This window comes from Aythya marila (assembly GCF_965140915.1).
Source record: "Aythya marila genome assembly, chromosome: Z".
NCBI classification, from domain to species: domain Eukaryota; kingdom Metazoa; phylum Chordata; class Aves; order Anseriformes; family Anatidae; genus Aythya; species Aythya marila.
This window is the reverse complement of record NC_139080.1, coordinates 57468275-57612453: the sequence shown is the minus strand read 5'-3', so window position 1 is coordinate 57612453 and position 144179 is coordinate 57468275. Positions and strand designations below refer to the sequence as shown.

General features: G+C 38.5%; 1 protein-coding gene and 1 long non-coding RNA gene across 2 annotated transcripts; one reads left to right on the top strand and one right to left on the bottom strand.

Annotated features, from left to right (window-relative positions):
• Positions 1 to 56319: 56319 nt before the first annotated feature.
• Positions 56320 to 60216, bottom strand: LOC309889930. Its single transcript, XR_014319347.1, has 3 exons — positions 60137 to 60216; positions 57523 to 57558; positions 56320 to 56622 (listed from the first exon to the last, which is right to left on the bottom strand). It is a non-coding gene; the product is annotated as an uncharacterized lncRNA (long non-coding RNA).
• A 12254-nt stretch (positions 60217 to 72470) lies between these two features.
• Positions 72471 to 134816, top strand: ST8SIA4 (ST8 alpha-N-acetyl-neuraminide alpha-2,8-sialyltransferase 4). Its single transcript, XM_082783168.1, has 5 exons — positions 72471 to 73023; positions 77513 to 77644; positions 87621 to 87878; positions 97936 to 98229; positions 129616 to 134816. The coding sequence occupies exons 1-5, from the start codon at positions 72911 to 72913 to the stop codon at positions 129896 to 129898; spliced, it is 1080 nt and encodes a 359-aa protein (XP_082639294.1). The 5' UTR covers positions 72471 to 72910; the 3' UTR covers positions 129899 to 134816.
• The last annotated feature ends 9363 nt before the right edge of the window (positions 134817 to 144179 follow it).

Below are 144179 nucleotides of genomic sequence, written 5' to 3'. Positions count from 1 at the left end.
GATGAGATTTGACATCAAGACGATGCTCAAGCAGAGTACTAAATAAAGGCAGTATACAAAGCCAATCACGGTAAATTTCAGAAAAGCAATTCATAAAAGGCAATTCTGATGGATAATTGTGTGATAGAAAAGGAAAAGCCTTGTATGAGATTTTTTTACAAACTGGGACAGTAATTGAGACGAATAATTTGCTGTTTATAAAACAAAGACCTGTAAAAACATTGCTCTCTGAGACAGTGTCAGTTGCACATAGAGCATTAAGTTAAAGCAAACAAGTGTTACCATAGGACCAAACAGTGGATCCTAAGAAATGTCATATATTATAGTATTGACACAGGCAGCAAAATATCCTGGTTCATATTGCTACCTAGCCTAAAAATAAAATAAAATAAAATAAAATAAAATAAAATAAAATAAAATAAAATAAAATTAAATTAAATTAAATTAAATTAAATTAAATTAAATTAAATTAAATTAATAAAAATGTTTCCCTTATTCAATGCTTCAGAGAAGCAGGCCAAAGGTTCAATTTTCCCTTTCAGATAGAACTAGATTCTAGTACTAGAATCTAATAAATGCATAGAAATGAAAATTTTGAAGAAAGACAGAAATTAGGAAAATATTGATTCTGTCATAGAACACTGACAGAGGGATTTTTGTTTCTGTTTCTCAAGCTTTTTTTTTTTTTTTTTTTTTTTTTTTTTACTTTTAGCCAGTGCATAAGCTAATGTACACATTCTAGAGAGATGGCTCTGGAAGCCCATTTCTTCCTCCTCTCAGCTGACTGCCATCAACACTATAACACTATGACTATGCAAAGACTTCTTCTGTCTCCATTTTCATAATCCCAAAACCTTGGCTTGCCACAGATAGCTAAAAATGAAGGGGATATGTTCAGTCAGAACAACTCCAACCAGGTATAGGCAGGTATGAGCTACGGTTTGGTCAATTTCCTGTAGTGTAAGAGTTATTGGTTTGGTCTCCTTGGATGGGGCTCAACAATCTCAACAATGAGATATTCCAATTCCTAACAGAGCCCTCTGGTTTCTCATTTGTAAAATAAGAGGTAGCTATTACTGCTATTTTCACCTGTCCATACCTTCAGACACTTAGAAAAGTTGCAAAAGGCCACTGGGAAGTTTCCCTATCAACTGGTCCTGAATATTTCCCAGTGGTTCCCTGCACCACAGTGGGAAGGGTTGATTCTAGTACCCTGGACTGTCTTGTACAATCAGCAGGTGAAAGTTGTGTGGCTTCAGCGGATTGGATCACATTTTGCACATCTTCTAGTACTTCCATCATCATGGATAAGTTTTTGCTCCTCCAGACCTAGAGCCTAAAATTTAAATAATAAGTGCCCCGAGTCAGTATTTAATTAGATAAATTAGGTACAATTCTGTACTATTAATATTACATAATCTAGTATTTTGCAGAAATAAGAGTAACATCACTAGTTGGTTAAGGTAGTCCTAAGTCATTGAAGAGACCATTATACATGTAAATATCTAAGAAGAATAAAGAAGGGAATACTTTTTTTCATCATTTTTTATCAAATTGCTTTCTGAGTAGCATCAGTATAATATAATTTCCATCATAACTGGTGCTTGGACAAAATTCTGATTATATTTAGGGTCACGTGGGTTTAACATGTCAATTAAAGATGGAAGCAGAAGCAACAATTTCTATGCACTGTATGGGGTTTGTTTTCTCCTCATTCACAATGTTAGTTTTACACTCCACGCACAACAGTGGAAGTAATAGTGTGCATTTAGTTGAGTTAATAGGGGTGAAAGCATTCTGTGTGTGGCATGCAGTATTCTCCATAATGTTGCTTATATTTATTTCATTGGTCATAGAATACTGTTAGCAGGATGATATGGTTAGAACTAATGAGTTACTGATTCTCATCCAAGAAACCAATTAACATGATGTGTTTTCTCCCAGTCTGCTGTTGTGATAAATTAATTAATATCTTCCACGTCACAGGTCAGTAAAATTGTTACTATGATGTAGCTGGTATTTAAGGAAATTTGTTCATCCAAATTATACTACTTTTTATTTCTGGCTTTCTAACATCATTTTAATAATATATAGCCACATCTCCTTAATGGACTTCTCTGTGCTGCAAGTATGAGCATTCATGATAATGAAAACCAAATGAGAGAGAAAAGCAAACCTTCCAATATTAATTCATATTAACTAGTATCTTTTTTTTTCTTTTTTTCTTTTTTTTTTCTGTTTTATTTCAAATTGCTGTTCTGAAAGATATAAACAATGGTAAAAGGTGTATTCCTTCCCATCTGAAAATGTGATCAGTTGTGAAGTGAAAAATATGCTACATATAAAGTATGAAAAAAAAATAATAAAAACAAAGATTGTAAATACCTGTAGGCAAAATAAGCAGAAGATACTGTTAGATGATGATGATGATAGTAATAATTAATAATAATAAAAATAATAAAATTAATAAAAATAATGATAATAATGATAATAATAATAATAATAACAATGACGATAATGGATGTCTCTGGCAGGTATTACAGACCACTCTTTAAATATACTTGTATTTTTATGTATGACTCAGTGTAGATGTGACAGTTATATGCCCAGTGGGATAAGGATAACAAGTGTCAGTACATCAGCATCAATGGATATCCTCCCATTCCAAAGGACATGTCAGTAAAGGCAGAAGAAAGAATATTTTCCTTCTTTTTTCAGGTTTATTCATTAAAGATTTTCTGCTCCATGTGGGAAAAAAAAAAAAAAAAAAAAAAAAAAAGTTTGTGTATCTTCAGGTCTTCAGGTCAAAACTTAACTTATTTAAATGAAAGTTCATTGCTTCTATGAAATTTTTAGGCTTGAGAGTATTTACTGGGAAAAAATAATCTATAATCCTTTTTCTCCTAAAGTCATGGCCAAACTTGGGTATGGCATGACGTGAAGCAGAAGACAGAAGTTCTTGAGGTGATAAGTAAGTATCAAACATGCATTTGGATACCTTCCTGGATGAAATAGTGATTAGGCAATCAAAGAGATTTCTTTAGTGGAAAGAGACAAGGATAAAACAAATAAAGGAACTGAAGATGCAGCAATTATTTTTGCTTCTTTAACTCTTGATGTATGCTTAGTACATGTCTCTTGGATTCCCAGCCTTTCAGACTCCCTGTTGTTTTCAGACAGTCAAATAGTGTTAGCAACGAGAATGGCTTTTTGCTATCCTTATCTCATGTACAGGTTGTTACCGTTTTGCTGCCATGCAGATTCCTTTAGACTGTCTTAAAGGTCTTTCTATGGTCCATCTTTATGGAATACATGGAGCTCTGTCTTAGGGTGGATGAAGAGAGAGTTGGGAGCTTATGGGTAAGGATTAAAGGGCAGGCTGCTGTGGGTGTTTGCTAATGGCCACTTGATCAAGAATGGGAGGTAGACGAAGCGTTCTTCAGACACCTCCAAGCACTCTCTCAGTCACAAACCCTGGTTTCCAGGGAGCACTTCAACCACCTTGATATCTTCTGGGAAGACCACACAGAAAGAAACAAACAATCCAGGAGGTTCCTGAGTGTATTGATGGCAATGTTTTGACACAGCTGGTGGAGAAGCCACCAAGAAGAGGTGTGCTGCTGGGCCTTGTATTAACAAATGAGAAAGGACTGGTTAGAGATGTGAGGGTCAGGGGCAGCCTGGCTGCAGTGACCATGATATGGTGGAGTTCAGGATCTTGTGAGGAGGAAGCAGGGCAAAAAGTAGGATTGCAACCCTAGACTTCCGGAGAGCAAATTTGGCCTCTTCAGGGATCTACTTGGAAGAACCTTATGGATTATGGCCCTAGAAGAAAGGGAGATCCAAGACAGCTGGTCAGTATTCACTTCCTCCAAGCTCAAAATCGGTGCATCCCTATGAGTAAGAAGGCAAGCAAAGGGGGCAGGAGACCTGCTTGGACGAACAGAAAACTCCTAGTGTAGCTCAGAAAAAGTAAGTTTACAGCATGTGGAAAAAAGAGACAGGCCACCTGGGAGGAATACAGGGACACTGTCAGAGTATGCAGGAATGTGACAAGGAAGGCCAAGGCCCATTTGGAATTAAATCTCTCAGGAGATGTCAAGGACAACAAGAAGGGCTTTTTCGAATACATCAGTTGAAAAAGGAAGACTGGAAAAAACACAGTCCTGCTGCTGAATGGGACGGGTGCCCTGGTGACAAAGGATACAGAGAAAGCAGAATTGCTGAATGCCTCTTTGTGTCAATCTTTACTGCAACGATCAGCCCTCAGGAATCACAGACTCTGGAGACAAGAGAAGAAGTCTGGAGAAAGGAGGATTTTCCGTTGGTCAAAGAGGATTGGGTCAGAGATCAATTAAACAAATTCAACATCCACAAATCCATAGGCCCCAATGGAATGCACCTGTGGGTTCTGAGGGAGCTGGCCAATGTTATTGCTAGGCCACTCTCCATCATCTTGGAAAGGCTGTGGAGCACAGGAGAGGTGCCTGAGGACTGGAAGAAAGCCAGTGTCCCTCCAGTCTTCAAAAAGGGCAAGAAGGAAGACCCAGGCAACTACAGGGCATTCAGCCTCACTTCCATCCCTGGAAAGGTGATGGAACAGCTCATCCTGGAGGTCTTCTCCAAGCATGTGGAGGAAAAGAAGGTGATCAGGAATAGTAAGCATGGATTCACCAAAGGGAAATCATGTTTAACCAATTTGATAGCCTTCTCTGATGCAATGATTAGCTGGGTAGATGGGGGGAGAGCAATGGATGTGATCTACCTTGACTTCAGCAAGGCTTTTGACACTGTCTCCCATAACATCTTCATATAAAAGCTCAGGAAGTGTGGCCTAGATGAGTGGACAGTGAAGTGGATTGGCAATCGGCTAGATGGCAGATGGCAGAGGGTTGTGCACAGTGCTGCAGTCTAGATGGAGGCCTGTAGTTAGTGGTGTCCCCCAGGGGTCAGTACTGTGTCCAGTCTTGTTCAACAATCAATGACTTGGATGATGGAACAGAAAGCACTATCAGCAAGTTTGCTGATGACATAAAGCTGGGAGGAGTGGCTGATACGATCCCCCAGAGGGCTGTGCTGCTTTTCAGTGGGACCTTGAAAGGGTGGAGCGTTGGGCTGAGAGGAACATCATGACTTTCAATGAGGGCACGGGCAGGGTCCTGCACCTGGGAGTCCTGATGGACAGCCATCTGACCACGAGTCAGCAATGTGCCCTTGTGGCCAAGAAGGCCAATGATGTCCTGGGCTCCATTCAGAAGAATGCTGCCAGCAGGTCAAGGGAGGTGATCCTCCTCCTCTACTCAACCCTGGTGAGGCCACACCTGTAGTATTGTATCCAGTTCTGGGCTCCCCATTACAAGAAGGACATGGAACTACTGGAGCGAGTCCAGTGGAGGGCTACTGAGATAATAAGAGGACTGTAGCACCTGTTGTACAGGCTGAGAGAACTGGGTTTGTTTAGCCTGGAAAAGAGAAGACTGAGGGGAGACCTCATCAATGTGTTTAAATATCTGAAGGGAAGATGTCAAGAGGATGGAACCAGATTCTTTTCAGTTGTGTCCAGTGAAAAGAGGCAACAGGCACAAACTGAAACACAGGAAGTTCTGGCTGAATATGAGAAGACACTTTACTGTGCAGGTGACAGAGCACTGGAGCAGGTTGCCCAGAGAGGTTGTAGAGTCTCCTTTTCCGGAGATATTCAAAACCCATCTGGAGGCCACCCTGTGCAATGTGCTCTATGTGATCCTGCTTGGACTAGATGATCTTCAGAAGTCACTTCCAACCTTGCCCATTCTATGATTCTTTCTATAGTTAGCACCCAGAGAGGCAACGTGCCTGCTTTGTAGTAGAGATGTGCTCAGCACTAATACTTTGGAATCTGTACATAATTCCTACAGATTTCCAGGGGCAATTTAGATTGGATGTCAGGAAGAATTTCTTTATAAAGAGGGTGGTTAGACACTGGAAAGGACTGTCCAGGGAAACGGTGGAATTTCTATCCTGGAGGTGCTTAAAAAATGTGTGGACATGGCGCTTAGGGATACAGTTTAGTGGTGGACTTGCAAGTGTTAGGTTGATATTTGAACTTGATGATCTTAAGAGTCTTCTCCAATCTATATGATTCTACGATTCTGTAATCTCCCATAGCACAATAATTTTGAAAAAGACTCATAAAGACCTATAACAATGTTTCAATATACTTAATGTATTTTATTTGTTCATTGTCTTGCAGTATGCATGTTATATTGAATAGATATAGTTTAATCACTGAACTGAAAAAGCCAGGGAAAGTAATGAACACCTCCTAAATACATATATATAAGAGTTCCAAGCAGTAACACACATATCTTGTGCTTCAAAAATCTCATTTCAACATCTGCAGTTGCTTATTACCTTCCAAAAACAGCATAGTGTAATTCAGTCAGAGCATCTCAGGAACAATTAACTTGTTTTTTTTTTTTGAGAGTAGATACTTTGGCATCTCATGTGGCACAGAAAAGTGAAAGTAAATTTCTATTCACCCACTACATACGGCTTTTTACCCAAAAAGATACCTTGCAGTAAATCACATTGCCCACCACTATAATACAGTAACTTCTCAGAAGTAATGAAACAGACGTATAAGAACATTCATCAAAAATTTCATGACAGTTCAGAACCAGAAGTATAAAACTTCTATGTACTACTGAATTATAAAGGAATGGGATTTACATAGTATGTGAGTATCCAACTAAAAGATGTTAAAGAATAACATATCGTGGCAATAACAACTCACTGTACAAAAACTGCCACTGAAGTGGAAATGGCTATAGAAGCTTTCTTGCAACTTATCTTGCAATTCATCTGAAAAGCTTCTCAGGTCAATGACACTTCATGCAGGAAAACTGCTTTTCCACTGTTTGAATCTGGATGCTATCAAGGAATAACAATAAAGTAACAATGCACTTCAGTTTTAGTGCAGGTTGTTACATTGCTCTGTGACTTTTATTTTATATATTTTTTAGATAAATCCCACTTGCTCATTATGATGGACTACAGATCAAGTCTATGGCTATAATGGTGCTATAATTTCTTGTGAGAATAAGCTGAGCAGGATATGGCTCATGGAGTACCCCTTCCTAATTGCATTCTCTTTCACGCTAAACAAAGATTTTCAGGAAATGAAAGAGAGCATTCCAAATGGAAGTGCAGCTGTCATGTGTCTTCCTTTCTTTTCTGCTAGTCAATCCATTATGTAGGAACATCGTCACTGTGAGAATATATATATTTCTTAGTGTTTTCACAGTTGTTAGCCAAAGCATTATTGAAAGCATTTGTAATAAACCTGTTGTATGGTTTGTTCATGCTGTTAGTGCAATGGTAGCTGAACTTAATGCATCATCTATTTCTTTCACAGTAATATCTTTCTATTTTCAAATTGGCCATCATCTTTTCTTGTGCTACATCATCCCCCTTTATCTATAAACAGACATACAACAATCCAGTTCTTCTTTTAAATTCTAAATAAATTCTGTTTTAATGGTTTCTATCACTCTACTTACATTTCCTAAATGTATACTCCCTTCTCCCCCCACCCAAAACAACCAAAATAAAATAAAATAAAGCTTAAAAAAACACCCTTAGCTTTAATTGGAAAGCAAAATAAGTATAAAGATAGCTTGTGTTTGTGCTGGCTTAGGATATCTATGTGGCTGATCATTTTTTATTATAAATTTGAGCAAGATTTAGTGTAGTTTTAGTGATTTCATCTCTTACTTCTCCGAGGTAACTGGAAGTTTGATGGTATTCAGGATAGCCAAACTGATTGTTTGACTGTTAACTGGCATCCAAGCAAAAGGAGCCACACCGCTATGATAGCTGTTGTTTTTTTTAGAGGACTTCTCCAGAGGTGTGAGTAGGTGTCAATGCTAGTGAGGTAATCTGCTCAACAATGTATATTTTAAAATATATGTTTTATTATTATTATTATTACTATTATTATTTACCTCACATAAATGTGGATTAATGCAGTTTGATTCTTACATGTGTTCAAATGGTAATATATGTTTTTTCATACCTTATTCAGCTGTGGTCCACAATCAGATACATACTTTAAAATGATTGTATATTATGTGTGTTCCAGTGAAGGCTTTAGTCCTGGTTTTACAATCTCAGGTAGCAAACAGCTACTGAAGGAAGTAATCTGCTTGCATTTCAAGTTATATTTAGAGAAAAGGTATTAATTTCTGTCGTGGTTCCGCTCGAGTGGGCAGCCGAGCTCCACCACAGCCGCTCTCTCACTCCCCCTCCTCAAAGAGGAATGGGGAGAAAATATGTGAAAAGGGACTCAAGGGTTGAGATAAGGACGAGAAAATCATGCAATAATTATTGTAACGGGCAAAACAGACTCAGCATAAGAAGATAGTAAGATTTATTGCCTATTACTAACAAGCTAGAGAAGTGAGAAACAAAGGAAAGAAACCAAAAGCACCTTCCCCCCCATCCACCCTCTTCCACCTCCTCCCCCCGAGCAGCGCAGGGGAATGGGGGAATGGGGGTTATGGTCAGTCTACAGCACTTCTTCTCTGCCGCTCCTTCTCGGTCACTCTCGTCCCCTGTGCTGTGGGGTCCCACCCACGGGATGCAGTCCCTGATGAATTGATCCAGCGTGGGCTTCCCACAGGCAGCAGCTCTTCCAGAACTGCTCCAGATATGGGTCCGTACCACGGGGTCCATCCCTCAGGAGAAAACTGGTCCAACCTGGCTCCCCTACGGGCAGCAGCTCCTGCCAGATCACCTGCTCCTGCGTGGTCTCCTCTCCACGGGCTGCAGGTCCGGCCCGGAATCTGCTCCGGCAGGGGTCTTCCACAGGCGGCAGCCTCCGTCGGTGCAGGGCCACCTGCTCCACCGTGGTCTCCTCCACGGGATGCAGCATGGAACCCTGTTCCACCGTGGTACTCCACGGGCTGCAGGGGGACATCCTGCTTCACCATGGTCCTCACAACAGGCCGCAGGGGACTTCTGCTCCGGCGCCTGGAGCACCTCTCTCCCTCCCTCTACACTGACCTTGGCACCTGCAAGGCTGTTCTCTCACTCCCTTGACTCTCCCAGCTGCTGTGTGGCACAGCGTTTTTTTTCCCTGTCTTAAATATGCTCTCACAGAGGCGCAAACAACATCGCTTATTGGCTCAGCTCTGGAAAACAACGGGGCCCTTCCCAAACATGTGGCAGCTTCTAGATCTTTCTCACAGAAGCCACCCCTATGGCTCCCTGCTACCAAAACCTTGCCACGTAAACCCACTACAATTTCTCATACACAAAGTGGTCAATCTCACTTTAGCTAACAGTAACAGACTAGAGTAAACAACTAAGACAGTGACAAGTCCTCCTTTTTAAGTATTTAGAAACTTTTAAAGGAACTCTGTTTCCCCTGCTGTGACTACCAGCAAGTGGAATGCAAAAAGAATACAGAACTGCACCTTGTAGTATTTCTTTTTACACATATATGCCTTTATTATAACAATTATAAAGAAAGTTCCTGAAACACCTTCCTCCCTCCCATTTTAAGAGACAACCTTATCCTGGAAAAACAACATAATGGGCCTGCTCTGAAAACTAATTAAAAAGAATTACTTTTGGCTGGAGATGCTATGTGCTTGGTTTTAACTTAGAATGAATCTACTATGAACCAACTGCCACCAGTAACCGATGTTATAAGAGTGGAGCTGAGGTGACGAGCCCCACAGTGGAGCAGGGAATCTCAGTGCACAGGGTCGTTCCTGGGAAGGCCCAGGAGGGCACAGAGACCTCCATGGGCTGGTGGAAATCATGAGAGCATCTGAGGAGGTGTGGACAGGGCCAGGAGTAGCAGCAGCCATGCCCCGTCTCCATCAAAGGCAGCCCTGGGAAGCACAGCAATCAGGGTGGGGGGAGTCCACTGGGGTGTGGTGACTGGTGTAGGAGAGTGCCTCTCCAGGGAAGGCCTCACACCAGTCAAGTGGGAAGTGAACCTAACTCAGCAACCGGGCATCATTCTGTGGCCATCTGCAACGATCAGGGGCACTCATCCTACCTGACCCTCAAGGCAGAATTGTGGCTGCTCATCTGAGAGCACAGGCTGTAGTTCCAGCTGGAGTTCTACACCAACTAACCCAGTGGTGGCCAATACCTCCACCCATCTCAAACTGCTGAAAGAAGAGGCTGCGATTCAGATCTCAGTCTGCAGGAAGTACCTAGACCTTTCTGCTCTGGCAGGGACAGGCAGCAGACATTCCTGCAAAAGGCATACCTAGGTGGAGGACCTCCTGCAGCAGATGGGAGCAGCCTCACCTTCATAAGCCCAGGTCCTCATGAATCACAGAATCACAGAATCACAGAATTTCTAGGTTGGAAGAGACCTCTAGATCATCGAGTCCAACCTCTGACCTAACACTAACAACTCCTCCACTAAACCATAACACTAAGCTCTACATCTAAATGTCTTTTAAAGACCTCCAGGGATGGTGACTCCACCACTTCCCTGGGCAGCCCTTTCCAATGTCAAACAATCCTTTCAGTAAAGAAGTTCTTCCTAACATCTAACCTAAAACTCCCCTGGCGCAGCTTAAGCCCATTCCCCCTCATCCTGTCACCAGGCACGTGGGAGAACAGACCAACCCCCACCTCGCTACAGCCTCCTTTGAGGTACCTGTAGAGAGCAATAAGGTCACCCCTGAGCCTCCTCTTCTCCAGGCTGAATAAGCCCAGCTCCCTCAGCCGCTCCTCGTAGGACTTGTTCTCCATGCCCCTCACCAGCTTGGTTGCCCTTCTCTGGACTAGCTCGAGCACCTCCAGGATCTTCTCTACCCTGATATCTTGTGGGGGAAGAACACAGCACAGCATAAGCAATCCAATAGACTCCTGGAGTGCACTGATACTTTCCTCTCTGAGAGATAGGGAGCTAGCAAGGAGAGGTACTATGGTGGACCTCATTCTCACCAACAAGAAGGGGCTGGTGGGGATTGAGAAAGTTGAGGGCAGCCTTAGCTTAACTAGAAGAGGGCTGATTTAGATTGTTTATTAGGAAGAAATTCTCCACTCAGAGGGTGGTGAGGCACTGGAACAGGTTGCCCAGAGATGCTGTGGATGTCCCAACCAGGGAGGTGTTCAATGCCAGGTTTGATGGTGCTTTGAGCAACGTCGTAAGGTGGGTGGCATCCCTGCTCAAGGCAGGAGGGAAATAGGTGATTTTAAGGCCCCTTTCAAACCAAACTGTTTTATGATTCTCTTGTAAGGAATGTTAACATTTGCAGTAGTTCCACCCAGATAACTTCTGCCTAGTGATATAACTTATCTTTTCTGTAGCTTACATACAAATACATGCACCAGTGTTATCTAGGTGTAAACCTATATTCATAAAATGTGACATTTCTTTCTGTAACTGCATGCTTGTGTTACACAAGAAATGAGTTCAGAATTTACAGAAATGATCTCTATAGAAATAACTGATGGGAAATGTAAGTTGTCTGAACTACTTTTTTTTTTTTTAATTTTAATTATATTGTTATATTTCTGATTAATTTATTAGATGTCCAGAGACCACTCTCTGTGAATAATGAAAACAATCCTTCTATTAATTATGAAAAAAAAAATGCTTGTTGTTTATTTTTATCTAATAATTAGCATGTGTTTTTAGAGGATGTTGATAAAATGTAAAGAACAAAGGGAGATTAAATCAGAGACAATTTTAAGCACTCAGTTTGATTCATTTGAAAGAAAATCTCTTCATCTCAGTGTTTGTGATCTGATTCTCTACCTCTGTTCTTAAATTCTGACCTATGTTCAGATGCTACTGGTAGTGTCTTGCAACTTCGCACAGAAATGAAAGAAGAGAAGAAATGTTATGCTTTCTATTCAGATTAGCATATTTTATGGAATTAGAGTCACTCACTGGTCAGTTCAATACCAGAGAAGAGGCATTGTTGACTGGAATTATTTTGGTGGTTTCTGTTCTGCAGTTTAAATTAGTCTCCACATCAGTAATGAAGACAGTTAGGCTGGCCAGGGAGGAAGTGCACAAAGATCCCAGTTAGGAATTGAAAGACAGCACTGCAGTTTCATCATCTTCTGTCTACAGTGTATTCTACACTACTTCATGATAGACCTTGACAGTGGATCTCATTATGCTTCTTTTCTAGACTTCATGAAGTACTGACAAAATTGCTAAATTGCTTCTATGTTTGATATTTTTTCAGTAATATCTTGGTTCTGCTTGGTTCCTACTGGCAATGAGGCAAAACAGTAGCCCATCATCACTAACATATCACAAAGTATGCAGATCTCAGGAGGCATCATATTCAGGCTGCATGCTGAAATAATTTTCTAGTATTTTTTCTTATTAAAGAAGATCATTCACACAGCATTGCCGAAGAGCTTACATTGTTTCCTGTTCTGAGTGCAGTAAGTACTTAAGAGATCTGTTCGTGGGCTTCTGTCTTCTGAAACTATCTTCTGCCTCCAAGCAGAGGGTGTGTTGTTGTTTTTTTGTGTTTTTTTTTTCTTTTTTTCTTTTTTTCTTTTGTACGTAGAGTCTCTGAACCCTTTGCAGTACTTAATTCTTACTGTTATCACATATGGCATTAGGAAAAAATTGTCTGAAAAATCACTAAAAATTGCAGTTTCTAAATTATTGTGCAGTAGAAATGATTGTAGCAGACCTCATGCCTTTTTCTATGACAGAAGTAGTATTTCCAAGTATATAGCCTTAGCTTTCAAATACTATCATAAGATTTTTTCACAGAACAGTCAAAGGAAAAGGTCTGAAAATGTGTTTCAAAGAGTCAAGTAGTCACTAAAATAAACAGAGAATACAGTGGTTCATTTCAGTACTTGTATGGGCTCCAGCTCACTATAAAATAGACTATATGGCTTCATTGTGCACTAGATCTCTCTCTCCATTTATTTTATATTTATTAATTTGTATCACTACAGAGATACACCAACCTCTTTACTTGTTTTGCTATACTCTGAAATCAATGCATGGCACAGACTGATGCATACTAAAATTGGAAATAAAAGGCACCAATGTCATACCTTTTAAACAGAAAATAGATCTGAGTTATTTTACAAAGTCATTTGAAACAGCTAATGATAATTGACATGGTGCCAGGGCAGTATTCACTGAAGCTTAATCTGCCTTGGTCAGTTTGTAGAAGTACCAAAGCCAAATACCACGGGATTATTACTCTTTTTAGTGCAATTTTGGGTCAGAAAAACTTTATCTTTCAATGGAAAACAGAACATTGGAAATATCCTCAGACCATTTAGAAGTTTCTTGAAAGCTTCTCCTCTGTGTTGTTGTGATACTATAAGCAACCAATAACCTGAAGGCTTGTACTTCTGATGCAGTAGACGTTCCCACTAGAATTTGTGCTCTGATGTACAGATCTATATTCTTTTATTACTTAATACTTACTGTTTTAACACACACTTTATTATAGTGATGGCTGTGCATTTCATCCCACCCCATTGATTCAGAGCATTTTATTCCAGGAATCCAGTAAATGAATAGTGAAGTAGTTCTGGATCATACTAGAACTTTGATAAATTCATTGCTAAAGGTATCTATACTCACATATTTTCTACACATACACCCACCAGTACACATGAATTTCATATAAATCGTTCTGACAGTGTTTCTAGCATGTTGTGGGCTGATAAAGCAATGGGGAAAATTTTGCTGTGGACTTCATCCATCTTTAGCAATATATTCTTCTTTTCTTTCCACTGTTAATACCCACAAATATCAGAGGGATTCTCAGTTGCTTTCCTGTTCAAGGCCAAATGTGAACAGTTCATCAGCATCAGTGAGACCTCCAGATTTCTGCCTGTAAATAAAAAAAAAATAAAATAAATGAAGTTGTTGAGGAGTCAGCCACGTACTATACAGTCTCTGTCTGTTTTTCCCAGACAATATAATATATAATAAATTATATTTTATTATAATATAATAAATAATATATTTTTATTGTTTACTGTAATCTATCATGGAAAGCTATGAAACTACCTGGTTAGTAGTAAATGCTGATTATGAAATTTCTTCTTTTGCTGCTCATACATTTAGTAAAGTAACTGTTTGCTTTGGAGACCTTGACATTCTCATATTCTCGTACTCATATTCTGATCTTTTTCTTTTGCTGTGGATATGATTCAGTGAATTGTAGATATGCTGAGTAAACTTTGAGAATACTTAGGATGTTGGATGTAGGATTAGTCCAGGAGTTCCTATTGTTTGACATCCGGAGTGGGAGTCTAAGATGCCTGCTGACCCAAAATGTTTGTCAGAAAAGCAAGTCACTTCTTTTTCTATATTCCATTTTCTCCAACTCTGAATTAGAAATAATAACATTCATCTTCTTTAATATACGCAATATATGGAATGCTAATTTTGATATATTATTAAGAATTTGCGTGTATTTATAACTTTTTTTTTTTTTCCATGCAAGTTATACTGATTATACTTCATGAAAATGAATCCTGTTATAATCAGAAGTACAAACTTAATAGTTTGCCTATCTTCCCTATGTTCCTGTCATAATTCAAAGTTACCATCACCCCCATTCATATGTATTTATGGCTATTTTATATAACCAGAGCAGCAAAAACAGCTGCATTGCATCTGCGAATCTTCACAGAATCACAGAATTTCTAGGTTGGAAGAGACCTCTAGATCATCGAGTCCAACATCTGACCTAACACTAACAGTCCCCACTAAACCATATCCCTAAGCTCTACATCTAGACGTCTTTTAAAGACTTCCATGGATGGTGACTCCACCACTTCCCTGGGCAGCCTGTTCCAATGTCTAACAACCCTTTCGGTAAAGAAGTTCTTCCTAACATCTAACCTAAAACTCCCCTGGCGCAACTTAAGCCCTTTCCCCCTCGTCCTGTCACCAGGCACATGGGAGAACAGACCAACCCCCACCTCGCTACAGCCTCCTTTGAGGTATCTGTAGAGAGCAATAAGGTCGCCCCTGAGCCTCCTCTTCTCCAGGCTGAATAAGCCCAGCTCCCTCAGCCGCTCCTCGTAGGACTTGTTCTCCATGCCCCTCACCAGCTTGGTTGCCCTTCTCTGGACCCGCTCAAGCACCTTGATGTCCTTCTTGTAGCGAGGGGCCCAAAACTGAACACAGTACTCGAGGTGCGGCCTCACCAGAGCCGAGTACAGGGGGACGATCACCTCCCTAGCCCTGCTGGTCACACTGTTCCTGATACAAGCCAGGATGCCGTTGGCCTTCTTGGCCACCTGAGCACACTGCTGGCTCATATTCAGCCGACTATCCACAATCACTCCCAGGTCCTTCTCTGCCTGGCAGCTCTCCAACCACTCATCTCCCAGCCTGTAGCTCTGCTTGGGGTTATTGCACCCCAGGTGCAGGACCCGGCACTTGGCCTTGTTGAACTTCATGCAGTTGACCTCAGTCCATCGGTGCAGCCTATCCAGATCCTCCTGCAGAGCCTTCCTACCCTCAAGCAGATCGACACACGCACCTAACTTGGTGTCATCTGCAAACTTACTGAGGGTGCACTCAATGCTCTCATCCAGATCATCGATGAAGATATTAAAGAGGACCGGCCCCAGCACCGAGCCCTGGGGGACGCCACTAGTGACTGGCCTCCAACTGGACTTGACTCCATTTACCATGACTGTTTGGGCCCAGCTATCCAGCCAGTTTCTAACCCAACAAAGCGTGCATCTTCTGCATTATTAAGGGTTTATTTTGTTTGTTTGTTGTTTTTTTTTTTGTTTTGTTTTGTTTGTTTGTTTGTTTGTTTGTTTTGAAATGGGGGGATTACAGTGGGTTTCTGTGATGCTCCTCTAGGTGAACTTTGAATTTAAGAGCCCCAGGATATTTTTGTACAGCATTCATCATAATATATTTATTTTTATAAGTCTGGTTTATGTTGTGTAGCCATTTCAAACAAAATGTTTAAACATGTTCACAGTGGGAAATGACTCTACATATTTTGCTTTGTCCATTGCTTACAGATACCGTTGTGATTTCTCAATGGACTACTGAATTAGTTTCACAGATTTTTTGCTTAAAGCATCCAAGAAAGAAGTAGTAATAATAGCTTATATTAGTTGCTTGTGCCTCAGCCAGTCTCATGGCAGGCATATCATGGATGCCTGTTTATATTTTATGCATGCCCTCAAAACATGGTTGATAGATATATTTAAGAACTCTGTAAGTAAATACCAATAGCAAAAACATTACATACTCTCCAAATTGAATTTAGTCTGTCATATTGCCTGTTGGTACAAAAAACAACAACAACAAAAAGACACCATACAATTACTGTATAGACCATACAATCTTTTAGGGTTAAATAACAGGATTTTGCTTATGGGTTATGATGACACTCAATTAGCCTGTAAAAAAAAATAATATATATATATATATATGTATATATATATATGTATATTTATACAAATAATTTGGCAAAGAAAACTCCTGTATTTGGTTGATGGAAAGTGTCCTGGTTTCAGTTAGAACAGAATTAATTTTCTTCCTAGTAGCTGGTGGAATGCTGTGTTTTGGCTTAGGATGAGAAGAGTGCTGATAACACCCCGATGTTTTAATTGTTGCAGAGCAGTGCTTATACCAAGCCAAGGACACCTCAGACTTTTGCTCTGTCCTGCCAACAGGCAGGCTGGGGGTACAGTAAGAGCTGGGAGGGGACAGACCCAGGACAGGTGACCCGAACTAGCCAAAGGGGTATTCCATACCATCTGACGTCATGCTAAACAATATATAGGGGTGGCTAGCCGGGGGGAGGGGGCCGGACTGCTCGGGGTTAGGCTGGGCATCGGTCAGCGGGTGGTGAGCAATTGCATTGTGCATCACTTGTTTGTACATATTATTAGTAGTAGTACTATTATCATCATTGTATTATTATTATTATTATTATTATTATTATTTTCCTGTCTTATTAAACTGTCTTTATCTCAACTCACGAGCTTCACTTTCCATTTCTCTCCCCCGTCCCAGAGAGGGAGGGGGGAGGGTGAGCGAACGGCTGCGTGGTGTTTAGCTGCCAGCCGGGTTAAACCACGACAGAAAGTCCCATAAGTTTTTGTTAGTTAGTTAGTTTGTTTGTTTGTTGGTTTTTGTTTTGTTTTGTTTTGTTTTGTTTTGAGAAAAAAGACTTGAAACTGAGGTCCCAATTCTACTTTTGGATCTTGTGAATACTGGAGAAATGGGGATGGAGAATGATGCATTTTCAGCCGATGTGTTGATATTGTCAAAGATTTATTTGTTTCCCTGTTCTGCTGGTCAGGATGTCAAAATATATCTCTGGATGGTATGATACACTTGAAGGGGAAGTTTTTTGAATTTTCTCCTGATAGTACATCAATTGCTATAGGCAGCCTTGTTCTGTTGGAAACCCCACCATCCCACCCTCACCCCCCTCCCACGCAGAGTTTTGTAGTATATATCTAGGAGCAGATTTAGTTTAATATTTTCATGAGCATATCTGTATGGTTTCAATATGCAGCAGCATGACATATGGACATACTACATGCTCCACTTCCAAAACCCCAACAGCTTTTCTCTGTACTAACTAAGAAAAAAAAAAAAAAAAAAAAAAAAAGGAGACCAGTATTACATCATAAACAGAAAAAAAATAAAAGAAAAAAAAAAAGGAAGAAAAAAAAATCAAGCAGTTGTTCTGCTTACTTTATTATATCTATAATGCATTATGTGTATGAATTTTAATTTTCTCTTTTCAAAGGCTGTGAGGTTGCTGCAGCTTTCATAGACAATCTATGTTTCCTACTGAAGATGCCTAACATAGCATCAGCATGATCATTTTTCAGTCCTTTGAGATCAGCACACCACCCCCTACAATAGACCTGAATGCAAAAAAAGTTTCATTCAGCTTATAAAAGTGTCATCTAGACCAGTGACACTGACACTTCTCAGTATGAATTCCAGATAATTCAGTAGTTATTGAAAACAAAGCCATCTCACTGCCTGAAGATAAAAAAAAGAGATACTTTCTCTTATCAGAAAAAAAATCACAAATTTCAACACTGTCATGAATTAGATGTTGATATGACATAAATCAAAGGGAACATCTTTATGATGTTAAGCTTGTACATCAGATCAGTAAGCAATGTCAAATGAATTCTTCAGTCTGTTTTTTGTTTTGTTTTGTTTTGTTGGTTTGTTTTTTCCCTATTCTCAGCCTTTCTTTTCCCTGCATAGCCTTCTATCTTGCAGTGGTAAGAGCCACACACTATTCAAGCTAAATTTGCACAATGACTTATACTGGAACTTTTCATGCTCTCAACAGACAGATCACTTTAGTGTTTCCTGACTCAGTGCTGCACACTTGTCTTGTTTTCTTGACTGCTGTAGTGTGTTTGTGATGGTGCTTTGTTATTTTGCTTCTTTATGTTTTTCTCCCTCCTCACTTTCAGCCTCCAGTGCATTGCAGTGACAAGAGATTTGAATGAATATCTTCTATTTGATAAAGTCAAGCCAAAAATGTATAATAATTTGGCTTCTTTGTAGCAGCAAGGTTTAGAAAATGGATTGTACTTTTTTTTGTTTGTTCATTTCCGATGGATTGAATGCTTCCATATGCTACCATCCAATGAAACATGGATAAGGACAACATTATTTTAAGACGAAAATTAAAACAAATCTCCACTTTGGAGAAACACACTGGCAAAAGCAGGTTGATGGCAACTGGTGGATTACTCTTGATATGGTGTCATAACCCCAAACCAAACCAAACCAAACCAAATTACATGCAATCATTCAAATTACTTTGAATTAATTATTTCTTGTTTATAAATGGTTAAAGTGTTACTTTTTTTTTTTTTTTTTTTTTTTTTTTTTTTTAACTATTTATACTGAAACCTAGCTGTGCTTTGAAATTAATTAGAGCTTACCTCTACTGGAAACTCTACAGTTGCCATTTTGTTAGATGATGAGGTAGACTCCTTTTCAATGAAATCTGTCCCACTTTACACTGTAATATTGCAAATAATAAATCCTGAGGTGTTATGGGAAGAAGGAATTTTGATGAGGCACAAGATGTTTTATTAGTCTTTATACTTTGTTAGTTACATCTTTCTGAGTAGCATCTATTTGTGAGGTGTACCTTACAAATTCATTGAGATATGCATTCACAATAATGTGTACACTAATGATTTAATCACTCACACGTCAATCAGAATTATAATTCTCTGTAGCAAAACACAACATGTGCACATCTGGGACAAGGAAAGACTAAAGTGCCTTAAATACAGAACAATATAGGGTCATGAATCCTAGGGGCAATCCAATTCCCTCACATTTTCTGCTTTTTTTTTTTTTTTTTTCATTTATCTCCTTTTCTGCAGAAGAACTTTTAAGAGAAACCGCCTGGGTCTGCAGTTTAACATAGCATCAGGTGTGTGTTTAGAGGTGTACCCTAATTATTGGAAGATGAGCTAGGAACTTAAATTTAGAAGCCTTTTGTTTCTAACACATAAAATAATGTGGTATTTAGACACTGGGAAACCACATGAAGCATAGGAGACCCCAGTGTGGCACAATGGGGACTTTGTGATATTTTCCACTGATACACGACTATAAACAGAAGAATTCTGAGAAAAGATTGCATATGTTCCCAATAGGAAGGAGTCACTGTAGCTTTTCACATTTCTGTGGATAGGAGTAAGCATTTCCAAATGCTAGACAGAGGTACTATAACTAAAACCTTTTCTAGAGGCAGAAGTTTCTGTATTTAATCTTTCTCATAAATGTTTTTGGCAGCATCTCCAAAAAGACCTCTCAATATTCTCTCTCCCACTTCAGATTTTCATCCTTTTGCATTCCTACAGCCTGGTAGGTGAATGTATTGAGTGTAGGTGGCAAGGTTGTGGTAATGAGGATGCTGCAGGGATAGCCTCTCTCAGAAATGGCCAGGGTCTGCTCTATGCTGGACACAGACCAAATGCAGAATACAGCCAAATCCATCAGCAAAGCTGATGGTGCCTCTAGGTAAACATATTTAAGAAAGGGCAAAACACAGCACAGGAGAGGAGGAGTAAGGAAAAGCAGTTTGAGAAACAGCCCTGCAAACACAAAGATCAGTGAGGGACAAAAGGCAGGAGATGCTGTAGGCGCTGGAGCAGAAGTTCCTCTACAGTCTGTGGGGTGGACCATGACCATGCAGGCATTCACTGTGGCCTGCGGAGAAAACCTACTGGAGCAGATGTTAACACTGCAGCACATGAAGGCGCCCACACCACAGCAGATGGATAGGTCCTGAAAGAAGCTGAGGCTCCCAGAGGAGACCGACACTGGTCAGAGGGAAAGTGTGAGGAGGAGGGAGCAACAAGAAATAGCTGAAGACTGTCCAGAACCCCCACATTTCCCATTGCTCTTGTGCCACCTGTGTGGGGAAGTGGAAGAGCTGGCAACGAAGGAAAGAAGTTGAGTTTGGGAAAAAAGTGGGAGGGTGGTTGGATTTATGTTTTTCTTAAGATATTGTCCTTGTTTCTTACTGATTTTTTTCCAAATCTATTTTATTTGGCAGTAAATTAACTTAATGTTCTCTAGGTTGAGTCTGCTTTGCCTGTGATGGCAATTGGTAAGTAATCATCCTATCTTTATCTCAACTCATGTATTTATCTTATTTTTTTTTACCCCATCTTGTTGAGAAAGGGAAGTGAGAGAGCAGCTGAGTGGGTGTATGGCAGCTAGCCGAGGTCAACCGACAACATACCAGGAAATGCCAAGTTTGACCCGGTTTATTTCTCAATCTTTGCTTAGTTTCCCAGCCAAATAAATATGACTGAATAACTGAGGAATGAAAGATAGCAGGTTTTCAAATGAATATATGCCAAAAAACATACAATTAAGCTTCTACTTCATTTGTACAATATTTATGTGTGTGTTTATATTTAGACAGTCTGAACAAGATTTAAGTTATGGACTAGCACAGAAGATGATAAGAGTTATAACATGGTTACTAACCCATAGACTGTTCAAACGAGTACTTGTTTATAGCATTGATATAGCAATAGTGAATTATTTCTTGTTTTTCAAACCTGTTATTTTAATGATTAATGCTATGCAGTCACATCTTAGTTTTTGAAAAAAATCCTATGCTTTCTTCTGGAACAGAATTACTGAAAGTAAAAGGTTATGAATGACACCATCCTTTGCACTTGTAGAAGCCAATTTCTTTAAATAGTTTCAGTGGTTTTGCAGAAATGTCGCTGATTGGTGCTCCAGTTGTGCAAATAATCCTGTTGCATAGAAAATGTGGTTCACTTTTTCATAATTGCCTTATATTGACTATGATAGTTCCCAAGTGTAAAAGCAAGGAAAAGGTGTATCAATTCTCAAGAATTAAAATAATTATACTTAACTATATAGAAATTAGCTGCCTAACTTGATTTAGTTACGGGGTTTCCTTTGTACTGTAAGGTAGGTCCAGAAGGTAGTTAAACTGTTTATCAAAGATTCTTATTTTAGGATGGACTCAAACATCCTCTTCGTGTAAGGAATTTAAAAATATTACATATATATGAATTTGTTGGTAAGTGCCTATGCTGTTTTTCAAAATCTCCCTAGACATAGAAATACACTGAAAAATCTGTGCCTAATATCTAATATGTATTAGGCAAAGAGAAATATTCAAATATTCTGATTATATATGGTGGTTTTCATAAATCTGTTGGAACTCAACTGTTAGCAGAGAGAGTGACTGTTTCTTGCCACACCAAAAATCACTTGTCACCAATTAGTTGCTCCTCATGGATGCTTTATTCCACCAGTGCTCATCTCAGAGTAATGCAGTCACTTCCGATAATTTTCTGCTGTGACAAACCATTATCCTTGTATTTACTGACATGCTGCAATAGTGAGTGAGTGGGGGAAGAGGGCACTATGTAAGTAAATCCTGCTTGTAGGTGAACGCATTTATTCTAGTTTTAATTTTTGCCCTTTTATATGTGTGTGAGCAAATCAGTACGCATAAAAACAAGTAGGGCAAGCAGATACTAAACCTGAGAAATACACCTATTAACACTCAAAATGAGAGGACAAAAGGTGAATCTAATTGCAGTTTTATAAGAGATTTAGGCATGATACATGCATATTCCCTCTTTAGGAAAGAAAAAGCAATAAGGTATTTGAATTGAATAGAGGACACCAGTTTTACTGGAAACAAATAGTATCATGGATTTTGAGGAGCCATTCACTCCCTAAGCTCCCAAATCCCTTTTTATGGCCTGCTTAGTTTTAAATTACTATGATGAGAGTTAATGCCAAACTTTCAGACTTTTCCCCCTCCATATTTTATGTCAGTCTTTATGCTTTGTCTCATTGCATACCCAAGAATCTTAGATTCCAAAATAACAAAGTCAGTTTTGAAAACAGTATTGAGTCTTCAAAGCCTCTTACAGACAAGTTTTCAAATGTCTTTGGACACTTGAGGGGCTGACGATATGATTAAGTTGCTGTGATTTAACTGGGAAGGGAGCTAGAGCACATTAGCTCCTTCAGGTATAAATGCTGACATTGTGGTAGATGGAAAGCAATTTATTACTCAGGGGGTATGGGAGAGCTCAAACCATTCTCATTACTGTCAATGTGAAGGAGCAGTGGCTCTGTGAAGCCAAATGATCTAGGAGAAAAACAAACAAACAAGCAAATAAAACCACAGAAATAAATCCAAGTATCTCATAGACTTTTAAAAGCACTTTTAGTCTTTGATTTGCATGGTGGTTTTACCCTTGAAAAAGGGATTTTACATGTTTGGATATTTTTTTAAGCATTTACTTCTAGGATATGGTTGTTTTACTGAAGTGTGATGACACTAAAAATGCTTTACTTCAGAGATGCAGTACCAGAAAAAATAATGGCAATGTAGGTGAGTTATGAATTTATGGGCTTTCTTTTCTCAGTCATAACTGCCTACATGATTGTACTCTGACGTAAATATGAGTTAATGTATCCCTTTTACTTTCTTTCCCAACTTTACTTTCAGTTTTAATGAGATAAATGTTTACATGTGGGCAGACACTAAATGTACACATGTACACATCTGAAAATGTATGTATAAATGTATAGATCTGAAACAACATGTAATACAGAGAAGCTAATTCAGCATTTTCCATTTTCCATGGAATGCAGGTACAAAGAACATCTATTGGAAAACAAAGGGGAAGCTTAAGAATTACATAGATAAATATCTCTTTTTCTAATGCGTAATTCAATTCTATTAATTCATTTTCCACAAGATAGAGTCAAAGAAGAAGCAGATATTTACAAGGTAATGAGGAGATCTAAAAATGTATTGGGTAGGGAAGGTAACAAGGATTTTGATAGAAAACCATCAGGTGACTGAAAACCATCATAACTGACATAAAAATACAGCAGATGCTGTAATTCTGAACATTGTTCTACAAGCATCTTTTTAGTTTGCTAGGCAAGGCTGGTAGTACCAGAAACAGATCCAAAGAGATGCTTGGACTACTCATGCTGTGTGTTCTGGAACTCCTATGTTGGGGTTTTTGTTTGTGTGTTTAGCAGATTTATCTTGCCATAATCAAACTGCTGAATTTTAAGATGATAAGATTTGTTACAGCCACCTACATTGCCCACTCACAATATTAGGGTTATACTTGTAAGAAGCACTTTGGCAGTGGGGAACACACAGTCTATTAGTAGCAGCCCTGTGTTGTGATTTTCCTTTGCCTGTGAGAAAGCAGATTTACTTCTTTGATGTTGACTGACATTTTTTTGCTAGGTATTTATTTATTTATTTATCAAAAAAAGAAAAGAAAGACAATAAAAAAGGTCGAGTGATTTTCTGATTGTCTGTGATTTTTCTCTTGATGAAATATGACACTTCAATTTTGTTCAGATCCAGGAGACATTGAGATTGAAAAACAAACGTGGATTTAGTTCCATTGAAGACTTATTGTTCTAAAAATCTTCTCTGCAGAACTGTAAGAATGCCAGCATTTCAGAACTACACCACTAACTGTAAAGTTCATATTCCTGTAGTAACTAACATATGCTTTCAACAGAATTCCTTCTTCTCCTCTTTCTTGCTCAAAAAAGACACAAGATAGTGTAAAACAGCAAAATTCTTCTGCTTTTTTCTCCTGGGATAATGTGGCAAATTGTCACATAATGACATTGTAACACTAACAAGGTTCATTTAACACTTGTAGTTAATCTACTCCATAATTTTAACAATGTGTGAGCATTCTAAATCAAAGTGCATGAAGATTCAGACCACCTTTTTTCCATTGTCAGAGACAATGAAAAGCTCAAGTATAGGTTAGCATTCCAGATTGTCTTTGCAGTACAGCAGTATTAATGTATAACCTAGGCAAAGCGTTCCCAAGTTCAGCATAGGTTTCAGCAGCAACTTGTGCTTTTTCTGTTACCCTGGAATACGTTACTCAGGAATCTCAGCCACATATAAAATGACAGCAAAAGCACTTTTGGCACTTTTGGCAGTGAAACTATGGAGATCATGAATCAAACTACTACACAACATATCTGAGATGATTACAATTCTACACTGTACAGCAAAAAAAACCTGAGTGCCCTTGTCACGGAGACAGAAAAAGTAATATTTTGTTCCTAACACTTTAAATCAAAGAGAATTTAGAGTATATCCATCCACTAATATGAAGAAAATAAATATCGTTAGTCATTGATTTATATTACTACACAAAAATATTTTTCTATTGCAAAAAATATAAAAATTAATCTGGCATCAACTTTACCATCTCATACTATGATTTTGCTGAGCTCTTCTGCCCTCTGCTGATTCAACAGTCATTCCTGATAAAAGACAGATATGTATCCAAGAAGAATGATCTACCACATGGAATGTTACCACCCAATTTGGCTACTAGGACTACGGTCTGTGTTCAGCTGGCTGAGGACTGCACAGCTAGATGTGTTAGAAAATACTGAACTCTTTGGTTGGCCAATTTTGGCATCTCAAATAGGGCAGCTCCTGCAGAAATCTGGAGACAGGGTGAAATGAGAATTATTGCATAAGCTCCAGAGAGCTGGAAAGCAGGTAAGCTTTACCCAGCACAGCTGCACTACAGTACCTCTCTATGGCATGTCAGGAAAGGACAGAGCTGTTAAGTGAGACATCAATATATTTGTTCTCAAAAGAATCTATATTCCTTTGTGCTTTATCTCTTAAGTACACTTGATTTAGAAATGTTTTTGTTAAGATTTTATCTGTTTTGTTGTTTTGCTTTGTTTTCTTCATTGTTACACCACCTTTAAGATGTATATCTTCATTTTTCTATATACCCTTAAGATTTAAATTTTAAAATCAGTCCCAATTTGCAAATTCTTGTATCTGCAGAGAAATAATATGATGGCCCAGGCATTTGCTCTGTACTTTTCCTACTGTCACAAGGGCAAGAGTTTCTAACTAAAGTACCAATGATGCAATTAAACTCAAGCAACCTTTGGTCATGTGAAATTCAGCATTTGGATATCGGAGTAGTGGTGCTAGAATCCAGGAAGTGGAGTTTAACAAGGTTCATTATATAACAACAGCTAAACTAAAATTAATTTGGACTGAGCTTGCAGTGCCTAAATTCCTGATTCCTGAGTGACAAAAGACCAAGATCTGTTCTACAGCAAAGCAATGGCAAAGATCAAGGCAAAACTTATGCTGTGAACTTGAACAATGAGATCACAGGAAGAATATATATATGTATATTTCAAATTTTCATTTTCTAACTGGAAAAAAAAAAAGAGTAAGGTAATTTAAGGTATATTCTGAAGTCAAGTCTGTGAAATAACAGGCATTTATGAATATTTTCCCACATACCTCAGTTCCTAAAAACTAAGAAAATCAAGCATGTGTTCTTGGTACCCACTATTTGCTTTTATCAGATACAAAACAGTTATAGTCTGATATTTGCTCTACAAGGTACAGACAACACGTAGATGATTCATTTTTACTATTTTTGTTAACTGAAAGAAGAAACATCAAGCATCTGTTCTGTTTAGTTTTAGAGTTATGTAAGTAAATTTATCCCGTAGTATAGTGCAGATATATATATAGTCTATCTACCTATCTATAGTATATACATCTATCTATCTATAGTATATACATCTATCTATCTATCTATCTATCTATCTATCTATCTATCTATCTGTATATATAGTATATACATGTATATATAGATGTATAGTGCTTGCTTTCTCCCATGTTATTTTTTTTTATGATGTTTTTAGATGTCAAGTGATATCTGATTTACCTTCCTTTCAGATGTCAAGCGATATCTGGTTTAAGTTGCAGTTATTATTGATATTATAATTCTCACATCTTACGATACCTTTCCTACGTCCCAGACACATCTTTATCTTAACATGGATGGGTTGTTTTGTATTCAATGACAGGTTATGATTATTTTTCTGTTCTATCTCTCATCTTAGACAGGTATTGAAAATCAGTTCTTGTGATCTTTGGATAGTGTTGGCCTGCTCAGCACTGCATTCATGACAAATGGTGGTTATTGCTCCTGAATAAGAGTCCAGCATAAAAGGTAGCTTTTTTTTTTTCTTTTTTTTTTTTTCTTTTTTTTTTTTCAGTAGGATTGTAAGAACTCTTTTAATGGGCAGAGTTTAGAGAAATATTGTTGAATGAAGTATAGATGAAGGACAGTGAAGTAAAAACATTTTTTTTCTTGTCATTCATGTTCAGTGTTTATAATGGGTTAATGGTGTTTCTCTTGGGTAGATTACTTTGTGACAGCTTCCTGAAAGACAATGAACAAGGATTTAGTACTAATTGGCTTCCCTTCTGGTTGTTTGAAGATCTTGACTTCTGGCTATGAATACTGTTCTCTTAGAACAGTATTTAGGTTAGGATTACTTGTCTTCATTTTCAAGATTTGCTTTCTCTTTTCATCCATTAGTTATTGTACTTACCTGACATAAACCCTGATACAGACCACAAATTGCAAGATCTGTTCCCACAGATGAACTTGTTTCCCTTCTGGGATTCAAATGAAGCTTTTTCATAGAGGTAGAGCTGCTAAATGTAGTTTAATGTGTGAATGCGTGTGTGTGTGTGTAATAAAATATCCATAATATTTTAAAACAATGAGATTGCATGTTTGTTTTTTTAAGGAAAAAAAAAAAAGAAGAAGAAAAAAAGAAAAAAGTAAAGTTTGCTAAAGAAAGCTTTAAACATCTCCCTCTCCAACTCCTTTTCTACTATTGTATGGTGTATATGCTGTAGTTAAAACAGTTCTATAGAGGAAATCATTATAGGCACAGGAGCTTCATTTTAACTTGCCACTGACACAAAAATCAGTATTTTCATCTATATTTTTTTAAAGGTGTTATTTTAACTCTGTTATTTCCCAAGAAGTGCTAACATGATATTCTTGTGCAACAGAAGGCACTCATTGACAGCACTCCCTTTCAAATCACAGATGGACCAAGATCACATTGGTGTGCCAGGTTTCAAGGCAGAGAAAGGCATTTGGGTGATATAAAACTGTTGTCATAACTAATGAAAATATCTGTCTTAGTATAAGCAGGAGATCAGTTGAGATAAAATACTGAATGCTGCTTGCATGCAGTACAGACACACTCAAAATCTGTGCTGCAGTGTAGTGCAGAGAAGCTCCAGGTAGATTTGAATGGTTTAGCATATTTTCCAACAGCCTTCCAACTCCCCGGTGTTATCTCCAACTTACCTCCAGCTTAAGTTTGCATTGCTTCTGGTACCTAATGACTGCATCTGAAGTCTGTTCAGATATCCTTCACAACCAGGCAACATACAATGTAGGCCTCCTCATTTAAATTATACTCAAGTGTTGGTTTTGCTCCTAAGGCTAATGACATCAGCAATAAATTCTCTTCATCTCTTTCCCTTCTACCATCTTTTTTCCAGCCTCTGCAGTCTTTGACAGATATTTCTAGGAAACTTTTAGAAGACCAGCAAGCTTTATGCTGAAACTGGCCAGCTTTTTCTACTACCAGTAATGCTATAGCCACAGCTACTTCTTTTAAAGTCCCAACTTCGCAGAGTGAAAAGTTCTGGAAGACAAAAATGACCACCATTTCGTAATTTGTTTAGAAAACAATTTTGAACTACTTACTGAGACAAAAACCATTAGTGACATCCACCCTTCTTTATCCTAGTGACATCCACCCTTCTTTATCCTAGAAGATTGCTGCAAAAGCATTTCTTAGAGTTTCTGCAATCTCCTTTACTTCTGAAAATCATAAAAGAATTAATCAGTCGTTCAGACCTTGAAGGATAGCATAAAGGAATTTAAGGCTTTACTTCTGTTCAGAGAATAAATCTGGCTTAGATGCTGCCAGGTGGGCATTTAAGGGTCTGACTGATATGAAAAAATGGTAATGCATTACAATTTTTAAAGTACAGAATTAGGTACTGTATCCTCTCCTAAGCAGGCAGCCCTGCTTGGAAAGATATAGCAGAGGTGAAGAAACTCAAGAAATTATGGCTATGTTTATGTACTTTAAACAGGGCAAGGGAAAGTTCCCAGGCAATGGAACACAAACCTGTCTACTTTTAAACTGCTCTAACAATCCATTTTATTATTTATTCCTTTATTTATTCTGGGCTCTTATCAAGAGGGCTTTGCCCTCATCTTTCTGCAAGTGTTTTAGAAGTTAGTGTGGGGTAGGAGTCCATTTTTAGTCGGCAGCTATGACACTCATCTTATTAAAGAGAGTTAAATGGTGCAGCAAGTTTTTCAGTGCTAGTTGGCCTCTGCTAAGAAATGGTCTTGTGGTTAGCTTACTAATACAGCTAATAAGTCTCCAGCATATCCTTGAATATCCAGCAGCAGAGCACAGATGGGACTCTTATTGTACCTTCTAAGATATTTGCAAGAGAGTACAATAGTACAAAATGCTCTTCCTAGGGGAGAATTTTCCCTGGAATTGCAGAAATATCTATAATCACAGAAAGGAAATTGCACCTCTTTCTGTCAATGACTTGAACTAAATAAACATTCAGTTCTTGAAAATTGGTCTGGTGGCTTGTTGTGACTGGGTGCAAAATTTTGGCACAACCACAAAGAGTTGTTCACAGCTGAATTACATTCACCTTTTTATACAAGAAACAGGGCTATAGACAGGGAACAAGTACTTTGTGTACAAATGTTTTTGGTTTGGGTGCATTTGAGAGTTCAGATATGCCTGAGTCCTTTAAGAGAGGTGAGGCCAGAGATGAAAGTTGGAAGATTCCAGAGATGATGGCAGAAACAGAAGAACCAAAATACCTCAACATAAATTGCCAAGCAGAGAAGCAGACTGATGGTGGCTGGTGCTGGAAATTTAAGCTTGAAATTTAAACATGGTAAGAGGGAATGGACATAGCCAGATAGCCAGATTTGATTAAAGATTATCTTATTTTTTTAATAAGAGAAAGCCGCATCTGGACAACTTGATGGATGTAGTTACAGCTGATGGAAGACTAGAAGGGATTTTGTTGAAAGTACAGACTAGATAGAATTAGTATTCATTTTGTAATTACTTTTTTTTTTTTTTTTTATGTGTAGCATTTAATTTTCAGAACCTGGCAATCAATATAGTGGGTTTGGGCTAACTGGGGGAAACTAAGGCAAGGTAGATGAATCATTACAGTTCCAGAGACACTGCAATAGCTACAGATGAGTCTTCTACACTGGAGATGGGTTTGTTACTACCCTGCTACTGAGCAGCAGTATCCAGTGCTGTATTTAGTATTCCTGACAATGCCTATTTGAAAATGTATGCTAAACTTTGTGCATGGCCTTTTTGGACTAGAATTTATGTTTTCTTTAGATGATTGAAGTTTGTTCACAGGATTTATAGATGCATTTTTACATATGTATTCCTTGGTATGTTTCCCAGTTGCATCTTCTCAATAATGGAATAGCACGCCCTGCTGTGCTGTTGAATACAATTATTTTCTCCTGTTTTCTGATCTTGAAATTGAGTTCAGCAACATAGAGCTGTATTACTCTTTATGTGCACTAGTTAATCCATGGTAAAAAAACCAGGAAGTCTTCTTTTCTTTTATTTGTACATACTTAAAAAATATTACATTGGCCCCCATTTGTGTGCCTTCCAATTTGTAGTATATTTAACATTACTATGCATAAGTGTACTGCTGTTTTGTTGTGCTTTTTTTTTTCTCTCTTTTTTTTTCTTCTCTTCCATTTCTTGCTGTTCTTGTAAAGCTGAGATTCTCAAGGATGTTTGATATTGTGATCAGTGACAGACAAATAAATAGTCTTTGGAGGATGTGGGCATAGCTAATTTTCCTGAAGCAATGCAGAAGTTTGTGACACAGGAAGGAAATTAGCATTTCCAGAGCCAATAACACTTTAGCTTGGTTATAACAGTAATACCTAAATAATTAGAAACTATTAATATTTGTGAAAAGGTGGTTGTGGGAGCAAAGCTGATTTTTTTTTTTTAATATACATTCTGGGTCTTCAGTGATGTAATCCTAGGCTAGTGCTGCATTGTGGTGTTTTCACCCAGCTGAGCAGCTGAGCTCCACCACAACTGCTCTCGCACTCCCCCTCCTCAGATGGAAAGGGGAAGAAAATACGATGAGAAGGGCTCAAGGGTTGAGATGAGGACAAAGAGATCACTTAACAATCATGGGCAAAACAGACTCAGGACAGGGAGATTACTATAATTTATTGCGTATTGCTATCAAACTAGAGCAGTGAGAAACAAACAAACAAAAATACTAAACACACCTTCCCCACAACCATGTTCTCCTCCTTCTTTCCCTGAGCAGTGAGGACTGTAGTCAGTCCCTGACGCTTCATCTCCACCATTCCCTCACAGTCCCTCTCTGCCTCTGCTCCCTGTGGGGTCCCTCTCAGGGATGCCGTCCTTCCCCAACTGAGCCTGCGGGGGCTGCCCACAGGCAGCAGCTCTTCAAGCACTGCTCCCTCACGGATCTGTCACACGGGGTCCATACATCCATCCCCCAGGAGCAAACTGCTCCAGCACAGGTCCCCCACGGGTGGGCGGCAGCTCCCCCCAGACCCCCTGCTCCTGCGGGGACTCTCCATGGGCCGCAGCCTCCTCCAGGCCACATCCACCTGCTCCACCGTGGGCTCCTCCACCCATGGGGGGGCTGCAGCGTGGAGATCTGCTCCATGTGGGACCCATGGGCTGCAGGGGGACAGCCTGCTCCACCAGGGGCCTCTCCCTGCACAGCCCGCAGGGGAACTGCTGCTGCCTGCCTGCAGCACCTCCTGCCCTCCTGCGGCACTGACCTTCGGGTCTTCAGGGATGCTTCTCACTTGTCTCTCCCAGCTGCTGTTGCTCAGCATTTTTTTTTTCCTTTCTTAAATCTGCTCTCACAGAAGCACAAACAAATGGCTTAATGGCTCATCTCTGGCAGCAGCGAGTCCCTTTTGGAGCTGTCTGAAACTGGCCCTTATCTAACATGGAGCAGCTTCTAGATCCTTCTCACAGAGGCCACTCCTACAACCCCCACTACCAAAACCTTGCCACATAAACTCAATACATGCATTTAGTTGCTTATATCCTGCTAGTTTCAGTACACAGTCAGAATTAAGCTCGGACTTTAGATATTTTCTAAATGGTGGTCTCTTCAGTTAGTAACCATGCTGTTAACATTGCTCTTACCACTTAGTGATTGATTAATGGTCTTTAAACTGGAAGAGAAATGGAAGAAAAATGTTTTACTGGAAGAAAAACCATCAGTAGCTAAACAAAACTCTCTGTCCCAAAATAGGATACATGCAAATGCATTTATTAATTTGTACAGAAAATCTCATCCTTGTGAAATGGAATTTCTTTCTAATAATGATCATGGAAAACAGGAAAAGAGAAAATCTCATTAGAATGAAATCTGAGTTCTCTTACACACAAATAATTGTGTATTCAGGATCAGAATTTGTCAAGAAATTTCCATAATCCAAATATTTTTAAGTCTGGCGTATAAGAAATATGTACAAATATATAGTTAACTTAGGAAATTATAGGTAAAAATGACTTTTCCAGTTTTAAATTATTTTTCATATAGTAAAAAACTAGAATAGTTAATGAAAGATCTGAGTTTCAATAATAATAATAATAATAATAATAATAATAATAACACGCTACATCTCTCTTGAATGATATAACAAGCAGTTCAATGATTAAGACAGTCCTATAGAATATGAAGATTTAGGATAAAATGTAATTTTAAAACAAATAAACAACAACAAACACCACTGAAAACAGGGATGCTCTGACCCCAAGATTAATTTTTCACATGCCTGGTAAGGTATCCACTGTCAGGAGGATTTTGAAAAGAATTATGTTCAGTACTAGGTAAACTAAGCCAGAATTTTCAGGTGGATTAGGGAGTTCTGTATTAATAGTTTGCAACTATCCTCTCTGGCTGCCAGGTAACTAAGAGACCTTATAGCTGCATGGTAATGTTGAGGTATCTTTGAATGCCATATTTCTGTCTCTGCACCTATGTAGTAGTGCTGTTACTAGGAAAAAAAAATATGCAATCCAATGATTTAAAGCCTTGGAGAACCATTGAATTAACTTTTAAAAATCTATCATTACCTGTCAGCTTCCGTACAAATAGTAATTTCTGGAAAATAAGCAAACAGAAATGTACATTGTTAAAAACAGACAGACAACAACAACAACAACAACAACAACAACAACAACAACAACAAACAACAACAAATCTTTCTTACTTTGGTTGAAAAATTAAAGTACACTTGAACATGAAAATATATATTTGAGACAAAATAAATTAAATTGATCTGGATGGTGCTTTAAAAGCAACCTTAAAATATTAACTTGAATTGAACCTCTTTTTTAAAGGGAAAATAACACCCCCCAAAAATGCTAATAATATTGGTAAACGTGTACTTATCTTTGTTATAATTCAATAAGTGTTAAGCTCACAAGACATTTTCAGTCTTGGGGAAAGCATGAACAATGGGATGGAATACAATGTGAATCTTCAATGTAAACTAATGTAAAGTCTGTGCTTCTGTTTGTTTGTTTGTTTGTTTTGTTTTTGTTTGCTTGTTTGTTTGTTTTAATTAACTTTGGACCTTGAAAAACAATTGAAAGAATTTTTCACCAGTTTGGTAAAACTGCAATATTATAAAGCCTGATAACCAATTTACTTAATACAAAACTCTGATTTCATGTGATTATTTAAAATGTGTTATAGTTTTTCATCAGAACTTTAAAGTATTATTCTACAACCAAAGATTGCTCACTTCTGTGATCTTTATGACATGGCTGAGCAGCAGGCGTGACTCCCTTTACAACAGAGCAATGAATTCTCCTTCATACTTTTGAAACTGGCACACTCCATACACTTCAGTGAAATAAAACTGCTGTTCTAAGAAATATAGAAAAGAGCATTTCTAAGAGAATGGGGTCAGAAGTTGAGTTAAAATTTACTCAGAGTGTTTCATACAAAAAAATAAATAAATAAATAAATAAAAATAAAAAGCTACATCTCAGCTATATAAAATGTTCAATCTAAGTTACAAAAGCTAGTGGCAGACCCAAAATAAGATCTGGCTTCTTATTGTGGAACTTACTGGCAAAATGAAAGTATCAAAGTATAAAATGATGATCTCAGACACATTGATTGCTTCCTGTGCTGCTTTTGAACACATGCTCCCCTGATTCTGTTACGCAGATTTCTGCATGGGAGCTTAGTTTCAGCAGGAGATTTTGTCAAACAGACTAATAAGTTTAGAGCCGTGTCCCAAACAGGAAGAGTGTCTGCTTTAACTCCTCAGGGAGAGGAGGGTAATCCAACAAGATCTCACTTTCTTGGTGAGAACATAAAACAGGAAAACAGGTACTTTACTACCAAAAGAAAACTACAGTAGCACCGTAGTTCTGAAAAATGCTAGTTCTTCCTCTGTGCTGAGGAATAGCTGTAGGTACTGTTCTAAGACATTCACAATCAAATTCTGCTTAGCAGCTGAATGCTAAGTTCTTGGGTGACTCTTGCTGGGTTTCACTTATTGAAACTGACCTACTGTAAGAAGTTGTCCTCAGATAAGCTCATTAAAGTTCCTGGTATAAAGACTATCAGTGTTTCCATGAAACAGAGCAGAATCTTCCTAAGAATGACCACAAGTCCACAAATTTTATTGTTTAACAGTCAGTGACTGAAAATATCACTGGTGCATCTGATAGGCATCTGGAAAGACAGATGCATATCAGAAGCATAGCTTTTTTGAAAGCCCTAAGCCAAAATGACCTTCTAGTTACCTTGTAGTCTCAGGACTTCCTTCACTTGCGTCATTCTTGCTTAATTCTTTCTTACTTTTTTTTTTTTTTTTTTTTCCTTTCTTTTTCCTGAATTTAACAGAACTATATCAATGCACATCAGCAAGAAAATTGGTTTTCTGAAAAGCTGAGAAAATGAAATTGTCTCAGTATTTTGTTCCTTACTGCAATGGTACAAGCATTTACATTACTGTTTTGGGTCAATTAACAAGGGAACAGGAGTTGTGCTGAATGAGAGGTGAACAATTGTTTACATCAACACTTTTCTTATAATTACAGCTTCCTTAGATGCTTCTCAGAGAAGATTACACCAAGAAAGGATGCCAAGTGGAAAAATATTTCTGCTTGCTAGAGTTAAAGATCTCAGCTAACAATGAACTAGCTAGCATAGGAAAAATATCAAAAGTAAACCTGACTATTTCTGAAATGACATATTATTTATAAAGGATACCTTTCAATAGACTACTAGCATAGGTTTTCCCAAAGCTAGGTAGAAAATGTTAACAAAAGCAATTCTTGTTTTGTTATGTTCTGTTTTGGTTTCCTCAGAGTCTCTATTTAACCTGAATTTAATTTCATTTTTGTACAATTCTCTCAATTTCAATCAAAAGCTTCCCAAAGGGACATTTTTTAAGTGCCTAGTGTTACCTTTAGATTAAAGTTAACTTTAGAATATTTTCAAATTTTATATTAATATCATTTTATGTTGATACAATTTTGATTTAAATTTTATCTTAAGCTATTTTGCTGTGAACATTACACTGGTTTATTTTATCACAAATAGGTGGCACTTAGTTACAAAAAAAAAAAAAAAAGAAGCTGTTTCTTTGGGTCACACATGTAAAATAACAAGAACATAATATAATATTTACACTATCATATTGCTATGTGGTCACTGGACATAAACATAATGATCCTTTAAAGCATAACGATAAAATATTTTGAAATAAAAGACAAATTGCAATGTGAAAATTGAGGTTTTTCACATTCCCTTTTAAGAGACATTCTTAAATATTTATTAGCTCTGTAATTAAAAAAAAGGTGAAATATCAAGTAAAATATCTGGCACAAGATGGAAATTCTGAATTTTTAATATTTTTATTTTTAATTGAGCAAAATTCAATTTTTTAAAATAATATTCTAAATTTAGAAGTAAAAAAAAAAAATCAGACAGCATGAAATGTGCTGTAAAAATAAATTAATAACCTTGTAAAGTAGCTTTTATGACTAGAGCACTTACTCCAATCTTATACATATATAACGGATGTGGAAGCAAGTTGTCGTCCTTCTTTTTCTTCCTATTTTTGTTTTGTTTTGTTTTGTTTTGTTTTGTTTTTCATATGAATTATGATTTTCCATTTTACAATCGATCCTTTATGACACAACAACCTTTTTGTATTGAATTATTTTTGGCTATGATTCAGTTTTTGAATGTTTTTGAATATGGTCTAAAACTACTTTTAAAATAGAAAATGTACTATGATATCATATTTTAAAGATGACAACAGTGTCGAGTAAATCTTGATATTTACCAAGACAATATGGTCAAATCTTTTTATTTGCCTAGGCTTCCAGCTATGAAACTAGTCACTGATTTAGTGGTGGAACATTTATTATTTTTTAAATAGAGTACCTTGAAATGGTTTTATGGATTATATCTTGTTGCTTTGCAGGAAATTTATTTTTTTCCTAAACAAATATATTTTAATTTAAAGCAAATGTTAACTTTCTTTTCTTTCTTCCACTGTTAAATATTTTCAACTAAATTTGTCAGTAAATCCTTTGTTTAAGTAAAAATTAATTTTATTTTACAGTTGTGGACAAGAAATATAACTTCCTTGCGCTTCTTTGGCTGCATCACTATAGATTTATATATAATGTGTGAGTTCTTTTGTTTATGCATTCTAATATCTCAAATTTATTAAAAGAATTATAATAAAAGAAATGCTCCAAGAAAGCATTTTTCTTGGAGCTAAGTATTCAGTAAAATAAGTAATATGAATCACAATTGTACAGTGCAAATGTGGTTGATCAAATGCCACTTCTCATGCTGGCCTGTCTTTTCTGAAATAGGTATTTTAGTTGCATTAAACTTGCTTATAAAACAAACCAAAAAAAAATGTTAACATTAATGAGATTTCAGAATGAAATACTTGAAAGTAAGTATTGACTATGGAAACTTAGCATGACTGAGTTCACATATTGTATTTTCCACAAGCCTTCCTACTTCCTTCAGTGTTCATAGTGGATACTGTTCATTTAATGACCTCCTGTTCAAACTATGCTCTGTGGACAGTGTCAATAACCTTCTCTTGAAATTGCTGTGCTATTTTTCCTTAGGATTTCACAGAATCACAGAATTGTAGGGGTTGGAAGGGTCCTCAAGAGATCATGGGATTCAACCCCCCTGCAAAAGCAGGTTCCCTAGAGCTGGTTGCCCAGGTCCAAATGGGCCTTAAATATCTTCAAGAACCTTCAGCAACCTCCCTGGGCAGCCTGTTCCAGTGCTCCATTGCCTTCAACATGAAAAAGTTCTTTCACATGTTGGTGCAGAACTTCCCGCGCTGCATTTTGTGGCCATTGTCCCTTGTCCTGTTCCCACAAACAGGGACAACCTCTGTGTTCCCACAAAAAGAGGTTGCCCAAATACCTCTGTATCCTACGCTTAAGATATTTGTAAGCATTAACAAGGTCCCCTATCATTAATAAGATTCAAATGTTAATTAATCATTTTCATATCATAAATTTCAGGTGAGAGAATGACATTAAACCCATTTTGCAAAGATATCAACATCTGGCCACTAAAATACATTTGGTCCTGGATGAGGTGCTAGGAGCAGGGGCTTTTGCATATTATTGTGTTCATATATTCAAAGTACAACTCCTGTTGACTTCAGCTGCTTCTGTAAGTGCTTGGCACTCTACAGATCATAATCCATGCATATTGGGTTTAAAATCCTATATTATGAACCCTTGGTCTCCTTCCTTTTCTCCTCTTACAATACAAGCAAACAGACAAAGAAAAAACAAGGTACCTCCTCTCCTGGCTTGCACATTATCTTGAGCACTTAGCCTGTGTCAAAACCTCCAAGGGATGATGCTAGCTGGCTATAACACAGGATAGTTCTTCAGCTCATGACAAAACCCTGGAAATTTGTACATATTTTATACTGAAATATTCACAAGACCTTTACCACAGTTAATCAGGAAATATGGCTGGGCTTGAAGGAAGGAATCCAAAGACAAAGGGAAAAGGATCTAGATTTCCAGGGCAGTGTTCACTTATTTTAACAACAACTTAGCCTTTTTCTTGCTTCATTCTAACAATAAATATTCTAGTCTGTTCATTCCATTGTTCTGTGAGACCAGGACACATAGAATGAGATGGGAAAAAAAGGTCAGGCAGTAAAAAAAACAATCAAACAAACAAACAAAAAAAAAAAAAAAAAAAAAAACTATTTAACTGTCTAAAAGCAATTGGAACTAAATAAAAGTACAAGCAACTTGATGGTGATACTTCCTAGTATTAAAGTGCTTAGCTCTACAAACAGTAGTATTCTCACAATAATGATAATATTCTATCAACATTTTTTGTGTGTGTGTGACAATGGATATTGTCTCATGTGACCACTGTGGGTTGGAAAGACAGTGAAATGGCTTCTGGATGCAAGTAACATTGACATTTTTCTGCCTGATGATGTTTTTTCACTAACCTAACTGGTAGATAACATAACTTCTGACTACCATAAGCTCTGGTAGCTTCATCATTTGATTAATTTTCTTTCAGATGTAGGGAAGTAGTTATATTCTAATGGACATCAACAAAAGATAATGTATATCTCACACTACACAGCTAAAACAAGCAAACAAAGAAACAAACAAAAAAACAGGCTGCTCTTATAAAATGATTCAGAAGGCATTTTGCAATATCTTTTGATATCTATAGTTTTAATTTACATACATAAAATGAAGAGTGGAGAAAACTATATAATTTTTTTTTTTTTAAATGTCATGTTAAATGTCATAAAATATCATAAATCATTAGTCTTTTCAGGTTTCTTGCTGGTAAACTGAAATTATTGAAGGAGCTTTTGTTCAAAAATCTTTGCCATGTAACCAAACATTATGGGCTTTGATTTCTTTATCAAGAAATCACCCCAAAGAGATTTGGTTGAATAGAAATTAAATCAAAAGTCTTTTAAAAATATATTTTTTATCCCTTTTGAAATACATGGTACACCGGAACTGCAGGGATTTACTCTCATAGTTGATGCCCCTCTTTCTTTGTTGTCTTTGCCACAAAGAACAGTTCATTACAAGGCCCTTGCATTCCATAAGCAATGAAATCAGTAGCTTATTTTTTAACCTGTGAATGTGTGAGAACTGGAAAGGAAATAATATAATAAAATAGACAGAAAATGGTTGCATTGTACTCATTTTAGAATAGGAATGGAATCAGACTTGAGCACAGGCTATGAGATTTTAATCTGCTTCCACAGAAGAAAAGAAATCAGTACGCAACTATAAAAGGTGCTATAAGCATAAGAATGGTGTTAATATTTAACTCTATGGGGGAGAGGGGGATATGTTTTCTTGATACTTTCCTTAGCTTAAACAATTCCTTCATCACAAACCTGCAATTAATGACAGTCTTATCTACCCTGCTTTGGAAGCTGTAAGCCTGATCACAGCTTCAAATTGGCATTTCTATCGTTGCACAGAATTGTAGAATCAGAGACTCACAGAACAGTTGAGGTTGGACGAGAACTCTGGGCATAATCTGGTGCAACCCCTAGCTCTAGCAGGCCCTCCTACAGCAAGTTGCCCAAGACCATGTCCTTTTGAGTACCTACAAGGGGAAGACTGCACATCCTGTCTGGGCAAACTGTGCCAGTGCTCTGTCACTCACACAGGAAAGTGCTTCCTGATGTTCAGATGGAACCTCCTGTCTTCCAGTTTGTGCCCATTGCCTCTTATCCTGTTACTGTGCACCACTGAAAAGAGCCTGGCACCATTGTCTTTGCACTTTCCCTTCAAGTCTTTATACACACTGATGAGATCCCACCCTGAGCATTCTTTTCTCCAGGATGAACAGTCCCACCTCTCATCTTTCCCTTATAGGAAAGATGCTCTGTTCAATTTGTCATCTTTGTGGCCCTTCTTTGGACTGTCTCCAGTATGTCCATGTACTGGCAGGCCCAGAACTGGATACAGTTCTGCAGGTGCAGTCTCAGTAGATTTTGGATGCCTAAACTCAAATGAAAAGAAGGCAAACATAAAAACTCTTAAGAGTCCTCTAACACAAGAAATATATGTATTTCTGCTTTTTTTTTTTAACCACTACAGCACATCACAAGTTGTCTGTTCCCATTTTGGAGTTGGCACGTTTTTTTGAGAAAGAGAGAAAGAGAGAAAGAGAGAAAGAAAGAGAGAAAGAAAGAGAAAGAAAGAGAGAAAGAGAGAAAGAGAGAAAGAGAGAAAGAGAGAAAGAGAGAAAGAAATAGAGAGAGAGAGAGAGAAGGAAAGAAGGAAGGAAGGAAGGAAGGAGGGAAGGAAGGAAGGAAGGAAGGAAGGAGGGAAGGAAGGAAGGAAGGAAGGAAGGAAGGAAGGAAGGAAGGAAGGAAGGAAAGTTAACCATATATATACATATATACTTATATATATATGTGTATTTGTGTATGTACATAAATATATAGCCATAGTAGTATATAGTATTCAAGCTTCAGGATTGGTCTGGAAATAGGAAAAAGTCCTGCATAGTAGTGAGCTGAAAGTGCAGAAAACTGGTACTTGATGGAAAATGACATTCCAGCATCCTGCATAGGTACCAATAACCAGGACAGATATAACCATAAATAGGGAGAAGAGATTTTGCTGTATTTGTTTTGAAGAACTGACATTTTATATGTTATTTTACAAAGAAAACTATACATATTTTTCCCTGGAGTAAACTCATCCTAATAAGGATAATCCTTCATTTGATGTTACAGTTTTACTTATCTTCTTATATTTTGCACTGTCATAGCTTTCTGCAGTGTCTACAGCAGGGATCGTAATTTTTGTTGTTGTTGATTCTAGCTAGAGTGTACTTTTGCATTAGCATCACCTGTTTATTTTTAATATAATTCTTGCACATAAATACTTTGTTGTTTAGGTAGTAAGATGAATGGTGGAGTACTTTGGCTGCAAAATAAAATGTGCAAGGTATATGCAAATGTGTATCATCCGGAAGGATAAGATTCTCTCTGTGCTTTATTTGGGTAGACAATCAACACCTGGAGAGGTAACCTGACTTGAAGGTAGCACCTAAGAAATCAGTATTGACATTGCTCAGTAAGATTGTCCAATGAATTGAACATACATGTAGAGCTGTACAGTATGCTTTTCATACCTCCCTGGCCCCTTTCATTTACGTTTCCTGTTCTTGGCTGTTTTATTGCCCATGTGTGCTTAGAAAGGCTTAGGCTGATTGTAACAATGTTCCATCTCTCTTTGACAGATATAAAGTCCTCCTCGACTTCACCTTTACAGGAATAGAAGAGAGGCTGACTGGGCTACAGTGCCCTTGTGAGGTCCCTCTTGGAGCGCTGCATCCAGGTCTGGAGATCCCAGAACAAGAAAGATGTGGACCTGGTAGAGCAGGTCTAGAGGAGGCCTGCAAGAATGATCAGAGGGCTGTAGAACCTCTTCTGTGAAGAAAAGGTGAGAGAGCTGGGGATGTTCAGACTGAAGAAGAGAAGGCTCCAGGGAGACCTCATTGCAGCCTTTCAGTACTTAAAGGGGGCTTAAAAAAAAAAAAAATGCTAGCACAAGGGGAACAGTTATAAACTAAAAGAAGGGAGATTTTTATTAGATGTTAGGATGAAATTCTTTAGTCAGAGTATGGTGAGACAATAGAACGAGTTGCTCAGAGAAGCCATGGATGCCCCATCCCTGGAAGTGTTCAAGGCCAGGTTGTATGGGGCTTTGAGCAACCTGATCTAGTAGGTGGCGTGCCTGCCCATGGCAGGTGTTTGGATCTCTATGATCTTAAAGGTGCCTCCCAACCCAAGCCATTCTATGATTCTATAATTTCTGAATATCAATTTTGCCTAAAAGATATCTACCTCAATCCTGCTCAACCAAGGGAAATCATTCCTTTCTTCAGACCCCAAGCTGTTGATAGCTAGAAAGCAGTCTGAAGGAACATTTTATTTTAGGCTTTCCTGTTATCAGTGCAGTTAGTGTGTTGGCTGCTGTTGAGTCCATTAAGCTCTGTGCTTATCAGCTTCTGAAAAGTAATGGTATCTTCAGTATTTCATTGTTCTTCTGTGAAAGCACAGAGACCAGAATTTTTATTGCTGTCTTACACAGGATACAGATCTACATTTATTTCCTTACAGGATGTTTCAAACCTAAAAGACATTATAATGAGGGGCATGTAGAACATTGCTTCAGCTTTATTGTAAACAGAAGAATTGGCCAACAAGACAATCCAGAGTGAGCTGTGCTCTGCAGAGTTGTACTTTTCATTTGTGAATATTCCAGGCTGCAATCACAGAGTCACAGAATCATCTAGGTTGGAAGAGACCTCCAAGATCACAAAATCCAACCTCTAAGCTCTACTAAGCTCTACATCTAAATGTCTTTTAAAGACCTCCAGGGATGGTGACTCCACCACTTCCCTAGGCAGCCCATTCCAATGCCTAACAACCCTTTCAGTAAAGAAGTTCTTCCTAATATCCAACCTAAACTTCCCCTGGTGCAACAGTAACCCATTCTCACTCATCCCTTCACCAGGCATGTGGGAGAATAGACCAACCCCCACCTTGCTACAGCCTCCTTTAAGGTACCTGTAGAGTGCGGTAAGGTTGCCCCTGAGTCTCCTTTTCTCCAGGCTGAATAATCCCAGCTCCCTCAGCCGTTCGTCATAAAACTCATTCTCCAGACCCCTCACCAGCTTCATTGCCCTTTTCTGGACTCTCTCGAACACTTACATGTCCTTCTTGCACTGAGGGGCCAAAACTGAACACAGCACTCGAGGAATAACCTCAGCAGAGCCAAGTACAGGGGGACAATCACTTCCCTAGACCTGCTGGCCACACTGGTTCTTACGCAAGCCAGAATGCTGTTGGCCTTCTTGGCTACCTGAGCATGCTGCTGGCTCATATTCAGCCAACTATCCACCAATACTCCCAGGTCCTTCTCTGCCAGGCAGCTTTCTAACCACTCATCTCCCAGCCTGTAGCTCTGCTTGAGGTTATTGCACCCCAGGTGCAGGACCCAGCACTTGGCCTTGTTGAACTTCATACAGTTGACTTCAGCCCACCGGTCCAGCATATGCAGATCCTCCTGCAGAGCCTTCCTACCTTTGCGCAGATTGACACATGGCCCTAACTTGGTGCTGTCTGCAAACTTACTGAGGGTGCACTCAATCCCCTCATCCATATCATCAATAAAGATATTAAAGAGAACTGGCCCCCTGGGGGACTATACTAGTGACCGGCCTCCAACTGGATTTGACTCCATTCACCACAACTCTTTGGGCCTGTCTACCCAGCCAGTTTCTAACCCAATGAAGTGTACACCAGTCCAAGCCAAGAACAGCCAGTTTCTTGAGGAGAATGCTGTGGGAAAAAAGCCTTACTGAAGTCAAGGTAGACCACATTCACAGCCTTTCCTTCATCCACCAAGCATGTCACTTTGTCATAGAAGGAGATCAGGTTCGTCAAGCAGACTGTCTGACCTGTCTTTCATAAACCCATGCTGACTGGGCATGATAACATTCTTGCCCTGCAAGCGCTATGTGATGACACTCAAGATAATCTGTTCCATGAGCTTCCCTGGCACCGAGGTCAAACTAACAGGCCTATAGTTTCCCGGGTGTACCTTCCGACCCTTCTTGTAGATGGGCATCACATTTGCTATCTGCCAGTTGACTGGGATGTCCAACCAAGCATTTCTCTAAGGTTATACTTCATTAGAGACGGGATTGCTGAAAGGATGAGGTGTGAAGGTATCAGAATGAAGGGATAAGATATTAAAATATCTTCTACTACCAGAACAGAATCAAAGCTGTATTCACCACCCTTAAAAAGGGCTGTGGGAGGATCAAGGAAGCAAGACACCATTGAGTTTGGTTTCCATACTAGAAAAATTGATTGAAATATTAAGGGAGGTGTGTGTGTGTGTGTGTGTGTGTTGGGGGGGGGAGGGGAGTTGAATTTATTGATACTAATTGGTACATAAAAATGCGATACAATTGACTTCTTTTACAGGGTAAAATTATACTCTATAAATCTATGACCAGTCTTTTGAAGGAGTCTATGAGTATGCAATTAAGGATGATCCAGACAATTTACTGCTCCTATATTAAAGCAAATCTTAACATATTCAACACTAAATACACTTAGGAAAAAACTTACCTGTCATAGGATAAAAAGATGATCTTCATATATATTAACAACTGATTGGGAGTCATAAATGGCATGTCTGATCATTCTAAGAAATGTACAGTGAACCTTTACAAAAGGAGTTTCCCTGTGGTCTCTACCATATGTCTCTGACATTTCAACCTACTCTTTAGAGCCGATAAGACCTTTAGTGGAAGTGAGAAGTGAGCCAAGTGTGGCTGGTTGACCTCATCTGGCTGAAAAACACCCACACAGCCACTCATTTATTCCCTGCACCCCTGCTCCATAGGAGGAGTGACAGAATAGGAAAAAGAGTGAAAATAATTATGGATCAAAATACAGACAGGGAGACTGCTTGCCAATTACTGTAGATGGCCAAATGGGCTCAACTTTAAGCAAGTTTATTGCCAGTTCACATATTTAATTGCTGACATTGGTATTTGGAAACAAAAAGACAAACCCTAAAACACATAGGGAGGAAAATTAGATTCATGAAGATTATACAAACTAGATTTAATAGGAAAACAAGATGTACCTGTAAGTGACACAAAAGAACCACTGAATGTGAGTAATTTTAAAAACAGCAGGGAAACACCTGTCAATCATCCCATAGGAACTAGGAAGGACTCCTCTAAAAAGGTGATGCAGGCTACAGCCCAGCTGAAGTACCTCTATGCAAATGCATGGGAAACAAGCAGGAGGAATTGGAAGCCACAGCGCAATTAGAAAACTATGATCTAATTGTTTTTATGGAAATGTGGTGGGACAAATGACATAGCTGGAATATTGGAATGGAGGGCTACAAGTTTTACAGGAAAGACAAGCAGGGAAGAAAGGATGTAGACATTGACCTCTATGTTAAGAAATGAATAGATTGTGAAAATTTGTTTCTGAAAAACAGCCAAGAGCAGGTTGAGAACCTGTGGATAAAAATTAAGGACCAAACCAACAAAGGACACCTTGTAGTTGGGGTCTACTACAGGCCACCTGATCAAGGTGAGCCTATGGATGGGCATTCTTGCTCCAACTACAGGAAGCACCATGCTCACAGGCTCTCATCCTCCTGGGGGATTTCAACCACCCAGATGTCTGCTGGGAAAGCCACGTGGCAGGTGATAAGCAATCCAGGAGATGCCTGTAGTGCATTGAGGACAATATCCTCATCCAGGTGTTATACATGTTAATGAGAGGAGATTACTGGACCTGGTACTCACCAGTGCAGAAGAGCTCATTAAAGTGGTTAAGACTGAAGGAAGCATGGGTTGCAGTGACCATGCCCTGGCTGAGTTTGTGATCTTGAGGGATATGGGCCTGGCTAAGAGCAAAGTCATGACTCCGAACTTCAGAAGACCCTGCTTCCAGCTGTTCAAAGAATTAGTGGATGAGATCTCATGTGACACAGTCCTTGGGGAAGGAGAATCTGATCAAAGCTGGCAACTCTTTAAGGGAATTTTTCTTAGACCACAAGAGCTCTCTATTCACATATGTAATGAATCAAACAGGGAGGGTAGGAAACTGGCGTGGCTGAACAAGGTCCCGCAGGTCAAACTGAGGCAAAAGAAATAAATGCACAGATGGTGGAAATAGGGCCATGTGCCCTGGGAAGAGTACAGAAATGCTGTCCATATGGGCAAGGATGGGATCAGGAAAGCCAAGGTACTGACAGAACTAAAGTTGGCGAGGAATGCAAAGAATAACAAGAATAATGCACATGTTCTACATGTACACTGGCTGCAAAAGAAAGATTAAGAAGAGCTTGACATCTCTGACAAATGAAGATGGAGAACTGGTAACAGATGTGGAGAAGGCTGAGGTACTTAACAACTTCTTTGCCTTGGTCTTCATTAGTGATCAGGCCGTTGTGAATTGTATGAAGTTTAACAAGACCAAGCGCAAGGTGCTGCACCTGGGTCTAGGCAGTCCCAGACAGGAATACAGGCTGGGAGAACACACTGAGAGCAGCCTTGTGGAGAGAAACTTGGTTGTTCTGGTAGACAAAAGGCTCAACATGAGCCAGCAGTGTGCGTTTGCAGCCCAGAAGGCCAACTGCATCCTGGGCTGCATCAAAAGAGGTGTGACCAGCAGCTCAAAAGAGGTGATTATGCCCCTCTACTCCACTCTTTTGAGGCTCCACATGGAGTACTTTGTCCAGGTTTGGGGCCCCCAACACAAGAAAGATGTGGAATTGTTCAAACAAGTCCAGAGGAGTGCAACAAAGATGATCAGAGGGCTGGAGCACCTCCCCTTTGAAGTAAGGCTGAGACAGCTGGGGATGTTTAGCTTGGAGAAGAGCAGGCTCTGGGGAGACCTCACTGCTGCCTTTCAATACTTAAAGGGGACATACAAAAGGGATTGAGGGTCTCTTTACTCAGGTGGATAATGATAGGACAAGGGGGAATGGTCTTAAACTAAAAGAGGGAAGGTTTAGGTTAGACATTAGGAGAAAATTCTTCACTCAGAGAGTGGTGAGGCACTAGAACACCATCCCTGGAGGTGTTCAAGGCCAGGTTTGATGGGACCTTGGTCAACCTGATTTAGTGGGTGGCATCCCTGCCTACAGCAGGGGGAATGGAACTGTATGACCTTCAGTGTCCCTTCCAACCCAAATCATTCTATGATTCATTCTTTGATTCAAAATACCTCCCACATTGCCAGGCTCACTGTCACTCCAGACTTCATTCTTCTAACCATTATCATCACAAATTACAGTCTGTCCCTTCAACAAGCGGTGCAAATGGTTTAGAGTCAGGATACAGCAGTTTCTCTCTGACACTCTGTTTTGCAGTTTTCCCCCAGTATGTTGTGTGTTCTCAACCCTGATGGGAGGGTACCTTCCTCGCCATGGAGCACCTCCTCTGCTGGCCTCAGTGCTCCTGCCATTTTTTCTCAACACAAATTTCTTCCCATCTCTTTTCCTTCTCCATTGTTTTTTTGACTAAACTGGCTGCTGCTAGACTAAGGAACAGGCTAATAAAGCAAACATTGTGTCTGGGGTCTGCTTCTCAAGGGAAGCTTGTTGGTGAGACCTTTTTGCTTCACTCGTTGAGGCGATCAGCTCTGGTGCATGCTGCAGTGGGGAATTTCAGAGCTGATGAACTACTAAACTCTCTGATAGTCTTAGTACACATTGAAAACGTAATCTTTCTAACATGTAGTATTTTTCTTTGGCAATTAGATCCCTGTTGTGTCTTTTGAATTCCCAAATTAATTTCCACAAGTTAACATGGAATCAGTAATTAAATTGAGAATGCGTACTTTTACTTCCATCTTGAACTTTTAGCTTTTTTTGACCAAAAAAGTTAATGACTAGGTAAATTGAAAATAAATTCCATTATGGTACATTATTTACTTTTTCATAGCCCTGCTAGAGTGCAGTCACTGCTGAGTATATGAATCGTTTCAACTTGTTGTATTTATTCGGTATTATAGTGTACTTTTTCCATTGAGAGATGTTAAGGTTATTATTAATAAATACGCAGTTTCAGAGTGGTGACCAATCTGCTTGAATTTTGGTAGCAGTAACATGCAGAGTTATGACAGCAGTGAAATGTAAATTTTGATTTATAATTCAAGGTTGCATTCTCTAACCTCTAAAGGTTGGCAGAGATATTAACTTCATTGCTGAGAGAAAGTGTGAGCATGTATAATGTGCATGTAATAGAACAAAAGCTCCAGTCCGAAAGTATATGAAGCCCATGTATTCTTTTCAGCCATTTGATATTTGTTTCATAACTGTCAGACTTTTCCTTCAGTAAATGGCAGGCAGTAAGACCGAAGATGACATGCTGCAGGTATCAACAATATTCTTATTAAACTGCTTACTCACCTCTGTATGTACTTCAACTATGCAAGCAGTGTAGTTAAAATACATACATATTTGTCTGTGTGCAATTATTATTTTTTTCCCCTCTTTGTATTACAATACGATTATAGCAACACTAAAACACTAAAACAAACAGCAAATTGTTTTTTAACACTGTTATTTAATTGAGGGTTTTCTATGATATGCATATGATTTGTCAGCATCATTTATCAGCATTCTCCGTCATTTATCAGCAGTCCTGGCTATCAGGGGAGGTCCCAGGCAACTGGCGGCTAACAAATATGACATCCATCTACAAGAAGGGTTGGAAGGTACACCCAGGAAACTATAGACCTGTTAGTTTGACCTCAGTGCTAGGGAAGCTCATGGAACAGATTGAGTGTCATCACGTGGCACTTGCAGGGCAAGCAGACAATCAGGCCCAGTCAGCATGGGTTTATGAAAGGCAGGTCCTGCTTGACTAACCTTATCTCCTTCTATGACGAAGTGACATGCTTGGTGAATGAGGGAAAGGCTGTGGATGTGGTCTACCTTGACTTCAGTAAGACTTTTGACACCGTTCCCCACAACATTCTCTTTAATATCATTATTGATGATATGGATGAGGGGATTGAGTGCACCCTCAGTAAGTTTGCAGACAGCACCAAGTTAGGGCCATGTGTCAATCTGCGCAAAGGTAGGAAGGCTCTGCAGGAGGATCTGCATATGCTGGACCGGTGGGCTGAAGTCAACTGTATGAAGTTCAACAAGGCCAAGTGCTGGGTCCTGCACCTGGGGTGCAATAACCTCAAGCAGAGCTACAGGCTGGGAGATGAGTGGTTAGAAAGCTGCCTGGCAGAGAAGGACCTGGGAGTATTGGTGGATAGTTGGCTGAATATGAGCCAGCAGCATGCTCAGGTAGCCAAGAAGGCCAACAGCATTCTGGCTTGCGTAAGAACCAGTGTGGCCAGCAGGTCTAGGGAGGTGAGTGTTACGAGGAGCAGCTGAGGGAGCTGGGATTGTTCAGTGTGGAAAAGAGAAGGCTCTGGGGTGACCTTATCACACTCTACAGGTACCTTAAAGGAGGCTGTAGCAAGGTGGGGGTTGGTCTATTCTCCCACATGCCTGGTGAAGGGATGAGTGAGAATGGGTTACTGTTGCACCAGGGGAAGTTTAGGTTGGATATTAGGAAGAACTTCTTTACTGAAAGGGTTGTTAGGCATTGGAATGGGCTGCCTAGGGAAGTGGTGGAGTCACCATCCCTGGAGGTCTTTAAAAGACATTTAGATGTAGAGTTTAGTGATATGGTTTAGTGGAGGACTTGTTAGTATTAGGTCAGAGGCTGGACTTTGTGATCTTGGAGGTCTCTTCCAACCTAGATGATTCTGTGATTCTGTGATATTTCTATGAGCATGCATTGCCCATGTATGTTTTCATATAAAACATTTAGTTCTGGGATGAACTGGGAACATCTATTTTCTCTGTGGGGGCAGTGATATTCTGAGACAAGGCCTGACATCATGTGCACTGCTGTTACACCTCCATCATCTTGGCTGTGGCAGTTTACGTTACATTTCTGCAGTATATTCACCACGGTTATTCTCCTCGGTCTTGCCATTGGCCTACCATAGTTTGAGTTTGAAAGACTTTTTAAAAGTTGATAATTTATCACTTAATTACAGTTGTTCAGTTCATACCATCATCACTTTATGGCTTAGACCCAGCTAAAAACCCTTAAGTTCTTAGGCCTTGAATAATTTTTCTGCTTTGGAAATCATAATAAACATTATCTCTGATAGAAAACTGTCTTACCTCACAAGTAGATAGTGATTTAACTATTTTTTGTTAGTATTTAGTTCTGATTTCATATCTCTCCATATTCACTTGTTCTAAGAACTATGGCATGATATTCCTTCAATTTTTGTTTTCTGCCTGCATGTTTTCTGTTTCAACAGACATTGATTTTATGTTCCTCAAATCTATTTGTGGAGTCTGCTTCTCCTATAGTAACTAATTTATTGAAAATCTTTTGTTATTAGGGCTCATCAATCTAGCAAATAAAATACCATTAAAAAAAAAAAAAAATCTCTGTACCTTTTCTTAAGATGGGCATTTGACCTTCCTCTTCTACCTTAGGAACTTTAAAAATTATATCTTTTTCTCTCTGCACCCCAATCCACCCACCCCCCCAAAAAAATTTGTATTCATCTCCATACTTTTATTTTATAAAATTGTATTTTGATATTTGGAAATTTAATTTGTGCTATGTTTAGAAAGTCTGTTTCTGAATAATAGATTGAAATATTCTATTCTATATAACTGAATGTTTTCAGTCAAAACTTTTGTTAACTTGTTTGTTTGTTTGTTTGTTTTGACCCCCAAAGGATTTTCAGCTACTTGGATTCCCTTATGAAAACTGTTTCTTAATGCAGATTATATTAGTACTTTGGCAACAAAACATTACTTATGTTTGGCTTAATACAAAGGAAAATTCAATTTGAAGATTACTGTCACTGAAAGTACCTGTGCTGTGCATTATCTTTTTCAATATGAATATGAATTTTCCAAACTGGACTACAACTTTCATGGGACAGCAGAAACAGACTTTCAGTCTGTATCACAGTGACTAGGGAAAATAGAGTATGGTGTAGTGTAGGAGCCACCATCTGTCATCAAATTTTAACCGTGCAGGAAAATAATGCAGTGACCTCTGAAAAATAAAGATCCCCATCAGACACTACAGCAACATTTCCAAAACAGAACTTTCTAAATTTTCACTGAAAGGTTTGTTTTCCATATACAGGAGACAGTGAGGAGGGGGGCAGAGAGGGGGGGGGGGGGGCGTAGGGGTAGTGAAACTTTTTTCAAATATGCCTTCCCAGAAATATCTTTTTGATGCATTATGGCAGTTACTACTCACATACCCCTGAGCTGCAGACATGGTTATCTTTAATGTTCAATATGCATGTCATGCTCCTATCATAGTAACTTTCAATGAAAGTGTAAGGAGAGTATTAACTGGAATGCATTGACTTTATGACATGTTGTTATATAAAGGTAAAGCAATTAAATTGTGCCATGACAGTGCATCCTGTCAAATTGCAACTCTCAAGCAGATGTTTTACTGCATTCAATCTTTTTATACTTCATTGTCATGGAAGTAAATGAAGTTTTTAAAATGAGAATTGTATAACATACATAAAAAGGATTATTACAAATTTTAAAATATCACTTTATAGACAGTTAGCTTGGTAAGTGATGGCATAATAATGACAAATCACCATTTTTCTAGAGTGCTCATTAGTGGCAAGACTCTCTACAAACCTTAATTTCCCTGTTACTAGAGGGAAGAAAAAAAAAGGAAAAAAAAAAAAAAAAAAAAACCAGAGGCTGGTAAGTATCTGCCATATTTCAAAGGGAGCTACCAGCAGCAGAATAGCACAGGTATTTATATGTTTTTAATACAACCCAATGCTAATGGCTTTTGTGTGGTGACTATGTGTTTCCATTTTTTAACTGTGTGCAAGTGTATAGGACAAATTCCATCAGAGACAAAAGAGTCAGATCCCTGCCTTGAACAGGAAAAGGAGATACAAAAGACTATTTTGGGTAAGCTAGATGCATTTGGATTGGCTGGGGTTGATATTTAAAGATCTGACTACATCTCACATTCAGAGTAGGTCATGTAGAGACAAACTTTGTAGCGGTAGGGATGGTAACCAGAAGAGACTGGCTCTAGAAGCTGAATCAATCTGTTTGTAAGTTTGCTGTGGTTGTCTTATATGCTTATATGCTTCTGGTCCTGACTCTGTGTCACTCTCACAGTGTTTCAGTAATGTTATAATTCCAGAAATAAATTCAGAAAAGTTGGAATTATTTTCACATAAATGAGAGACAAAATAGTTCCAAAAATAGGTGTTATTCCTTCTTTAGCGGGTATGCCATTTGAGTGCTTATTATAATAACAGCTAGGAATAATTGAGACTCTGATGAATTCTAAAAGGATTGGCCTATTTTACTTATATCTTAGCCAAAGTGATAGTTTTTTAACTCTACAGCAAGAGATTTTTTTTTCTTTCACTGAAAATAGACTTCATGGTTTAAATGTCATTGCTAACTTTATTTCTGACACTCAGCTAAGGTTTAAAACAACCCTTTTGTTCCATTTGTCAATGTGTATGCATGTTGTCGTATTTTCAGATTTACACAAAGGAAAGAAAAAACTTACAGTAGTACATGAAAGAAGGAGTAACTTACAGGACATATGGCATCAGAAATAATTTTTATTATAAAAAAAATAGAAATTGAACTTAATTTGAAATTTACATAGCAGTTGAAGTTTACTAGTGAACCCGAGGGTATATAATACTTTTTTTTTTTTTTTTTTTTCCTTCTGTTTTCTTTTTGAACATCAAGAACTCAGTACTATCTGGATGGATACCTACCAGATGTCTCATCAGTCCAGTGATTCTGTGATAGAAAAAATGGTATAGGGTTTCTTCTTGCAGTTATTAGACAACTGAGGATGACAAATGGAATGAGAAACCTTTCTCCTTTGCCTGTTTTACTACTTCAAAGTGTACTGTCAGAATGTCGTTTACAGATGTCCATAATCTTTGTGTGTATCAGTATAATTTATAATTTTAAGTTTCAATTTATCAACATGTCAATTTATCATTATCAGTCGAAAAAAAATAGTACATGGATAGAAGACATTTAGGTATTTATATTTGAAACTTTTAAATAGTTTTTATTTAGATAGCTTAAAATAATTTAACCATTCAATAAACAAACTTTTATTTTTTTTATAATCTTAACTGAAAAGAACATCCTTGTTCAGAAAATTGTCACACAAGTGATTCTCTAAATTAGGGCTAGAAAGCAGAAAAGCAAAAAATTATGCAATCAGTCAATTCTAACATATTAAATATAAACAACATACTACTTAACAAGAAAACAAAATGCTTTAGGAATTGATTTAAAAAAATGGATACATGGAATAGAAATGCAACAGGATTTAAATCTTACTTTTAGCAGAAGATTCCAAACATTTAAATGTTCAAACATTATTTTTGAACTCTATTTGAAGCTGGGGCTACTAGGCACCTCCTCTACACTTTAAAATTAACTCAAAGCTTAGGAACATTTAACAGACGGGGTTGTAGTGCATTCACATACTAGGAAGTAAGTTATTTCTTTTGATTTTTAAGGTCTGACACAACACTTATCCTTGGAGCATCCTTTCTTGGAAATTGTTCAAATGAAATGATGTGTTGGATTTGAGAAACATCTTATCTCAGCAACATGTCCAGTGTACTTTTGCATTTTTTATCTTTTGAAGCTACAGTTAGATTAATACAAATATAATATGTGATCATATAAAAAGCTATAGCATTTGTATTGAGTTTCCTCATTAGCAGAAGTTTTGCTGAAATTAAGATAGCAACAGCATAACTACAGAACATTACTCACACTTCAGCCTTTAACCTAGGTCCCAAACTCCACATCATGTCCCAGTAAGGTGAACAGAGTTGATCAGTAGATGCTTAAGATAAAATCCAAATTGAATATGAATGGATTCTGCCCTTTGAGAATCACATGCTAGGAGCCAGTTTCTGTAGTGCTGCCTCTGTGCTGCTCTTGTTTGGTGCTTTGACTTCTCAGTGGATTAATTCAACACCTTGTTAAAATTTTCCTTGTAGGTAAGATAGGATCTCATGTGAGAGTGAGCGTGTGAGAGTGACTCTTATCCTTTAAATACTTAGAAAGTGCAGCCTCTGAAAATAATATGTGATGACTGCAGTCGCCTGTCTACTTTAATGTAGTTTAGTTTTCAAACACAAAACTTGATTATGGATTTTAACAGACTCAAAAATCTTCCTGTATTTGGCACTGCTCCTTAATCTGTATTTATTTCTATAAATATTAGTCCACATATGCACCCTATTTCTAATTTTATATTATGAATATAACTATGCCATTTCAGAAGCCTCTCCATCTGTTCTTAAATGTACCCAAAAAGTAGAATGAATCTGAAGAAAATATAGAAACATGCAAATAATAACTGTAAGAACTAGGCGGTATCATAAACAGGGGGCTTTAGTCTGAAATCCTTCCAATATTTTCATGATCAAAAAGAAGGCATTATCCAAAACATAAGCAAATTATTATGAATGTGATTTCTGAAATAACACAAGGGAAATACAGTCCTGCAGTACATACTGCAGTGTAGTGGTTGGTGTTATCTCCTTCTATGCTCTTGCTATTTTACAACCCAGCCACAGATCTTGAGGAATTCATGTGCAAGACATTGTCTTCTGAAGATGATTTTAGTCTGATTTTTCCTGCTGCCTCCAAAGTGTGGTGGAGTCCTCTCTGAAGATGTACCTCATGTACCACTTAGAACTGTAAGGGAAGACAGCAGCTAGCATACCGATCATAGTCCAACCATAAACAGCAAAAAATTCTTGATATTGATATGTGAATCAATCCATATAACATGCTTGCAAGCACTGGTTAGTATTCAAAATCTAACTGTAGTGTCTGATAAATGTTTTAATGTTTGTAAATACACTGTTAATCTTATGCCTAGAGATAAGTAAGTGCTTCCATAAAGCCAGTCATCAGAAAACCTTTTTTAAAAAAATTCTTTAATAGGCATTGCTTGTCTGCAGGGGAGCAGTATTTTTTATTTTATTTTTTTTTTGCCTTATTATTTTTGCCTTAAGTGTTTTTTGCCCTTATTATTTTATTTTAAATCATTTGTCATTAGTCTAAAATTCCTTCAGATTCTCCCCTGAGAACCCTAAAACAGAAGGTGAGAACATGGACTCAGTCAGGGTATCATTCTGTCAGTATTCATTGTCAGCTTTTGTAGATTCAGTTACTGCTCAGATTAAAAAAAAAACAATTTGATCAAATGTTGAACAATGGTAAATCTGTGCTTTCATATATATAAAAATCTTATTTAGTGGGAGAATGGATTATATTTTTCAGATGGGCCAAATGTAACTTAGTTACATTAATTTAGCATAGGATATTTCCTAAAATAGAAGTTCTTTACAAATTGTACATTGTCCTCAATCCTTTATGAGGCAAACTGATTTGCTAAAGGTAAAAATGATTTGAATGGACTCTGTTCTAGCAAATCGAGTTTATTTTGCCTAAAACGTTAAAACATTCTGAAGTACTGTGTAATAAAACAGCTCAGCCTACAACCAAATAGTAAAATGCATCTGGAAAAAGAACTTAAAATCTTTTCTCTAAGTACCCCGACTGAGTCAGGAATTTCTGAAAATGGACTCATGTACATGCATACTACCATCTTAGGACAACACATATGCTTTAAATTAAGGAGAAGGTGTTTTGTTTGTTTGTTTGTTTGTTTTGATTATTTTTTTCCTTTAAATATTTTGGAAAATGAATATCTCAATTTTCTGTTTTTGACTGAGCATTGTCTAGTGGATGGTCTTGCTTCAAATGCCAAAATATATATTTCAAAACATGTGTGTTTGGTTTTTTTTTGTTTAGCCTGATGTAATATATGAGCTAATTTTATAACGTACACTTGTATGTCTGAAAATTATATGTTAAAGAGTCTGACAAACAACAGAATCTGCATCAACACATATTGTTTCTTTCATCAGAAATTTTGTTTATTTATTTATTTATTTTAATGTAAAAAGCACATTGTCATTGTTGCTGCTGTTATTGATCGTGTGATCTATTGTCTCTTGTCCTGCACACCTTGGCATGTTCCTATAAGAAAACATTTATTGCAGACAGCTTATTTCAGTCAGTGATTTATTGATGTATATTTCTTCTGTGATATATGTTTTAAATAGGTGCAGATTTATAAATTTTAAAATTTAAATGTTTTTAAATAGGTTCATTTTTTTTTTCTTTTTCTGTATGCTAACAAAAACGCTTGTGAAATAGAGTTTTCACTGACTCCAAAGGTTTTCCTTGAGCTTTGCAGGGAACACCTCCTTTCTAATATGTCCTTTTATGTTATATCTAATGTGGCCACTGAGTATTTTCTGGCTGGAATATTCACAGACATATGACCTAGCTTTATTACAGGCCTGTCAAAACATGGGCCTGCAGTTTCACAGGGCATTGTGCTATTTGTCCCAAACCATCCTTTCAAGCATGAATCAAAGAGTTATTAAATTCTGAATAACATGAACTAACAGCTTTTCCTGATCCTGGTGGAATACATCATAGCTTCTTGAATCTTTCAGATGAGGAGAATTTCACACATCTGATTTCTCTATGCTGTGATTTGCTTAGAGAAGAAAACAAAAGCTTTACAGAGACTCAGACTGAGAGGTAGGAAGGATTGTGGAGGCTTTACTTCACTTTTGCTGATTTATTACTTTTTTATTAATAATGATTATTATTATTATTTACTTTCTCAAGCCATGTAATAAAAACATGACATACAAAAGTCAAGGGGAAAAAAATCTAATTGTCTGGTCCCTATCAGATGCCTAGTGGCATCAGATGTTACCAGTTGTTACCAGTGTTACTGAAAACTACTGGTTTTAACATCTGCTCTTACACACCTCCTTAGCTGAACAGTCCAGAAGCTTGGAAAGAAAGTCATCCAAAAGGCTGCCATATTGGCAGCCATGTGTTCAAGGATGTCAGTAAGTTTAAAAGATCAAGGAGATGAATTTACATATCCACCTTCCAATTTATTTATTTATTTATTTATTTATAGGAAAACAAAACAAAACAAAACACAGGAGAAGCCCAGATATTCACTTCAGCTGTTGCTGTGAAACCTCAACTCCCATTTCAACTTCATTTATACATCTGAGAAGACCAACTGTATAAAGGCTTCAACTGGGAGCTCTAGTTTTAAATTGTTTTCACATCTCAGATACAGATTCCCTGAGGAAGGACATCATCACCATGTGTTCAGAGCGACTTGTCACTGCATGAAAAGTCAGAGCAGCCTGGGGCTACAGGTGAGGACTGATTGCCTACAGAAAAGGAAGTGGAGTAGAAATGGAGCGGCTGGAAGGAGAGGTATTCAGTACAGCAGAGTTAATTGTGATTGTAGGGGACCGGCTGACGTGGCTGTGCTTCAGTTAATGTTCTTTAAAGACCTGAGACAGAAATCAGAGATCAGCTTTAGTTAATATGGAATTGGAACATGCTGATGTAGTAGTTTTCAACTGCAAAGTCATGAAGAATTGAAACTACGGAGGAGTAAGTCTTCCAGTCTTGATTGATTAAAATGAGTCTTTCTTAAGAGAAAGATAATAGTAGCTGTAATATGGAACAACCCCTTACAACAGAAAGATTAATGCCCCAAGACTTACTGTACCAAGGACAAAAAAAAAATGGAGATAAGAATAAACTGTACTTTAATACAGTGATTGCAAATTCAAATTGCCTAAAATAATAAAACCTTAATCCAGAATGTAAATAAAGAAGATGAAGATACATACTGTGATAACAAGCAGAAGACAGGGCATTACCTGGCAACCGGTAAAAAAGATGCAAGAATTGCGGCAGGGTTTGCATGAGCTGTTCAGCACCCATAGAGCATGTACAGTGTGTGTAAAGAGAACATCTGCAGAGCAAGCTTAAATGTAAGATTTTTACTTCTACTTTCCTCTCCTGGTGAATATAAGAATGAGATGTGCTTCAACAGAGCACTGTACTGCTAAGCAAAGTTATTCAGCATGGTTTTAAAAGCTTTAAAAGCTTTACCTTATGAAAATGCTACTTTCCTTGAAGAGTAAGGGATCAAATCCATCTTTCAGGAGTTTGAACACATTTCCCAGTGTTAAGGGAGTGCTCAGTAAGGTAGAATCTAAAGCTGAATGTAAGTTAGTGACACACAGTCCAATCAGAAAAACTTCCAGTGTCATAAAGCAGACAAAGCAAAATAAACAGGCAGTGCTGTGGAGGTGAGGCAGGGTGAGAGGGGAGAGAGGGATGGTGTGGAAGAATGAGGAAACAACACAAAATCAAACAGAGAAAATGTTCTTTATACAAACCCAAAAACACTGGTGGTCTTCAGGAAAAGATGTATCCTTCGGGGAAAAAAAAAAAAAAAAAAAAAAAAAAAATCATTTGTGTGGTGTAGAATCTTTCAGCAAAGAAACAAGTCTTTGAACATATAACAGCACAAGATTCCATTTCCTCAATTTGTGTTTTGGGCAATAAAACAGAATAGCACAGATTCTCAGATTAAAAATTAACCTAACAAGGAAAAGGGATTTTTTGAAGCAAGCCTGAGCTCATTTGTCACCAACTTGCTTGCTGACTGTCAAAGTTGCTTACCAATAAGCACATATTTTTCTTCATTCTCAGTTCTAAAATCATCACCCTAGTAATGCTGCATTGTGAGATGCACCCCTCAAATCTTCATAATCCGAGATGCTGACAGAAATGCTTGGAGGAGTCTTAGATTCAAACTACATCCTGCACTAAGTTTTCCAGGGAAACTCTGAGAAAGGTGCTGCTTTGCAATGGTGTGATCAAAACCAGGTAATACATCACAGGTGCTGGGGGTCAATACTCTCAAATGGAGGAAGACTCTTGTATCATACTATAAAATCTGCAAGCTATCTATTTTTGGGGAAGCCAGCACCACCTGGAACTCATCAAAAACTACTATTATTGCCAAAAGGGCTTCCCAATCTCCTCCTTGAAACTGAGAACAGAATATGCCTGTGCTCCATATCAGACTTCGGACTGGTAGAAACTGGCCCCAGAACAAATTCAGCTGCCAGGGGAGGACTGACATAGCACACTACAGCTCTGTTCTGTGTCCTTTTCTCTTTGCTTTGCATGCTCTTTTTTGTTTTGTTTTGTTTTGCTTTGTTTTGTTTTTTGAGGCAAGGAGGTGGAGAGGAAGCACAGACCTAGACATGGCACATCTGTGATATGCATTGTGGAAATTCTCAACAGGGAGCACACAACTAGACAACAGTACTTCACAGAAGCTGAGCAAAAGCATTTCAAATGATTTGTTTATGGCACAAATCTATATTAATTATCTACTTTTGTCTAGCCTAGGCCCAAGAGAGACTTTACCCCTATTCAACTATTCAATCAGCTGAAATAGACATATAAAAACCATTTGTCAAAATGCTGCCCAGATAGGTGGTAATTTCCTGTTTAAGCACTTTGAATGTACATTTGTCTCTCTCTGTAATTAGAGTATTTTTACATTCTGTGGTTTACTGCACTTCGTGTGTGTGTGTCTGTGTGTGTGCATATATATATCTATGTATATGTTCTTTTTCTTCAGACAATGATCTTTTTCAGGAAGGGCTGAAACAGGGATTTCAAAATCAAACATTCCTTTAGCATTAATGTTAAAGTTCACAGTCTGTTATAAGCTTGGTAAATCAAATTTTCTTTCCATAACATTTCTCTGAACTATAAAAATATTTACTATGCTCTTTACTTCCATCAAACATAGTTATATTTGGTTTTGTGACATAATTTGTTTTTAAGAGCACTAAAACTTAAAGTATTCTAAGCAAAACTAAAAACTCCTCTGCATTTTATTTAATGCAAATCATATTTTTAAAAGTCAAGAGAAAATGTCTCTGAAGTTGATACAGTGCTTACATTTTCTTCAGATGAAGAAGTCTTAAAATTGAAAAGCTTTTAAAGGACTTCTATAACTGTGACCAGTTAAGATTTTGTATGCTTTTCCTGAGTCATCAAAATATGGGAAAAAAAAAAATAAATCCTCTACACCATCTTTGAGCAGGTTACAACTAATAGTATTAGATTATTAATGCAATTTCTATGGGATATGTTTGTGTTTTTTGACTTTTATTTTTATTTTTTCAGCCTGAGAGATAATATTTAATGAAATGTACTTTAGTTAAATTAGTTATCTTTCATGACATGTTTTTGTTATATTTAGTGGGTTCATATTTTGAATATAGGGCTCGAAGGCAGGAGAGCTGAAGTGATATCCTAACCCTGCTGAAGTCAATGAACATTTTAGCATTTTCTTCAGCAGAGTCAGAAACTAAACCTTAGATTTGCTTCATGCATTACCACTGATCTGGGTGGCAAAAGGAAAATTGCATTACATTGTGTGTTTTTCCTGCCCCAGTCAGCATCAGTCTCTCCTATGTGAACTGTAATTTTTGAATATTTGCCTATCCTTTGGGAATTTAAATACCTAATACCCTGATTTTCTATTGCTGGAATGCTAAATTCCAGTGTGCAGAGAAATAAAATAGAAAGGGGAAGGAAAAAAAAAAATAAAAAAAAAATAAAAAATGAGAGAGGCTATTATGATATTAATGCCCTTTAGAGAGAGAAACTTGCCCTTCCTAAGCCACTGCTTAAAAATCTTACTTAGAGTGTGATAGACCAGCAGTTTTGCCCTTCCTTAAGCATGAGGCTATGGAGTTTCTCTTCCTTCTTCTCCCACTCAAACTTTGAAACTGTCATCAAAAACTACCTTGAAAAAAATAAACTCAATCACAGCAACACAAGCTGAGACTACAGCTTCACCAACAGGTTACCACAGGAAAAGATGTACTGCGAACTTGCATTGTCTGTTGGATGTTATACAGTAACTGTTTGCACAGGCACTCTTATCACCAGTGAATACAAGATCATTTTGAGGTAGCTTACCTGTCAAGAAAAAGGGGTTGCTCATTCAACTGCACATACAAGCCAGAAAACCTTCTCAGATGGAGGATTTGAGTCCAAATCTTTTGTATGCTGGGTGAGTGCAGAACAGATGAAATTACTTGTAGTTGTAACCTCACCCACCAACCAGAAATTCAGTTTTGTATATACCAAGTTTCCTTTTGTTGAAACTTATAAAGATGCCACAAAGTGTTGTTGAATTAGTTTTCCAATTAGAGGGGGGAAAAAACGGAGAAAAATTCACAACAAGCCATAGTCTTGATCTCAGCAAATGCCTCAAAGTGTTGCTGTCAAACAGAGATAAGTAAGAAAATATAGCTTAAGGCATATGGGAAGCTCTTTTGTGTGATTTTTTTTTTTTTTTCCTAACACAAAGCAAGAAAAGTCAGGCAATTTTGTAGTATCTATACATTTTAACCACCATTAAATTAAGCAAAATTAAAAATAGCGATAATAAAAATGGGAATTAGTTTCTAAAGAATGAATGGCTCCTGCTGTGGTTTGAATTCAAACAAAAGCTTCCATCTCTACCTCCAAATCTACAGTGCCTAGGTGGATATCCTGTTGGGAACTATTAGTAAAATGATGGTTCTCACTAGGAGATCATTCATAGTTATTAAAATATAGTAGAACCTTACAAATCCATGTACCATATAGCTTCTCAGAAAGAGATTTTTTTTTTCCATTTCTCAGACATGGAAAATTCATACAGCAATCTCTCATTTATATATTCTCTACGATTTGTTTTGGAAACATATCGCTCTGCATGTAGTAATGAGTTAAGGAATATTATAAATCAATGAAAATAAAGCATAGCTTTTCAAATGAATGAAAAATTTATTTAATACTATATAAAATTTATTTAATACTATATCTCCCTTGCTTTTCTAATTGTGATTACCCATTTGCAAAACCAAACCAACCAACCAAACAAAACCCCAAAACAAACAAACAGACCAAATAATTTCCACCAAGCATCCTCTACATTAATAGATGTAAAGCTAGAATTATTATCTGTTTCAGGTAGTTCCTTAAACTTGATTTCTGCTGTGACAACAGAGGAGTTGATAGTCAGCTGAATATGAGCCAGCAGTGTGCTCAGGTGGCCAAGAAGGCCAACGGCATCCTGGCTTGCATAAGAAACAGTGTGACCAGCAGGGCTAGGGAGGTGATCGTCCCCCTGTACTCGGCTCTGGTGAGGCCGCACCTCGAGTACTGTTTTCAGTTTTGGGCCCCTCGCTACAAGAAGGACATCGAGGTGCTTGAGCGGGTCCAGAGAAGGGCGACAAAGCTGGTGAGGCGTCTGCAGAACAAGTCCTATGAGGAGCGGCTGAGGGAGCTGGGCTTGTTCAGCCTGGAGAAAAGGAGGCTCAGGGGCGACCTTATCGTTCTCTACAGGTACCTCAAAGGAGGCTGTAGTGAGGTGGGGGCTGGTCTGTTCTCCCATGTGCCTGGTGACAGGATGAGGGGGAATGGGCTAAAGTTGTGCCAGGGGAGTTTTAGGTTAGATGTTAGGAAGAACTTCTTTACCGAAAGGGTTGTTAAACATTGGAACAGGCTGCCCAGGGAAGTGGTGGAGTCACCATCCCTGGAAGTCTTTAAAAGACGTTTAGATGTAGAGCTTAGGGATATGGTTTAGTTGGGATTGTTAGTGTTAGGTCAGAGGTTGGATTCGATGATTATTGAGGTCTCTTCCAAGCTAGAAATTCTGTGATTCTGTGATTCTGTGAGTATTCTGGTTGCTGGCTTTTGAACATGTCTTAATTACAATTAAGATAATTTGGGTTCTTCTCACATGGGTCTTCCTGTCCCATGTCATTTTAGCCTCTACTGAGATCATTTATCTGAGGACATTGAGTTGACTCAGTTCAGCTGAGTTAGAGATGATCTGGAGACAGTTTGGACCCAGGCTTTATTGTATGCATGAGCAGGGCTACCCCAATGCTAAGGTTTGTCAGTGATCCTTCTTCAACTTCTCTTCTGCAATATGAACAGGTCAATTAGCATCATAAGAAGGTGTTTGCAGTCTTTTTAAAGTATCACTAATTTCCCATGACTCCTAAGGAAAGTCTCAGAGGGGCTGGACTAATGAAGGTTTTACTGATTAACTCTCACAGTCTGACCTGGGAATACTTAAACCCTGGGCCTAGGTTTAGCGTTGACAGAAAATGTGTCCCGTTCCCTTTATGAAGAAAGGAGTTGGAGGTTAGTGTAATCAGAGATGGGAGTTCTTACTGGAGTTGTAAAAATTTACATTTAAATTGTGTTTATTATTTACAGGTTGCTAATCTGCAAGCATGCACATATGACCAGATTTTTTTTTGACTTTCATTCATTTAACAAAAAAGAAAATTTTAAGTAAACAGCAGTCTCCTTGCTGATCCAAAGCAGAATATTATCAAACTGGTGAAGTGAACTTGGGGTTTGAGCACAGGTGCAGGTACCTTCAAGCAAAGCAGACAACTGTTAGTCTTCCTTTTAAAAATTATTTTTTTCTTTGGCTAGCACAGGAAGGATGAATAAAGGCAAAAGACAGACAAAACCATAAGTATTTCTTACCTCAGTTTCTTCAATATGAATGAGTTAATCATCCTCCTGCATTAAGGTGGTTTCTTGTCCCTTCTCTAGTCTCTGCTTTTGTTCTTCCTTCTTTTTCATTGAACTAGATACATAACAGTTTCCTTCTCTGACAGTTCCAGAATGATTAATCTCTCCATCCCCATCCTTCTTCTGTATCTATTTCCTTTCTCCCATTTTCTTCTATTAGTTTCCAAGTGTTCTCTAATCCTTATTTCTGCTTCCTTTTTTTTTTTTCTGTTCATCCCAATTATAAAAAATACAGGATGATCATTTTCCCTGAAGGCAGACTGTCTTGAGTCTCACTGAAAACAAAATATGGGTAGTAGTGCTCATCATTATTGAATTTCATGCATATAGCCTCTAGGAATATGATGGTCATTTTGATTTAAAGCAGTGTGTTTTTAGCCTTCCTGAAAGGCATAGTAGCTGACAGACACTATGAATTAGTAGAAAATTTGCATATTTATACGAAGGTCTATGGGACATTCGCAACATCCCATGTCACAAAGGAAATGAGGAGATCATGACAACTGACAATGTCCTGTTTTAGGTTGACCTCTCTCTGCATGATCACTCTTCTTGAATATTAATCTAGTTTATATTTCACAACTGTAAAAAACTGTGTCTGGATCAGGGAAGTCTGCAATGCAATAACTACAGTAGTGTGTACCCCTAAATTAAACATCCTTCCTTGCTGTTACACTGCAAATTCAGCTGGGGACCTTCTGCATGGGTTAAATACATGACTGCAGAAATAATGTAAAACAGAGAATATGTCTTAATTGGGATTTAGTTCTAACACTATCTAAGGACCTACTGTAGCATTTTTTCTAGAAAGAAGTTATCTTCCTATCACACACACAAAGACACTGCTCAGAGATTCATGTAAGCTTATTGCAACTGTCTCTACACTATTGATCCTGCAGTTGTTTTGTAAAGCAATTGCAAACAGTAAGTCGTCATTGCATGTTAGTCACAAGAACAAAAGTAGCAATGAATTTGAATACAGATTCTGACCTGCTTTTAGTGTCTTTGAACATCATGAGAAATTTAAGCATCCCTAACCCAAACTTTGAATCTTAGACAGTGGAATAAATGCAGTTTACAATACCAAAATGCTTACTGGTTCATCTTTAATTCTACAGCACATAGGAAAGCTATTGCATTATAAAACTGATGTATTTGAAATGCTGCTATTTGCAATACTAGTAATGCTTAAAATGTGATATAAGACTATGTTTCTAGTATAATAGCAAGTAGATTACATTTCAAAGAGAAAGACATCTTAACAAAAGCATGTATGGATAGTGACAAATAGAGGCACAGAAGATATTCATAGTTTGTCTGTAAGAGTATTTCTTTTGCACAGTATTAGTGTTTTGTGCACATTATCTTAAGCAAACAATGGGGATGTCTGGTATCTTTGCTTTAGCCATGAATGGAAATATTTAAGGATATTGATGTTTGCATGAAAACAGATCTAAGTACCAGTTTTACTTAAAAGTATGATAAAGAATCATTTGGTGTTTTAAATGATGTTTCTTTTATACAACAAAACTTGAATAGTTGATACTATTAAGCATGTTGCATAAAGCAGAGTTTAAATTTGTTAAGCAAAAGCAAGAATAAAGCGTATTCCTGAAATAGAAGCATGGACATGACCTTGCTACAATATTAAGTATTCTGTAGGAAGCTATTAAACAAGAATCAGATACGTATACTTACTGTAATTTGAGGAGATTTACATTAGAGTCACACACACACACACACAGAGTAGTTAGAAGGGACCTGAAAATGTTGCATCATCTGTACTTCCATCATGAGTTAAGAATCCAGATATTTGTGTAACTTGGTCCAAAAGACATCCAATGACAAAAATGTTATAGCTTTCCCAGGCAATCTCTTTTAGTATATCTCTATCCTCAGTGTTAATGAGGACAGAATTAATTCAGAAGATATTTTCTGGGCACCCATATTCAACATGAGATAGTCTTAATGCAAAAAAGGCTTTATATGGTAATATGTTTCAGTGAATGTAAATGTCTCAAGTCTTGAGCTACTTTTTTCAACATGAAATGCAGCCTTTTCAAGAACTCTTTGCCGTAGGAACTAACTAGCAGTCTGAAATTTGAAATGCTTAAATGCATGATTATTTGTATTATTCACATTTTTGCTCCTCCAGTAGTCTTCATGAAAGAAATTTTTCTGTCATCACCAGCTGCCATGAAATAGGATTTACTGAACATGTTTCTGGGTCCACAGAGCTAAACCACTCTTTTAATTCATATAAAATAAACCATACTATTTGATATAAACTCTATTCATTATTTAAATATCATTAGATTGTATGAGAAAGAGGAAAGCATTTCAAGGCATAATTTAGATAGCTTGTTAGAGTTATGAAGTGCTGTTGATGATACATTAAAGAAAGGTAATTAAAGGAATTGGTGAAGTGCTAGACATGAATGTTTAAATTCTTTATATGGTAAACTCATTTTGTATTGTAATAAACTTTGTCATTGCAAATGAAATGCACCACCTGGCCCAATTATGTTACATATATATAATATATCTGTACGCTATATACCTCTGCCTGCTACTTAATATATGTAAGAGCTGAAGGATAAAGGTATATTAGGAGGGTATCACAATATCATAGAATAACCTGAGTTGGAAGGGAACCACAAGGATCATCGAGGCCAACTCCAGGCTCCACACAAAACCATACAAAAAATCAGACCATACATCTGAAAGAATTGTCCAAATGCTTCTTGAACTCTTTCAGGCTCGGTGCCATGACCACTGTCCCAGTGCCTGACCACCCTCTGGGTGCAGAACCTTTCTCTAACCCCCAGCCTGATCCTCCTCTGTCCCAGCTCCATGCCATTCCTTCGGGTCCTGTCGCTGTCCCCAGAGAGCAGAGCTCAGCGCCTGCCCCTCTGTTCCCCTCATGAGGAAGCTGCAGGCCACCATGAGGCCTCCCCGCAGTGTCCTCTGCTCTGGGCTGAACAAGGGCATCCACTCCATCTTTCCCTCTGAACCTTCTCCAACTCTGTAGCCTTCTTTGGGACACTCTCTAATAGTTTTGTGTCCCTCTTATATTGTGGCGCACAAAATAGCACCCAGTACTTGAGGTGAGGCTGCAACAGTGCATACCAGAGCAGGAAGTATCACTTCTTTTGACCAGCTAGCTATGACATGTTTGATGCACCTCAGGGTGTGGTTGGCCCTTTTGGCTGCCAGGACACACTGCTGACTCATGTTCAACTTGCCGTCAACCAAAACCCACAGATTACTTCCTGTGGGGCTGATCTCCAGCCTCTCATTCCCCAGTCTGTATGTATAACCAGGGTTTCCCTTTCCAAGGTTCAGAATCCAGCACTTGCTCTTGTTAAAATTCACGTTTGGTGATTTCCCATCCCTTTAGACTGTCAAGATCTCTCTGCAAGGCCTCTCTACCCTTGATGGAGTCAACAGCTCTTCCTAATTTAGTATCATCTGCAAACTGAGTATGCATTTTAGTCCTGTATCCCGATCATTTATAAAAACATTGAAGAGTACAGTCCCCAAAACGGAACCCTGGGGAACCCCATTCATGACTGGCTGCCAGCCTGATGTAACCTCATTTACTGCAATCTTTGAGCCCAACCCATCAACCAATTGTTCACATATCATATTATGCACTTGTCCAGCTGCATGCCAGACATTTTGTCCAGAAGGATACTGTAAGAAACAGTATAAAAATTTTGCTGAATTCCAAAAAGATAGCATTTACCAGTTTCCTTTGGTCAACTAGATGGGCAGCTTACCATAAAATGAAATTAAATTGTTAAACAGTACTTGTCTCTCATGAACCTGTGTTGGCTGCGGCCAATGACTGTGTTGTCTTTCAAGTGTTTTTCCATAGCTCACAGAATAATCTTCTCCATCACTTTACCGGGCACTGAAGTGAGACTGACAAGTCTGTAATTACCAGGGTCTTCTTTCTTGCCTTTCTTGAAAACTGTGACTACATTAGTCAACTTCCATTCAACTGGGACCTCTCCAGATTTCCAAGATCATTATCACAGAATCACAGAATTTCTAGCTTGGAAGAGACCTCAAGATCGAGTCCAACCTCTGACCTAACACTAACAGTCCCCACTAAACCATATCCCTAAGCTCTACATCTAAACGTCTTTTGAAGACTTCCAGGGATGGTGACTCCACCACTTCCCCGGGCAGCCTGTTCCAATGCCTCACAACCCTTTCAGTAAAGAAGTTCTTCCTAACATCTAACCTAAAACTCCCCTGGCACAACTTTAGCCCATTCCCCCTCGTCCTGTCACCAGGCACATGGGAGAACAGACCAGCCCCCACCTCACTACAGCCTCCTTTGAGGTATCCGTAGAGAGCAATAAGGTCACCCCTGAGCCTCCTTTTCTCCAGGCTGAGCAAGCCCAGCTCCCTCAGCCGCTCCTCATAGGACTTGTTCTGCAGACCCCTCACCAGCTTTGTCGCCCTTCTCTGCACCCGCTCAAGCACCTCCATGTCCTTCTTGTAGCGAGGGGCCCAAAACTGAACACAGTACTCAAGGTGCGGCCTCACCAGAGCCGAGTACAGGGGGACGATCACCTCCCTAGCCCTGCTGGTCACACTGTTTCTTATGCAAGCCAGGATGCCGTTGGCCTTCTTGGCCACCTGAGCACACTGCTGGCTCATATTCAGCCGACTGTCCACCATCACTCCCAGGTCCTTCTCTGCCTGGCAGCTCTCCAACCACTCATCTCCCAGCCTGTAGCTCTGCTTGGGGTTATTGCACCCCAGGTGCAGGACCCAGCACTTGGCCTTGTTAAACTTCATGCAGTTGACCTCAGCCCATCGGTGCAGCCTATCCTTTATAATTGAGAAAGGTCTCATGATGACATCAAACAGCTCTTTCAATGCTGTGGGATGAATTCCAGTGGGCCCCATGGATTTACGTGCATCCAGCTGGAGCAGCATATCCCACACAAGTTCAGAGTTGGCTGGGAGCTTATTGTTCCTGTGGTCACAGTCCTCCAACTCAGGGCTCTGGGAATCCCAGGGTCCATCATAGATGTTAAAACAGAGGTGAAGAAGGAATTAAACATCTCTGCTTTGTCTATATCTCTATTTGTGAGATGACTAACCTCGTCAAATAACAGACCAATATTATCTCTGGTGCTCCTTTTACTGCTAACATACTTTAAAAAAAGCCATTTTTTGTTGTCCCCCATCATACTGGCCAGCTTCAACTCTCGTTTAGCTTTGGCCTTGCAAATTTTCTCCCAACAATGTCAACAGCATCGTTGTAGTCCTCTTGTGCAGCCTGATCTTGCTTTCAAAATTCATACTCTTTCCTGTTTGTGGTGGTTTTACTCAGATGGGCAGCCAAGCTCCACCACAGCTGCTCTTTCACTCCCTCCCTTCAAAGAGAAAGGGGGAGAAGACAGGATGAAAAGAGCTCAAGGGTTGAGATAAGGACAGGGAGATCACTCAACAATTATAGTCATGGGTAAAACAGACTCAGCATAGCGAGATTTACATAATGTATTGCCAATTACTAAAAAGCTAGAAAAGTGGGAAATGAAAGAAATAAAAAACATCTTCCCCCCATCCACCCTCTTCCAAATGCTTCCCTCAGGCAGCACAGGGGAATGGGGGAAGAGGGCTTGAGGTCAATCCCTTGTGCTTCGTCTCTGCTTGGTCTCCACTGCTCCTTCACAGTCACTCCCTGCCCCTGCTCCACATGGGGTCCCTCCCACGGGATGCTGTCCTTCCCGAACTGAGCCTGTGGGGGCTGCCCACAGGCAGCAGCTCTTCATGAACTGCTTCCACATGACTCTGTACCACGGGGTCCATTCCCTAGGAGCTTTTTGCTCCAGCATGGGTCCTCCACAGATAGCTGTGGGGGCAGCTCCCCCCAGATCCCCTGCTCCTGCGTGGGCTCCTCTCCACGGGCTGCAGCTCCAGCCCAGGGCCTGCTCCTGCAGGGGCTCTCCATGGGCCGCAGCCTCCTCCAGGCCACATCCACCTGCTCCACCGGGGGCTCCTCCACCCATGGGGGGGCTGCAGCGTGGAGATCTGCTCCATGTGGGACCCATGGGCTGCAGGGGGACAGCCTGCTCCACCAGGGGCCTCTCCATGCACAGGCTGCAGGGGAACTGCTGTTGCCTGCCTGCAGCACCTCCTGGCCTCCTGCTGCACTCACCTGGGGGTCTGCAAGGCTGGGTCTCACTACTCACACCTCGCTCTCCCAGCTCCTGTTGCCCAGCAGGTTTTTTTTATATTTATTTTTTTTTCCCTTTCTTAAATCTGCTTCCACAGATGCACAAACAACATCACTTATTTATCCTGCTCAAAGCAGCAGCAGGTCCCCGTTGGAACTGGCTGCAACTGGCCCTTATCTAATATGGGGCAGCTTCTGGATTCTTTTCACAGAGGCCACCCCGGAACTTCCCAGTACCAAAGCCTTGCCACATAAACCCAATACATTTTTCCACCCAGCATTCCAGGATGAGATCCCATTCAGGCAACTGGCCATCTGTCCCATTTGCTTGACTTCTGACACAATGGAATTGCCTACTCCTGTGCTCTTAAAAAGTGATCAGCATCTACAGACCCGAATACATTTAGGGGGCCTTACTAGTTTCTTGAGCAACCTACAGTCTGTTCTCCCAAAATCTAGTAGTTCTTTGACAATTTTCTCATACAGTCAAAGACATTAAACTCAACAGTTCCATGATCACTGTGGCCAAAACAGCTAACAATCATGAATTCCACTATGCTTACAAAAAACTAACTGTGTTTAAAAACAGAGCAAGGAGGGCATCCTTCCTTGTCATCTCCCTTAGCACCTGTATCAAAAAGTTATTCATCATACTTACAGAACTCATTATTAAAGTATGCCTTGGGAAAGACTGATGGAAGATCTCATCAATAAATATCTGGAGGGAGGGTGTCAAGAGGATGGAACCAGATTCTTTTCAGTTGTATCCAGTGAGAGGACAAGAAGCAATGGGCAAAAACTGAAGCACAGGAGGTTCCAGCTGAATATGAGGGGACATTTCTTTACTGTGAGAGTGACAGAGCACTGGAACAGGTTGGCAACAGAGGCTGCGAAGTCTCCTTCTCTGGAGGGAAGGATAACCTTCTGTTCACAACCTGCCTTCTCTTCTCTTCACAACCTGCCTGGATGCCATCCCACACAACGTGCTCTAGGTGATCCTGGTCAGCAGTGGGGTTGGACTAGATGATCTTCAGAGGTCCCTTCTAACCCCAGCCATTCTGTAATTCTGTGAAAGTTTTTTTTTTTTTTTTTTTTTTTCTCAATATCTATTCTCACTAAAGTATAAACAAATAGTTTTACCTTTTAATAAGTGAATAAAAGTATTGGATACTTGATGGTTCATGGCTTATAGCCAGAATATTAGACAGATTCCTCAGGAGTGCTGGGAGGATCACACAGTACTCATAATGGTATTTAAAAGCACATATATATTAGTAAGTAAATAAATAAATAAACATACAACAACAACAACAACAACAACAACAAAAAGAGCAAGAGAACATACCAAAACCACAATAAAAAAAACAGTCCTCTTTCCTGGATGAGACTATTGTGGCTCCCTGGATGTAGAGTCAGTCTGAAGTCAACATTTTTGGCCTCTTCAAATGGTGGAGATGGGTTATAGGAAGGCTGGTTGCAAGCAGGTGAAGCGCAGACAGAAAAGTGCACTGCTGATCAGAGATTTTCCTCGTGGCACCCATCCCCATTAGTTTTAAATCCTCTTGGACGCAAGTAGGCCAACCTTTGTGTGGGGTGAAGATCAGTGTGGGGTGAAGTCAGGGGAGCCAGGTCTTAACCTTAAGGGGGCAGAATGTGCAGCTGAAAGCATGGAAGCAGAAGGCATGTTACTTTCTGAATATGCACATGGCCTGGCACAAAACCAAGAATGGCTGTGGCTAATGGTGATATTGTAAGCTGCCATTGGTGGTTGTGGTACTGAGTAAAACCACCGCTGAAGATGAGAGAATTTGGGATCTTCTGTATGCATTGTGGTATCTGTTGCTGATGAGCCAATCTAACTACAAAAACAATGTAAAAATAATGTAAAGTATGAAAAAGAGTATTACAAGTATTCAACAAGGCTGACAGGACTGATGTAACCCTAGCTTTCATGCCTAACAAGAGATACAGTTTTTACAACTGTGTCAAGATAGGATTTTGCATTGAACCTATTTGTTTTTCTAGAAATTTTCTAATGCCAATCATACCAAGTGAAATTTGAAGTTCACACTACTAAAAGATAGAAAGGGTTTTTCCTCCTTTTGCTGCTAATGCTGTTGAGGTCACTTTCTGAGACTAGGTTATCAGAGCTACAGCAGAGAAGAGCACAGAAAACATAGCTTCATCTGGCTTGTATGAAAGGAAGTTGCAAAGTTTCCTTTCCACTGAAGCTGAATTAAACCTTTCATACTAAAGAAATTGATTTTTAAGGCATCAAAACTACTACCAGCCCTGACATTCTCAAGGACTTCCCAAAACATTTCTTCACTTTAAATGCCTGTGAGTGAATATTCTCTTGGGTAAGAAAAATCCCTACTAATCTCCAAATTTGCTTGCTTCTTGCTGTGAAATATCTGATCTTAAACAGTTCTGGAGACAGCATTTCAGACTACATACACACAGGGAAGGTTCTGTCATCCCACATGTGGGTAGCTCCCTTAAGTTAAGAGGAGAAGGGTCACACTATATTTGTCACAAAACCTTCCTGGATCCTTGTGGGAGAAGAGTGAATGTTTCTATTGAAGCTTGCTCCATAAATGCAGACTTAAGTGCTGTAGGCAGATCCCTGTCACACCGAATAAGGATGGTGCAGGACAGCCCAGTCACTTTTAAAAGGGTGAAATGATACTGAGAAAAAGGGGATATAGCTCACGATTTCTCTTTCACGTTGCATTATGCATTTGAAAGTCCTTTTTTTTTTTTTTTTTTTTTTTTTTTTTTTTGAGGGGTTGAGTTTCAGAGAAATCGTCCCAGCAAAAGCTGGCAAGTCACAACAATGTGGATGATGGCTGAAAATGGTCTGAAAAGGGTCGCCGGGGCGCAGGGGGCCAGGCTCCCGGACCAGCCTCCACGGTCACTGCTGCACGCCTCCCCTATCCTCCTGCCCACGCCGCAGCCCGTCCTGGTGCTGCGAGGCTGGGAAAAACCTCCCGCGTGCATCGGGAGAGAGGAGTTAAAAAAAGAAACAAAGAAACCCAGAGCAAAACAGCAGCAGAACACAAAACCCCCATCCTCAGGAGAAAAGGAAGCGTACACTTTCTTTGCGATTGCATCGCGAGCGGCGGCGGCGGTTGTGCTGAAACTTTCCGAAACACAGCGGCGGACGGGGTGCAACGCGTTCCAGGGCAGAAAGTCGTTCCCTCCCAAATACAGAGGGGCTACGGCGGGAGAGGTGGGGGCGGGCGGCCGGCCCGGTCCCGGGGGATGCTCCCCGTGAGCCGAGACCCCCCCAGGTCCCAATCCCGCGGCGCCACCTTCGGGAGCCGGGGTCCAGGGTCTGAGTCTGGGGTCCAGGGTGTGGGGTCTGAGGTGTGGGGTCCGTGGTGTGGGTGCCCCCCTGCCGTGTCCCGCCGGCGGCGCTGGGTGCCCGCCCCCGTGCGGCGCCCATTGGTCGCGCTCCACCCGCCGCCACCGCCCCGCCGCGGGGAGGGAGGCGCCAGCGTCGCCCCCGGGCCGCCGCCGCGATCGTAGCGGGGCCGCTGCGGAGCCGGAGCCGAGCGAGGAGGAGGAGGAAGAGAAAGAAGAGGAGGAGGAAGAAGAAGAAGAGGAAGAGGAGGAGGAGGAGGAGCGGAGAGGTGGCACACGGACTAGTCCCCACCGGGCCGAGGGAAGCGAGCCGCCGCCTGCCAGCTTGGCTGGCGGGCAGGGGAGGGAAGGGGGAAAGAAAAGACAAACTAAACGCCAAACAACCCCCGGCGTCTGATCCCGCCTGCGTTTTGTCTTTTTCTTTTTATTATTATTATTTTCTTTTTTTTTTTTTTTTAATTTTTCTGAAAAGAAAAATATTACTGTCTTTTTGTCAAATTGTGCCGCGCGTGGAGTTGTTTTCCGCACACCCCTGACAAACAAAGGAAAAAGGGGGAGGGGGACCGCGCTTCGCAGAAGACATGCGTTCAGTCAGGAAGAGGTGGACTGTGTGCACCATAAGTCTCCTCCTCATCTTCTACAAGACGAAAGAAATAGCGCGGACCGAGGAGCGCCAGGAGGCACCGCTCGCCGGGTAAATGCGGTCCCCGAGGGGGCGGCGGGGCGGTGTCGCTGCCTTGGGTCCTCCCCCGGCGCCCCCCGGCCGCCCACCGCAGACCCGCGGTGCTGCCGCCGCTGGGCCGGGGGCGAGGTGGACGGGGGGTGGCCGGGGGGCAGCCCGGAGGGTGCTTACCTGGCCGCGGCTGCTCCCCGACGGCCGGGAGGGGAGGTGGTGGTGGGCTGAGGGCTGCGGCCGCCGGGTCCCGTTTGCAGCCCCTTGGAGCCCTCCCGAGGCGAGCGCCTCCCTCCCCGAAGTTTGCCTGGGAGCCGCGCGTAACTTGGGCGCTCCTGGGGGCATCCCCTCGGCTCCTGGGACCCCTCTGCTGGAAGCCCCGCTCCCACGCCGAGACCCTGGGTTGTGGTTCCCCCGCCCCGCCTCCTGCTCGTCTTCGGCTGAAAAGAAAAGGCGAAAAGTCCCTTGCCGTTCTCTGTTTGCACCTCAGCTTTCTGTTTCTTTGTTCCTCATCGCGTCTGCGTACGTGCATGCTTGTGTTTTCTCCCTTTTATCCCAACTTACAGCTATCCTGTAAAGAAGTTGAATTTTTAGCCAAGGGTCTTTCTTCTCTGGGAGATGTGATTTTTTGTTTTGGTAGGAAGGATGCATAAATTCTGTGGCAGCATAGCGAGCCTTGGCAAAGGCGGGGAGGGGTCTCACGCTTTGCATTTGCTTGCGGGGAGATGCTGCTGCTGCGGGGAGATGCGTTCACCGCGGGTTTTTGTCCTTTGATGTAAGCCCTTACCTTAATTTGACGAGAAGGAATAAAGGGGTTGTAAGTGCCCAGGAGAAGAAGCTGGGGCAACCCCAGCTTCCTTATCCCCCCGCACACACCTCTTTGGCACCATGGTCCTCAGAAATAAAGCAGTAGGTGTGTCCCTGTTCCCTGCTCCTTGTACAGGCACAACGGTGTGGGAGGGGGATGTGGGCACAGCTGGACACAGCTGGACACATCTGGGGACAATGGCCCAGTGCCCCCCCAGAGCAGCAGGCTGGTTGTGTCTCTCTGTGTGTACAATTATTGATGTGGTGCTTGCTTCCCTTGGCATTAAAGGTTTTCATAACTTGCTGGTAACTTTCCCTATTCTTAAGCTTGGGTGGAAGCCCAGTTTCTTCTGCAGTGCTGTGGTATCCACATACTTGCAAGATGTACAAACATGTAAAATGTTCGGTTTATAGGTGCACAAAAATACATGTGAGAATGAATCTGTGAGGGAGAATCAGCATTAACCAGAGATACCCATGTTTCTTAGTACCTACTCCTTCCTGTCAAACTAGAGGTAGTTGCTAAAATGATTCAGAAATTAGTCACTAGGTAGAATCCATACATATTTGCATAAAAAGCCCCCTACGTCTTATGCTACATTTAATTTGATGTGATTTAAAAGGTACTAAAGAGACCTGATGCCTTAATATTAAATGAAAGAAAATAGATGTATTTAGTTATAGGTATGTATGTTTTTAACAGCAGTTTAAGATAGAGCCGTAATGTACTTGTGCCCAGATGTTTAGTGCTATGCCTACTTTGGTAAGACTTCTTGTGCAGAACAGGGCTGCTTGCTTTGGCTGAGGACGTTGCAGTATGGTCTCTTTTCCCATCCCATTGTCCCATCCCTTACTGTAGGAGGCAGAAAACAAAAGGCAAGTGTACTGCTACCATCTGCCACCGCTGTCGATGTTACACTTGCCCTTCTCCCGAAGGAAGAGCTCACAGGAATGCTTGGTTATTTTTGACTGGCCACATGAGAAAACAAAGTGATTTTTCCATGGGATGTTTTACTTCCAGAAGTACCAGTAGCACAGCACTCTGAAGGTGCAAGGTGTCCCAAGGTTGGGGTTATTGGTGACAATGCAGGTGAATCCCAGGTGTTCTAAAATGTACTGTTGTGTGATTCCTGAGTATACGGTGATACACCTTAAATCAGCAGTATTTTCACAGAAAAACTTGCAAGGACAATAATTGCAAGAGCATGCCATTCTTCAACTAGTCAGTAATGCCCTTTTAAAGGTTACGCAAGTAATGAAACACATGCATTATATGGAAGCAGTGTTTTTTAAACTGTGTTAACTTATTCTGATTTAGAATATGCATTTTAAAACTTTAAGGCAGTTATTTATATTTAATGAGCTGTATTAAGGAGAAGAGAGAGTCTTATTGTATTGGTCTGATTGGTCACCAAAGCAAGGTAATTCAGTCAGGGTTGACACCATCTGCCAGAAGTTGCCATCATTCTACAGCAGTTGTTTCATTAACATCCACCAGAGAGGATTTGCTGTGATTCTGGAAGACAAAATGAAGCCCAAATTTATTGCACAACTTTTTACACAGTGAAAAATTTTCTGGAGTAAATAGAGCTTTTTATGCATTAGTCTATTTAATATTATTTTAAGTTAAAATTAAATGAAACTACTAATAAGTAAAAAGGAGGAAAGTGAGCACGTTTGTATTCATATTTAAACTTTAACACAAAGTGCCTAGGACCTTATTTTGGCTCATGAGAATGTAATTCAACATTGTGTTACCGTACCATACATGTATAGCTTGCTGCACATGTTAATGTGAGTGTAGAAGACAACCACATTTCAGATGCTGTCGTACTTCATGTGTTGTCTGCGTCATTTGTTGTTACATTGTGTCACCTATGTCTGTTAAAGTGTCTACTGGATAAGGTTTAAGGCAGCATAAACAGGAGACATCTCTGAAATACTTCCAGACTGTGCACTTTACCAGGATGTATTTTGGTAATTTTTCTCTAGGTGTAAACATTTTATCTTACTGCAGGAAAATACGTCCACAGCCATTATGGAAAATTTTAATGAACAGAAAAATAAAAGATAACAGCAACAACAACAACAACAACAATAATAATAATACTTACATTCTGATTATTGAATTTAGAGCATTGCGCATCATTCTTCCATCTGTTAAGTTAGTGTGATTAGGACGATTTGCATACACATCTTGTACGTACAGAATTGCTTATAGTGGTAGGTTTTTCGGTAGGTGGCACTCTTACCTATGAGTCAGTGCGTGTCAGCGCTGCAGATTGTTGGCATAGTGGGGATGAGGGAGGGAGAGCAGTGCAAGTGGTGCTGGGCTGTTTTTGATGAAGTGTGAAATACTGGTTTATTAGTTACAGTGGCTTTTTGCAGTCATAGCAGTTTTTACAAACGACAACCTGTTACAAGTTTTGCCAAGTTAGCTTAATAAATGTCCCATTGAAGTTCAAGTTCGGTCTGCTATATAATTTGCTAAATACTAGTACTTAGAACAGATATGTACTGCAGTAATGTAGCTGTAGCTTCCATTAAGGCCCAGGATCCAATTGTTTTATGAACTTAAGGCCATATGAAAACGGTGATTCTATAGATGGCTAACAGTCTCACATCTTTTATCTTACATTTTGTTATTGAATGGTTGGCGGTCAGAAGTTTTGTTTGCAAGCAAAGTTTTTATTATTGATGGTATTTGAGACAATGCTTATTTAACAGATAAAGAGATTTCTGTATATTGAGATACATAGTCCTTCTCAAGTGCAAGACATTGTACATGGTAGAATGTTACATTTAGGGTATCTGATATATTTATTACAAAACATTTTATGTAAGTATACATAATAGCTGTTTTTGAACTCAATTAAATGTTGCCTAAAATGAAACAGTGTGGAAGATGATGAAAATATATGGAGATAAAAAGAAATTATAGACCTTATGTCTTGCGGTGTTTTAGAGTCTCTGCTACATCTGTGTGACCCTGTTGCCGGATATCTTGTAACTGGTAACATTTTTGCTACTCCATCAGATGTTCAGTGGTCATCAGCAATAGCTTGCTACATTTTTTATTTTTTAAAGTAACTATCAAAATTTACGAGTATGATGAGATTGGTGAAGAGAAGACTAACGCAATTGAGGTTGTTTGGGTATGTGCATACAGAAGTTTAATGGCATCATAGGGTAATTTTGTGGGCTTTATGTCATTAAACTCCAGATTCCCGTGCATTAAAGTCTGTTAGTATCAACAGAAAGGAAAGGGAGGCTCCTCGGCAATTGTATATAACATGACCAATTGCTGGGGGAAGGATTGAAAGTTAACACTTAATTCTTAGTTTAACACTGGAAATTTGGAATGCAGAAGTGCAGAATCTGCCCTACATACATGCTGAAATTCAGTCCAGTTTCACAATTTGGAGCTTATGTGTTGTTTTTGTTTTTGTTTTTCTTCAGGTCTGTTTCATTACAAATTAAAACATATTAAGGCTCTTAAATTGCATATACAAATATTAGTTACAGATGTCCCATAGATTTCTTGTAGGTACAGCTTATTTGCTCTAGCAAGCAGAATATGCAAGAAGGGGAGATAATTGCTTCTGTTTGTTGTGAATAAATGAAAATATCACTGGTGATTGTGAAGTAAATTACTTAAAACCAAAGTTAACCTTAACTGTGTTTTATCTGTATTGCATTGCAGAGATGGTGAGCTGAGTTTGAGTAGATCAATGATCAATAACTCTGATAAAATAATCCGAAAGGGTGGCTCTGCTATCTTCCAGCATTCTGTAGAAGGTTGGAAGATCAATTCTTCTTTAGTACTGGAGATAAGGTAAGTTTCTTAAATAACACACAGCTCATTTTGTATTACTATTGCCTATAATTTGTGTGGTCTAGAAAACAGTAATTTGATTTACAGTTGAAGGTGGATGTTTTATGACTGTACTTACTTAGGGTGCAATGTTAAATGCAACTAGATGATAGTGGACACCAAAGTAAAGTCATCCTTTATAAGAGCGAATAAAATGTTTTCAGATGGCTGTGTCAATAAGACCTTGAGGACAGTGTCTGCATTATGTGTGCTGTGTAGAACCCTTTTGCAGTTAGTGGTGAGAAACTGGCACTTCTAGGACATGATTTTCTCTCATCCTAAACGCCTAAAATAGGGCAGATGGGAGTGATCTGAAAGTACCTAATTTTCTTCCCTAACTACAAAGAGCGCTGAGGTAGATGACTTAGATGTAGCCATCAAAAGCTCAGACATCAGGTGCTGTGAATTCAGCCTCACGAGCATCTGGTCTAACTCACAAGGTCAGACACTGGCAACACCGACATCTCATGCAGTTTTCATTTCTCTTGGAGTCAAAGATGTGAAAGCCTTTGACTTATGCTGAGGGTAGGAACACAGCAGAAGAATTACGGCGGTAGTTCTGATGCGTTGTAATAGAGTGGGTCTATCCACACTGGGACCTGAGGGGAGAGAAAGCAGAAGCCTCCTCGTGTTGTCATCATACCTTCCTTGTCTTGATCAGTAAGGTGGCCAGTGGGAGAAGTGCGTGGGGCAGGGGTCAGCAGTGTGAAGGGCTAGGAGTGAGACATGGTAGAAAAGAGACATTTTTAGTTCCAATTGGTTAGCTGAGTAGACTTGATTTTTGGGGTATTAGGATGATGAATAGGAATTTGAGCTAATTAAGATGTAGTTTCAATGTCTTTTTCTATGTCTTTTCTCTTTCTATTTTTTTCTTTCTACTCTTTTTTTTTTTTTTTTTTTTTTTTTTTAAATTAATGACATCTTGGTGAACCCCTTAAGCAGGCAGTGTTTCCATTTACAAAAGCAGGGCTTCTCTGAATGAAAAACTTGAAGTGTTTTTTTTTTTTATGACTACCATTTATGTTCTAATTCTAAAACAGGTAGAACATAGATTAGAACAGAAATTACTAATGTGTAAAGGGTAGTAAAAAGAGCAAGTGGAATACTTCCCATTCTGGAAGTCTTGTGCTGTGATGGAAGAAAGGTATCCCCACTGGGACAGCAGAGGAACAGAGTCAAGGATGGAAAAAGTAAGGTGAATAGGCAGTGAGTTTTGCTCATCTTGGTAATCTGGAGCCTGTAGCTGTGCCTCAGCTGTCTGTCAAGAGCTCTGTGGTGCCCTGTGGTGTCTCTATCCCCTGGACTAAGGAACCCTTGGACACCTCACTGCTTCTCAGGTGCTTAGGGTTCCTGTTGGTGGAGTTTCTGGCAGTCACCCTAAAATGCAGCTGAGGTGTGATCCCAGGCCTCAGGACTGGAGTTTTTCCCAAAAATGTCTGGTTGATGTAACCTATATTGGTCGTGAGGTAATGGTCAAGTTCTGCTCCAAAGGTAGCCTGAGAAAGATATGCATGTTTTGTATACCAATAACAATATTTAAAAATTATATGCATGTAACTGACAGTTTAAGTTGGAGAAATAGTGAGAACTTCAGAAGAACACTGTTGAAATTTCAAATCACACGTTATAATTCTGACAATTAGAGGAAAATATCACATTGGTTTACTTATGAAGTAAACTGATCTGGAACCCACTGAGAGACTGTAAGTAGATACAGGTAATAATTCTTCTCAGTCATTCCTCTCTTCCATTTTTTTTTTTAAATTATCTTATTTGAGAACCATTTAAAACAAATACACCTTGCTGCTCAAGTCAAACAAACAAGTAAAAATAATACAACAGATTATTGAGTGAAATTAAGAGAGAAAATGAAGCTTTAGTTATGCTCATTTTTCACCGGTTATGGAAGCAAAATATATTATTTAGAAAAAGGGGCAAACAGTAGAGAGGACTTAGATTTTATTTTATTTTTTTAAGCCTGTGCCTACATGAGTATCATCTCAGTCCACCAAAAACATGAGTTTCAAAAACAATACTCTTTTCCTTCCTGTTGGAGGGTGGGAAAGTTATTTTATTTTATAAATAATTAATGTATTCTGAAGAAGCCTATGATGTAATTACATGGTGCTTTTTAAAAATGGTACAGTGAAGGATGCTTTCTGTCTCAGTAGTTCAGAGAAGAAAAACATATATCCTGAACATTGGTTTAAGCAGCAAAGGTTCCATCAGTGTAAAGATTTTCTCTGAAACGAGAGCATAAAGCTGAAGTTATTTAGAGATGAAATAACAATCATCATTAATGGGGCAGAGAGCCTGTGTTTTCACTGAACCAGTAAAATATTTTAGATTAATGTGAGATAGGGACAAAATTTGGAATACAGTAAATAAATGGAATCAGGGCTATCAGCCAGTCCTGTTTTATTTGCTAACATATGTAGCATATTCAGTTACGGTATTTATCTGTGAGGGAGGGAACTTTTGGTGTGATTTTACTTGAGGAACCCTTCCTTGTGAAATATGTTCCACACTAGGCACTGACTAAACAACATTAATTCTTCTTTCACTTTTACAGGAGATTTGCTCTTTTTTTGGAAGAAAGGAGACCTTTCTTCTGTGTCTCAGCAGTGAGGAACATCTTAGCCGTAAATATTTTTATACTTACAGACTTATCAGGACTAACTTCAAATGTAGCTAGCAACCTCCTAGAGTGCTCTCATGGTTCAGCTAACTGTTCTGCCCTCCAGAGTACGTTGCGTGCACTGTGTAGACCATGAAGATGATTCACATTCTATTATAGCAACTGTTAACGTGAGCGGTGATAGTCTTGTGGTGTGAGATTCACCTTAGCAAGTAATGGTAGGAGAGAAATGTGGAAAAAAAAAAAAAAAAGAAAAAAAAAGCTAGCATCTTTTGAATAACATATAAAAAGTTATCACTTCTTAGCAGTGGAGACATAATTTGTGAAACTTAGTATGTAACCTGAAGACATTTCATAAAACTTGTAATCACCCATAGATTGCAGCCACTTTGTGTCTTATATCAGCTTGACACCCACAACAACTATTTTAAAACATGGAAAATATTTGTTAGTGAGTTTTGCTTTGTGCAAGGGCTGTTTCTTAATGGTATGTCTGGACATAGTTGTCTGCTAGCAGAAATGTTAGACTTTGTTATTATTCTGTGGTGTTTTCCCTGTTGACCATGGGCTCTGTTTTTTGCTCAGGGTACTGACCAGTTTCTGTCAACAGAAAAGATCCTATGAATTCTTGTCCAGGTCAGACTCAGTGAGAATCAGTTAGTGAAAAAGCTTTTTTTATCAGGACTCTATGGGAGCATGACAAGTCTCCCCTGAGTTTCTAATGCAACAGGATGTTCCTGGGATTTTGCAGCCAGAAAAGACTGGGGAGTGTAGCAGCTGTTTTGGGAGGACAGCGGCCCATTTTGGAGATGCTAACCAAGCATTAGAAAAAATGCTAGGCTTTCTGTGATTGAGATGGGAATGGTGGATATCATTAATTACTAGAGACTGTTGCTGCTTTGCCAGTCATGATTGCTCTAGTGGGAGAGTGATTTTTCCACTTGATGTTACCTTCTGATTGCTGATAACGTATTTGAAAAATAATTAGTAATTCCTGTGCCTAAGGGAAGAAGACTGCTTGCTCGGCCTCCTTTCTGTTAGAATGATTTCAGTCACATGGAAGAGAGAGAACCCACCTTCTGCAAGATTTTATGTCCTAAGTCCTTCCTACTTTCTGTAGCAATATGAAGGCTTTCCTGTTACAGAAAGTAGGAAATTTCTGTGGCATTAGGGGTTGTGCTTTCAAAGGGGAGAAATGTGTTTGAGATGGTACAAACCTGCCTGATGGTATAAGCCTACTAAATAGGACTGATGCTAGCACATCTGTGAGCTGTGTGAACCAAACTACAGCTTGAGCTTTCAGTGCTCGACTTTCTTCTTCCAATTATTTTTGATTAAATGTGGGAATATATTTGTGTTGGAAGGAACAGATAGATATTGTGAATTGCAGGAAAGCAAAACGAAAAACCAATGTGTGCTTAGGGTGTATTCATCTCTTTGCAATGCGATAGAGAACTCGATGAGTGGAAATTTCCTGTCAGAAATGTGTGAGAACTTGTAAGATGCAAACAGGGTAACTAAAATTAAAAAAAAAAAAAAAAAAAAAAAAAAAAAAAAAAAAAAAGAAGCAAACAAACAAAAAACACAAGAAAAAGCACATGTGACTTGCCCATTAGAAGGGTTTTGATTATTATCATTTTTTGTCTTTCAAATGAATAGGAAACAGCAATGATAAGTTGCTGAAGTGCAAGCAGTAAAGACTGAACTGGCAATGGAGCAGTGAAATTGCTTGAAGCATTTTGATGAACATCTTAGGGCCAGCTGTGCTGTTTCCTTCAGATCCTCTGCATCTCTAAGATGTGCAAACTGGGGCTTTCCAATCTGGTATAGTCACAATAAACCTTAAAGGTTTTTTCCTCCTCAGTTCCTTATGTCAATGAAAACTAAGTGTTCTCTGTCAGTTGTGGTGGTTAACTCCATCAACTCCTTTCTTCTGACTCCAGCTTCCTTTGACTCATTAAAAGCTGGCATATGGCTGGTCTTCATATGGTAAGCAGCAGTAGTGTCATGCTGTGTTTTTCTTTTTTTTTTTTTCTGGAAATCACTGAAGATTTGTAGCTTGATTAGTAAATGCTTCAGCTACGGAAGTGACCTTTCTGGTCAAGGGAGAGCGTGGGTGCCCTAAAGGGCATGAGGAACTGAGATGGAGTCAGACAGCAACTGCCTGTACCACACCTCCATAAGTGCTGTATTACAATACAGCACTTATGGAGGTGTGGTCCTCCAGGGGCTGGTGATTGCCCAGAACATTTCCCTGGTTACTTGCAGTTATGCGTGTTTTTTAACAAACCAAAATCTTTGAAAATTTTCAAAGTTAAATGGAAGGAAAAGTCTGCAGTGACTTCAGTGGGACATGGGAATGTCCTGAGGATGTGACGTCACTGGACTATTGCTAGTTAAATATCACAAACATTTTGTATGGTTTGTTGTACAAAAACAAACAAACAAACAAAAGAGCCCAAAAAATCTAAAACTTGAAAAGCCTAGGTTCAATTTAAGAGAGATATGAAATCAGCACTTTAACAGACTGTTTAGTTACTATCAAAACAATATTTAGAAATTGAAATAATTATTTATGGTTAGTTGCCTTACAAAGCAAATAAAATCATTTGGATACATGTAGTTTGTTTAGTTAGCATGTGAAAAATCTTCCATGCAGTTGCGTTCAAGAATCAGAACTGCACTGTTAAAGCTGGTTAAAAAAACTAACTGTTCTTAGCTTGTTAGGGGGCTCATTGTGATCAGTATGCATTGAGAGAACATAAAAAAGGATGTCCAGGACAGGAAAGATAATTAATCAAACCGAACTATTCATTTTTTCCTTTTACAAATACAGTTTGGCTTTATGTATCAGTTTCATTTTCAGTGCTGAAGGCAAGCAGAGTTGCAGAGCACTACTCCTTTGGGACAGGATTATTTTTAGCGTTCTTGAATAAAAACAACAAAACAAGAAAGAACTTGGACATAACACAAAGTCACAGCCTGCCCCTGTAGATTGCTCCAGCTCCTGTTTGCCTCCTGAGGTGACAGGGGGTCTGCGAGTGCACCTGACTATGGTCTGACCAAGGAGGAATGTGTAATTCTCTTTAGCGTAACTGAAAGGGAGTTCTAAGAAAATGTGTTCAAGGGAAGCAGCATTTCATTGGCAAAAAAGTATACTTTACTTAGGTCATAGTTCTCGGTGATACCAATGGCTGAGAGCTGCTTTCTGTTCTCCATGTGGGGAATGTGAAACAACATCAGGACTTGCAAGGGTTAGAATATAATCTTTGGAAAACCAAGTTGTTTAAAAGGCCTGAGTAAATCAGTTGGAGAGAGTCTGCAGGAGAGCAATGAGAAGGTCAAAGACAGATACGTGTCCTTGAAAAAACAAAAAGTTTTTTGTTTGTTTGTTTGTTTTTTAAGTTGGGTGGTTTCCTAGCCTCAGTTAAATGAAGGCTGTTGCCAATAGTAAGGAATAATTATCTGTCACATACAAAGTGAAAGGAAAAAGAACAGCTGCAGTTGTGGCAAGGAAGCACTAAGAATATTGTGCTCCAATAAGGATAGGGAAGCTGTGAAATAGGTGCCATGTTTGCTGAGTCTCCACCACTGGAGAGGCTGTTAGGAATATGTTAGGTAAACATGGGCCTGCCTGAAGTTGATAAATTCATATCTTCAGCAAGGCAGGGTGTAGACTGGGTAGTTGTTCAGTCCTTCTCTGTTTCCATAATGTGGTGGGTGGTGAGCTAGCCAGGCTTCCTGGATGCTGAGGTTGCTGGTCAGAGGCTTTCCCAAATGGCTGGAGCTCCTGGCCAGATGAGCCCTGGTACTCCAGCATCAAGGCATTCCAGAACTGCCTTGTACAGAAGTAAGGATTTTCTCAGGAAAAGTGGAGACGGAGTTGTGGCCTACTCTGGCCTGTACTGAGAGGCTGTATGTCATTGCTCTTGAAAACTGCTTGGAAATCTATTTGCAATCCTAGAAGCTAAATGTTTCAGTGATTCTTTTTTTTTTTCTTTTTCTGTTAACCACACAGTTCGGAGACAAATGAACGTGAGGCAGCCATTGCCTCATGTAGTTCAAAGAATACAAAATCAAACTAGAAAAATGCACGTAGGTAGAATAATGTCACCACTTTGACCCAGAATAATACGCTTTATATTGTTTGGAAAGCTATTTCAAGAAAATGCTGTTAACATGTACTTTATTGGATAACCAGTAGTTGTATTCAGTATTTAAATATTACGAACATCTGGTTTTGGTCATGAAAGAAAAATCCCAGGCCAACCACAGGTTGTGACACCATGTTTCTGTGAGTCACATAAACATGTTGCAAACAGCTGCTGGGATCCAGCATGAGCCACATCTGCCTCACCTGCCCACAAAGGGCTCAGGCCACGCCCCAGGTATTGTTTTATTAATCAAAATAAAACTGTAAGGCTACCTTGGATAAAACAGGATTTTTTTACACATTCTAGCTTAATGTTGCAGAGGCTCCATTTATTTAGCACTTTTTCTTCAAGGTTCACTAAAAATCATGCTGTTTTTTTCCTTCCTCTAATTGAGCTTGCTTTTGAATTTTATACGCAGCAGGATGTGAATTAACACTTATTTTAAGTTATTTTGTTATATCCATTTAATCAGAATAACCTTGTTGCGCTATTAACAGAATAGATATTTAAACATGTTTTTATTATTAACCATAATCAAGACTGATTGAGACACCCATGTATGTTTCATACTTTTAGGTTTTGTTATATCCCATAGTTGTTGTTTTTTTTTTCTCAACACTTACATGAAAACGGGAAGTACTGCTATCTCCATGGTACAGATGAGTCAGTAGCACAGAGGAACTTAAAAACAATAACACGGGCATCTGCATTTATAATCATATTTCTTCTAGTATTAAAAGATACTTGGATACAGCCAGGTAATTATGAATTTTAATGCTAGCATTGTTACAAATCTCTTATTGACACTGTTTCTTATGTTCACTGTAAAATCTGTGCACTCAATTGAATGTGCTAATGACAACTTCAGGTTAAAAATATAGGAGATGATATTGAGATTCTGTGACTTTTGCTCACCTCAAAATCTTACTGAAAAAGAAATTCATTAGACATTTTGGAAACTGCATCCCTGTTTAATGAGTGGTAATTAATAATTCTCATCACTTAAAATACTCTTAGATCAGGCAAGTCATTACTTTTTTTTTTTTTTTTCTTTTTTTCATTTTGTAGCCATTTCTATATCTGTTGCAGAGTACCCACAAAATGAACTTATCAAACCCATGGGAATTTTAATTTCATTAAACTTACAGGCTGAAGTGAGGTCATTACGTTGCTTTACAGAACACTTTGCATGGCCTTTTACACCATTTGCTAAAAGTTTTTGGTACTCGGGATTTTAATATTCTCCACCCTTCTCCATTATTCTGAGTTCCATGTATGCCTTAGTGAAAGCTGTCTTTGCTCTGATGCTGATTCATTCATGACAGCTGTAAAAGATAGCTCAGGCCTTTTTTTTTTTTTCTCCCTTGTCCTCGTGTAGGAAGTGAGAGGAAACACTTAAAAAAATATATTTTTATCGTGTTTCATTTCCCTTATGGCTTTTAAGGTCAATTCCAGAGTGAGTGCTTTCTGGAACTGCAAGGGTTAGACTTATTCTTCCCTCTCAAGGCAATGACACAAGAGCTGGCTGGTGGGCATGGTGTGTTCCTATAGTTCATCCCTTTTTGCATGAGATTATTTCCCCTTTATGTCTCTCAGTGGGTGTTGCAACTGCTGGAGTGGCATCTCTAGTTATCTTTTCCTGTTTTGATCTGCTCTAAGGAAGTTCTGCTCTAAAAATTGATTACGTAAAAATAGCATTGTGTTACTTAACAAATTTTCTATTCTAAATCCCATTTTACCTGCTGACAGGAGTGGAAAGTGTAAAGTTACTTCTCTTTTTCTTGTCTAGTTAGTGTTGCAGAGAAAAAAAAATGCTATTTGTATTAACACATAGTGATACCCTGCCTGAGTTCAACATGACCTGTCTATTACATATGTTTAGTGGACTTAAGTGTGTGCTTAAGATCCGGTGTGATTCTCATGCCTGCTCACAAACGTTCATGCTTTGCAGAGCAGAGGTGGGCACAGGTGCATGAGGCTGTGCTCATTTGCAATCCTGAGCTAACAGTGGCTCCTGCAGCTCTGGCCTGGGGACTTTCACAGCATTTTATCCCAGGGACAGACATGTACTGCAGCCTGCAGGAGGCTGCCAGTGCAGGTATCAGTCTGTAAGTAGCTGCAGTCATTAAAAGAGTCTTTTTGAACTGGTGTACTTAAGGTGCTTCAGCTTTTACCACCCCGTAAGCAGGTACAAATTACCATGATTTAACTTTCTCAGCTGGCATTGAAGTATGCGCACTTAACCTGTTGTTTGCTGTGCACTGGGACTATACAAATGCTTAATTATAGTGCAGTTGATCTGTGGTAGCTTGTTAAACCCTGTTATCTTGATCATGTGTGTCTGAACCCTGTTAATAGTTTAAACGTTTAATGGCAGAGAAGCAAGCTAGAGGATCGAGCTAAACTGATTTAAAACAATGATTGAGTTCTCAAGAAGTGTTTCTATGAGTTCAGGTAACAGCATGAATAGACCTTGAGCTGCAGTAGTTTAATTTGCAGCATGTTTTTAAGCTGATTTTGCTTAAATCAGTGTAAAGACAGTAGGTGTTCTTATTTCAAGTTAATTAGAATAACTCTGGCTGAACTTCAGTTAATTAGTAGTAAGTTTATGTTAAACTCAGTGTGTTATAAACTCAGTGTGTTATAAACTCAGTGTCTTTATAGTGTAATAATGAATTATAAGAAAGCAGGACCATTACTGAACCAAGCTGATTTGAGAGACATGAGATTACAGTGAAACATCTATTTCCAAACTCATAAATACATCATATTTTTAATTGTCATGTTTCTATGAAAAGAAACTGCTCTAGTCTTTTTGGAAATAGGTGAATATTCCAAAGCTTTGTAAAACATTAAAATAGTATATATTGTCTAATTTTTAAAGTCATCTTCCCTTGGTCTCCAAGTGCTTTCATCTCTATGGAGGGATTGAAATTTTTCACTGCAGTATTTACACGTGATGTTGTAATCAAGATTTTAATCCTGGAACACCTTTTCTCTAACTCCATTCTAGAACATGAGGAGTGACCATAGTCTGTCTGATGATACCTTCTACATTGTGTTATATGCTCTGTACAGTCTTTGTTACTATTAGATTAGCAGTGAATTCTGTTTCTTATCTGTGCATTTTTTTTTGTCAACCCAGGAAGAGTATACTTCGATTCTTGGATGCTGAAAGAGATGTCTCAGTGGTCAAAAGCAGCTTCAAGCCAGGAGATGTAATCCATTATGTACTGGACAGACGTCGCACCCTAAACATTTCTCAGGATTTGCACAGCCTTCTCCCTGAGGTTTCCCCAATGAAGAATCGCCGATTTAAAACCTGTGCAGTTGTTGGAAATTCTGGCATCCTTCTGGACAGTGGGTGTGGAAAAGAGATTGATAGCCATGATTTTGTTATAAGGTGAGTTTTCTTCAGCTTTTGATGATGCAACCTGCTCTGCTTCTTGGGCAAAATCTAGGAGAAATGCATTAACTTGAGATACTTTCAGATAATCCCTGAAATGTATATTGAGCAATTAATGCTAAACTGTATCCTTCACTGTGGAATTCCCCAAATTTGAATATATTCCTGTATTTTTTTTACAGAAGGATTATTTTTACAGTGAAAGTAAAACAACAGGCACACGTGGGTAGAGGAGAGAGATTCATGCTACTTATTTTTGCTGCTTGTTGTTTTTTTATTACAAACAAAATAATCATTCTTATGGAAGCCATGGTGAAATAAATGCAAAATGTTCTCTATCAAAAAAAATATATATTTCTTAGCCAATTGAGATGGCTTAGTAAATTACTACGTTACAACTATGCATCATTAGGTAAAATTTCAGTCTGATCTATTGATGCTGACCAGACGGCTGCCATTAAGGTAACTGGAAGCCACACATGTTAAGTGTTTTTATATTGCTCTAGAAATGTAAGTTTGGGAAAAAATAGTAGATATGCTTCACTTTTTATTCATGTATCTGTCAAGTTTGCACAGTGCAATACCAGTGGACTTCACAACTTCACATGTTAATAAGAAATGAATAGGAGTAACTGGTTTCAGTTAGAGGAGGTTAGGCAAAAGATAGGTCCCCTTGATTTTGGAGCAGAAGTTTCCATTGGTTTGCTATGAGAAGGGTGGAAGGGCAGTGTTAGAATACAATACAGAAAAGTAATCTGTAATAACAACTACTTCTTCTCACATGAAAGAAAGATGGTGGTAAATATATACATATATGTGTATATATATACGTATATACATATATATACATATATACACATATTTACCACCATCTTTCATCATAAGTATATATATATCAAAATATGATATGTATATATATATCAAAAAGATACCAAAAAGAAAAATTACAGTTTTTCACTACTTAAATCAAAATAGGTTATACACTTGAAAGCTGTATTTGATTTGAAAAGTATACTAGCAACTGAAACAATAGCAAGCTACTCATTCATTTTTTTAATGTTTTTTTGCTTGTACCAGAACTGGTCTTTCAAATTAGCATAATTATTGCAGAAGGAAGCCACAAATATACATGTATACCACATTTTTTAATATCTTTTACCCTATGGTATGGTTTTGTACTTTCTTATAAGTTAAATGTAATTCATTTAACAGAATTTCAGAGAAGTTAATACATTTGATTTTGTAGAGGAAAATTTATTTGAGAAGGTAAACTCAGGAATGCCATTCAGAAAGTATCAATTCAAGCATGTTCTTTTACCTAAATCATGAGTTAAATTTCATTGAAGTTAGATGCATTTTCTTCCCCATGTTTAAGTTGACATGAAGCTAGGTAGTGATATCTTGGGAGCTTTTAATTAATTTAAACCATATGGAGTAAAGGTAAGATTCTGTAAGATCTGTGTATGAATAATAAAACTTAATAGGAACATTAGAAAGTTACAGCTGCAGGTCATGCTTTTATACTTGAAAGATAAAGCATTGGGTGTGTGAGTAGGTAAAGCAATCAGTATAAGAAGTAGTTAGTCTTGAGGATAATAGCACATCTTTGATACTGCAATCCGTAGACAGTTCTAATACAGATAACGTTTTGGATTTACAAATAATACTTTGAACATCACAAAGTTCACCAATTCGCCATGGTCAACCTATATAATTATTTATGTATATTTGGATGGTATACATGTATGACTTAACTGTTCAAAGTAAAGAGCATGAAATTTATTTGTATTCCAACTTGAAGAGAAAGGCAAAGCATCCTTCAAAGTTATAGTTTCCCGTATTCCTCTTCTGTTCAGAAAAAAAGTTGTATGTATCATATGAAACCAAATGATCTAATAGTACCAGTGCCCTTCATAACCGTTTACCGTTGGCTTTTAGGATTCTGATATTAAATTGTAGCATGGCACACAGTTACTCTTTTTGCTTTCACCTGATTTTTCTAGGATTAAAATGTACTTATTCTACTTACCACCTGACATTGTTCTGAAAAACAGTTAATGTACATACGAAGAAAATCATCAGTGCAGCCAGGTGTGTAGAATGATAAACAACATTTATATAAAACTTCATGATGCTGACTACATTATGCCTAAGTGCGATTAAAAGTATGCTGTGAAAAGTATGCTATTTGTTAAAGATATAGTCCAGATGATTTTGATAGTATTTTATGTTCTTCTCTAATAAAATCTGAAGCATAAGTACATGTGTTTGAGAGAGAGTTTTTTCTTAGAACAAGAGCTCTAATGCTAGATCCAACATGATTAATCCCATTGATTTCATGATTAAACTGATGTTGAAGGTCTGTGATATTGAAAAGGACATGGTAGACATCCAGAAGTAGTTGCAATAAGGTACAATAAACCCCAGTATCCTAAATTTTAATGTTTCTATAAAGGTGATATGAAGATATTAGTTATAACTAATCAAGACAGAGAATATATTCTTTTCCAAGAGTAAAGAAGGTAGTCAGTACCTAATATTCTGGCAGATGCTATCAGGCTTAAATTAGTGTCTTGAAAGTCATCCAAAGTTGCTAATTGGCCATTGTTCTTTGAGACATTCCAACTTTCTGTTTAACAATGCTTATAAAAGAACAGTGATCCAACGAAGACACAAGATAATTAGAATACTTCAATAAGAAGATTTAATAGACATCTAAACTAGAGGCAAATAATAAGCATGCCTGCAATCCAACAAATTTACAAGTAACACAATGCAAGTCTTCTTTAGATATTTCTGAAAGTGCATAAATAAGTAATTTTTGCAAGTCAGGTAATATCTTGTCAACATAAGCAGATTTACTGTATTTACTGAAGATTTTAAAGTGGCCTCTTTTTAGTCACTTGGTCACATAGGGTTTTATTTTGTTCTCATGGCATCAAAAATCAAGAGTCTAGGGACGTCTTCTGACAGGATAAAATGGATTAGTTCCACAAGTTTAGTAAAGTCATGCTTCCTTTGACAGTAGAAAATGTGAACCATCAAGTTAAAATAGGAAACAGACTTTGCTGTAAAAATAAATAAATAAATAAATAAAATAAAAAAACAGTGATGACTATAAACTACTTTCCTGTTTCTCATAACTATTTCCTTTTACTGTTTTTTTTTTGTTTTTTTTTTTTTTTGGATGTAGATAGATGTTGATACTATACCCAGAAAAAGCTCTGAAGCATTCTAAAATCTGACTTCATAATGTAAATTAGAATTAAAATATAAGATAATTAACCTGTCTACACAAAATGTATGAAAGGCACCGTTCTTTTGCAGCAGCTGTTTTTCACATGGTGTTGTTTTCAGCTGCTTCTTGTTTCAGCAGCTTCTTCTTTACCTGTTGGTTCAGATATATGGTGCTCATTCTATCTGAGATTTAAATAAGATTTACCCTCCCATCATCTCCACTTTCTCATGCCAGAACTCTCAAGCCAGGGCTCTGCCATCTGTGTTACCTATTACAGAACAGATGAGCTAGTTATGGTAAGTGGTACATTTTGTAATGCAGTAGTTAAGTAGAACTTTCTGAAAAATAAAATTGTTCTAGATATGTGATGTAAAACCATGATACTAAACATTGCCAAGTAATAATTTTCAGATTATTGGAATTACTTCTAACAGCCAAGAAGTACCATAATAAATTCAGAAATACAGTTCAGCTTTTGGTTCTGATTCAAATGATGCCAAAGATCAGAGGAAACATTTTTTTTTTTTTTTTTTTTTTTTAATTTGGTGTTCTTGACAGGAACTTTGCAAAGGCAGACATGAAATAGAGTTACAGGGTGTTTCTTTTTTTTTTTGTTTTTTTTTTTGTTTTTTTTGTTGTTGTTTTTTACTTAAAAAATAAAAAGGGTAAATAAGTAGTGGAATCCTGTGTTTTTGTTTTATGACAATACTTCTGGAAAAGTCCCTTTCATTTTAGTTAGCCTATGTGGAGAACACAGCTGAAATATCTAACACATGTGGACTGAAGTTGCTTGACTGCTGTAGAGCTGTTTGACAAGGAACAGCCACAAGAAGATATTAGTATTTAATTGCTTCTTAATATGTTTGTTGTTTGATCCTGTGCACTGAGGAAGATAACCCATCCCACTTCCTTCCTGATGTCTTCTTTTTGTGAGCGAGCAATTGTGATGTGAGCAGCCACAGTTAGCAGCTCTGTTCAAGAAGAAAAAGGAAGAGAGAAAAAGAAGAAAAGGACTGACCTGCTAACTGTACTCTGGGATGTGTTTTTTCATTTCAGGAGAATAGCTTAAAATTCTCTACATCTCTGCTAATCTTAATATCTAAGTGAAGAGTGGCAGTACCTTCTTTTTTCTGTGTTGTTCCTTAAATTTATAGGAAAAAAAAAACAGTTGTAAATTTGTCAGAAGCATAAGATTGAGGGTATTAATTTAGTTACATTTTGAAACTAATTTTTTGCTGTTGTTGTTACATGTAAGTAACAGCTTTTATATCCAAATATTTATTTAATGTTCCTTACTTGGAGCATTACCATTGTGCCAGTGCAGTCAAAGACAAAGAAAGCAGATCTGTTGAAAGAGAAGTTGCCAGTTAAACAGACTTAGTTCAAAACATGACTCTTCCTTGAATAATGTCATTACTATCTCATTAGACTGTTTTCAGCTCTTAAATGTGTCAGCTCCTTTTTGGCCTCTAGTTTCCTTTGTTAGCATCAAAGTGCTAAACGAATATGGCCTTCAAATGTTCTTATTCAGTGCTTTAAGTGGCCTCCCATAGACATGAGTAGCCTCCACCTCAGGAGAACCCTGCTAACCCTACTGTAACTTCCATGCTGCACCAGGAAGCCTGTTGTGGGGACAGAACACCAATGCAGAGATGTATTCTTATGTGCTGACAGAGCAAAGTGTTTGACTCCATAACACCTGTTGCTACCTACTGTTAGACCACAATACTGGATACATTCTGTAATCACAGAATCATAGAATGGTTTGGGTTGGAAGGGACCTTAAATATCATCCACTTCCAACCCCCTGCCATAGGCAGGGACACCTCCCACCAGACCAGGTTGCTCAAAACCCCATCTCAACCTGGCCTTGAACACCTCCAGGGATGAGGCATCCACAGGTTCTCTGGGCAACTTGTTCTAGTGCCTCACCATGCTCTGAGTGAAGAATTTCCTCCTGACTTCAAATTTAAATCTACCCTCTTTTAGTTTAAAACCATCCCCCTTGTCTTATCACTACACTCCCTCACAAAGATTCCTTCCCCAGCTTTCCTGCAGGCCCCCTTAGGTTCTGGAAGGCCGTTGTAAGGTCTCCCCAGAGCCTTCTCTTTTCCAGGATGAACAACCCCAACTCCTTCAGCTTGCCTTCACAGTAGAAGTGCTCCAGCCCTCTGATCATCCCTGTGGCCCTCCTCTGGACCCACTCTAACAGATCCACATCTTTCTAATTCTGGGGGCCCCAGACCTGGATGTAGCACTCCAAGTGGAGCCTCACAGTGGCAGAGCAGAGGGGGACAATCACCTCCCTCCCGTGCTGCCCTCACTCCTCTGTTGATGCAGTCCAGGATGCAGTTGGCCTTCTGGGCTGCAGTTGCACAATGATGGCTCAAGCAGTGTGCATAAGCATTTAACATTCCAACTTTGGAACAACAATTTTTTTATTTTTTATTTTAAGGAAGTTAACTATTAATTAGGTAATATAGGAGGTGATTTAAGGATCTGAGTTTAGAAGGGTAATTCAATAAGAAATTACTTCTATAAACCCATATACACATGCATATACTTATACACATGTATGAGCATGTACACATGCTCATACGTTATCCAAATGTCTCTTGAACACTGACAGGCTTGGCACATCAACCACCACCCTAGGAAGCCTGTTCCAGTGTTTGATCAATCTCATGGTGAAGAAGTTTTTCCTAATTTCCAGCCTGATTGTGCCCTGGTGCAGTTTTGTGCCATTCCCTTGTATTCTATAACTATGAACATTTCCCATTTAGGTTTTGTCCTAAATCCCTCTCTCAGCTTTTCGTTTTGTCTCATTAGACCAATGTCTGAACACTTCTGAAGAAGAGCGCTTAGAAGAAATAGGGAAGCAATTAGTCATTATATTAGTGAAAGGTAAAAATGATGTAGCTAGAGCTTCTGTTTATATGTATAAATAAATGCTTATATATATATATAATATATATTATGTATATATATTATATTATCCATAGCCTGTTAGTTTTAAAGAATACATTTACAATTAATTTTATGGGAAAACAAAACAAAATAACGACAACAGTGAAAAAGGAAAAGGATCTCAAGAAAATCATTATTTTGCAAAGTTGTTTTTGCTGGGGCAAGCAGCATTTCATCATTTTCTCTGTAAACAGTCAATAGCTTGGGCTCAGGAGAAGGAGTCCTACAAGCCATCATATAATGTGATGGATATGCTCAATGCTCATGTTTACAGCTATTTTTGTAATTGCCCAAGTCAGGTCTTCAGTGCTATGTGTGGCTATTAATTTCAACATGTTCCTATGATCTCAGTATGAGTAACTTTGCAGTAAGTTTGTTCTGCTTAGCTGTGACCTGTAGTCTGCTTTCTTGGGTTGGCTTAGGTGAAGGCAATGCCAAAGTATTTTCAGAATGAAAGGGTATGTATGTCATGGAAAATAATGGTATATTGCAGAAAATTGTGTTTTGGGGTCAAATTTTAAGCAGTATTGTAGTTTCAAAGTGTCAATAACCCAGCATGTGAAAAGCGGAAACTCAGTAAATGACAGTCTTCTATACTTCCTGCTGGATTTGGTATAGCAATGACAACTTAATACTAATAAAAATAATTTAAAAAAAAAAAAAAGGTTTTATTTATTCTGTACAAATTCCCAGGCACTTAATGGCAAAACTGTGCTGCAAAGCCCCCCTCACCTACTCATCTCTCTTGTGAATATACTTGGTGTTTTGTGCCTTACCACAAATGAGCTGGAATTAAAGAATATAAGCAGGGTAGGGCATTACATTAACTCAGAGCTGCTGAGTTAATAAACTTCTTTACTTACTTAATAGAAAATAAGTATATGTTTATGTGTGTCCATGTATAGGATTATTATTTTTTTTTTTAATGAAAGAGTCCTGGGAATTGGCAATGTGAGATTATTGATATCTACTAGCAATTTAAATAAAAATTGCCACAATTGTATGAAGCTATAGTATAGCATAAAGGTATATTGGAGATCAAAGCTCAGAAACAGGTAACAAAAACTATCAACATATACTCAGGTGTACAAGCAAATACACAATAGCCAGTGTTATTAGCACTGAAACAATCCTTTCTATGAAATTTTCTAGCACTCATCTGGAAATATGTATAATCTGGTACTAGCAGTTTAGGATGAGTGTTAAAGTTACACAAACCCTTGAATACATATGGAAACACATCTGACGTAACAGTTCTGTTTACTCCCTACTGAAGAATTACTGGAACTAATATTTTCCAACTCTGTAGATAAATATGAAGTAAATATTGAATTCTGATGCTTCTAATTTAATGAGCACTAGAATTATTCATTGAAGGAAGTAAACTCTAAGAAAATTAGGAGTGGCTTAATGAAAGTAATGCTCTTATTTTTTGGTCAACTACAACTGATATGGTAGTGTTTATTTTCTTAACACAGCTAGAAAGTACTGTAAAGCTTATCTTGTATTTGCGTTCTACTGAATTAACAATGTCAGCACTGGCAGGGTAACAGCAGCTAGTTACTTCTTTGCAAACAAAGCCTTACAAAGTTCACATGTACTTTATTACCACATCATTTGAAACTTCAGTACTACTACAAATACGTATTTGTATACTTGAATTTTTGAAAGATCATATGCTAAGAGGTGCTCAGTATTTGGAATAGAAAATGTCTTATTTTTATATTTTTAAAATGTCTTAATACCTGATTAATTCTGTAATCAGGTATTCAACGTGAGACACTGAAGCTTGAAAAATATGGTGCATAAGATTGGAAAAAAAAAAAAGTTTTTAAACAACCCCATTGTTATAGAGTACATTTGCTATTTGCTTTCTTTTATTTTCTACCTGAAAAATCTGAATATACAGCATGTTAAGAATTTATGCTGCTAGATACATGCTGTAAACCTTTCTAAAATACAGTAGTTGATATTAAACATACTACTGTTGAAACAGTAATGACATGCATTGCAGGTAGACCTTGTGTTTGATATTTTTTTTAGGCTCTATTTGAATTTACAGTGAAACACTGCTTTAAAACTGCACATGCTTTTAAACTGGAAAGAAAAAAAAAAAAAAAAAAAAAAGATTTAGGCACTAATTCTGTTGACAGGTAAGAAAAGAGCTGTCCAAAGAAATAATCATATTAGAATCATATGGCCTATGTTATTTGTGCACACTATAAATATAATGCACAGCTTTTTAAACAAGATTATATTTGTGCATAGGTTCTTCTCAAAGTTGAACAAAGAGAGAGCTTTGCAATGTTAAGCTCTGTCTCATGTTTGTAAGTAATAGATGTTGTCACCTGCATGTAACTGACTGTGCTGAAAAAAAATCCTGCTGGGCAAGAATCCTATGTTGAACAGTCCATCCTTAGAAGAGACATTTTAAAGAGCCACAGTAATTCATTGAATTTCATGGGTTGATTTTAAGTTTTCTGTCTGATTATTTTTAGATTTTATGAAACACAAAACTTTTGAGAACTCTAGATTAAAGGTTCACATGTTAATGTTTTCACAACAATTTTCAAAGCTAGTAAAAATTTTTGTTTTGTTTTGTGTGTGTGTGTGCCCTAACAATCATTTTCTAGAAGACTCTTAGCAGCCTGTAATACATGCAGAGGGTTTGTGGAACAGATATGTAAAAATACAGAAGAACATAAATCCATTTGCTAAGAAAACTTACATCTGCTCACATGTCATCAGAAACTTGAACAGCTTTATCTCCTCAGCATATGTAGGGTTTATAGTGTTAAGAACATTTATTTCTGAAGAAGACTGGACCACTTTACGTCGCAATTACAGAATAAAAATGTTGTTCTGAGGAATTAGCATTATCATCCACAGCTAGATGGTGTTAGTATCACCCTGCTGACTTGAGTTATTTTTATATCAGATGAAGATTGGCCATTAGAAGATGCTGAAGATGCTAAAGGATTAAGCTTAAGTAAAAAGTTCACAGTGCCAGAAAAGAATTGCAGAACAAAAAAAAAAAAAACCACTGTACTTGGTAGCATGCAGATGTTTCAAAAGACCTAGATCTAATATCTCTTCTTAGCATCCTTTAACCTAACAGTTTGCTAAATTGTGAAAATAGTATGCCAAGATTCAGATTTGGTGGATATCAGCTATAGGTGAATTCACTGAAGATGTTCTGGAAGTGATTTGTTTTGGTTGGGTCAAGCTCATCACAAAAATCACAATTAGTTTCTGAATTACATTTTGCAACCTGCCTCCAGTGCTGCTTATGGAGAAGTGAAATGAAATAAAAGCTAAATTTCAAAACATCCTCAGTTGCAGTGATAATCTAAAATAGAAAACAAACAACAACATAAACTTTATCGCGGGCTAAAATTAATTTGTAAATGATATTTAAATACTCTATTGTACAAAAATGCAACGACTAACCTGTATAAATTATACCTTAATTGGCTGATTTGGTTTCCTTTAAGACTGTGAGCAATTGGTAACAAGACGACCAATGAATGCTAATGACAGGTAACAGGTGTTAGAAGGCATACTCCAGCTGGCGATGCATGTTAAAGCATGATTACATGGCTTTCAGTTGTACAGAAAGCTGTCTTCATCACAGAATTACTTACATTCAATGTTTAAAAAAAAAAGTCTAAAGAGCGTTCAAGGTGGTAAAATGCTATATGCTATCACACCTATTACCACTGGTAGCTTTCCTTCATGTAGATTGAAATGGACTTGCCTGTTCATTTTCAGCTTTTCTTTCATGCATACATTTTTCTGAGTTAATATTTCATATTTATTTTCATTTTCCATTGATTTCTTCCTCTTCAGGTGCAATCTAGCTCCTGTGGTGGAGTTTGCTGCAGATGTGGGAACTAAATCTGATTTTATTACCATGAACCCATCAGTTGTACAAAGAGCATTTGGAGGCTTTCGGAATGAGAGTGACAGAGAAAAATTTGTGCATAGACTATCCATGCTGAATGACAGTGTCCTTTGGATCCCTGCTTTCATGGTCAAAGGCGGAGAGAAGCATGTGGAGTGGGTTAATGCATTAATCCTTAAGAATAAATTGAAAGTGCGAACCGCCTATCCATCACTGAGACTTATTCATGCTGTCAGAGGGTAAGTGTCTGGAAAAGACTGGTCTGTCCTTGGCACAGTGAAACTCGTAACTAGAATTCTTAGCAGTCAGGAAAAAGAGCAAGTAAAATGTTAAAAGGATTAACATATTTCCATTATCGATTTAATGGATAGCATTAATGAAGAAACAAGCTTGTTTGCTAATAAATGTCCACTCATCTGGCCTGTTCTAATACAAACAACTGAAATGCATTAGCACAACAGCTTTTCGCTTCTGCTTTTATGTACAACATATCTTTATGATCATTACAGTGAGAAATTGATGAAAATTAAACTGTATTCAAAGGATATGTGGTAATCTTAGCAAATCAAAAGACAATGAAAGTGCTGCATGTCTTCTTTTGGGCAAGGCTATGGAGATAAAAAATAAATTTAGGTAGCATAGGGGGGTAAAGTAACAACCATATAAGTAACGAAGTCTGGCAGATGTGAAAATTAGACCCTTCCCAAAATGTCTAGGATTTTGTAGCACACTTTCTATTTTTGAATTTAGCCGGATGCTTGGTCAATTCAAGAACAGTGACCAGAATCACTGAAAACATTAATGTGATAAGTTGTTGAAAAAAGGTATATATATGTCCATGCTTCATGCAAATACTTGTTTTTTCAAGCTCATAATCAAACAAGACTTTTAGTTGAAGTCTCCAATGTCTTTGCCACTCCAAATAAGAGTATGTAGAGCCATTTACACAAAACATTCAGAAGATAATGGTATTGTAATATCTGTTATGCGAATTATGACATTATGCTACTACTCAGATTTTTTTCCTTGAACTATCCTTTGTGGGTTTGGGGAAATGTCTTACCATATTGGTTTGTACAACAATTAATAGTTATGTGTCTGACTGAAAAGCTTGCTCTGTTACAACATGAGAGATAAGAACAGAGGGAGTTGATCTGATGACCCAATACAGTATGAGAATATGAGAATGAAGCTCATAAATATGTTGTTCTTGAGAATATTAAGGCTTTTGGATGTGCTCTTCTCCTCCTACCATGTTCCAGATAGATAAATGTGGCATTCTTCATGTGGTATAATTCTAGCTGGGGAAAAAAAAAAAAAAAAAGAAGGCTGTCCCTTTTGGAATTTGTCTCCTATGATTTCTTGCTGTGTTGTTCAGTTTGCTGGTGGATAGTTGTATTGTTGTACAGTTGCAATTTAGCTATTTATGGGCCTTTACTGTGTTGAATTTTTGTATATTCAGGGTTCCCATAGCACATGGATAAGTGCAGTAGTTTTTACAAGTGTGTATAAATCTGAAGAAATTAAGTTCACTTTCAGTTTAAAAACAGTTGTTCTCATTTCCGTCTTCTAGATCTATGCAAAATTATAAAATGTGAGTGTTAATTCAGAATATTTAGTTTTTCAATTCACCAACCTGAAACTCCTGTACAGGGGCTCAACTTAGAGAATTAGCATCTTTATTTTCTCTTTGAAAGAAAAGCAACAGAAGCTGTCATCAGAATTGCTGATGAAAATTTAGACTATAATGTATGTCAAATTATAACTAGCAATGTCATCTGATATAACTACGCATTTTTGTCACATTGTTGAATCTGTCCTCTAATCCTTAGCCCCTCCACTTTCAAACTTTCTTGTTTTATCACATTGCTTTTGTTGTTGTTGTTCTTTTGGGAGATAACTCAATATAACCATATATTCTTTGCTGTTCTTTTTGTAGTTGTTGTTGTTGTTTTGTTGTTGTTTGTTTGTTTGTTTGTTTTTGTAATTTGAAAAAGAACAAAATAAGTCAAAAATTACATGTGAAATTTATCTTTAGTCTAACAACTTTAAAAAGTGTGATGCATGAGGCAAGTATGCCTTTATGAGTCAAATTTGGATATGATACAGCTAGCAACAATGCATTTGGAACACCAGCCCATAATAATGAGGTTTGTATTACAGAAAAGTTAAATTTAGGGATCAAGTATTGTCTCTTTCAAGGATGCGTTACACCTCTTTAAGATCTCGTTCATTTATATCTTAAATGGAATACCATGGCAGTATGAGAAATAGATAAGCAAAAAATATTTTTAAATTAAACTGTGCCTGATCTAAAAAATAATACTTTCCACAAATAATAGTATGATTGAATCTTTCCACTTTGAATGGTAAGACTTGTCAAGACTTAAGCGAGTTATGAGTGTAACTAGTTTGAAACTAGAGTGCAGCTAACTCCACTGCTATTTAAAGCAAAGTGTGCAACTTAGCTACTTAATCTTAGTTTTAAGGAAAATCTTCATAAAGCTGTATTCTAGGTGTAGATATCTGTTGTACTTATGTTTATTTCAAATCTACTGTAAAGTGATAACTTATGAGCCTTTGAAGAGACACTTCCTAAAATGAAACTCCTATAGAATATTCCTTGTCATATGAATCTGAACTATTTGTGTACTTTTTTTGTTGTTGTTGATAGTTTTGCAAGGTGTGTGTTTTTAAGCATAAGTCTTTGCAACCATGTTAAGTAAGCAGTGATGATCTGGTGAGGGCCCATGCAAAACAACAACAACAACAACAAAATAAAATAAACAGAATGTGAAGACTGCTTTTAGTTGGATGAGAAAACAGGAAATCTACCCTCAAAAGTGCATGTTAAAACACATAGCAAGACCTGTGCAGAGCATCTAATCTCCTTAATAGGGTGTCTGAGCACATGTACAAGATTGAAAACGCAAGGTTTATGCTACATCTTAAGGTGTCTTAAGCCATAATATGGTGATGGAATTTGAGTTATTGAGAAAAAAAATGATAAGGAAATATGAGCTGCAGGAGGTATTTTCTGTAGATTGCCTTCCTTTACATGAGGAAATTATTGGCATATACACCTGCAACCTTTGTTTTGTGGATTGTGAGCATTCTCAAATACTTCTATCTTCGTGTCTGAAAGTATGAATGAACGAATTAATGAATGATTTTTATTAAAATATAAAAATGCTTAGAGTGGACAGACAGGAATGTAGCATTTGTAATCACTGTCCTCCATTAATATTTGTAACGTCCCCAAGTTCCTTTCAATCTTTATTCAAATAAAAATCCACTTTTGTTTCCCTTTTCTTGTCTTGATACTGTCAAAGCATTCCGTCTTTATTTGAGAATAAATTATTACTTAATGCAGGGTATTCATTTGAAGCTAGTTAGTGCTACTTTAATTTATACTTTAAAGATAAGAGAATCACTCAAGAAAGTCAGTGTAGCTCATGTTGCTTCCTATATTGTAAAATCTTTCCAAAGTCATAACAACTAAAACACAATGAAAGTTTTCTTCAACTATTCCAAAGACAACACCAGGAGGCTCAACTGAACTAGTGTCTTTAATTTGAAAGCATTTGCTTATGAAGATGAATAAAAGGTCAAATTTTGAGGGCTGCACCACATCTATATCATTTACCTGGGTGAAATGAGGCTTATATTTGAAACTTAAACGTATTTCATTACAACTACAAGTGTTCATAATCTAAAAATACAAAATGTGTTTCAGGCCTAACAATTGCCTAAGATGAGACAATATCTATTGTTTAGAATAGATAGAAATAAAACTTCTTTCTTTTTTTTTTCCCTGAAAAACAAATTGCTCATGTAAATTTAATTGATATTTGAGACAATATCTATTGTTTAGAATAGATAGAATTAAAACTTCTTTCTTTTTTTTTTCCCTGAAAAACAAATTGCTCATGTAAATTTAATTGATATCAAGAATTCTTTGAGTTAATTCACCTAAAATTTTATGAAAAATATGGAAATGTAATGTATTTTGGGCTAAATGATTTCATAATGCTCATAGTAATTTCAATTTGACATAATGTAGTAACAGAGATGAGTGATGCTGAAGAGACCAAGCTGATAGCCATAAGATTTGGAAAGGATTCTCTCTATTCTTTTTATTTGTACCACCCTGCCATATTGTTCAAGCAATTTTTTTTTATTATTTTATTTTTTTCCTTCATCTATCTTTAAAGCATAAGCTTCTTCCAAACATAGGACACTAATTTTCTTAGACTGGTGTTCCAATCTAGAATCACTACATTCTGCGTACAGTTTTAAATAATAACAGAGCATTTTTGCTGCAATCAGATATTGCACTGAAATTCTGTCTCTTATTTTTCCTTCACTTTTAATAAAAGCAACTTTCTGAGTTGCACCTAGTGTTTGGGAATTGCTTTTGATCACATTGTAGCATTAAAATGCGTATTTTGATAACATTTTAAAAAACTTTTTTCTGTCCATTTGTGCAGGTTTTGGGTCATAAAAAAGGTAATGTGGTGTTTGAAAAATAAATTGCTTTTTGGCAGATTCCATGCCTTATTAAACATCTGTGAGTGATAGCTACTCCTTTAAAATCTCAGAGGGATTCAAAGTTTTGAGAATAGATTATGTAAATACTAAGTCTAACATGGTAACTTTTTTAACCAGTACCATAAATTTTAAATGGCTGATGGATTCAGATTTTAGACTTCAGTAGAGACCAAGAGGATCAAGTAGTTTCATGTGATAATTTATTTTCTCTGTTTTTCTTTTACACTTGGGCACAAATTTTGTATTTCAAGTTAGAACATGGAATTTGGAATGTGATTTGGGGGCAGATGGGTGATTTTCTCATGAAGTGTTTCTAAGGGTGTTTTTTTATGGAATTTTTAATTTAATTGTGCACGTTATTGACAAAATAATTGAGGTAGTCAGTACCTAACAGAGTGTAAGATGGAAGTAGAATCTATAGATGAAGAGTTCAGTTGATTAAAAGGATTCTATGTTCCCTGATGACACTTCTAGGAAGGCTAATTATAAAGTAATTACGATGTACAAACCACATTACCTTTTTTTTTTTTTTTTTTTTTTTTTTTTTAGTTGAATTTAGTAACAAATTTCAAAAACCTTGTTTTATTAATAGATCTGAGATTTTAAACTGAATCCTTTCATTAGGATTATTTTTAATGATATATTATTCCATGTAAGTGATACTTTTTGAGGTGTGGAGTGTGTCTACTCTCAGTAGCAGAGCTCTACTGGAAGATGCGTTAAACTGCAAGCAAATGGGAACTGAGTTTACTGGGATCAGAATCCAGTTGTTCTATGTTACATTCAGTAGTAGCAGACAAACAAATCTGAAAGATCTGAGCAGATACCTTCTGCTATGGATCGTGCTCTGCAGTTCCCCAGAGGGAGTAAGGAGAACTCTTGAGGCTAGACATGATGTTAAAATAATAGGTGGAGGCCAGGGTTAACTCCCAGAGCCCACGTCTGCCTATCCTGGTGCATACTGGAAGACATAGCCTAAAGATGGAGAAACCCCCTCACCCAGTGCCCAGTGCCGTCTTGTCTTCTGTAGTGTTCTGAGAAGTTTTTTCTCATGTTTCCTCCCCTGATTCCTCAAAACAAAGTTCTCACACACATCTTAATGTGTGAGAATGTTTTCTTTTTTTTTTTTTTTTTTTTTTTCCTGTTGGAGTCATCCCATGAGCTATTAGTCACTCGGCAGCAGTAAATTGTTGCAGTTGCTTCACATAAAATTCCTTGGCCTTTTGGGTATGGAACAATCATATGGACATCCTGTGGGATTTGCCTGGGCTCTGCTTGCTTCCTCCTTGCTACTGCCTGTATGAGAGTGGTGGTATTGGACTTGATCCTACATTAAACACAGCAGAATTCCCACTGAAAACTCTGTGCTGTGCCTGTGTAAAGAGTATGCTGTGCCTATTTATGGTCTCTTTTCAGTGCAGAGTCTTTTTCCTTTTGTTAGTGAAACCAAACAGCTGGTGTTTGAGTAGAGTGACCTTTTACACAGCTTCACCGCAGCTCCAGAGTCCTTCACTCTGGGAAATACAGAAGTACTCTGAGAAACTGAAACATGCAGAAATCGAATAGTTCTCCAGCAGCTTTGTGCTAATAAAGAAACAATTGCTGGGAGCAATCAATATTGTAAAACACCTTTCTTTCTTGTACTGCTAGGAGATTTGTTTTTCATTGCTAAAATATATTCCTTAAAAAAAAAGATGTTTTCATGTACATGAATGACAATCACTGCAGAAAACAAAAAAAAAAAAAGAAAAGCAAGGCTATTAGGCTGAAAATAAAATAATATATCTCTCATATCATGTCAGACAAATATTCAAAATATTTGGGGAAAAAACAAAACAACAAAAACAAACAAACAAAAAACACACAGTTGCCCACTCTCCAGTGTAGTACACTCCCATTTTCCATAAATGTGAGTGTTAAAATAGTTATGTGTTACAGGTACCCTTCTGGCCATGAATAATCTGTCAGTAGAGCTGGCTTTGTTCACTAGGTTTTTCAAACAAATAGGATGCCAGTCACTTCAGATTTTCAGAACTTGCCTATTGTCTGAACTCTTTCCTAGTTCTCTGAATTCTTGTGAGAGGAGTAGGTGGCACTTCCCTTCCTGAAGCTGCAAAGCTGCTCTTGGCCCAGCAGCTGATGACCAGGAGAGCAGGACCATGGCAGACCAAAAGACTCCTCTGGTGTAGAGGTTCTCAGCATGTTCTTCACTTTCCTTTGCACAAGGTTCTCATGTTTGGGGAATGTTTAGTAAGATCTGTCAAGAGATATGACACTTCTGGGGAGAAAAAAGTCATATTTTTAATGGGAGCAAACCCAATTAAAGTAGTGGAGGACACAAGAGGGAAATTGAACATGTCTGTTTTTTATACGGTATATTTTTTGTAGTCACTAAAGTAGACCCTGAAGAGTTTGGTCATGACTGTAGGGAGAGAAGTTTTATTCTTATTTTCATTAATCTGCTGATAATAAGATCCTGGTTTTGTTTGTTTGTTTGTTTTTGTGCTTGTTTTTCTTTGCTGCATCAGCTGCTTTGTTCCTAATTATCAGCAATGAATGTACTTAGGACTTGTAAAATTTACTCTCCTAAGGTTAAATTTCAGTTTCAAGTAGAGGAAAGCAACGAAATTAGTTATAGGAAAAATAGTAAAGGAATTGATTTTTGTCAAGTTTTTGACGTTTAGTTTGTTTACTGTGAGCAACAGCACTGTGCCTGATGTCAGTGACTTAGCAACTAAGTAGGGAATAAATTACACGTAGTTTATTCATACAGCATAAACTGTATGAATAGTATATGTTTAAATTGTACAGCAATTTTGCCACTGTTCTTTTTCTTTTTTTTTTTTTTTTTTTTAATCTTTGTGTGCAAAAAAAAAAATATCTCTTAATTTCTGTGTTTCTGAAAAATATACAAATATGTTAAATTAATTAACTCTAATTTCTCCATATCCTGTAAAAGTAATTGTAGATGTTCAGTGGAAAAGCAAACCAGAAACTGTTTTTATTTCTACAGAGAGCCACCTTAGACAGGTACTGTTAATAGGATGAGGAATAGCTTTTCTGTTTTTATGATACATCAGTTGAACTGTCTGTAAATTCTGTATGATACACGTGTGGATGAGAAGATTCTATCAGTTTTACTTCCTATTTTAAAGGAAGGTGAAAACTTACAACAATTCTACTTTTGATTTCAGTGGAATGCTTAGAGTTTTCAAAGATGTGTGTATTTATCTTTCATCTTAGTGAACTTTTATGATGAGTAGCAGTTGTGTGGAGTATCTTACCAGTAACTGATCTTTTCCTATGATTAGTTAATTACTGATGTAAAGTGGAAATAAGCAAACAAATATAGCTTTAAATGATCTGGATAAAAATGGCCTTGCTTCTGAACTTTTCAGTAAAACCGAAGAGCATTGTTATGATATGATAAATTCTACTAGTTCTAAACATATTAATATCTTTTACCAAATTGATCCCTCATCTGAAGGAAAAAAAAAAAAAAAAAAAAAAAAAAAGTAAGTAGGCTAAGTGATTTTCTCTCTTGATCTATGTTACATGTGTTGTGGTTTTTTTTTGTTTTGTTTTGGGGGGACAGAAGAGACATAGAGAAGATAGAAATGGATATACATACTTGTGATTGCTCCTCTTGTTGTTCTGTGACACTTCTGACTGTCACACTGACTTTAAACAGAGCTAGAAAAATAGCAGTGCAAGCTATATTTTTCTACATGGATGACTGTGATAGATGACAGGTGATGATGGCAGGCCCTGAAGGTTACCTTTTACTCCAACTCAAATAATTGGATTGTTTATGAAAGTGAATAAACAGTTCAGTCCGTCAGTTAAATAATATGCTAGGATAAGCCTTATAATGGTGTCATTGTAAGAATTAGCAGTTTGGCCTAATGTCTTTCATAGTGTCCCCTTTTAATTCACTCAAGCTTCTTCAAGAACATCTTAATGGGTTGTCTGAAGTCTTTGGGTTCCTTTTTATGCATTGAGAAAGACTTCAATTTAGGCTTTTTATACCTAAAGTTAACAAATGTCAAGGCTAATAGCTACCTTCCTCCCATAGATAGTTTGCGGGGAAGTAGTCTATGTCTTCCTTTTACACAAGCTGTTCAGGATTTAGAGTACTTCCATTATATACAAGAAAAGCTCTTGTTCCTTCCACTTTGTGAGATTTACTAAGTCTGGCTGGGATGGAGCTTTCTTCATAGCAGCACTGTGCCAAAATGCAGGTGCCATTTTTTAGATTTGTGGCTAAAACAGTGCTGATGATACACCTGTATTTTGGCTATTGCTGAACACAGCTTGCAAAGCATCTAGGTCTTTCCATATCTGACCCCAAAAGGAGTAGTCAGGGGTGGACAAGAGGCCAGGAGGAGACAGCCAGGACAGATGACCTGGGATGACCAAAGGCATATTCATAATGTCACACTTGGCCAAATAAAATTAAAATAAATCAGAAAAAGAAGGGATTTTTGTCGTCCAAGACAGCTGGTGGTGAAAGCCTGATGGGCTGGGCCTCATCAGTCTGCTTGTGGAAGGTGCTGAGATACTGCCTTTGCATTGCCTTTTTTTTTTTTTTTTTTTTTTTGCCTCTTCATGTTGTAAGCTGTCTTTATCTTGACCCGTGAGTTGTCATGCCCTCTTCCTCTTCCTGCCCTTTCCTCCATCCCACTGGGGAGGGAGCAAACACCTATATGAGTGCTTGGCTGCTGGTCACCACATGAGGGAAGGAATGTATTTGAGTATGTGCTAAATCAGCCAAGTATAGGCTTTTTGGTGACTCGAGGAAGTCTTCTGGCCTGTTTGGCTTTGCATCAGAGAATTAAGAGACTTTGCATGTTACAGGGTGAGATAATGAGTAACATTACTTTTTTAAGGCACTCATGAAATTAGAAGGCAAGGCGGTTAGGTCACTACTGTAATGTGTACAGCGGTTTTGAGCACAGAACATATTTTGAACAAACATGACTGGTCAGGTGGTAGTTCTGTGCTTTCTTGGAGTTAGAAGACACACCGTAGCTGAGTTAGAAACTGGGTGCTTGAGTTTCAGGGGGAGTGAGATTTAAATCTCTTGTGAGGCCTCATTTCCTTCCCACGCTAGACTGAAGATTCTGCCTTGCTGTACATCTGTCTTAAGCACCACTTTCAGCAGAGGCTGGTTCCTCGAGATACTGTTTTTAGGGCTCCTGCTGTCCTCATGCTCCTATGTAGACATGAGGACACATTCATATACGTGTGGGAGATTAAGTTCTGTGGGGATTCATATTATAGACATAATAGGATGAGTTTGCTGCACTGAAGTAAATTTTTTTGAGGTTTCTCCTTCAGACTTCAGGAAGTGAAATTACGGGCCACAAGAAAAGTTGAGTACAACCTGTATTTGTGAAATGTAAAACAAACAAACTAAAAAACACCACCTTTTATTTTTACATTGTTTTTCAATATTTCCATATTGAAATGTTTGATGTACCTCATGAGCATTTTGGAGACATCTTATTTGCGTTTTTCTTTCTGTTTTTTAGTGGGCACAAGAGTCATTATTTACGTTCTTTGAAGCATGCATTTAGTGAAATACTCAAAGAAAATTGACTTTGAGAAAGTTATTGCTAGATCTTGTATTTCTTTTTAAACTTAGTTGTGCTTTATTGGCTAGCAGTGGGATAGAGCAGAATTTCCAATCCGAATGAGTAATAGTTCCCTCTTACAAGTCAAAAAGACATGCAAAATGATCTAAGACCCTACCAAGAGTAAGAGCAACTACTGTTTTCAGAATGTCTATGAGGCTCATGAGGTTTTTGTTTTTTTTTTTTTTTATTTTTTTTTTCCTTCTTCATTTCAATGTAAATGTGGGTACACTCACCAGAGGTGCAAAGAGGAAGGAGAGGAAATAGTGGGCATATCAGAGTCATACTGAAACCAACAGGTGGCATGTCTTAGTCTTATGTCAAAATCTTTGACATGTAACATGCAGAAATGTGTAATATGCATAAGGCCTGAGAGGATAGTATCCTTGTGATTGTTCCAGGGTGCTACAATGTAAAATTCATCTGTGGGCTTTGCAGACTGTTTGAATGGCCCTTTTCACCTTTAATCTATAAGGGACAGAAGATCACTATGGAACACAGACCATGAAACATAGCTCTTGATGACAGAAAGCTTTCAGAAAATAATCTTGAGTGTATTTTTTGTTTATTTGCTTGATATTTTATGTTTTAGTTCCTTTTGCAGAGCTAGGAGTCCTTTAAAAATGACACAGGCAAAAAACTTCAGGGCTGATAAAGACAGGATCCAGGAAGAACATTTCTTTCAAAGTGTGTTCTCCTTTCTCAATAGTGATGTACACCCACTGGGAAGCTGCATGGCCACATGAAACCTCACAAGCATAGCTGTGAGCCTTGCAGTGGAAACTGTGTGCTTGCTGTAGGGGATGGGTGTAAGCTGGTGCAGGGTTTGACCTGTAGACCATTGATAACCATTGAGATTTCTGCTGCTTGCAAGGTGTTGTTGTGTGATTTTTATTATTTTTTTTTTTTTTTTTAAGTAGAGACACTGATGAGCTTTAGTTAGTGGAGTTATCTGAGTCCCCAGGGATGTTTCACAGCAGGAACAAATCCACAGGGATGATGCTGACTGGCTGTTGAGTCAATTAAGAGGTGAACTGCATGAATTCTGGGAAGGGAGTTTGCGGGTATGTGGGTAAATGAAAATTTGGCTGATGCATTTGGAAATCTCAGTTCTGTGATGTTGTTGGTAGTGAACATCTGTCCTTTTCCTACTGAATCCACCTAGAGAGCAGTTGGCTTCTCACTGACAAGGGTAATGCAGAAGGGCAATGTTGTAGATTGCAGGATTTGCTTGACCATCTTCTGGTTTTAGCTTATGTGATTGCCAAGCATTTGTTGCTGTTTTGTTACCATGATTGTCCTCTGAAACAGGTGAAAGAGAAGAGGAAATCTGTCTTTCTGGTTTTGTTTTCAATTTCTTTAACTTGTCTGTAATATGCAAAGCAAGTTCAGCCAAAAATATCTGGGAAATATGCCAAAGAGTAAACACACTTTGTTCCTGTAACACTGATGTTTTGAAATTGAGTAGCTTGCATTCAGACTGAAGATCTCCCTTCAAATTGTTGTTAATTTACATGGCTGAAGGTAACTTAGTAAAGCCATGGACATTATACCATGGCTAGCTAAATAGTAAGTAAGTAAGGGAGTTCATTTTTTTCTTAAATATTTTAACGAAGAAAGAGACAAGTACTTCCTTTCTTTGTAAAAGAAATGTTAAAAATGCATTCATGCTGCTACTTTTTTTTTATGTAATCTTGCAGTTAAGTGAACTAATTGATTTGTTGGTTTTTTTTTTTTTTTTTTTCAATATATTTACTTTTTTCTTTATAACAGCAGAAATAAAAGTAGAAAACTACTCACCTAAATACCTTTATTGATGCATTTAAAAATGTAAGAAACACACAAAAATAAAGTAAGTTAAACAAAAGAGAGGACATATCGCCTTTTTTTTTTTTTTTTTTTTTTGCATGTACTAACCAGTCACAACAAAGTGGTTGCTGTTATTTTTTTTTCCATATTTCTCTATACTCCTTTCTGAAATATGTAGATGAAAAGATAAATTAATGAAGAAAGCTGTCACATCAGCAAAACTTGGAAGCTAAAGATGGGAAATCTTTCTGAAGGAAAAACATACAGTAATCTCCCTACCTGAAAACCACAGGAATTTATGTCAAAAATTACTTGAAAAAATAGTAGTGAAATCTGCAGCCTTCCTCATAGGTATCACATGTTTATTTCTGAGCTAGTGTAGCAGTGACCAAGACCAGTTTTTTCGCAGCATGTCTTTGTGAAACCAGTTAGTGGGCTTGGCAGAGCTCCAATCATATCATATTGCTGCTAATTGACATTATGGTTGGTATTGTTTGCAGTGACTCTAGAGCTTAATAGAATGTGAAAACTGAACAGCAGTCTGTCTTTATAGGTGTTTCTTTGGCATGGCAGCATGTGGACTCCTCTCTATTAGTAAAGTGTGTTTTTCATATTTGATGACCTTTGTAAGGAGGTGAATCTCTCAGTTCTCCTGAGTTGTGCAGTAGGTTGTAGTGCAACCAATTGTTTCTATTTGATCGTGTTGTTGAAAATGTGCTTTTGTGAATTTTTTGTTTGTTTGTTTTGTTTTGTTTTGTTTTTTGGCTGTATGTAGTTTCGTAGAATCTTGATCCTAAGGAGTAAGGAGTAATTTATACCTCCTTATTTTACTGAAGTAGTTTACTTTATTTGTATGAAGCCTGTCTGTTTTGGTTGATTAATGCAATGACAGCTGTGGGATTTACTATGGTAAAATCAATAGTTTTTATATCTGATTAATCTGTTCTGGTTCACTGCATTGACCAAATCTAAGTACCTGCAGTCAATATTTTATATAATAATCTCTAAAAGGGAGACTCCAAACTGAATTGATTAAATCAAATGATGTCAGATATGATTTTTTCTATATAATTGAAGTAAGTCTAACAAATAATGTAACATTGAACATGTTCAAAGAACATGTTCTTTTACTGTATCTATCATGAGCTGCTGAACATTGAGTTCAGCCTTTCAGGGGAGATGAGCATAAGCCAAAAGCAGTTTTAAGCTGTTCATCAGTCCAGTGAGCAAAGTGCATCCTGAAGATGTGCTCATGTTCACAGTTAGCATTTCTCAACATGAGTTTCAGTATGCAGGAGCATTTCATTAATGTCACTGATACATGGCACAGTCCTCATGTTGTGATCATGTACGTAAATTATAGATTGGACACAGAATATAATGTTCTACAGCAGAGAACTGAATTTCCCATAGTTGTGTCTTTTTGTCTTTTTTAGGCTAGATTTAATATTTGATATTAGAGGTGCAAAAACAATCAGGAATATGGGACCTGTGGAATATTTGTTGTGGTGAACTAAAAATTTAATCCAGATTTTTCCTGAAGTGATGATGACAAAACTCAGTAATTCATGTAGGTCCTTCCACTGTTGCGTTCCTTATATTTACATCAGTAGGAAAAATTAGATCTAATGGTGAAAGGTAAAACTAGCACATATTGTTAACTTTATGCCAATCTGGTGACATGTTGCAATTTTCAGAGGAAAAATGTTAATCAATTCTAAGTTGTAGTAATACTTTCATAAAATTATAAGAATTCTTTTTAAATAAACATTTTATAAATGTAAACTGTTTCAAACCACTTAGCTAAATCCCCCAGTCTGCTGCTCATTACTATTATTGTAACTTTTTAGTAAGACTACATTGTTCTTTTTCCCTTGCTTAGCTGAATTGTCATTTTCATTGAAAAAAAAAAAAAAATTGTCATTTTCATTGAAAAAAAAAAAAAAAAAGTATTTCCCTGTTCTTCATTTGATATAACTTTCCCAGAGAAGCATTGCCTGTGGTTACAGAATCTTATGCACTCGGTCCCATTCTTGTATTGTTGGAAACCCATCTCTTTTCCCAGTCTGTTTGGCCATGTTTGACATGAGAGATAGCTTTGCATGCAGTTACTTTAAATGAATGATTTGTCATGACCTCACTACTTCCCAGAAGAAGCCAGGGCCCTAGAGAACAATTTAAACAAGTACCTAAGTTCAAGATTAACCCGTGGTTATGTTGTACTATATTACTGTTTAAGTGATACGGGCATATATTATTTAAGTTGTAACTAACTTTCAAAATTAAAATAAAACATTTTCCTACTTCTTTATAGCTGAAATATGATCATGCAACAGGAAAATTATCATCCTCTATGTAGTAAAACAATCTTCTAATAGATTGACATGAGTTTATTAGAAGTTTTATCATTACTGTGAATTTTAGAGGTCAAATTTGTTTCTTGGCCGTAGTTGTAGTTTCTTTGCTAATTGTGGTGGTTTCCTCAAAGGGGGAGGGGGGAGGAGGGGGGGAATATGATGTGAAATAAAAGGGTTCACATGTTGATAAGGACAGAGAGGGAAAACAAATAAAGACCTTACAGAAGCAAACAAGTTTTCTCTACGTATCATAGAATATCTTAGGTTGGAAGGGACCTTAAAGAACATTTAGTTCCAACCCCCCTGCCATGGGCAGGGATGCCATACTTCCCATCAGTAAATCTACAGTTCATCTAAAGTTCATCTACATCTAAAGTTCATCTACATCTAAAGTTCATCTACAATAAATCTAAAGTTCATCTACATCCTGGGAAGCAGGGCCTCAATACATGCAGCAGTTATTTGGGAGGACAGACGTTCTCATAACGAGAGTCTCCCCTTCTGTTTCCCATTCCCCACCTCTTATTGCTGGGTGTGACACCAGACTGTATGGAATATCTCTTTGGTTTAGGTCAGCTGCCCTGGTGATGACCCCTCCCCAGCTCTTGCCCATCTCCATCCTACTGGCTTTGAGGGGGGAGGTTTGAAAGGAGTCCTGGTGCTGTGCCAGCACTGCTCAGCAATAGACAACACACCAGTGTGATACCAGTGCTGTTCTAGCTGCAGGTGCAGAGCACAGCTCTGTATAGTCTACTGTGGGGAATATTAACTCTAAACCCAGTACACTGATCCATGCCACTGTCAAGGATTCCTACCAAGAAATTGTTTCAATAGCTTTTCTGAGGCTTGAATAACTACTTTGAGGCATATAAATAAAGACCATATTCAGGAAGTGAATATGGCTGGTAGAAAACTTATTTATTACTCTTCTTGATCTCTGCTGTTGAAATTGCCTCAGTGGGCCATGTGAAATCAGATACACTCTATGGTTCTAACTTCTCAGTTTTAGCCCCAACAGTGGGTGGGGTACCAGCCTTCAGATTGTGTTGTCCAACCTTCAGCTGGAGGTGGACTTCTCACACTGGAAAGCAGCCCCACAAAGAGGGATCTGGGGGGTTGTGGTTGACAGCAAGTTGAATATGGGCCAGCAGTGTGCCCTGGCAGCTGGGAGGGCCAACCATATCCTGGGGTGCATCAAGCATGGCATCGCTAGTCAGTCAAGGGAAGGGATTGTCCTGTTCTACACTGCACTCTACTCACAGTACCTTGAGTACTGTGTGCAGTTCTGGGCGCCACAGTACCAAAAGGATGTAAAACTGTTGGAGAGTGTCCAGAGAAGGTGGTGAAGGGCCTAGAGGGGAAGACGTATGAGGAGTGGCTGAGGTCACTTAGCCTGTTCAGCCCAGAAAAGAAGAGGCTGAGAGGAGACCTCATTGCAGTCTACAGCTTCCTCACGAGGGGGAGTAGAGGGGCAGGCACCGATCTATTCTCCTTAATCACCAGTGATAGGACCCATGGGAATGGAATCAAGTTTAGGCAGGGGAAGTTTAGGCTAGACATCAGGCAGAGGTTCTTCACCAAGAGGGTGGCTGTACACTGGAACAGGCTCTCCAGGGAAGCAGTCACTGCACCAAGCCTGTCTGAATTTAAGAAGCATTTGGACTGTGAACTTAGCCACGTGGTCTAAAAGTTTGGGTAGACCTGTGTGGTGCCAGGAGTTAGACTCAATGATCCTTATGGGTCCCTTCCAACTCTGATACTACATAACAAATTTCTGTCTAAGAAGCCAGCCCACCATCACATTTGGTCTGGATCACCCCTTTCAGCCCATAACATGTGCCAGCAGCAGGGAGTAGCATAGTATCTCTTGTACCACACCGGTATGGGAAGGGAGCCCTAGAAGAGGGCTCCTGTGTGACCACACATGAGTACTGCATCCAGTTCTCTGGCCCCCAGAAAAAGAAGGACATGGACCCTGCTAGTGTGGGTCCAGAGAAAGGCTACAAAAATTATCGGAGGTCTGGATCACCTCTCCTGTAAAAGCTGGAAAAAAGGTGGCTCCAGGGAGACCTTACTGCAGCCTTTCAGTATTCACAAGGGTTTTATAAGAAAGATGGGGATAAACTTTTTACCAGGGCCTATACTGATAGGACAAAGAATAATGGTTAAGATTAAAGACTAAAAGAGGGTAGATTTAGGCTAAGGATGAAGTTCTTCGTTGTGTTGCAGGTGAAGCGCAGGAACAGGTTGCCCAGAGAAGTTGTGGATCCCCATCCCTGGAAGTGTTTAAGGCTAGGTTGGATAGGGCTTTGGTTAACCTATGTCTGGGAAGTGTCCCTGCGCATGGCAGGAGGGCTGGACAACATGATCTTTGAAGATTTCTTCCAACCCAAACCATTCCATGATTCTGCAATTGTAAGAGGAGTGGAGAGGGAAGGGACATTGTCCAACAGTCTTACTAGTTGGGGAAAAGTTGTCTTCAACATTGCTTTTCTTTCAGTGTAGGAAAGTGTTCTCATTCAAAACCTGTATGATTGTGAGTCAGTGTATGAGTTTAGGCTATACACCGATATCTTGAAAATCCCAGAGAAACAAAATACCTGTCTTATGTGATTGCCTTATTTTGCTGTTAGAAAATGCTGGTTTTTTGTTTGTTTGTTTACATACTTTACGTATTTTGCCTATGTTTTTCATACTTTCACTCTCTGTTTAGCATTTTTTTCACCTCTATATGTGTTTCTGTGTATGAAAGTTTGATATACCAAAAGCATTTTTTTTTTTTTGTATGAGAAGAATCATCTTGTGTAATGTCCAGCATTGTTTCAAGTAACTATCCAAATCATTTAACAGTTTTAAATGGAAAATATGCCTTTAGGTTTGTCTCTATGTACCGAGCTCTGCAACTTCTGTGGTCTATTTCTAAATTCTGGAATTTTACTAATTCAGTCATTCGGTAAGTAGGCAAATTTTGAAAAAATTATATATTCCCATAAAATAGGTAGCTGTATTTTGCTGAACAGAAAATTAATTGTAAAGGCAAAGGTATTTCATTCTGTAAGACCAATTAAATTCTCTTATGCCATTTACAATATGATCATGATTCTTTTTCTTCCTCCCTTTCATCCTTTTGGTTCATCATTTCTGTTTATTCCAAATTAATCCCAATGATCTTTTAGAGAAAGATATATGTAAAATTTAAAATGCATATGAGAAGGAAAAACAACAAGAACAACAAAAAAAGTCAACTCCTTAAAAATACTTATATTTCTTGTCAAATTTACTTAAAATGGATTTGCTTTCTTTTGCCTACTTCCATAACTGCCTTGTTAGGATTGGGCCCAGTGTGCTTTCCAGAATGGAAACCCAATACTACATCTCCTACTGAGATTTTTCACTAGCACTGTTAGCATGCTTAATGTTTCTAACCATTATTTCCTTGTGTGTGTTGAATTGGTGATTGAGAATAGGGACATAATGGTGTTCAACCAGTTACAATGAGTTTAGAGATTCCCTAGTGTATGTTAAATCACAAAGGAAAACTTCAGAGCTTAGCGCTAATTAAAGTTGCTGGTCTGATGAAGTGTATTAGAGCAGAGACATTCTCTAGTTGAAGCACATTAGCAAATCTGTGTGGGCAAAGTAGCACATATCTCTTCTGTTGTGGTTAGCATATTCACCAGTCATGAGCATTACCATTAACTCAAATTCTCTGAATGTCTTGCTGTCTCCACTCATGAGTAACAGAGGACTGTTGCTGTTATCGCTATATATTATGTAGGTCTATAAGACTGTGTGATAGAAATGTCCTTCCAGCCAGCAAACTGTCTCACTTAGAAAAGCTTTGCTGGGTATTTTGCTTCTTCTTCCTTGGTCATGAAAGAGAATCATGTAGTGAAAGCTTGGGTTTTCAGAGACCTGAAGGGCCTACAAAAGATTGAGCTGAACTGCCTTTAAGATTATACACGAGTTGTTTATGAAGTTCCAACCAAATATTTCTGTTTGATTGAATTGCATGAGATTTGGAGATACTTATTTAACAGGGGACATAGTGTAGCTCACATTTTCCTATCATTAATGAAATTGTGTCATGAAGAAAGATTCCTGTTAGGCGATGTGGATCAAATGCAAAGCCCTACTGAAAAAAAGATCAGAAAACTTCCAAATACCTGAGATTGCAACTTTTCCTCCAACATGGCCTTTGTAAGATTAGAATTTTGTGCAAAAGCACAAAGTAACTTGATAAGGAAGTCTTAAAAATAGTATGTCAATGTTACAGGATGTGTATGCACATCCTACCAGTAAGGCTATGAGAAGATGGTTATTATGAAGTGAATATAGGGAATGTATAGACATGTAATTAGTTGGAAGTAGGTCAAGCCCAGTCTGCCAATATCACTAAGCTATAAACAGTTAAATTATTCAAGCTTATATAGTTATCTTTACTTCCAACTTCTGCAATTGGGATCGTCTTTATCACATTTAAAATATCCTTATTGCATTGCTTTTATTTTGGTCTAAATTGTCTTGAAAAATAAGTAGCTGTTTCCTAGATGATGTTCTCCTTCAGAAATGCAGTTCCACTCTCACATACATCTGCACATAGTTATTCCTTTTTGTTCTTTTTTTTTTTTTTTTCTGTTATTTACTTACTTTGTGCTTCACAGTGGCAACCAAAGCATGACAATACCAAGTAAGACCTAGTTTTTGTGCTAACATAGTTGCAACCATTCCTTCTTAATGAGTACCAAACCCAGTTTAGATTTGGCACCTTTTCTCATGATCTCTATTCTTGACAGATTTGTCGACTTTGAGGAGAATAAAAAAGACATCACCTTCGTTATTAGGAAATAGATATTATAGATATTATATATAGATAGATATAGATATTATGGATATATCTATCTATATAAATATGGATGGATGGATGGATGGATAGATGGATGGATGGATGGATGGATGGATGGATGGATGGATGGATGGATACATAGATACATAGATAGATGATAGATGGATATGTTGCTTTTTCTAGTACAGTAGGCTAGTTTTAGCATGAAACTTCGAAGAACAGCCTAAACATGCTAATTACAATCTTCAAGAAATATTTTGGAAACTGTTCCTGCCACCATTTAAGCCAATATTTAGCTGTTATTGGATGTCCATACATGAGTGGTTTTAGTTTGAATCAGGGCATTTTTGAAGTAAATGTCCTGATCCTTTACTGTTCTTTATGTTATGGAAGGGTCTTAAAGCACATTATTTTCAGGTGAAAATAAACTGGGCTATTCCTGTGGCACAGGAAGTATGTCCCAGCTGCAAATGGACACTCAGTTTGTGGTGCCAGGTGGAAAAAATATGTTATGTACATGGTGTGGACATCCCATACTCAGTACCAACTGTCCCACCCTACAGAGCAAATCCTAATTGTCCACACTGCTTGCTAATGTAGACCTGATTCCAGATGATGTATAATAATAATGTAAACTGATTCCAGAGGACCAGAAATCCAGGTAACTGAATAACGAAGTATTTATTCCTCTGTTAGTATCTGGCTTCAGAGATTCTCTGTATATCATGGAATACTCACAGAAGAGTTTAAACTATTTTATCAAAAAATCCCATGTAGCTGTAGCATTTTCAGACTAAAGTCAGTTCAAAACATCTGACAGGCCAGTAGCATGTAAATAACATTCAAATTCAAAGTAGATAATTTTCCTCATATATAATCTCCTTTGCAACCCTTATCTTTAAACAAGTTATCTTTAAACACTGTTATGTCTGTATGTCAATCACTTGACCCAGCCACATGAAAGTTGCTTGTATGAAGGTGGACCTTTGCTGATATTGTCCCTTAAGAGAAATCAGTATGCATCTATATTTTTGAAGAGGTCTACTGGTGTATCTACAAAATAGTTTTAGAAATTTGTTTTTTTGTTGAGTACCTGTACTCAGCTGGTGTCTAAATAATGTGAATGATAGTATCCATATAAATAGCCAGAAAAGTTATCTTGCCTGTTTGATCATTAGTATACTGCTCATGGAAAGAAAGCAAAGCATTATCAGTCACATTGTAGCTGTCTTTTGAAAAAAAAAGACATCAGTTTCTTACTTTGACATGTTTAGCATTTTGGAAGCTGCATCAATTCTCTTTCAACAAAAGCACTTGGAGGCGTCTCCTGTTAGTGCTACAAGTAACTTTCAGTCACAAAAGAAAAATATACGGGCCTCTGCTAGTATCTCTGCAATCCTGTTTTCACATAGCCCAGAGACTGAAATTTAGAGAAAGATGTTTCTTTACAGACTGGTTCTTTATGAACCTGCTAGACCAGGTTAGTACACTATCACTTTTATAGTGATGACAGCTATTCTCACCAGATAAATCTGAAGTGAACTATGTGTTAAATCGTAGTTTTCTTTCTTATACAAAGTCTTTTCAAAGATAAGTACAATTATTATTTTTTTTAAATATACATAGATAAGTATTCCAACTATTTCTGTAGATTAAGTGCAGAATTAATTGGATTGTGTAGTATTGAATAGCAATAAATATATGTTGTTTATTACTTAAATAGTGGGTTCACTTTCATTTATTTTTTGTTCTGTAAGCTTTGCAGATACTGTTTCTTGAAGTCCTTTCTTCCAGGGTTTACTATTTGCTGCTGGAACAAACCAAGTGACATTCAACTTCTTCAAGAAGGAGAGTGTTTCTAACAGAAACTTTGAAATTTCTTTGGAATTATAGAGAATATTAAAAAAAAAGAAATCTTACTTGCCTAAGAGTCACTTGTTTTCTTACTCTAGTAGGTTTTGAATGTCTTTATTATCTGTCTGGATATGTAGTCATTAGGTTCTTCAATTTCTAAATAGTTTAGAATTTTATTCCTATTATTTATTCCATAGAACTTTAAGATGACTTCCATTAACCAATTTCATAGACTCAGCATTGCCCATACTAGTGTGAAAATAAGAGTATTTACTAAAGTTTCATGGCTAAGTAAGGAAATTAACTGTCTTCAGCTGAAGTATGTTTTGTAGAAACAGGCTTGTGTAAAGGCACAACTTTCAAGTTTAGAACAGGCTTGGATAAAGACTTAGAACAACTTGGATTTTTCTAAAATTTAGAATTTTGTTATAAAATTTAACTTTTTTTTTTTTTTTTTTCGCTCCACATTCTGGAATACCTAAATCTTGTCACATATTGGGGAAGCAAGTTTAAGCCTTCATGTCCTTTGCAAGTTGTCTGCACTCCCATGCTGTATTACAAAGGGAGAATGAAGGAGATCCTCTTTCATCTGCTTCAGTAACTTCTGAAAGAAAATAGGAGTGCATCTCATGACAGCAGTGGTCAGATTGTCAGGTGCTTAGTCTTGCTTAGCCTTGCAGAGGTATGGACAGTGTGACCTTCTCCCAGCCTTGTAAGAAAACCTTGGCCTTGTAGGTACGCTTTGAGGATGCCCTTTGCCTGTTAAAAATCAGGTTCCATCTCTATGTGCTGCTCTTTTCTTTCAGAAGTTACTGAAGCAGGTGGAAGATGATGGCCTTCACTCTCCCTTTGTACTACAGCATGGAGTGCAGAGCACTTCCAAAGGACATGAAGACTTAAACTTATTTCTCCAAGATGTGACAAGACTGAGGCTCATATTTTCTGTAGTCATGCTGTGGCATGTATCTGTTGGAGGGTTTTTCTGAAGAAAAGGTTGTTGTCTCTCTGCCCTGTTTTAAAATCAAAACAATATGTGGGCAATTTTGAAAGTCCTTGTTCATGAAGAATGGGTCAAAAACTCTGCAACATGGGATCTTAGTATACTAAGACTAATGATGATTTAACATAAAAAGCTGTTGTCATTGATTCAAGGACTGAAGAAGGGGTCTTTTCCTTTGGTTGGATGTTCTTATCAAATATCTGAAGAGATTTGTGCATTCTATGATTTTCTTCTAAATGTAGGTCAATATTTCTTTTTTGTAGATGAAAACTGAAGAAGCTTGTGCGGGTTCTGTTGAGAGTATTGTGATGGCTTGGAAATATTATGGAAATGGGTCAAAGACATTCTCCGTCTTAAAAGTATCTTGTTAATTAGCCATGAAGTCTCTCTACTTCAGCTATAAGCTTTACTGCCCCATCCTTCCAAATAATATGTATTAGATGGCTTATGGCTGTGGAGGATTCTAGCCATTACACCAAAATCTTTTTATGTATGAGCAACAGATTCATATGCTTAACTGTTCTTAACTTCGACCACCGTTTCTTTATTCACTGGCAACAGAAGTGCAGTGTTATGCTGTATCTTGATATTTCTTTATCCTTAGCTGATCCTTTCTTATTGAGGTGATTTGCCATAAATTGACTAAAGCACTCTGGCAGCAGATCATTCTAGAACAATGGTGCAAAGTAGAATAGTCTCCTGTACAGGGAATTTGGACTATTTTATTTTGAGATAGGTAAAAGTAAGCTTCAATATGTTCTCAATTATTTTGCCAGAGACAGTAAAGCCTGCACACAGTGGTTAAGATTCTGCAGAATGGTGGTTAACACTGAAGGCAGCCTGCTGGCCATGCCCACATTTAGCTGTGGTGATGCAACATACTGTGTTCAACATTAATGTCATTAGTTCTTTTCACTCTCTTTATCAGGAAGATTGCCAGGCAGAGTCCAGGCTCTTGAGTGTTCTTAGAAATCTGCTTCATATGCAAGAATTTGAATTTACTTGCCAATGTAAGTGAAAGAATAATAGGAAAACAAAAATGAGCCCTTAATTTTGATGTAGTGAATTAAGCTTACAAAACAGCAAGTGACAGTTTTGGTGAGTGTTTCAGATTTTCATTAAGTGCTATGTTCTTTTGCTGAAACAGTTCTTGTGTATACCATTTCAAAATAGAGTACATTGAAAACTATAAAATAGGTCTTATGCAAACCTTCAGCAGTGTTTCCATGCTGACTGTCACACTCACAACAGTATTATTTACACTAATTCTTTCACATTTTTGTAATGCAGTCTTCTGCCTAAGGCATATCTCAGTAAGGAATGGGAAAATACATATTTTTAATTAATAGAATCATATAAACTGAGAGGGTTAGATGAAGGGTTGTGGAATTTTAGTGAAATTTTAGGCTTTGACCACAGGATGTTTAAGGTCAGACAAGTGATTCAACTTCTCTTTTTTTGGGAATAAATATGTAACTGACTACATTTACAAACATAAATTCCTAGTAAACTGTCTGCTGCTCTCGTGACAAGATACCTCTTTCTTCAGTATAATTTGCTATTTGCACCATGTTATCCAGCATGCCATAGAATCATAGAATATCCCGAGTTGGTAGGGACCCACCAAGGATCATCAAGTCCAATGCCATGCTGGATCTAAGACCATAAAAGTGTCTGTTCAAGCTCTCCCTAGCTTGTGGTCATATTGATGCCAGGTGCCAACACATAAAAGTAACAGCAGAGATGCCAAGTTGTGTTCAGCAGTTTAACAGATCCCTGAGAAGGAGCTTCATCTGCAATGTTGTATTTGTGGATGTTACCAATTTGACACTTTTTAATAGGTTGGCTATTGTCATCCAAAACATCCTCTAACAATGAATTTCATAGTTCAGTTGTGCATTGTATGAAAAAGTACTTTCATCTGCCTACTTTAGATGTACCATTGAATATCTCCATTGGGTCCATAGCTTTTATGTAGTAGTACTTGTTTTAAAGTTAAAAAAAAGAAAAGCCTGTTCACCTTCTTTACACACTACATAAGTTTGAAACTTTCTTAGTTTTCTCTTTTTTATACTACTCTGCTTTCTGTCTCTTCATGCATAAGTTACTTTTTTCTCCCGTTACCCCATGTCATGTTTTTTCTTTTTTTTTTTGAGGATATTTTTTGAGAGAGCATAAGTGAGACAATATACAAGCTCTAGCTTCTTCATGTGCCGTATCAAATTTCTGAGATTGTTAATTTGAAATACTCCCTCCATTTAGTGGCTGTAGAAGGAATTTCTGTGACAGGCAAATGTGTATGAATAGGTTCACAAAGGGATCAGCCTGACACTCAATGAACAGAGCTTGATATGTAATCTTGCAGAGCTATTCAGTGTTATAAATATATATGTTTCCTCAGATTCAGTCCTTTCCAGAAAAGTAATTAAAAGTGCAGTGGAATATACCCAGACTGATTCTGATCCCATTTATACTGAGCAACCCTGTGGAATTTGGTATGTAGACTCAACAAGTAAAAACATTAAATATGCTAAACTGAAAGTAGCCCACCGGGTCAGATTTTCCCTGTTGACTGAGTACAGCCTTCAGAAAGAACATATCATGTTTTAATCTATTCAGAAGTCACTTATTCCACATGAGCAGAGTAAACAATTGTTATCTGAATTCTCCAGTTTATGTCATGAAGATTGGCATCAGTTCTTCTATATATTACTCATTTGTGGCAAGATCGTTTATCAACTATCTTTAAAGTGGATGCCTATATTTTTTGTGTGCTTATTCAAACTTATTTTTTGTCAATAGCTGTGGGGAGTCATTACCAGGTAGTAACACATTATTCAATTAACATTTCACGTGAAATCATGCTGATAATAGCGCATTCAATTTTTATAATTGTTAAAGGTATCTTGCTAGATGTGGAAGCCTGGTGGTTTTGACTGCAATTAAGCTATAGGTGATATTTTCATATTGCAGAAACAGGTTCAGTATTTTTAAAGGACAAAATATTGAGGTTCCATAAAAACATGAGTGCAAGTGTCAAAGCAATCTTGTACCAGTGATTACTGGGTATATAAAAGTGATGCATGTCACATACAGTGTGGACTTTTACATCCTTAATTGCTTTTCTTGCAGTTTTGTACTGTAGACGGAGTTTTGCTGCTCATACTCCTTTCCTTCATGGTTCTACTCATTTTTCCAGATCATTACAAATGATACCAATTTACTGCTGACACAAGGCTTAAGACCAATGTACAGTAAACCTGATTTGTAACTTGCACTGCATTGTAACTGTTTCAGAACCCAGTGGCAAAGAACTGGGTTGGAGTGTTGTGCTTGTGATTGGAGGTAATCATTTTGCCAGGTGGTTTACTGCCTGATCAAAGAAGGAATTATTTATATTATATTCTGTTCACACTCTACGTTTCATTTGGTTTTACTTTCTTTCAATTATTTTTATTCAAGGTTGAATTAAACAGTTTGAGCTCAGCTGAGGTTAAGAAAATATGACTTTCTGATGATTGAAAGAAATAATAAATTTAAAAACAACAACAACAACAATAACAAAACAAGTGTATACACACACACACACACTCAAAAGCAGATTTAGAAAGCCAGATCTTAGGTATTCTGAGAGTTTGTTGACTGCAATGGTAAAAAAAAAAATCCTTAAGCTTCTATTTTTCTAATGTAATTTGCTTGATTCTGATAGAGGTACAGCAAGTGTGGGATGGCAACATTTTGGTAAAGAGTCATCCAATTTCTGCTTCTTTATGTGGAGTGGAAAGACTTATTTCAGTTTCTGGGATAAGAAGAATTGACATGCAAGCATCTCAAATGACAGACACATAATAGTAAAGGTATTGGTAGTTTGCCTTGTTGGCTCACATGCAGCTTTTGACCAGTTCTAACCTCTGCATGCACCTCTGAAGAAGTAAATGAATTATTGAATTGTATCTTATTTTTTTTTCCTTGAATCTAGCAAGCTCTGTTTTTATTTTCAGTCCTATCCTCAACTTTTTGCCCCTGCTATCTCCATTCATTTCAGCAATGTTTCCTATTCCACAATGTCAGACCATTGTGTTACTTTCACATAGTAACAGGACACATCCTTGCAAAATCTCTCAATATGCAACTTTCTATTGATCGAGTACTACTGCTGTCTGCTGATGATTATAGTTTTATTCTTATAGAAATACAAAAATAAGCTTCCACAAGAAAATGTCAAAATCTTTTCTAAGAGTAGCAATTAGAATTTGTTTGTTGTCAGTGTGAATAGGAATAGAAATGATCTTATGTGACAAAGGCGAGTCACATAAAAGGAACTTGCTTTATGAAGGGACAACTGCACACTTTTATTAAGTTTAGCTGGTAAAATAACAGTGCATTTTATAAACATTCTACATTTTGTATATGAGGGGAGGGCACTGTGTGTCATACACCTCAATGACAGCAAGGCATTAGGCACTGTCTTCCAGAATACTCTTGTATTCAGTTTAGGATATTATACTGTGGATGACTGGACAACTAGCTGGGTGAAAACCTAGCTGGATGACTGGAGGCACGGACCAGCAGGACACTTAAGAAATTCAGCAAGAACAAATGTGGAGTCCTACAACAGGGAAGGGGTAACCCTTGTAACAATGCAGGCTGGGGGCTGACCAAGTGGCTGAGATCAGCTCTCCTGGAAAAGACCTGGGCATCTTGGCAGGCAGCAAAAACGTGTAAGGCAAGAGAGAATACAGTAAGTAATGAGAAGCCTTTTCTTGTGAGGACAGACTGGCAGTGGCTTTGGGGATGGGCAGGCAAACTCTGCAGTCTTTTTCTAAGCTACCTATCTTCAAGTCATCAAAGCTACAGAAATGAAGTGCTTTTACACATTGGCACATTTCTCTAAATTAAGTAGTCTGCTTTACAGCATGGCCACACAACGGAGGTTTTTTAGCACAATTATCAGAACAAGTCACTGGAGTACTGCAGTGATGCAGTATGTGACTGCAGCCAGATACATATGGGCTTAATAGTGGACTCCAACTTCTAACACGGCAAGATTCACCTATTCCTTTGTAGATTTAAATTACTTCTCTATCCTACCTGAAAATCAGGAATTGCCTTGTCATTAGTGAAGATCTGGAGACAAGTTGTGAGAAACAAATGATCCTCTTTTGGATCTGTGGTGCTGTGTGCTTTTGGATCTGTGTGCTTCCCTCACCTTCTAATCTTAGTTGCACAGAGAATTAGTGCATATCAGATAAACAGGTAAGAAGAATATATTATGGCTTATCTTTAAGTTTAGGCTTAAACTGATGTTATAACAAAACTTTAGAAACTGAAAGCAGGTGCAAAAAAAGCATTTACAACATCAGTTATCTCTAAAATTCAGCCTTAACAAAGCTTCATATTTGAGTAGCTAAGTGACTAAGCTTGAGTGACTTAAAAGATAACACATATTTCAGTACCAAAATCACAAAGGCTACTCACACCACACAGTCCATTTTATCAACTCAAGAAGAGGTTGGGAGCCAGGAGTTTGCAAAGATCAAACGTGCTGCAGGAAGCTGGAGCTCTGAATGCCTCTAACCATTTCATTCATTGAGTTACTTGTATTCTTTTGTTCTGGGGCAGGATTTATGCCGGGTTGCAAACTTTCAACAGTAAGCACAACCAGTACCATATTTTGAATTCAGAATTTGGAAATCAATAAGTTAAATGTCCTTTATCTATGATTTTGGACTATGAAAAGCAGAAGAAAGGATTTGCATTTAAATTCTAAAATTGTGAGAAGCTCTTTATTACATCTTTAATCCTTATTCCTGTACAGAAACTCTCACTAAGTAGTTGTTGTGGCCTTTTAAGATATTTAGATATACCTTTTTACTGCTAATTTTCTTCATCACAGCCATTTTCCTATTCCTGTAAAGTTGAAGTTCAGCTTAGACGATAGCAGTATTTTACTAAATGCAACAAGTTTGATTACTGTTTGGCTAAAGACACTCATGTACATTCATGTAGATAGTTGACTGCATGTGATTAGAGTGGGCACCAAATTACTTCTGAAGAGGGAAATGCTAGTTTCTACAAAAAGTAAATAATTGCGTTTCAGTTTCAGTCTGTTTTATATCCGTGATGCAAATTGCCAAAAGTGGTCAGCATTGTTTTTTCAATAACATCTCTACAAGCAAACATTAAAATAAAAATAAAAATAAATTAAAAAAAAAATGAAAAAAATAATCACAGAATAATTTAGGTTGGAAAAGACCCTTATAATCATCAAGTCCAACCATCAGTCTAACACTGCCAAGTCTAAACCATGTCCTTCTATGTGTCACATCCAAAGATTTCTTATATATTGCCAGGGATGGCAACTATCCTGGGCAGCCCATTCCAATGCACAACCACCCCTCCCATGAAGAAATTCTTCGTAATATCCAATCTAAACCTCCCCTGTTGCAAGCTGAATCTGTTTACTTACATCCTATTGCTTGTCACCTGAGAAAAGAGACCCACACCCATAACTCTGCAATCTCCTTTCAGGTAGTTTTAGAGAGCAACAAGGTCTTCCCCCAGCCTCCTTTTCTCCAGATGTTCATAAGTTTCCCCCTGTTCATAAGTCTTGTTTTCTAGTCTCTTCACCAACTTTGTTGCTCTTCTCTGAATGTATTCCAGAAACTCAGTGTCCTTCTTGTAGTAAGAGCCCCAAAACCGAACACACTATTTGAGGTACAGTCTCAACACAGCCAAGTACAGAGGGACAATAACTTCCCTAGTCCTGCTGGCTAGACTATTCCTGATATAAGCCAGGATGCTGTTGGCCTTCTTGGTGACCTGGGCACACTGCTGGCTCATCTTCAGCCAGCAGTTGATCAAGAGTCACTAGAATCTCCCCTTTGATTGTCTTGTTTTAAAAGGATGGATAATTTTCTCAGAGTAGGAAGCAAACTGCTTAATATCTCCAGAACTTCTGTCTGAAAACTCAGGTTTAGGAAAACATTGGAAAACTGGTGTATAGTACATGAGTCATTTGTATATGTAACTATTCCCATTGCATTTGCTTTTCGAATATGATTTCTACCATCCTGTGTTTTTTTGTTTGTTTGTTTGTTTGTTTTGTTTTTTTTTTTTTACAGCCAAACAAAATTCTGAGTCATTCCCTCTGTGGACTTTGGAAAGGCAATCAGTCAGCCTAGAATTGCTTTCTGCTTATAGAATCCTTCAGTTTTCTAAAAAGAATTTGACTACAATAGAAAAAAAAATCTCTTTCACACATATATATGTCTGTGATTTGAAAAACATCAGCCTTTAGGGCCTGTGTATTTTTGGAAAAGAGGGAAACTGAAGAGGCCAGGTTCAATGGGATGATTATTTTTAATGTTGCATAGCACCTGATGCTTTTAAGACACTTAAACATTCGATTAAAGACATATTTTTTGGTATCTTTTCTCATTCAAATGAGTGGATGTTATCAAGTATCATCCTGCTTTATCCCTAAGTGCCTTTAAATTAATCTGGTTGTATACTCTAAACTGCAAACTTATTGTAACCCTGTTTAACAAATGGCTAACTCTGGTCCAGTGCGGCTAATCTCCCTTGCCGCCTTGTCTAGGCTGTGGTAGAAATAATTAACAATCTACAGTTACCTCAGAAAACAGCAATACAGTGCAATGGTTTAGGTTTGTGTGGCAATGCTATGTAAGGTCCTGATTTGTTTCCCTACTTGCAGCTGCTTGTTTCCACAGTTTGACCAGGTTTAGGTTTCTATATGCCTTTCAGTGTTTCTGTAAAGTGTTAATAAACTCTATATTGAATCAGACCTGGGAAAAGCATTTTATCAGTACTTCCAGACTGCTATTATTTACTATGTATATTTACTATATATATTGCCAAACCAGGCTAGCAGTATTTCACTGAAGTTTTATTTTTAAAGACTGGGGGTGAAAAACAATGTTGGTGACAAATTTTGAAGGTACCAATGTGAGTTACATGCTGCAATCCTGTTCAGTTCTCACATTTGTTCTGTATCTACCCACTGCTTGTGTCTTTGAAAACTCCCTGTGGCTTCTAAATTCGCAATCAGACATGTTATTACTGGATCAGAAAAACAAACAAACAAACAAGCAGTCCCATAGCTTCAGTAGGATTGTGTGCATAAATAAATACAAACCATTTTTCAATTATTAATGTAAGATTTTGACATTTTCAAAGACTGCCATTAGCAAACAGGAAGCTTTGAGTAGTTACTCAGAAGCAAAGTAAGTAAAGCTTCATTTGTATTAAGTTCTGTAATGTGTTACATTTAGTATTTTTATTTTTTTTTTTCTTTTTAGTCAAATAATCTGTGAAATAATCACTTGGCAAGAGTAGGGGTGATTTGATAAGGTGAACTGGCTGCTGCAGGAGATTAAAGCTTATAGCAAGAGGCTGTGTTGCCTGACCTCTGGAGTGAGGAGGTTAACTGCAATTTTCTAGCATTTGCAGAAATTGTGAGTTCTTATTAGGTTTAAAGCCTGAACTGAGAACTTCATTTAGACAGCTTTTCTTCAGCACTGTCACTTTTCTTCTAGGTGGTGTAAAGGCATGCCAAATCCAGTGTCACCATTCATGATCTCAGCTTAGAGAGAATAAACTTTTTGTTTGTTTTATATTTAAAATAAATGTAAAAAGATGAATAGATAAAAATAAGTTTAGAATCACAGAATGGTTTGAGTTGAAAAAGACCATTAAAGATCACCTTGTATAAACTCCCTGCCATGGGCAGGGACAGCTCCTACTAGACCAGGCTTCTCAAAGCCCCATCCAACCAAGCCTTGAACACCTCCAGTGATGGGGCATCCACAGCTTCTCTGTGCAACCTGTTCTAGTGCCTCACCACCACCATAGTAAAGAACTTCTTCCTAATATGTAATTTAAATCTAGCCTCTTTTAATTTAAAACCATTACTTATTTTCCTGTCAGTATCATCCCTAGTAAAAATCTCTCCCCATCTGTTTTTTTATAAGCCCCTTTTAAGTACTGAAAGGCTGCAATGAAGCCTCTCCAGAACCTTCTCTTCTTGAGGCTGAACACTCCCAGCTCCATCAGCCTGTCTTCACAGTAGAGGTGCTCCAGCTATCTGATCATCCTTGTGGCCCTCCCCTGGACTTGCTCCAGCAGGTCCATGTCTTTCTCTTGTCGCTGCCTCAACCTGCTAGCTAGCTACAGGTTTTTTTTGATGCAGCCCAGGATACTCTTGGTTTACATTGCTAGTTCATGTTCAGTTTTTCATCCACCAGCACCCCTGGGTCCTTATCCTCTGGGCTGCTCTCAATTCATTCTTCACCCAGCCTGCATTTGTGTTTAGGATTGTCCTGACCCAGACACAGCACCTTGTACCTGGCCTTGTTGAGCTTCATAAGTTTCACACAGGCCCACCTCTCAAGCCTGTTAAGGGCCCTCTGGATGGCATTCCTTCCCTCCAGTGTGTTGACACTCCAATGTGTCATGTTGGTGTCATCCACAATCAGCACTTTTACATTACTGACATGATTAATTCACACTAAGTTGTATGAGATATTTTAACGTATTTTTTTTCTTTGCAGCTATTGGCTGACGAACAAGGTCCACATCAAACGACCCAGCACTGGTCTCCTCATGTACACGCTTGCCACCAGATTTTGTGATGAAATTCACCTGTATGGATTTTGGCCATTCCCGAAGGATTTACATGGAAAACCAGTCAAATATCATTATTATGATGATCTGAAGTATCGGTACTTTTCTAATGCCAGTCCTCACAGGATGCCATTAGAGTTTAAAACGTTATATGTATTACATAACAGAGGAGCACTTAAATTAACAACAGGGAAATGTGTACAGCAATAAAGCACATGCAAAGTACAGTAAGAAGTACAGAAGATGCACTTCATCATAAAGATGTTGTGGAATGGCAATGGGATCCCAGTGAGGATATGTGTCAATACCCGCTAAGCCATTGGAAAAAGGAATTTTATCAGAAGTACATAACCAGCTATTATACCTGTAAAGTGCTATAAAACTAAGCTATCTTGACTGCAAGGGTTCAAGTAAGTGCCACTTTCACTAAGAACAAAGCTTGAATGTATACTCAGTAGTGTTTACAGAATCCAGTGATACATTCATCATGAATTAAAGAAGAAAAATATAGCCTGCTTACTGCTGACTTGCCACTGTGGTCAGACAGCCCACAGAAGAAATCCCCCATGGATTGAATATTCTCTTGAGCAAATAAACCAGGCTTTTGCAGGAAAAGAGAAAAAAATCATGATGGGATTGAGTAGAGAAAGTGAAGTCTATAAGATCAAACAAATAAGTAAATGCCTTCAGTCAGGGGACTGTTTCTGATCTTGTATTATAACCTCAGCTTTTGTTGCTGTTTTTCTTATTGCTGTTGGTTGAATTTTGTTGTTTTTGAGTATTTGAATCCTTAAACTGTTTTAAGAATGTTATGAATAATTAAAAGTAAATATCTTATTGAATTGTCTTGGGAAAAAAAAAAAAAAGAAAAAAAAAAAAAGAGGTGGGAGGGTGGAGGGAAATATCAAATACTTTGTCAATTGTTGTTGTGTTGTATCCTGCTGTCACACAACCTTTAACCTCCCAATTGTTTTTCTAGCTACAGCTGTCAATACATGGAACCACTCAGAGATAGGTCATTTTGAGCCATTTTTTAATGAGAAGTGTTTCTGTTGTGTTCAGATTTGAAGACACACTTACAAAAAGGTGCCCTTATTTTTGGTACCAAAGATTGCTCTTATAGTGTACACTATTTTTCCTTTCCTTGAAGAAATAGAGTAGATTTAGTATGATGTTTCTTTGCTGCTGAAGGGAACATGTTTTTTAAGTTTTGAGTGAAGCATCTCAAAGCAAAGACTCTTGACTTACTTTGCCTATAGAATTTAATTCTTCAGAAAAATCTGCAGGAGTAAAGAAGTTATTTCACACATTCAAATATAAATATGATTTTTTTATTCCTAACTGAAAGGAAAACATAAAGTCTAAAGGAACTCAGGTGACATAGTGGAACATGTTTAAAGAAAAAAAAATGGTTTAGCCAATTAAATGCAAAATAAATGAACTGCAGATCAAGCAGTTCTTTTAAAGCTTAAATTTCTAATGGTGTTGGATGATATCTCTAATATACCTCTTTTCTGTGAGCTTGATGTTCTGATATGTAATTGCCTGAAATAACATAGAGCTGCATTATCTTACATTGATTTTTCTGAGCATCTTGTTTATTCATGAAAATGAGAATTCTTTTCCTCTCTTCTTTCAGAAAAGAGAAGAAGGAATTACATTAGGGTAGGGTAGGGTGGAGTGTCAGTGCAACTTGTACAAAGATACAAAATGTGTGTGCATAATGATATGTGTTATCTCTAATGGAGCAGGTAAAGGAAGAACACTGTGGTTCCACCATTTTCATGTCAGTCTAGGATAAGAAGGAGACATGCAGGTACAATGTGTGGATATTTTCTTGCTGTGTTTTCAACTCTAGTTTAGGTCCTCATTTCCAAATATTATATTCAGTGCATCTCTTGAACTTTGAGCTAGTCTGAGCACTTTCATATGTAGCACAATACTCAAAAATATTTACTAGCTAAAAATATCACTTGTTACCTATTTTTCCTCTTAAGTTCACATGTGTTTCATTATGCATGGCCAGAGGTCTGTGATTATGCAAGTGCAGTAGGGTAAACCACTGCCTTGTAAACGTGTTTGCCAGAAGTTGATGGGAAACAGAAAGTCATTATGCTGTACCTAGGACACAGTAGCATCTTTTCTTATTCACCTGTCTCTCCTACACAGGACAGTTTACTTCAGCTTATGTGATCACCACTGAAACCAAGACAGCACTAGGTAGTAGGTAGTACAGACCAGAATGCATTTAATTCTTGTTGATCAACCACATAGTGTTCTATGTATGCTGTATAAACCTGTAGTTTAGGACAAGGGTATTTCCTTGATGAAGGGTGGGCGCATTCCTCTTCCTTCTGTTAGGGTTTTGCTGCTGTCAATTTTTTAAAACATATTTTATATACATTGACTGACTTTCCCTTGTTGAATTCACAGATAACAGTCTCACAGAAGCTCAGAAAAGCACCTGATGAGCTTTACCTTTTACTCTGAGAACATCTTTTGTTCTTCACTTTAGTGTTAGGCCAAAAAGGGAATTCAAGTAGACTAAAACACAAACTGACAGTTTATTGTTGTTGCTGTTGTTTTTGTTTTGTTGGTTTGTTGTTTTGTTTTGTTTTATTTGTTTGTTTAACCTCAGGGCAGGTTTTAGTCACAGAGAATCACACAGAATGGCCAAGGGTGGAAGGGTTCTCATCTGGTCCAACCACCCTGCTCAAGCAGGGCCACCTAGTGCAGGTTGCCCAGGACCATGTCCAAATGGCTTTTGAACACCTCCAAGGAGGGAGACTGCACACACTTTCTGGGTCACCTGTCCCAGTGCTCTGTCACCGTCACAATAGGCTTGTTCTTTCCCAAGTGCAGGACTTTGCATTCTTCTTGTTGAACTTCATGATGTTCGTGTCAGCCCATTTATCCAGCTTGTCCAGGTTTTTCTGGATAGTAGCATGACCCTCTGGCATATCATCCACTCCAAAGATTGCCTTTGCAAGTCAGCAGATGAAGAAAAATTTGTCCTGAGCCTGTTTTGCAAGAGTCACATTTGATTCTTTGTGAATGAAACTTTAATACACAAGCCATGGAGTCCAAATTTCCACCTTGTGATTAATGTCTGATAGGGTGATTCAGGGCAAGGTTTCTCAAAGCTGCTTTGACACATGCTGTGACAGTAGCACCTGCTTCCAAGGCAACAGTAGCTTGTCTATACCTTCTCAAAACTGGGCCTTAACCTGCAGACTTCATATTTCACACTTCATATTTTACACTTCTGGCACCACGAGCTGCGGTCTTGTGGCTTTTTATCCTCACCCCCAATGCTTCTTGAAGCACCATCCACTCAAACTGACACCCAGGTGTGTCTCCACACAGAAAGCATAGTGACTCCTCACTAACCCATCTCTTGTCTCACCTGCCTCAGCTTTGTCCTGAGTTGGACTTGTAAGGAGGTGAGTGCCAGGTTTCAGAACATCATCTGAGGCAATTAGCAGTTGTAATCTTTGACCATGCAGGTTTTTACAAGTGCAAAGAGACTTTTTAGGCTATTGCTCTTGTATGAATTAATATATATATACGTGTATATGCATGTGTCCAGATGGAACCCGAAGCTTCTGGGGGTCCCTGGCATGTATGCAGTTTGGTATGCTGCAAAGTGTCCATTTTGAGGTGCTTTGTGACCATCGGTTATAGTAGAGTGACCTGAGGTTGGATATGCTCAGATGTTTTCCTGTTAGCCCTCTCATTGCTGGGAGGCTGTGACAGTGGACTCATTGCACACATCCTCTCACACCCTTCCCTTAAACATCATGGCTCTATATTGCCCTGGAAGTCTTTGTGTATTTGTATCCAGGCAGCCCAGGTCCTGAAAGAGACCAGTTAACTTCCCCTGTGTGACCCTTTCCCTACAGATGACTGGGGAAGGAGAGGGATGCCTTAGATGAATAGGGACTTTACAGCAGAATAAGTTTCACCTTTTGGTCCTTCTCAGTGCAGCAGTCATCAGGTTAAGCCTCTGTAGCTGCCTTGGATGATTTCTCTTTTTCATAAACATTCATATATCGTGTGTTGCCTACAGCACATATCAGATAAGCAGGCTTTATTATGATTATTACTTTTATCATCCAACACTATCAACAGCTAATATGAAGTATATAGGATAAAAATAAGGATCCCTAATACTGTGACAATATCTGCGCTGTTGAGGATCATCTGTGGAACACCTAAAGACTGAGTGTTCCTCAAATTCATCCTCACATAAATCGTATCAATTGCCAGCTATGGTTCCTAAATGTATGTTAAAAATAAGAACCGGGAGCTACATCAGGACAGCAGTGTATATTTTTCAAATTGCTATGTTAATGTTTCTGTGGCAGAGAGTTTTTCTCTTATATTTCATAAAAATAATAGATAAATACCTTTGATTGTTACATTTTCAGCTTTGGGACAATTCTTTCTCCCACAGCTCTAAGCCACTCTCCAGACACAAGATCTACTGAGCCTTTCAAACTTTGGCCAGTTTACACAATCTAATGTCTAATAAAAACTGTACCATTATTTTGTTAAACAATAAAATCAAGACATTGATGACTTGAGGACAGCACCTTTTTTTTCTTTTTTTTCTTTTTCTTTTTCTTTTTCTTTTTCTTTTTCTTTTTCTTTTTCTTTTTCTTTTTCTTTTTCTTTTTCTTTTCTTTTCTTTTCTTTTCTTTTCTTTTCTTTTCTTTTCTTTTCTTTTCTTTTCTTTTCTTTTCTTTTCTTTTAATTTCATTGCAATTTGAAGAAAAAGAGCTGTGGGTTCAGTACCTTTTATTTGTGTTTTTGATCTGGAAAAGTGCTGAGCACTCCTTACAGTGACTTTCCTGGGTGAGACATGTCCAGGATTTAGATGGGGATCTAGATTAGCATATTTCAGGATATGACTCTGAAATTGCACATTATTTATTTTTAAGAGCACTGTTACTTTGTGTAGGGAAAAGCACAATTCTTCTAAATGTAGATAAAACAGATGAAGAGCGTTTACAGAGAGCATCATTCCTGCACAGTACTATTGCTACTGAGCATATGTAATACAATTTCTGTGGTTTAAAGTATTGATATGTATTCTGTCAGGATTGTCATGTCTGACACTTTAATATTATTTCAAGTATAGCTATTGGGGATTGTTTTTTTTATTTGTACAACTGTAAAATAAAGATTTTTTTTTTCATTTTTTTTTCTGCTATATTCTATTCCATATTCCTTTCTAACACAGTTGTGATAGTATTTTTCAATTACATGCTAATTGTAAAGATATGTGGAAGGAGAGAGTGTCTGCTCGTTTAAGGGTGTCTGTTCAAGGACTTTCTCAACACAAAAGGGGATATTAAGAAAAGGAGGAAGCTATAAACAAGAACACAGACAGACACAAACCTGACCGACAAGTAACAGAGGTATTAACCAGGACCGAGTCCAGTCAGTCACACTGCTGGTAAGGATACATGGAGTGTGAGAACGTTTCTTCCATTACTGTTATCTGATTGAAGACCTCCTCAAGTGGAAAAGGGGGAAGCAATAAAGTACACAGAGACACAAATATGGTAAACAAACGTAATGGCAACAAAGACAAGACAGTCACTCACACTAACGTATGGACTGTCAAGAAACTGCACATGAACTGGGACTTAGTGACTGATGAGGATGCAGACCTGAGGGTCCAGGATATCAGAGGGGGTCACTGGGACTGTGCCAGGTGATGAGGCAATGAGCAGGGGAAAGGGCCAGGGGGCAGAAAAATGGGGAACAGACAGAAAGGGTAGGAAAGGGGCCGGTTGCGTGTGAGCTGTAGCCGGTCAGCACGTTTGTCTGGCCGAGCCCTGCACCTGATTGCCACAGCCTATCTTGTCTCCCCATTAAAACCTCTCTCAGCAACCTCTCTGAGTGATCTTAGTCTCTGTCCTGTGGGGGGGGAGGGAGCAGCAGGGACCCGGTGGCAGCTCCTGGGGACTGGGGTGAGTGGGCTGGCTGCTGGCTACTGGAGTCAGACTGCAGGCATCGGGCGGGTGGGGGTCCCATGCTGGTGCTCGGGGCTGCGAATGTGGGTGTCCATGGATTGAGTGTGTGGGCACTGGTGAATTCAGCCAGCTCCAGTTACAAATCATAGATTCACTTAGGCTGGAAAAGATCTCCAAGATCAAGTCCAACTGTTAACCTAGCACTACGAAGTCTACCACTAAACCATGTCCCTAAGTAGTACATCTACATGTCTTTTGAATACTTCCAGGGATGAAGACTAAACTACTTCCCTGGGCAGCCTGTTCCAATACCTCACAACCCTTTTGGTGAAGAAATTTTTCCTAAAATCCAACTGAAACCTCCCCTGGTGTAACTTGAGGCCATTTCCTCTTATCCCTTTTTGCTTGGGAGGAGAGACTGACCCCTACATCACTAGGACTTCCCTTGAGAGACAAATATAGACAAATTTTTCCCTGGTCCCCATCTGTGCTCAGCAGCAGGGGCCCAGCACCAAGACCAGCCACTGCTCACAGAGCTGCTTTGAGGATTTCTGCTTCATGACAAGCCCCACTGGCAGCACTGTAACAAAAGCTCCTACAGAGTTTCCACTCCAAGAGGTGGTGGGTGGTAGGTCTCTGTGTGGCCCACCAAACCGCAGGGAGCCCTGCACTTACAGGGCCAAAAGCAAAGCATATCATGGTGCTACTGGGGTCATGCTGACCTGCCTCCCATGTTGGCTGAGGGGGCAGCTACAACTCTGCATCCTGGCCATCTCCCAGCCCTCCTGCTCCCAGGGGCAACAGTGGGGCCAGCCCAGGGGGCAAGGAGAACAATCTACTGCTTCCTCCTGCAGTGCAAAGAAGGTGACACTTGCTTTGTTTTAGTCTGTACTCACAGCTCCAGGAGTACCAGAGTGGTACAGACCCACAGGACAGGAAGTGAAGTGATTTCAAGATAAGTTTAGTTAAGAAGTTTGACATTGGACAGATTGATCACTCTTTTCAAAACTCCCATCACAGAGTTCTTAAACTCCCATGGTGAGCATCTTCTTGTTGATAAAGGTCAGCGAGCATGGTTGCCATCATGAAAGTAGCCCTTCTCCTCTACCCATGTTTCCTAAGCTGTGTGTCTCTATGGGAGCACCTAAGCTGCATCTTCTGCACCACAGACCTCTCCTTGCAGTCTCTGGGGCTCATCACCTTCCTGCCTGCCCCAGAGACCAGGAGCCTATATTTGCAGCTCCTCTAACACACTAAGGGTCTTTCCTACCCCCTCAGAGCTGGCAGGCAGGCAGTATCTCCAAACTTTTGTTTTCAGACATAGAAGCAGATGTGCTGAAGCACAGTGTGAAGATGTTGCTCTAAACCTGGGAGAGAAATAACACTTATGGGCTGTGTTTTCCTTTCTCACTGTGGCTTGGGGGTAACTAGCCCTGGCTCAGGATGGTGCCAAGGCTGTTTTCTTCCTGCCAGGGAGAGCAATTTAAGCTGCCTTTTCTGTTTCTACTTTGCACCAGGTACTGACCTCCTCTGAGAGTCCCCTGGGACACAAGTTAAAGCAAGACCTGCCTGTCCACCCTCCCAGGCCACAGCACAGTCTCTTAAGACTGGAAGAACAAGCTGATTGGCTGCTAATTGCATGTAATTAAAAAGCCAGTAAGCCACTTTGAATCTAGCTCTTTTTAAGCCATGTGAGTTGAGCACTGTTATTCTGAGAGAGTGTAGGAATCAGAATTAAAGAGCAGCCCAGGGGACTGGTGGCAGCTCAGTTAACATCATTTAATGGAGCAGCATTAAAGGCTATGGTTACCCCATGGAGAACACGGTGCCTTGGCCTGTCGTCATGTTTGCACCCACTTTAATTTGTCTTAGGGGACACCCTATTAATACATGGTGTTGCTAATCCTGGTAAAAGAGATCCTAGAAGATTTGGGTTTACATCTCCAACCTGTAAATACTCAAGAGCCAGGTCTGATATCATTATGATATCTTACAAATAAGACCTCTCACTTCACAATGGTTGACCCTGAAATGTGTATTGTCAAATGCTTCTTATTAAACTCTTGGCCTTCTGTAAAGGGATGTAGAGTTACTGAAAACGAACAGATGAGGAAGTCCGCGATCAATATGAATGCATTCAGTCAGCTGAGAGTAAATGAGAGTAAAGCTTCTTGACATCTCACTGCTCTGAGCTGTGATAAGTCCTGTAGGTGAATTGTAAATACTGAATTGTGGCAAAATACTGTAAGTGTTAAAATAAACCACAGATACATGCCACCTTCAGGAAACACCCTACAGCTTCCTTGGGAAGAGATGTGTTGCAAATTTACACCATCCACCCCCACTCAGTAACTTAAAGGTCAATTATGAGTTTAGGAGGAAAGAGATTTGGCTTTGTCTAAAGCTATACTGGAAGCCAAATAATCTTCTGGAGTCTCAGCTGGATGAATAGGGCAGGATGTCCCCCTTAGAATATAAAAAAATCATTTTTCTTCCTTTTGTATTACTAGCGTTGGGATTGCTCAGCATATCACCTTGCAAAGGAATGCCTTCCCTCCCACTATTAGCATGAGTAAAATGCATTGTGATCCATTCATCCCCATATGATTTTGGGAAGTTCTTGCTTTTTTTCTTTTTATATTTTTCCATGTAATGGTTCAAAAAACTGTCTCACTACTGCTACTACATAGCCTTGTGAACAGACAAGGCTGCCCAACTGGCATGTCTGCCAGCAGGCAGAACAAGTGTCCTCCTCTGTCCTAACTTTTGCACTTTATAGGCATTTCGAGTCTGGCTGGTGTTACATGAATGGAGAAGTGTCTGCCCTCATGAGGCCCTACATGGAGTGCTGCATCCAGGTCTGGGGTTCTCAACACAAGAAAGATGTGGACCTGTTAAACTGGGTCCAGAGGAGGGCCGTGAGGATGATCAGAGAGATGGAGCACTTCTCCTATGAAGACAAGCTGAGAAAGCTGGGGATGTTCATCCTGGAGAAGAGAAGACACCGGAGAGACCTTATTGCAGCCTTCTCAGTACTTAAAAGAAGCTTTTAAAAAAGATAGAGAGAAATTTATTACACAGGCAGATGGTGATAGGACAAGGGGGAACAGTTTTAAACCAAAAAAAAACGGAGATTTAGATTACATGTTAAGAGGAAATTCTTCACTCAGAGGGAGGTGACTCACTGGCACAGGTTGCCCAGAGAAGCTGTGGATGTCCCATCCCTGAAGGTGTTCCAGACCAGCCTGGATGGGGCTTTGAGCAACCTGATCTAGTGAGTGGCATCCCTGCCCATGGCAGGGGGTTGGAACTGGAATATCTTTAAGGTCCATTCTAACCCAAACCATTCTGTGATTCTATAATGACAAGTAGTGACTAAAACTAGAATAGGGTTGTCAGAGCAAGTGACTCAGCTTCAAAAGAGGTAATTAAGAAACAGGAGTCAGTAAAGGTAAAATTTTCTAGTTATCACTTTTAAAATTTTGTTAGGAGAACTAACAGCTTTTAAGCAGCTCCATCAGTCCTTCATTTGTTTCTCTGTCTTTCCCCTTACAATTTGCATATTATCCAGATGAGTATATCTCTCAGAAGTGAGAACTGGGATACATTAAAGCCTCTTGCCCAAGGGCAAGGAAAATGGTGTTCAGGAAAAGTGTCTCTGAACAAGACTCAGTGGAGGAAGGGGAGGGAGTTTCTGAAGTTTCTGATCATACGGTGGTTTACAACAAACAAAAATCCACACCATGTTTACATCAGAAATCTTGAAGTAGGATAAAATTGTTTATCAATACATTGTATTTAGTTTTCAAATACACATTATCAATATTCATCTGGCAAGGTATTCCTTTTCTATGGGAGCTTACTAGTACGTTTGGATGTGATTCCCAGGAAACGTATCTATTTTGTCTCTCCTTCAGAAAGACTTCGCACTGGGTCAGCACTGATAGCCGGCCCAGTGGTGTGGCTGTGGATGGTCTCAGTACTCTGGAAGCAAACGCACTGTCAGCTGCTGGGCTTGTGATGGTGCCACTGAGTGTATGCAATGTACAATATTCTTCAGTGTAGAATGCCAGGCATAAACCCTTTACAGAATGGGTCCCAGATACCTGCCAGGGCAGCCTGCTCATCATGAATGCCATATGAGTGTCGGGGATCACAGCCTGGCTGCAGAGAGCTCTGCCTGCGAGCAGTGGCAGCACTCACGGCCTGAGCAGCAGCAGCACACATGGCCTGCTCGCTGCCGGCACGGCAGGCCCTGCTGTGGGACCGGCACCTGTGGGTGTGCAGCTGCCAGTGCACCACAGACGCCACGGCTCTGAGTGGCAGCAAGTGGTGAAAAGATGTGCTTTCTTATTTTTCTGAGACTATATTGCTACACAGTCTCATTTAAGGCACCACATATGTGGGAAAAAAGGTGCTGGTATTCCTAGGGGAAAGGGCAGACCTTGGGTCTCACATGGAGCAACAGCAGTGCACCGTGTGCTCAGCCCTGTGTCTACCTTCAGGAAGGCATGTGTCATGTGTTATCCTTGGCTTGCCACTTGGTGCCTACCAAGCCACTCTCGTGTTCCCCATCCTGAGTAAGACAGGAAGGGAAAAGTGCAGTGAAAAAATGTTTAGGTCAATATAAGGACAGGGAGATCACTCACCAGTTACAATCACAGGCAAAACAGAATTGGCTTGGGGAAAAATAATTTAATTTATTGCAAATTAATAACAGAGTAGAAAAGTGATAATAAATAATTGATGATGATGATGATGATGATGATGATGATGATGATGATGATGATGATGATGATGACGACGACGACGACGACAATCTTCCCAACCCCACTTCTTCCCAGGCTTAATTTCACTCCTGAGTCTTCTACCTCATCTCCCCCAACCCTGAGTGGCACAAGTGGAGGGGGAATGGAGGTTGTAATCAGTTCATAAAGCCCCATCTCTGCTGCTCCTTCCTCTTCACTCTGTTCCCCTGCTCCATATCCAGGACCCTTATGTTTCTGGCTTAGTGAGACGAACATGTGTGTGGACTAGGTGAACAAAGGATCTTTGAGGAAATCTTTCATTTTTTTTCAGACAGGGCAGAGGTCTGTGCCTGAACAGAGATCAGAACAAGAGCAGTGGAACAATGAACAGGAACAGCGAGAACTGAAGTATCTACCAAACTGTTCTGGTTTCTAATCATTCCTACCTGCTGCACAACAGGAATCTAAAGTCATTTTTAAGTGTGTAAATGGGTGCAGCCAGAGGGCAAAAGTCAATGAGGTGCATATACAGATGGACAACCTGAGAATTCCAGAAAAGATAAACAGCCATACTGACTGGGCAACTACAAGGTTAAAAATAAACATAACACATCTACATTTGCATCTGCCTTTGTCTTTCTCTCAGGGCCTACTTTTCTATTTTCCTCTCTTCTTCAAAAATTCTTATCCTCAGCAGTGTGTTCAAGGATGCCTTCACTATTATCCTGAAAGACTCCAGGGTGTGCTTTGCCAAACCTATGTCTCAGCAGCAGTACCACCATAAGCAGCCCTCTGTCTTCATCCCATAACTACTCCTGTCTTCCTTCTCAGAAGAGTTCTGCTGCTAATAAATAAATAAATAAATCCAAAATTTGAAGTTAATTTGAATTAAAAACAAACAAACAAACAAACAAAATAACATCATCATCATCATCAACAACAACAAAAACAGCTCTCTGTGTTTCATCCAGTCTCCCCATGACCATAGCTTCTCTTATGAACAGAGCCAACAAGGGAGGGGCATTAGCTGTTAAAGTATGAGGCAGAAAGACTCTTTCCTTTCCTCCCCACTAAGTCTGTGCTGAGGCATGCAGCCGAACATTTCTGGCACCACAATGACACCTCGTCTGTCCTCCTTGCTCTCCAAACCCAGAGATGCTCGAGCGACATGCATTGAGCTATTCCTCCCCACTGGTCTGCATAGAAAGTAAGTGTCAGTATTTGGGCTTTAGGTGCTCCCAGGCCGCTCTCTGCAATGTGTGCCTGCCCATTCAGGTGGGAGTACTCCCTGGGCTAGCTCCACATGTCATGCCTCATCTGGCAGCCCCACAAGCTTCAGGGTGAGCTGCTTGTGGCATTGATGGGGAAGCTGCTTCATCAGGCTAGAGGTTGCAATGCCAGAGGTTCCACTTCTGGCACTGCCAAATAACATGACTGCTTCTCTCTTTACTGCCTTCCTTCCCTACCATCACAAAAGTTTGTGTTTCTTTCAAGCTGACTCCTTGTTTGTGTCAAGTCTTTTTTGTGATTCCTCGGTTGCTGTTTAATCCAGCTAGTGGTCATCTTTCTCATTAGTATTATCACTGTGGGGCCTCTCAACACCTAGGGATTCTCAGCAGAGTTTTGTGTTTCCCGTTCACACACACTGTTCAAATTACATCTCTTTTTAATCAGGTCTTATTATCCATGCCATTTTGCTAAGTATGTGCGTCTTCACAACACTCTGTTCCTCTTGCAGAGCATCTAATCCATAGTGGCACACTCTCCAGCACTGATTTATGTATTGCTCCTCCCCAGCATACTCTTCAAAGTGCATGCCATCAGCTTTCCCATGAGTAGCACTAAAAATTCTTTCTGACTCACACTTCATGCTGCTTCTTTTCCAATTGTAATCTGCAAGTCTGTGGCAGCAATTTTCTTGCATACTGCTACCTATCTCATTGCTTGACGTGATGCACTTGAAGACTCCTTCTCCATACCATTGCAAAGTTTTCTTTACTGTTCGTTTACCTTATTATAGTTCTCTGCTTGGAGTTGCCTGTTTAATCATTTCCTAGGAACACAATGTGCTCCCTCATTCCCCTTCCACCACCAAGGCTAGTGTTTGATTCTGTGCTTTTTTATTGTTTATTTATTTTCATTACACTTGTGAGCTGAGTCCTTCCCTTTTGGGCAAAGTGTACACTGTCCTGGGAATGTGTGCTTTGATTCATTTCAGAACTTCTAGCAAATCCCACAGATTATTATTAAGAATATATCAGATTATTTTGTTTATTCTACTTTATCTGCTTTTCAGAGCACAGTTCATTATCTCTGAACTAGCAGTTGTTTTTCTGCCCTCTCAATTTGCTGTCCATACTAAAATGAGTGTTTTAGTTTTTGTACATCTCTGTATCAAATATCCTCCTCTGAAAGTATTTTCCTATAGCACCAGTTAGAGTTATGAAATTGCCAATTAATCCATCTACATATATAACCTGGAATGACCAAAAAGCAGCTGTCCTGATTCCTGATGGAATGTTCAGGCCTGGAAGGAGCTGTCCTACCCCTTGCAAAACTTCAGCTTTAACCTGGGTCTTGCCAGGTCATACATGGTGCCTGTTGCATTAGGGTATTGGAAACATCCATTTACCAGGGATTATATCTCAAAGGCTCAGATCTTAAGAATAGTTCAAATGATGAATTCAAATCAAACTAAATCCAATATACCTAGTATTCTTTACAATGTTGTGGAGGCAGTAGCCTGCTTTTCTTCTCTGTGTGGCTGCTCACAGCAAGAGGATCCCAGAACAAACTGTACCCAAAAAGAAGAACATTACATCTTCAGAGCTTTCTTCAGAGCTTTGGCTATTGTCCTGCAAGTCTTTACAATGCCACTGCCATAAATGCAACCTCCTGTGTACTGGCCCACCATTAATACTGGGCTGTTAAACAAGCACTGCCAAAAAGCAGACATCCTGCCCAGGGCTTTCTACAGATGCTCAACATCTTTTACTAGATTTAAGAGACAATCTCACATGCTACCTCCACCTAGATACATGAGAACTGCCTGGATTTCCAGGCTAAGATCTTTTCCTGGTTGCAAACTCCATCAGAGTAAGAGTTGAATTTAGCCATGACAGTATATCAGACACTGGCTTACTTTTCCTCATGGGAAACAGACAAACTGTCCATAAAGAGAAAGCATCTTTCCAAACTCAATGAAGCTATTTACATCCTCAGATTCTTCACTGTTCCTTCTCTTCCTCTTCGTTTCTCATCCCTGGCTGCATAAGAGCTCTTGCCAGGAGACTAATGGAGAACACAGTGGTACTTTTCCATTGACATTGTAGAGTCAAAAGTTGCTGCTGGAAACATCTTTATGGTGGCATGAAAGGGTTTTAAGCACAACCCTTAGCACCACCCTCAGGAGAGCTCTTGCTGGGACATGCTGTTCTTGGAGTATTTTCCTGCTACAGGTGTCTCTGCACATTTCCTTGCAGATTCAGGAAAGGCTGAGCTGGCTAACTTTAGGCATCGCTAGAGAACAGTCATGATCAGACAGTCTTTTCTTCACTCTGATATTTGGCAAGCCCCAAAGTATAAGACAATAACAGTGAGAGGAATTTGTTTACAGATACTAAATAAAGCACTGAAGTCTGACTTTATGGAGAAATTACATGACCTGGAGAGCAGGCTGATTACAGCCAATGGGGATATCTCAGTGGTTAGTGCACACTACACAAAGATGTACAGGCACTGACAGAATGAGAGCAGGAT

Excerpts from the sequence above, each read along its gene's own strand:
- ST8SIA4 (XM_082783168.1), top strand. The coding sequence starts at position 72,911 with ATGCGTTCAGTCAGGAAGAGGTGGACTGTGTGCACCATAAGTCTCCTC. Across the intron at positions 77,645-87,620 it reads TCTTTAGTACTGGAGATAAG|GAAGAGTATACTTCGATTCT; the intron begins GTAAGTTTCTTA and ends TTGTCAACCCAG. Across the intron at positions 87,879-97,935 it reads AGCCATGATTTTGTTATAAG|GTGCAATCTAGCTCCTGTGG; the intron begins GTGAGTTTTCTT and ends CTTCCTCTTCAG.